A 142,102-nucleotide genomic window follows, 5' to 3' on the forward strand; every position below is an offset into this window, starting at 1 on the left:
TGATAATGATGTGGTTATATTAGAAAACAACCAGATGTTTTTAAAGACATGTAAAGGAGGAGTGAGAGGATAGGACTGAAACGTGCTTGTAAATACTTCAGCTAAAGGGCACCTGGCTGGCTCCTTTGGGGAAGAGCATGCTACCCTCAATTTCAGGGTAGTGAGTTCGAGCCCCATGTTGGGTGTAGAGATTACTTCACTCAATAAATACACTTAAAAAAAGAAAAAGACCATCAATTTTATTTTCATTTTAAATTAACATATAATATATTCTTTGCTCCAGGGGTATGGGTCTGTGAATCATCAGTCTTACACATTTCACAACACTCACCATAGCATGTAACCTCCCCAATGTCCATAACCCAACCACCCTATGCCTACCCCCCACCCCCCAGCAACCCTCAGTTTGATTAATCGGGAGATTAAGAGAAAAGACCATCAATGTAATAAAGAAAAATACTTCAGCTAAGAGAAAAAAGGTGCGAAAGAAAGGTAAAAGGATGGATGGAGCAAATGTGTCAAAATCTTAATACTGGAATCCGGGTGATGAGGAGGGAGGGATTGGTTGTACAGTTCTCTACTTTTGAGGATGCTTGACAGTTGTTATAAGAAAACATACCCTAAAAGTATAAGAACGAAAATGATTCTAAGCAAGCTGGTGAGTCTGGCCTTAATGAAATGTTTAATTGATGTCTCTGCTGGCTAGCTGGTGGGTTTTAGCTCAATAAAATGATCAAAATTCTCAAAACTGAAAAAAATGTGTGAACACTAGATAGGATGTAAGCTAAATTATCTTCCAGCTTTCAAATCTTATTACGCTTTTACTTCGCAAGCAGGGTTTTGGTTTTCCGCCGGCTTGGGTAATCTCTTTCCAGAAGGTTGGTGCCGTTCGTTCCCTGGATGCTGGTCCACGTTACTGGATGCAGCAGGACTTGGATGCAGGTGCGCCCCCCGCTGGGCCAGGGTTGCCACCCGGCTGATTTCCCGCAGCGGCTGCAGACAGGAAAGAGAACCCACCAGGTAAGAGGAGGCGACCATGCACTTCCCCTTTGCCCTGGTTTAGACCAAGAGTTGCAGACTCAGGGGCTTTCTGAGGCCCGCAAATAACCACACATGCAGAAGGGAAACCAAGAGAAACCACAAATGGGAAATAGAATAAGAAGCCCAATTTAATGTAAAGGGCAACCAGCACTGGTCACTACTGTCTGGGAGACAACAGGGAGTGCTGGAGACTGGGGCAAACTGGAGAGATCCCCTGTCATGTCTGAAGGGGGCAGTTGCCACTCAGCTCCAACTCCTTGTTGTTCTGTAGAAATGCAGACTGGTGTGGCCGAATACTGATATTTTAATTTATTTTTTAACTTAATTAATTGATTAATTAATTTATATCTTATTTATTTTTCAGAGAGAGAGAGAGCGTACAAGCAGGGAAGCAGCAGACAGAGGGAGAAGCAGACTTCCTGTTGAGCAGGGAGCCCAATGAGGGACTTGATCCCAGGACTCTGGGATCATGACCCGAGCTAAAAGTAGATGCTTAACTGACTGAGCCACCCAGGCTTCCCCGAATACTGACCTTTCAAAGAAGAAATGCTAGAAATCTAGACTGGTTTTTAAAAATTTGAAATATCCCAGCTTTAAAATATGGACAGCAGATTCACATTAAAACAATGCAGGCCAGGGATGCCTGGGTGGTTCAGTGGGTTAAGCATCTACCTTCGGCTCAGGTCATGATCCCAGGGTCCTGGGATCGAGCCCGGAATTGGGCTCCTTGCTCAGCATGGAATCTGTTTCTCCCTCTCCCTCTGCCTGCCGCTCCCCCTGCTTGTGTTCCCTCTCTCTCTCTCTCTCTCTGTCCCTCTGACAAATAAATAAAATCTTAGAAAAAAAGAATGCAGGTCAAACAAAAGATACCCGTAGTCTACACATTTGCACAAACCTGCCACTAGCCCAAGAGACAATTAGTAAATTAGAAAGAAATGCATCTTTCTCGGGACGCTTTCTGCCATCTCTGGAAAATTAATTACCATACAAATCTATGGTGACTAGGGGGCGCCTGGGTGGCACAGTTGATTAAGCCTCTGGCTCTTGGTATCAGCTCAGGTTGGGATCTCAGGGTTGTGAGATCGAGCCCAGCATTAGGCTCCATGCTCAGCACAGCAGAGTCTGGGATTCTCTCTCTCCCTCTCCTGCTGCCCCTCCCCCTGCTTATACTCTCTCTCTCCCTCTCTTTAAAATAAAATAAATAAACCTTAAAAAAAAAAACCCAAATCTACAATGAGTGTTATATCAGGACACCCCCTGGGGCTGTGCGAAATGTCAACGGTAGCCCCATGTTTGCAGCCACCGGTTTTAGAGTCACCCCATGATGCCGGAGCAGAGCTGGAGCCATGATGGGGTCTGTGTTAAGAACAAGAGTAGAGGGCAGGTGTGCAGAAGCAGGCAGTCCAAGCGGGGTCAGGACTACAATTCATGTCCCATCAGGAAACTGGACTCATACAACCAGCAAAAGAAACCACCGGAGGGAGGAAGAGTGTGCTGTCAGTCAGGAACAGCGGGAGCAAACAAATCCCCTTTGGTTCCTGAACGCGGGACTAGGCTGCGAGGTGGAGGTTTCACCAGGGAGAAGAACTGCTGTTTAGGGAAGAGCTTTCTAATAGTGGTACTGAGTGAGAATGTCATGTATGGTAGTGAGCCCTCCGTCACTGGTAGTATGCAAACAAAGGCTCACAATAGTATAGACAGCATTCAAACACCAGACAAAAGGCCAGAAATACAGACCCTCCAATTCCTTCAAACAGTAATTCTAGGTTTTCTCCTTTGCCCCAGGTTGGACTCCATGGGCACAGCCCTGGAATTGGAAATCTGCCCTACATCGGCTGGGGCAGAGGCGGGAACTCTTACTGGGAGTCTCAGGCTTGCGAACGAGGCTCTTCTGCTGACTGTGGCTTGGCCATGGCACTTGACCTCAGCGAGCCTCAGCACCCTCTCATAGGCAGTGCAAGGGCACTAACGGGAGGTGGGGAGGCCTGAATGGGACCACACGGACGGGACTTGGGGCCCAGGCCAGGCATGCTGGGAGGGCTCGGTGTGCCCTCAGACCTTGCTTGGCTGCCTCCTGCTTCTGCTTCTCCTCCTCTAGGGCCTTCATCTTGGCGTCGTATTCATCCGCGAGCGCCTTCCACTCCTTGCGGTTGTTGGTGATCCCGTCCAGCATGGGAGTGATCTCCTCGTGGAAACGCGAGAATTCCTGGAAGAGAGCCAGCCTCTGGTGCAGGGGCCCCGTCCCGGGGTCCAGTATAGGGGCCCCGCCCCGGGGTCCACTGCAAGGGCTAGGTGAGGCTGAGAACACTGAGGGGCTACCCGTCTCCCCATGGTTTGGTGCTGACGCTGTGGGACCTCCAGTCAGCAAAAGCCCAGCTAGCCCTCTCCCGCTGAAAACCCTCCTGGGGCAGCCCCTGTCCCTCAGGACAAAGTGCAGACTGCTTCCCACGGCTTCCCATCCCCATCCCCCCCAGCCGCTGCCTTCTCCCCTTCACCACTGTGAACCGTCTGGGTAAGTAGAGTCCTCTGTTAGAAACTCCTAAAGCCTCTCTTCCACGTCTCACTTCGCCCTACAACTCCCTCTGCCTGTGTCCTCTCCAGGGCTGTGGCCTTGGAGAGGGCAGGGACAGTGGCGCCCTGCTCACTGGGGTGACCCTGGCCCAGCACAGGGTCTGGGGCCTAAAGACACCAGGAAACACTTGCTGAGAGAAACTGGGGTTTGTGAAGGGGATTATTAAGGCCTCTTAACTCCAAGAATACAAATAATGCCTTTGAGCCCAGCACACTGTAGTTTATGAAGCGCTTTCTCTCCTTGGATCCCCAGAAATGCCTGGGAGGGGGGAAACAGGATGCCTCCCTCCTAGATTTTCAGGGAGGAAATCAAGATGGAGGTTGATGGAGTCGATTGGTGCAAAGTGAGAATGGCGAATCCAGGACCCACTACAGAGTTCCGGGCAGAGCCGGCTGTGCTCTGAGCTGCTTGGCTTTGGACGTAGCTCTGCCACACGCTGTGTGGCCGTGGGGAGGCGACCTACAGAGCTCAGCGTCAGCCATAAAGTCAGGACAGTGCAGTAAAGTCAGGACAGCACGTAAAGGCAGGCCCTCACAAGGTTGTGACTACGCGTGTAGGAGGCACTCAGCCTCACCTACCTGGTTTAGCAATCTTGCCAATGACAGTGGGGAGTACGGTTATGCTGCCCTCTTGCTCTGAGGATCCCAATTAGCCATGGTATAGCAGAGACACACCAGTCCTCCTTAGCACAGCAGAGAGAGCCCTGGACTAGGGATCAAGTGTCCTGGCTCTAGTCCTAGCTGACTCCCATGATGCTGGCCCTGTCATTTCTCAGGTATGGCCTTTGCCTCCTCAGGTTACATATGACCAAAATAAAAATAACAAACAGGAGGTTGATGGTAGCACAAGTCCCACGGAGATGGGAGCAGTGGGTTTTCAGTGAGTTTTCTCTAAGCAAGAGCTCAAAGAAATTCCAGCCATTTTTTTTGACAACTGGTCTACCTTAACCTATTACCTTTCCACCAGCTCAGGAAGTTAGGAGGGTCTCTATCTGATATGCCTCCCCCTTTCCCATCTGAAGCCACATTTAGTCATCTGTCCCTATGGTGTTGGGCAACTAGAGTATGTGAAGCTCCAGGCTCTAGCCTGTGTAGGTGATCACTCAGGACCCCACTGGGCTGGACTGAGGACCAAATGCTGGTACAGATGAGAAAAGCTCCTTGTAAACACCCACCAGTCACTTGCAAAGGGTTTAGGATTCCTGGTAGTGTTTGGGAATCCTGGGTTTATCAGACACCTCGTTGGGCCCAGGAACGCCTACCTTGTACACCTACCTTGTAGACAAAGGTGCAAACAAAGTCAATGAAGCCAACCTGAAGCTTGGGGAGTTCATCTGCCTTGTTTCTGTCCATCATGGGCTGTCATGGGAGAGAAAGAGTTAACTGCAGGGCTCCCCCTGGCATGATGCAGTAAAAGGGACCCACCCTGCCTAGGAAGCATTCATGTACAAGACAAAACCAAAAAATACAACGCAACCTGAACACATCAAGTTTCCAGATCTGACTGGTGGTTTGCAGGAAATACAGGGATAAAGGAACATATTAAATAACACCATGAGGGCGCAGTCAGCCAAGTCCAGACTGTGGGAGACTACACAACAGAAGGCCCACGGTCTTCAACAAATAAGTACATGGCAGATAAGAAGGAAAAACAAAACAAAACAAAAACAAAAACCAGGAGAGAAGTGCTGTGTATGGGAAGAGACTCAAGAGGCAAAACAACCAGAAGAAGTGTGGTTCATGACTGGACCCTGATTCGAAAAAAATCAACCTGTTTTTCTCGCTCAATCAGGGAAGGGAACAGAGATTGAGGACTAGATGATAATAAAGAATTATGACCGATTTTGTGAGCGTCACACTGGTATTTGGTGTATGTGTGCCCATATGCGGGCTGTGTGTTTTTCTTATCTCTTAGAGACCCATACTAACATCTTTATGGAAAAAATGATAACATCTGGAATTTATTTTTAAATATTTCAACCAAAAGATAAGAAAATGCCTGAGGGTGGCAGGTTAGATAAAACAAGAGTGGCGGTCACTAGTGGTTGTGGTGGAACCTGGCCAATGGTTCTCTGGTATTCGTCCACTAGAGCATCTATGTGTTTAAAATGCGGAAAAGAAAGAAGAGAGATCCAAATCCATGGCTCCCTGCTCTTCAGGTTGGGAGGTCCCTGCTCCTTGCACTTGGGCTTGCACACCCCTCACTGCCTGTGCCCTCCCTTGGTTCCCCACGTAGGGGCCCCCACATCCTTAGCATTGCCCAGGCTTAACCCGTCCCCATCTCAATCAATGGCTTTGTCCCCACAATGTTGCGCCCTCCTACCCTGCCTCTGCTTCCCAGCCATCCTTGCTCAGGGCCTTAGTGAACCTCTCACTGGCCTCCCCGTCTTGGTGACTCTTCTAGCCAAGCCTACTTTCAACATTGGTAGGGCTCAGCTTACCAAAGTCTTCCAGTCATATGCTCTGTACTAGTACAACAGGTCCTGGGAGCGTGGCCCCCAGACTGTTGGAACCGGGAGGAAATCTATTTTGGGGTCCCCTTGTCTGCCTGTGTTTAGCCAAGAATTCCCATCTCTAATAAGTTCTCAAGTAATGAGGTTGATGGTAGTCTGGGGACCATACTTTGAGAACCAGTACATTAGGAAAAGGTCATCTCTACGGTATGATCACACATGCCTATGTCGAGGCACGCCTGTCTATCAGGATGAGATCACACACACCCAACATCAGGCTAATGTCCCCCCCACACTCCCCCATTACTCACAATGGGGTTCTGCTGCAGCACCGTACGCTCAAGGTCGCCTTGTTCCCAGAATTCGGCAGCAACCAGCAGAGCTACCTGCAAAAGGCACACCCCCCACACACCCCCCAGGTCAAGCCCCAGCCCAGATCTTTCTAACTTTGCTCCCACCCTTCCTGGCTTTCCAGCTTGGTAAAAAGTTAACCCCCACCCCTGCCTCACTGCCCCCCTTTGTTGTCATCACAGGAGAGGCACTAAAGTGGTCTCAGTGTCTCAGCAGATGAGACAAAGGTGAGCTGCTTCTGGAGCTGGGAGACCAAGCCGAATCAGCTGCTGTCACGATGGTGGGACTCCCATCCTCTCAGGTCAGGAGGGCTCCGTACCTTGCTCTGCACTTCCCAGGGCTTGGTGATGGCTGAGAGATCACATGCGGTCATCATCATGGCCCTGCACATAAGGACACCAACCATCAGCCCCGAGGTCTCCTTTCTCTCCTTTCTCTGCACCACGTTGCAAGGAGGGGGGCTCTGCTGCTTGCATCTGGAGGTCGGGCTTTGAAGTCAGACGGAGGTTAAAATCCTGCCTCTGTCAGTTGCCAGTTAGTTTGGCATGGAGCAATTAAACCAACCTCTGTAAACCTCAGTTTCCTTATCTGTAACAACAACGGTACTTTCCTCATGAAATGGAGGCAAGATTAAATGAGATAAAGTGTGTAAAAATCTTCGCAGAGGGTCCAGACATAGTATGTGCATGATAAATACTGGCGATAATCGCCAAACGTCTTTTGGGTTTTTCTTACGGGACACGCACTGTTCTAGGTATTTTGAAACATGGATTTCATTTCAATCTCAGCACCTCTTCAGAGCGCTTCTCTCCTGCCTAGCAGAGGCCAGTGTTTCTCAAGCTTTATCTCATCATCCTCCACTTTCCACATCAAACAGCCTCTATACACGTGTTTTCTGTAATCAGTCCACCATGAAATCTTAATACCATAGACACACTGTCTATCTGTTTGGAGGGCCGCCGGTCACTGTGATACCTAAGGCTTTTTGCTCCATCTCCAGGAACTGCTTTTTGCCCATGGCAGGGAGTAATATCACCCCCATTAAAAATGCACAGAAAAAGAAGGACCACATCAGTCATTTCCGGAAGACTTGCATGAAGAAGTAGAAGGAGGAATTGGGGACAGAAGGGATGGGAAGATAAACCTTAAAGTGGTTTCACAATAATAGGAAGAAGGTAAGACAGGTATTATTACCTAGGTAGGTACAGTCGAACACAGAGAAGGAGGGGACAGGTACAAAGAACTGGAGGGGAGGGGCATTGGAGAGGGTGTTTCAGACTTGGGGGCATGGTGGCATGCATGTCCAAGATGGGAATCCAGGCCCGTGTGGTGTGGATGTGACCTTTCAAGCTGGGAAATGGAAATTGTATCCGAGAAGCCGTGGAGAGCTATTGAAGGTTGAGGACCCGGGCATGACCTCTTTAGAGCTGTGCTGCAGGAAAGCTGTCTGGCTGTCCCTGGAGGACAGAGCAGAATGGAGGGTGGGAAGGAAGGAGAGGATTGTCCGGGGAGGGCAGCGGGGCCTAACCTGCTGCTGTGTCTGCTGGGCAAGCCACCTGGGTGAGCTCGGCCTGATTTGGTGAGACTTGGTGAGGCTGGTGGGAGGGGATAGTGGGAGAAGGCTGGGGGTCTTGCTGTTTGGATGATTTTACAGTTGACCAGCTGTATCTGGCAAAATTTATATAAGCTGGTCTGGGAAGCCTTCAGAATTACTCAAGGAACAAAGCGGGGGTGGCCAGAGGAGAGGGGCTGAGGGAATGAGCAAAAGTGGGGAAGGGGAGTGGGGAGAGACGGACTTCTGGTGAGAGGATGAATACGTCAGGAGGGCGAAAGGCACAGCATCGGGAATACAATCAGCGGTATTGGGACAGTGTCAGACGGTGACAGATGGGAGTGACACTTGCAGTGAGCACAGCGAAACCTACGCAGTTGTCTGATCACAATGTCATTCACCTGAAACCAGTGTAACATTGTGTGTTGACTATACTTCAATAAAAAGTTATTCATGAAAGAGTAACAGGCTGTTACCTCTCACTAAGTAAACCCTCAGAAATATGTAGGATTCTTCGAGTAAATAAGCTTTCAGAAATTCATACAGTTCTTGCAAAACACCTTCATGCTTTGTAATATAGCTTCAAAACACGTGCCCTCTGTTTCGTATCAGGTGTCATAGACCCGTTACCATCAAATAAACTGAGCAAATGGATGTCTGGCCGAGCACACAAGAGTCCCTGTCCCCCAGGTACCCAGCAGTGTCCCCATTTTCAGTCCACATGTAGGTGCGGCTTCAGGAGAGCCCTGGGTGTTTACTTTCCTTGGCTGGAGAGTTCATGTGAAAATCACTCCCACAGCTGCGGAAACACACCCAGTGTTCTTCAGACAGAGATTGCATGCCTGGGAATGGGGGAGCAGGGGGAGTGAGGACTTCTGGGCGCCAGAAAAGCAAATCCAAAGCCTCGTGCCCTAAAGACAAGGCATTGCATTCACTTCACCCCTTGCTGAGGTACCGTGGGGCCAAGGTGCTACATGAAGTCTTGGGTATCCAGAGAGGTTGGCAGAGAGCTCACAGTCACTAGAGAACAAAGAGCAAAAAGCTATCATCACAGTATGCTGAGGGAGATGGCAGAAAGAAGTATAAGATTTGAGAGGAAAAAAAAAAAATCCAAAGGTGAAAACAACTAGCTCAGCTCAGGGCATGCAAGAGATGGCAGTGGAAGGGGTCCCTGAGGGGTGCATAGGAGTTCTCCAAGAAACGGTAGAGTAAGCAGAGACACAGTGGAGAGTACGCAGGATTGCTACAGGGTAGAGGGTAGTCCAGGAGGGGACTGCAGGGAGCCTCTGTTTATCCCCCCTGTACCCATATGCAGATGCGGGTTCACAGGTCCCTGCTCTCAGAGAGCGGACACACACGTTGGGGAGTCATGCATTTACCACACTAATGGATGTGAACGTGTAAACAAAGGCTCTGAAGGAAAGGAATTCGATTCTAGGAGAACAGGTCTGAACTGACAGGGAGGGCTCCCTCACGGAAGTGACCGTGGGCTGAGGTCTGGAGACCGTGGAGCTGTCCATTTGGTAAAGAAGTGGTGGGACACATTCCCGGCAGAGAGAACCTGCAGGGCAAAGGCCCTGGTGGAAGGAAGGCTGGCACATTCAAAGAGTTAAAAGGTGGGAGAAGCTCAGGAAGCAGCAGGAAAGGGAGGAAGACGAGGCCTAGAAGACAGCCAGGGCAGGCCCTCGGAGCGTGGGCCGTTCCTGCCAAGAACAACAGGAAAAGCCACTGAAGGAGAGTTTGAACAGAAGCATGAAGCAATCAGATTTGCATTTTATGGGGTCACTGTGGCTTTCGTGTGGAGGGGACAGGAACACCAGCAGGGAGACGAGCCAGGAAGCCATGGCATGACCATGACCGGGACAAGTGTCCGGATAAACAAAGCATTTAAGAAGTAAACTCAGCAGGGCGTGGGAATATGCAAAATCAGGAAGCGGGGGTTGGTGACATGAGGGAGGGCACACGACAACGGGCTTAACAGGCAGAAGAGAGCCGAAGTCACGAAGACTTTGTATGTGGGACATGTGAACCTTAGCCTCTGGGTCAGCAAGAGGCATCAAGAGGAGGAGGGCATGGAATGAATGGAGAACAGTCTATATAAAATGCCATGCCGGTGGGTGCCTGAGTGGTTCTGTCAGTTAAACATGTCTTCGGCTCAGGTCATGATCCCAGATTCTCTCTTTCCTCCCTGCTCCTGTGCTCTCTCACTATCTCTCTCTCTCTTTGCAATAAATAAAATCTTTTTTTAAAAAAAAATGCCATGCAGGGCTTTGAAATCAGCAACTAGATCTCCGCTCTTCTCCTTACTTGCCGTGTCCGGGCAAGTGACTTCATGTCTTTGAGCCTTTGTTTGTTGCTTTGTAAAAGGAGATAATCATATTAGATTGCATCATGAAATTCTGACTTTGTGCATCAAAAACAGTCAAAAGCAATTTCATATGGTTCTATGTAATATATGCCTCCTACAGGCGACTGTGCCCATCACATAAGATGATCGTGTGAGTGCACACATTGTCCTCATCTTCTTCTTCTCTCTTTTTTTTTTTTTTTTTTAAGATTTTATTTATTTGATAGACAGAGAGAGCCGGATCACAAGCAGGGGGAGTGGGAGACAGAAAGCAGGATTTCTGCCAAGCAGGGAGCCCAATGTGGGGCTCGATCCCAGGACCCCGGGGTCCTGACTTGAGCCAAAGGCAGAAGCTTAATGACTGAGCCATCCAGGTGCCCCCATCCTCATCTTGATCATCAGCTTCATCTCATTAGCCCCGGTCGCCCAGGTGCGCAGGGCTGGCAGATGGAAGCAAGCTGAGCTTCTGCTCACCCAACCCATCGTTAAGACAAATATGTCTTCTGCAAGGCTGTGTAGCTCAGTGGCACTTCTCCCTGACCCCCCTGGATGGCCTCTGAAAGCACCCAGACAACCAGGCCAGGCATTCGGACTCTCCCGAAATTGCACCTGGCTGGGAAGGTGTGGCTTGCAGGGTAAGGCCTCAGGAAGCCTGAAAAAGCTGTGGGTATGCAGGAGAGGGGGAAGGGGAAAATTTCCGGTTCTGATGCTCCTGTTAAGGCCCGTGGGACACTAGGTAAGTCACATTGTCTCTCCCCGTCCTCACTCTCTCATTGGCAAAACACTAGACCAGGGGCTGGCAAACTTTCTCTATAAAGGGACAGATAGTAAATAATTTCGGTTTTGTGGACGATGTGGGTTCTATTTCAACTCCTTGACTCTGGCATCACGATGTGAAAGCAACTGGGGGGGGCGCCGGTAAGGAAAAGCAGAGCGCCCAGGGCGCGGGCTACTTTTAGGGGCCCATGAAAATGTTTAAATTTTAATTTCTTTTCAAGTCAGAAGAAAAAAACAATAATGATGAAGATGGAAGAGTGAATTCAGCCCACATTGTATTTGTCTTTATACCAGCATACAGTCATAAAATACCATTTTTAACAATTTTATTTTAATGGAGGAAGATGCCTCGGAGGCAAAACTGCCTAGGGGCCATCAAAGTCATAATGTGGCCCTCTGCAGAAAAATACAGTGTTATTTATGAGTACCGAAATGTGAACTTCTTACATTTTTTATTTTGTCAGGAAATCTTTTGATTTCCACCCCTCCCCCAACCCTTTCAAAGTGTAAAGGCATTTCACTCATGAGTGACACAAAAATGGGTGGCAAGGCTTTACCCCCCGTGCTAGACGATCCCAAAGCCCTTCCTACTCAGGGTCTGGTCAGATTGTGAGGAGTGAGACCAGAAATTAAGTGGAGCTGTAAAGGGTTTCATGAAGAATGGGCAGGCACACCTGAGCCCAAAGTCAACATACAGAAGTAGGGTCAGCTAAGAACTAGCTATGCAGCTAGGAAAGACCAGTAGGTTTAGGATGTGTCAAGGGGTTAAGTATGGACCTCAGACTAGAGGGGGCTCGCTGCCAGGAGCCCTCCAAGGTCATCGAAGGATGGGGGGAGGGGGAGTATTGAGTGTTTTCCTCACAACCACCAATTCTGACACCAACTTCGTGTCCTACGATTCAATTCTGACATGAACTGTCAGACTCCACAGGTTGAAGGGCTTAGTCCCCACAAGACTGTCCTCACTTCAGAGGTCAGTCATAAATACCAAGTCCTTGGGTTGCCCACACTCTCGTCCAACTTGGCTACAAAGTTGGGAGTTCCATAAACATCGCCTTCGGGTTCAAAAATTTGCTGGGACAAGCTCACAGCACTCAGGGAAACTTTCTACTTAACATTAACCAGTTTACTATAAAGGATACACTTCAGGAATAGCCAATGAAAAAGAGACGCTGGAGAAGGAGTGGGGTGGGGGTGGGGCACACACAGAGTTTCCACGCCCTCGTCAGACGTGTCACCCTCCCAGCACCTCCATGTGTTCACCAACTGGGTAGTTCTTCCCACTCTGTTGTTTAGAGGTTTCTCTGGAGGTTTTTATCATGTAAGCATGATTGATTAAATCATTGGCCATGGGTGACTAACTCGGTTTCCAGCCCCTCTGTTCTGCACAGAGATTGGGGGGTGGGGCTGAAAGTTCCAAGCTTCTAATCATGGCTTGATCTTCCCGATGATCAGCCTCCATCTTGAAGCCCTCCAGGAGCCCACCCAGAGTCGCCTCATCAGAACAAAAGACACTCCTATCACTCCTACCGCTCAGAACATTCCAAGGGTTTTAGAGCTCTGTGTCTCAGAACTTATCTGCAACCAAATATGCCCAAATATGAAATGATATAACTAAAGTTTTTTTCTTTGACCATAGGCCTCCAAGTACTGAAAACTTGAGGGCATTTATTGTTATTACACAGTTAATCAACACAACAGAAATCTATTACCTGTTTTTAGAAATAATTATTAAATGCTCAAAGTAAATTTTTTTTTTTTTTTGGAAATTTCTCTCTTAATGAGACACTATGGATCTTATTTTAAAAATTGGTTAATGGTACATATCTTTGGTGGGATATTATGCTCTGGATAATTTGCTACAGAACATAATGAAATACATTTTTTCTATTAAAGATCATTTAAAAAAAATCGGTTAATGGGTACCTGGGTGGCTCAGTCAGTTAAGCATCTGCCTTCGGCTCAGGTCATGATCCCAGGGTCCTGGGATGCAGCCCTAATCAGGGGAGCCTGCTCTTCCCTTTCCCTCTGCCTGCTGCTGCCCTGGCTTGTGCCCTCTCTCTCTGCGTGTCAGATAAATAAATAAAATCTTAAAATGAGTTAATGAATGAATAGTTCTTATTGCTGATTTAAGATAGGGTTTAGCATGTGTTTTTTGCCAGTTTTTTTCTTTTTACAGATGCAAGTAATTAGAAGCCTTGGAAATGGTAGTTTTGTTACAGTGATGTCACTCAATTCTTTCAATTCTTCCAAATCATCTGTTGAAAGTATACTGTGATCATTCTTCTGAATGATTTATCAGCTGACAATTCCATTAGGTTCTCCTTCAATTTTATTTAAAGCAAACCTTAGAATCACTCACTTCCTCAATTTCTGGGAAGTATGCCATAAAGATTTAGCCAAGGCTTCTAACATGACTATTAATTATACCCTGGACACTTTCTCTGACGCATTCTGGTTAAGCCAAGATACTTAGAGTGGGTGAGGTCAATTAAAGCATTATTAATTTAAATTTATCTTCCAGTGTTATATTTCTTATAAAGCGCTTTCATCCTCAAACAAGTTTCAACTCTTTTCATCAAACCTTGGTAGCTGCAGAGTTGATGCACTGACTTTACGGAAATGTTTGCCATATAATGTGATTGGAAATGCCTATCTGTTACTGTCCAGTAAAGCAAGCAGATCACACATATTTTTTCAGAGAGAATCCGATTTCATTTTCCAATTCAATGAAGCATGTTAGAATGCATCCCGGTGTCATCCATCTTGTTTTTTATTCTCAATTCTAAGAAAGGTAGATGGTCTGGTATGTAGGTAGAACAAATACATGATAGGTGATAGATGACAGGAAGTGGCACAGATTAACCGAGTGCTGCTACCATCAGTACTTACTCTGATACCCTTTTGCCCTGATATCGGGGGTGTCCCTGGACAGTGGTACATTCTCTGAAGGAAGTAAGATTGTTAAATAAAAAATGCCTTAGCTACTGCTGCCCCAGTGCACAATCCAGGACAGTATTCTCTTTCTCTAATGCCTTGTTATGCATTATATATATAGAGAGAGAGAGAGAGAAAGACAGAGACAGAGAGACAGAGAAGGCCCAAGTAAGACTATTTTGTAAGGAGGGAGAAAAGCAAGGGGACTGGCAATGCTTCAACTCCTGTGCTTTCTCAGGAAAATATTAAGAAAGAGAAAACTGACTCCCTTGAGGGCCTCGGTGCCCACATAGTTCTCAGAAGGCTTTTGGCTTGGAGTAGGGGTGGGCGGGGTCCGTGTACCTCAGTTTAAAGACTTCCTGTTAAAACTCCCTTGGATTTGGCAGTAGTTAAAGTCCTGTCTCTGGCCTCTTTTCTTTTCTTTTCTTCTTTAAAGATTTTATTTATTTTTTGTCAGAAAGAGAAAGAGAGCACAAATACGCAGAGTGGCAGGCAGAGGCAGAGAGAGAAGCAGGCTTCCTGCTGAGCAAGGAGCCCAACGTGGGACTTGATCCCAGGACCCTAGTATCATGACCCAGACCAAAGGCAGTCGCTTAACCGACTGAGCCACCCAGGCATCCCTCTTTTTTTTCTCTTTCTCTCTCTTTTTTTAGATTTTATTTGTTTGACAGAGAGAGAGATCACAAGTAGGCAGAAAGAGAAAGAGAGGAGGAAGCAGGCTCCCTGCCGAGCCGAGAGCCTGATGCGGAACTTGATCTCAGGACCCTGAGATCATGACCTGAGCTGAAGGCAGAGGCTTAACCCACTGAGCCACCCAGGTGCCCTTCTTTTTTTTAATTAAACACTGTATCTGGGTAATCCTCCCTGTCATTCTCTGTATAGCCTGCCTCACATCCCTGTATGTGAAAGTACTGTGACGTCATTGACCCATTCCCCGCCATGGGGGGATATTTGTTTTCAATCTTTTTGGCAATTACAAATAAGGCTGCGACCAGCCAGGGACACAGCTGTACTTCGTTGGCACACGCGGGGGACAGCAGCGGGAGGGTGAGTCCTGCACGTGGGACTGCTGGGTCAGAGGGCGGGCATTTACACAGCCGTCCATAGAGGCTCAGCGGCCACGTCTGTTGACCTTCCCACCGCAGTGAGCGGAGTTCACTGCCCCTCACTCTGCCCCGTGCAGTGTGCTTGCAAATGTTTTCAGTGGCTGAGAAGAGGGGTGAAAACATTCTGTCGTGCCGTGGTTTTATTATGCGTTGCTGCTTGTGAGTCTGGTCACCGTCTTTTTGTATGTTTGCTCCCCTCTGAAATCCCTTTTCTGGGAAATGTCTGGGGAGAAGGAGGGTTTTGCCCATTTTTCTATTGGATAAGTCTTTTTTTTTTTTAAATTGTATTAATGCTTTATTTACTAAGGAAATGGGCTCTTCTGTCAGAAGTTCTGTTGGATACATTTCCCAGCTTATCACCTGCTTTCTGACTTCAGCTATGCCTTCTTATGTGTGGTGTGAGGAAATCCCCAATTTTTATGTAGTTAAATTTGTCAATCTGGGCGCCTGGGTGGCTCAGTGGGTTAAGCCGCTGCCTTCGGCTCAGGTCATGATCTCAGAGTTCTGGGATCGAGTCCCGCATCGGGCTCTCTGCTCAGCAGAGAGCCTGCTTCCCTCTCTCTCTCTGGCTGCCTCTCCATCTACTTGTGATTTCTCTCTGTCAAATTAATAAATAAAAAAAAAATCTTTAAAAAAAAAAAAATAAATTTGTCAATCTATTTATGACTTCTGAATTTTATGTCACACTTAGAAAAGTTCATCTGAAATTATTCCTTTTAATTCTACCATGACTTTTTCCCTCCCCCCCTTTTTTTGGTTTGTTTTCTCATTATTTTAAGATCTTGATTCATCTAGAACTTATTTTGCTACAGGAGTGAGATAGCAATCCGGCTCTGTGATCCCCTATGGTATCATACAAAATATAACTGGTCTTTGTTTCTGGTTCCTGGAACAAAGCTTCTCAAACCCTTGGAATTTCCTGAGGGATAGGAGTATCCTTTGTAGAAAGCCCACTGTGGGTTTAGGCTAATCACCATGATTTCGTGTGGGGTCCCTAGAAAGACTCAAGGTGAGTTTGGACACCAGAATTTCCGAGCAGATAGAGGGCTGGAATCTTCTGCCCTACCTGTCACCCTCTGTGGAAGGGTCGGGGTGAGAGGGAACTGTAGAGAGAGCTCAGCAGAATTCACACAATGGCGATGTGATGAGCTACTGGGTTGGTGAAGCACCCAGTGGCAGGGAGGGCTGAGCACCCCGGTTCCACAGGGATGGACATTCCCATGCTAGCGACCCTTCTGACCCTCGCTCTATGTACCTCTTCATCTGGCTGTTCTTCTGTAGCCTTTACAATAAACAGGTAGATATTAGAACATGTTTCTCTGAGTTCTGTGAGCTGCTCTAGCAAATTAAGAGAACCCAAAGGTGGAGTCCTGGGAACCTCCAATTTATAGCCAGGGGGTCAGAAGCAGAAGTAGCAACCTTGACTTGCATTTGGTGTCTGCAGAGGGGCCATCTTGTGGGACCAGCCCTTCACCCGTGGATTCTAGTGATATTTCCACATAGACAGGGTCAGAATGGGGTTAAATTTGTAGGACACCCAGTCTGGGTCCACCAAGAAATGGAGAAAAAAAAACCCATCAGGCTACCTTACAGTCCCAACGTCATTTATGAACTTAACCCTTTCTTCACTGGTATAAAAATCCACTTTTTCGAAAAGTTTTATTTATTCAGGCAAACTCTACACCGCACGGGGGGCCAAACACACAAACCTGAGATCGAGAGTCATGTGCTCTTCTGACTGAGCCAGCCAGGCACCTATAAAATCCACTTTTAACACAGGCATAGCCTTTCAAGTCTGCCCCATGGACCTGTCCCACTCATGTCTAGGACCAAACTGCCTTTCGTTCTGCTTCTTCCTACCATTACTCTTGAATTTTCTGGCTGTTTTTCTTCTCATAAGAATTTTGACATTGCTTCCTAATGATCCTCAACATAAAGTCAGTATTTTCCTTGGAATCACCTTACAGGAATATTTATTAGGGAGAATAGACGACATTTAATATTAATGTCCCTACCCAAGAACAGGGTGTGCTTCCCACTTGTTCAATTTTCTGCAGCACCGTTTTGAAATGTCCAGTCAGGCAGCGTCTGGTGCTCCTGGGAGCAGCCACAGCCTGAGGGTGCCCCGTTGCTCGGTGGGGGCGAGTCGCACAGCTCCTCAGGATCAGGGGATCTGCCTGAATGGACGACTGCAAGTGAGAAAAGGGTACTGTGCCATTTTCCTCTCTTCCTGAGCCTGTCCCAGCAGCCACCTCTTCTCTGTTGCGGGGACTTGCAGCATTTGTGATTTAATCAAGCCTCCTCTTCAAAGAAGCATCTGGAGATAAAACCTGGTAACTGCCTCGGGAATGAGGTCAAGCCTTGTCTTCCCTGACCATAGATACTTAGGACTCAGCACATGGGAGCCAGGGGACTCTTTGGCTTGGGCCACCTCATCACCAAAGGCCTCAAATGTACATGTCTCACCCCGTCATCATTTGAGGTGAGTCACAGAGGCACAGTGAGGCAACTAAAAGAAGATAGTCTTTAAAAACTTAATTCTGAGTCCCATTACCACACCTCATGCCAGCCAGGCACTCTAAATTTAATATAAATCACGTACCTGATTTGTGAGTAGCAGTGCTATATTGTAGGACATTGCCACATATAAAGGAACGCTTAAAAAAAATTAAGCCTACATATTTTGAATTACACATAGATATCACTCAAATAATAATTGGTATAATGCTTTGTGTTTCATCAAAACCTTTAAAGTCCTATCACTTTACCACCCAAATTCTGAATCTTATGATAGAAATACTTCAAGTATTGTGCATTTTATATACAGAGAAATAAAACAATAATATATTATCTAATATTTTAGGGTTAAAACAAAAATTAAACATATGCCATAATTTCTGCAATTCCGTGAGGGCATAACTTCATTGTTTCCAGATGTTGGCAGCCTCCAAAATGGCGGGTGTCCCAGGATTCTCTTGAGGGCAGCAAGGCCTGTCAGTGCAGCATCTCACCTCAGACACCCTGGGCTTAGGAAAATCAGGGGTTAAGCCCCGTCTTACTCACATAACAATTTCCTTCCGTGTCTGCTCCAACATCATGTACTGAGTCCACTCCTGTTGGGATTCGTATGTCTTAGACTGATCCACGATCTTTTGGAACATCGTCCTTTTCCTGTATAACACACCAGTTTGTTAAAGGAGCTTGTCTTAGAATAATGCAACCTCCAGGCTTCTAACACTGGCTGTTTCAGACCGAGGCTTCTGAAAACAACATACTTAACAAAACAAAGTGGAAAGAACCGAGGCCTGGGAGTGAAGACCTAGGTTCTAACCCAAACTCTGTCTCCAGCGTGTCACCTGATCTTACTTAGCCAATCTCTTTCCCTGGACTTCAGTGTCTCATGGATACAGTGGGGGGGTAAGACTGTCTAACTCCCAGGGTCATAGTGAGAATTACTATTCCATAGCATAAGAGACAGTGCACAGAACATATTAAATCATTGGCTCTATGATGTTTATTATTATAGTCATTATTATGGTTATTCTTGGTCTTAAAATTAAAAGAAATACCAACTTGAAATACAGGGCGAGGTCTGTGGCAATGATTGCTATGTCCATCATGTGGATGGCGTGCTCGTGCTGTCTGCGATTGAGGTTTTGAAAGATATTCAGGCTCTAGAGAGAAAACCATAGAAGAGACGCAAGAAGTGATGTTGGCAGGAGAGCCACGCAACTACTGATGATGACCCTCGACGGTGGGAGAGGCAGCCCAGGCCGATGGGAAGAGTGCCGCCCAGCTACACGCAGGCTTCTAGTGAGATGGGGACTCCCAGCAGGCAATGTGGAGGGGCCCCACCCATCCTACCTCATCTCTCAGCAACGTTTTGCCGAACTCCAAGTGGTGTCTTTCCAAGATGGAGGACCCATGGAGCTTGGCCAGTGGGTTCTGGGATCTGAATGGGAGACACACACATAAACACACACACACACACAATCAGCATGAAATGGCCAAGATGGAGGTTACAGACATCATCTAGTCCTGCCCCCTCCTAATTCTGCAGGCAGAGAGGCTGACGGCCAGCACTGAGAAGGAGCTTATCACGTGGTGAGGGAGTGGGAAAGAAGACTCGACATGGGGTCCCCTGACTCTCAGGCTTTAGCTTTCTCCTCAGCTAATTCTGAGCCTCTCTGGGCTCATGGACTCCTTAGAGAGGCTATTGAATAGCGTGTGCCCCAAAGGAACACATACACACGCACACACACGCAATGACACAGGCAATTTAAAGATTTCTGGGTTCCCTGTCATCATCCGTGGACATTGGCCCCAGGCCATACTTAAAAGATCACAAGCCCTTGATGCAATCCTTGAGTCTCAGGAGAAGCCACTGAATTCCCACAGGCGGTGTGTTTATTCATGTCTCTATTCAATAAATATGTGCCAAGCTCTGAGCTCAATACTTTGCTTCCCATAAAATAGAAACACGACCTCTAGCCTCAGAGAAGCATGTTCTAGGCTTGTTTATGACTTGTAGGCAGTGGGTCCTGGGCAGAGCTTCAGTTTCCTCCTCTGTAATATGAGTACAACACTAGTTCCTGCTCTACCCAGCAAGGACCATGTTTCAGAGGCTATGTGGAGTGTAAGCTCTGTGAGGACAGGGCCTGTGTCTGTTCTGTTACCATGGTACCTCCCTTGCCTAGCACAGGGCCTACCGCACTTATGTTAGGAGCATTACAAATACAAGGGGAATGAATGAACCAGTGTCAGTTACTAACATTTGGCTTAAAGTCATTCAGCAGAGAGGGAGGGAGGAAAGGGATGGATTTCATATATTGTTGCTAATTACCATAAACTTAATGGCTGAAAACAGTAAAGATTTATTATCTTATAGCTCTAGAGTTCAGAGTCTAAAGCAGGTCCGCAGAGCTGCTTTCCTTCTGGAGGTTCTAGGGGACAATCCATTCCCTCGACTCCTAGCTTCTAGAGGCCACCTATCTTCCTTGGCTTGTGGCCCATCCTTCATCTTCAAACCCAACAGTGTGGTATCCTCTCTCCTCTCTGACCTCTCACTTCCCTCTTAGAAGGACCCTTCTAACTATGTGGGGCCCACTTGGATAACCCAGAATAATCCCTATATTTCAAGATCTCTAATCACATCTGCAAAGTCCATTTTGATTATCAGGCAACACATTCCCAGGCTCCAGGCGTGGTGACATGGCTTGGGGGTCATTATTCTGTCTGTCACTGGCGTTTACTCAGACCCACAGGGCAGGAGGAAGTAGGAAGCTATGGACAGTGGGACTTTCCCTTGGCTGGTGAATCTGCCCGAGAGCCTTTCAGATCTGGGTAATGAATCCTGGGAGCGGGAGGCAGAGAGGAGGGACAGGAAAGGCCGACTCACTTCATCTGGTAGAGGTTGTTAGTGCCTCTGTGGTCAATGTCATGACAGAAGGCAGCAGTGACCATGGCCAAGGCCTCTAGGTCCGTGAAGTAGCGCTTCAGCTTTCCGGTCTGGAAGAGCAATCAGAGGTGCCACTCACTCCTTTCTTGCAGGGGTTAGAAGCAGAGCAGGTGTGAGGGGGAGGGCCTGGAAACCCAGTTCTGACCTTGGCTCTATCCCGGGCATAATAGTGTGACCAGATGTTGACCTGGGACTGGGGCACTTTCAAGAATCTGCGACTTTCTGTACTAGAACTGGAACAGTCCCAGGCATACAGGGATGGTTGGTCACCCTAGTCCTGAGCGATCTTAACTGGTCCAGTCTCCCTCAGTATCCCAATCTGCACACTGGAGGTAGAGGGCACTGGACTAGGTGATGGTTAAAAAGTTGTAGCAGTCAGGATCTGGAGGTTTTAGTTAGGATCTGGAGGGTTTTTGAACATGCCCAGACTGGCAAAGCAAACCCTACACTGGTTTGAGCACAGCCCAGAAGAATCTTCCCCTGAGCTTCCTTCAAATACGTAGGGTAGTCAAGTTCATGGAGATAGAAAGGGAAAAGTGGTCACCAGGGCTGGAGAGAGGGGAACGGGGAATTGTTTAATGGAGACAGAGTTTCTATTTGGAAAGATAAAAAAGTTCTAGGGGCAGATAGTAGTGAGGGTCGCACAACACGGTGAATGTCTTAAAACCCTTGACACTTGGGGCGCCTGGGTGGCTCAGTGGGTTAAAGCTTTTGCCTTCGGCTCAGGTCATGATCCCAGGGTCCTGGGATTGAGCCCCACTTCGGGCTTTCTGCTCAGGAGGGGGCCTGCTTCCTCCTCTATCTCTGCCTGCTTCTCTGCCTACTTGTGATCTCCATCAGTCAAATAAATAAATAAGATCTTAAAAAAAAAAAAAAAACAAAACCCGACACCTAAAAACCATTAAAATGGCAGGTCTTCTGTGTTGTATATTTAACCACAATGAAAAATTAAACATACGGAGAATGTGATTGATACAGCTTCTCAAATGAAGAAAGCATGTTTTATGGTATTATTATTCATTTGGTTGTAAACAAAACACATTGTGTCTGTGTAAAAATATGTTTCGAAGCTTATAGAAGAGGGTTTGGAAGGAGTCATGCAGTGGTTATTTCTAAGTAACCGCACTGGGCTTGGGGGGAGCCTGCAGCTTTCCTTCACTTTTTATTTTACACAATTCTCTCCTCGGACTTCACAAATGCTAAACGTGCATTCCTCTTGTGTCTTTTTTTTTTTTTTTTTTTTAAGCACTGAAGACAGCAAAGCAGCTGCTTCGGGGTGGAGGTGGAGAGGTCTTCTGGCATGGCCTGAGAACCCCCGCAGTCCCTCCCCTTCCACGCGGCCGCGGCCCCAGCTGCGCCCACCCCCTACTGCCCACCCCCTACTCCCGCCATACCACCAGCAGGGAGAACATGGTCTGCCCCACGTTGAAGCCGTGCCGCCAGTTGTGGTAGGTGATTTTGCGGTAGCCCTTGCTCAGCGAGTACATGAACCGCACCAGGGCCTGCAAACACGGGCACGGGGGTCGGGGGGTGAGGCCTGGGGCCCTGCGTCCTAAGGAAGGCCCTCCCCATCCCCTCCACAGGCCCCAGCCAGCCAGCAATGCGGGGAGAGTACTTTGCAAATGGCTGAATACTAGCAAAATGGACGTTGTTAGGAAACCAGGTGCACGGGCGCCCCCCACTTACTCCACTAAATGGGGCTTCATCAGTGTTTCCCAAACTCTGCCCCAGAGTGCTCCCAGGGAGGAAAAAAAAGGGGTCTTTAACTTGGTGGTTCTCCAACGTGAGTGCCCATCAGAATCACTCAGAGGGCTCGTTCAAACGCACACTTCCTGATTGATTAGAGCTGGGAGAATTGCACGTGTGTGTATGTTTCAGTGTGTGTGTGCACAAGAGAGAATTAGTGCTTCTGATACATTGACACATGGTGCTGATGTGGTCTGAGGCAGCACTTTGAGAATGGCTATTTTAATCAAACAAGTCTGGGAAATTCTGAGCTTAGCCCCCACCCCCACCCCAGCACCTCCTTGCCCGTCCATCTCCAGGCCCCTAGATTCAAAGCACACTATAAGGAATCCTGCAGGGGGAAAGACCTGTTTAAAATGAGGTCACCCACATCTCTCACTCTCACGCTCGTTTCACTATTGGTTCCCATTGATGCCTTCGGAACTCAGCGCCTCACAAGCCACCTTGAGAAGCAAGTGAGCCGGGAACAGCACAGTTCAGAGGAACTGTGTATCTCTTTTCTGATAAATGAGTCACCTGCACAGTGTGACTAATGCTTTATATCCCCGGAGCTGAGGGTGCACTGTTTACAGATGGAGCTGGGGGAAAAGAAAAAAAAAAAAAAAAAAGGAAGCAAGCAAAAAGAAAAAAGAAAATGGAAGGGGTTTCTTTTGCCCTTACCTCCTGAGGAATGTGAAATTTATCCACCACTTTGAGCTCATAGTACATCTGTATCCCACATTTCACCAGCTCCAGTTCCGTGAGGGGCAAGTCGCTGAAGTGGAATTTATTGATTTCGTATTTCTCTGCATCTGGCAGCTCTCCTTGCTGTGTAAGGAGGGGAGTCCTGGGGTTGGAGCACATGAAGCGTGCATGGGTCTCCCCCCGGCAGCCCCCAGCCCTGTCCCCATCCCAGGATCAGAGCAGGGTGACAAGGGGCAAGCTTGGCAGAGGCAGCTCCCCCCACCCCCCACCCCCCACCCTGCCCAGCGCATGCTCAAGGTGCGCCTTGCGTGTGTTCTGCCCCGCTCACCAGGATCTCAGCGAGTTCCTCTTCCTCGCATTCCCACGGCTCCTTCCCATACACCTCTCTGGTTTTCTGCCAGCGCCCAAAATAGCAGAGAGAAACAAAATCAGTTAGTATATCTGAGATCTAAATATGCCTCAACTTTTCCATTTCCATTCTCCGCTTTCCTCCAAAGTGCTTGCAGCGGGAGCCACCAACTCAGAGAGGCTGCCCTTCACCATCCAGTGATAGGCCAGTTCAAACTCCTGGGCATCGGGCAGTGGGGACCTGCCTGCAAGTTTGAGCTCTGCCACTTACTAGCAGAGCTACTTAATACCTTCAGTCCTCCATTTCCTCACCTGTAAAATGGAAATAATGAAAGTACTTAAGACTAGACTTATGCCAAGTCATTTTGAAAAAAACTTGTATACAGCTAGATGGACTAATGCATGCTAAGTCCCCAGGGCAGTGCTTGGCACATAGTAAACACTAGAGTTGAATAACGTTGTTGCTGACATTCTTATTGTTATTATTATGGACTGGGGAGTCAGAGGTCTTGCTCATGGTCCTGGCTCTTCCTCTCACTTACTATGTGATTGGGGCAAGTTTCTTCCTTCTCTAGGCCTATGGCGCTGGGCACATGCCAGAGGAGGGGGACCTGGACTCAGTTACTTGCTTCTGATTTCTTGACCCAGAGCATAGCCTTCTCACTTCCCACTGGTTCACTGAGGCTCTGCTTCCAGGGGCCCCATATATCCATCATTTGGCCAAAATCACGGACTGAGACAAGCAAACCGTGAGTTAATTTATCCAAACTAGATGATTTCTCCTCTGACTTTATTAGTGATTGGGATGAAACGATCGAATTTGTTGTGATATCTTCCCAGCTTAAGAAGTCACTTCTGAAAATATTGGCCTGTATTGTTTCAACTTGTGAGGTCTATAAGAAAGGTCTTGGGAGCTCAGCTGGGTATCTTATCCAATGCCATTTTGGCTAACTCAATTGACTTCTTTTTTTTTTTTTTTTTTTTTTTTTTTTTTTTAAAGATTTTATTTATTTATTTGACAGAGAGAAATCACAAGTAGATGGAGAGGCAGGCAGAGAGAGAGAGAGGGAAGCAGGCTCTCCGCTGAGCAGAGAGCCTGATGCGGGACTCGATCCCAGGACTCTGAGATCATGACCTGAGCCGAAGGCAGCGGCTTAACCCACTGAGCCACCCAGGCGCCCAATTGACTTCTAACATCACGATCTCTTTGAGAACCAAATCCAAGGAATAATGAGTCACTAATTGCCACATATCCTTCAAAGTATCTCATCCAGGTAGGTAGGACTCTTCTCTATAGCATCGCTGATAAATGATCATCCAGCCTCTACTTGGATACCTCTCTTGACAGGGTGCTCACTACCTCAGGAGGCAGCTCTTTCATAAGAGTAGTAGAGAATATCCTCATTCTCCTGATAAAGGTTAAGTGAGACCTATTTAATAAGCCAGGTGATTGGGGGGCCAGTTACGTCCCCCTGTTGGACCTCAGTTTCTTCGTATCTATAACAGGGATAGAAGCCCTTACCCTTCCCACCTTAGTGCGTTTGTTGTTGTAAGCATCAAAAAATACCCTAAGTTTGAAATTGCCTTATAAACTGTAAAGTGATGAAACTATGTGAGGACTCACTACTAACCTCTAACTCCTTCTGTCCTACTTCTTTGCTCACAAAACTCCTCGGTGATCCAACTCCTTTCTAAGTGAGCTGACCCCATGGAGGGAGTCTCTGAGAAGCTGGCAGTGTTCATGGGCTGTCAGAGAGAGTGTTCTCTCAGTGTCAAGGCTGTGGTTGGGTGACTCCCTCTCTACTACCAAGTCAACCCTCGGCACAGTGAAATACAGAGTTTCCAGAGCTATTAAGCCAACATCTGGCCCCACAACTGAGGTGGCATGTGCAAGGGACAGCTGTCGCCGAGTCACATGGATCAGCCATATGGGATTCATATGACTCATTGGTACTGGTGGATCCATCCATCCATCCGCTGACTGCGAGGGGCCCGGAGCATCCCCGTGCAAGGCCAGCCCACCCACCTCTGCCTTCATGGAGCTTGACTATTGCCCTGGTCACATTCCTTGGGGCGCCGCTTCTGCTAGAGCAGAAATGTAAAAGAACTTCACCCACCAGGATTTTCTGGATTTCTTCATTGTCACACTTCACGTGATATTTGACCATGTCCTGGAAAATATCCTTCCTGTTTTCCAGTTTGTTCATTGACTCATAGGTGTCAGGGTTTAAGACAGACCAGCCCAGAAATTGAGCCAAAGACTGAAGGGAAAGAAAACAAGAATCAGAGGCAGAACATCCTGGTTTGATCCTGCCTCTGCGACTTAGGGCAAGACTCTAGGGTTCTGTTTCCTCAGCTGTAAGGTGGGTTCGCTCAGGGGGTTGGTTGCTGCTCTCCTTGGAAGAGGTGTTTGAGGATGAAGATTGAACACTGGGTGGGAATCCACTTTAAAATAAAGCACAACATGCAAAGCAACATTCTTATGGGTGATAACATCACCCAAGTGTGTGTACCCACGTGGGCACAGGAGGCCTACGGGAACTCTGCACATTCTGCTCATTTTTCACATGATCCTAAAAATGCTAAAAGGTAAAGCTAATTGATCAAAATTTGTTTTAAAGGGAATGTGAATTTCTCTGACAGTACATGGCAGTGCAAAAGTGCGAGCCAAGAGAGCAGACATTGAGGCTGAGTCGGGGGCGTGCTGACAAGGTGAGCTCCCCACCCCACCCCAGGTGAACCCCCCTCACCCCTCTTGCTGCAACAAGCCCTCCCTGCAACCCAGCCATGAAGACATCCTCCTGAGCCACACCTCCATGAGAGTCTCGTCCATCTCATCAAAGGGCTTCCCATCTTTGCGATTGTAAAACGTGGCCACCCCCACGATTTCTTCCTTCTTGTTCACAATTGGCATAGACAGGACATTCTTAATCATCCATCCGGACTCATCCAGAGGCTCTTTCTATAAGAGAAGCCAGAGAAGGTTACAAATTGGTTATTGTTCAGAGGCCCTTTCATTTGGAAGTTGGGATAGAACTGGCCCTAGAAATAGCAGTCAGAAAAGGACTCGGGAACAACAACCGTCGGCTTGTTACCCACACCACAGGCAGCAACAGATGGGGTGCAGAGGGGTCCTGATGAGTTTATATACCCGATAGTTCACGGGCCTCTGTGCGTCAAAACTTTCAGACTTTCTGCCCTGCCCGCTATTTAGGTCTATTTAGAAAGCACCTGTGCTTTCCAGATAATATTTACAATATGAAAACTGCAAAACAGCTAGGGAGTCTGTGGGTAGGTGGTAAGCAAGCCTATCAAACCAGATTGTAGCCATGTCAACAAAACCTTTGGCTTGAGGACCAGCTCTGTGCCTTGTTTTTCACCTGCCTGAGCTGGCACGAGCTTAAGGTAACCTGGAAAGTTTCACTGTGCTCTGATGGGTCACTGTCTCCCATTTACTGTGTCTCTCACAAGCCACCAGGTGCCGGGATATGCTTAATAGAGCCACCATTAAACATCTTGTTTGTTTGTCTCTTGCCTTTTTAAAAAGATTTTATTTATTTATTTGGCAGAGAAAGAGAGAACACAAGCAAGGGGAGTGGCAGTCAGAGGGAGAGGGAGAAGCAGGGTCCCCACCGAGCAGGGAGCCTGATCCCAGAACGCTGGGATCATGATCTGAGCTGAAGGCAGATGTGTAACCAACTGAGCCAGCCAGGAGCCCTATCTCTTGACTCTTGGTGTGACTTCCTGTGATACTTTTGACCTGTCAGTGGGCCTCAGCTGTCTCAGCCCAGATGGGGGTGGTAGCAAGAAGCTGTGCCTCATGGAGTGAATGAGACAAGGGCAGTGAAATCTCTTGGTCAGTTGTAAGGTGGCCCTTTGTGAGCCATTTGCCATCTGTCTGAGCTCTCATTTTATCATTTATAACATGGGAATGACTAGACTAGGTAATTTCTAGACTCTCTTCTCATGAAGTGGTAAATATTAAACATTTTACAATGTACAAGGAACCGAACTAGAAACTGAAAAAACCGAGGCAAAGGAGGTACAAAGGTTATCCTCAGGTTGTTCATAATCTGGCAGGTAAGCAAGTAACTGGAGTTTCTTATGGTTCTGGGGAGTTAGAGGAGGGAAGGAAATCAAGGAAGGCTTCCTGTACTTGGAGTCTTCCAACTTGAAAGTTTAAGATTCTTTTTTTTCTTTTTTAAGATTTTATTTATTTATTTGACAGAGATCATAAGTAGGCCAAGAGGCAGGCAGAGAGAGAGGAAGGGAAGCAGGCTCCCCAGTGAGGAAGAAGCCCAATGTGGGGCTCGATCCCAGGACCCTGAGAGCATAACTTGAGCCGAAGGCAGAGGCTTTAACCCACTGAGCCACCCAGGAGCCCCAGTTCTAAGAGTCTTAATGTGGTAAGATGATAATGATGATGATGACAATGATGTTGATGATGATGATGATAATAATGGTGATCATTTCATGAACACTGGAAGCCAGTATCTGATGGGAAAGTGACTCCAGGAGGATGTAGATTACAGCCCAAGAACAAGGGGATATTGGTCAGGAAACATGAGTTCCAGGTCTGCCTTTTCCCAAGTCTCCACCTAACTTTCAGGGAGCCCCTTCCTTCTAAAGGCCATGATAAGGAAACAGGTTTTATTGAAAACCAAACGAGAAAGAATTCAAGGTTTTTAAGCAGAGAAGTTACTGTACATAGCCTGAGTTTCAAAAAATTACTCAGGCCATTTTGTAGAGGATGAGTTAGAGGAAGAAGCCTAGAATCTAAAAACAAGATCAGATTTGATGCTTTAATGTGAACTAATTGGGTAGAGATCAAGTTCAGTGCGGTTTTTATCAGGTTAGCAACTCTCAGCAACAATTTGGGCTCCTCACGGGGAAACGAGCAAAATCCCAACACAAGCCATACAACTCTAACTTTGGAAGGATATTCTCGCTACATTCTTTCATGAGGTTCTTCAAGGACTAAAAAAAAATAATTCACTAATTTTTTAAGATTCATTTTTATTTTCTTCTTAATTATTTCCTGATTGTTAATGCCTTGTTTAGCTTCCATCTGGTGTGCTACACTCAACAAATATTGATTGGGCACCTACAGCTAGAAATGTTAAGAAAGATAAGGTCCAACCATTGACCTATATTTTCCTTTACCGAGGAATTAATCTGGAAGCAAAGAAGGGTAATAAGAGATAAAGTAAGGGGACTATAGTACGGGGAACTAATTCCCCAGCAGGGTCCTCTAGGCCATGTGTCATCTGTCCTCTCCAGGCATCGTCTGACTTTGGTCTACTTCTCTAGAATCTGCTTCTGCCACTCTCCACACTGTCTCTCACTCATTCATTGGTCTACTCTGGGTCCTTCCAACAAGCTCTCTCCTTCCTGTAGTCTTCTCCCCTTTTTTCCTGCCTAAATATAATTTCTCAGGGACACATTCTTTGATTCCTTCTAGATTAACTCAGGTCCCTGGAAAGATTCCTTCCTCTATCCCTCTGTCCTTCTCTGACCAGCACTCCATGGCCTTTCTCCCCATACAGTCATGAGCCCCCTGAGATAGAGACCACGTCTGTCTGGTCCACCATTGCAGCCAGTGTAGACTGTGTCGGTTGCTGGCACAGAGGATACCCTCCATAAACATTTATAAAAAAGATGGACAAAAATCATATGGAGTGGTAAAAAATATACCATGAAAATCCCAAGGAGAGAGAAATGATATTAGCCAGAGGAAACAGACTAAGACTTCATAAATGTTTCATAAAATTTGAGCTTGTACTAAAGAGCAGGGAGTATTTGGGCAGGACCAGATGGTTCAGGGGTAGGGCAACAGCATAAGCAAAAGTCCAGAGGCCTGGGCGCCTGGGTGGCTCAGTGGGTTAAGCCGCTGCCTTCGGCTCAGGTCATGATCTCAGGGTCCTGGGATCGAGTCCCGCATCGGGCTCTCTGCTCGGCAGGGAGCCTGCTTCCTCCTCTCTCTCTCTCTGCCTGCCTCTCTGCCTACTTGTAATCTCTGTCTGTCAAATAAAATAAATAAAATCTTTAAAAAAAAAAAAAAAAGTCCAGAGGCCAGAAAGCAAAACATGTGAACATTAAAACCAAATGGGACCTTGGAATTTACCAAAGTAACTCCCTCCCCACTTCCATGGGCATATGACTTTTTCCATCCATGTTTTCACTTTGTTGAGACTGCTTCCCAACAAACAGATGGACTTTAATGTGTTTGAACCCTCTCTGGGGGGAAAAAATATCAGGTGACTGAAACCAAACAAGTAATGACTTACCTGGAATGCAAAGAAGTCCTCTGCAGGGGCATTCATGATGTTGCAAATCTGAAAGCCGTGAAGAGGAATACTGAAGCCGTGATTAGACTTGACAGCATACCCAGTGAGCCCTGCGTGCTATCTTCAGAAACACTACGTCCTTGCCCAAGGCGTTCACATTCTTTTTCTCAGGTAGACATGCTCAAGATGGTTTTCAATGATTAACTGAGTCTACTGGACAGAAAAGCTACCTTATAAACATTATTTCTTGCCATTTACTTCACTCCTTAGTCATTTCTAAGCTTTGAAAAAATCAAGGCTACAATTTGTCATTTTTAATTGCTATATTGTATCTCAGTTTGTTGTGTCTTTTGTTGACTATTTGGGTTGTATCCAATTTTCATCATTATTAGTATAAATAATGCCACTACTCTAAGCATCTTTAAATCAATTACATTTAAGTTTGGTATTGCTTGTTTTTTAAGGAAGGAGTTTTTTCTTGGGGTATAAACTCCAAAATAGAATGAGAAATAAAAGGTATTATAGCTCTGATTTTATATTGCAAGATTCCTCTCCTAAAAACGGAACCAGTATGCCCTATCATACATATAGGACTTAACTGATCACTCCAGGGCCCTGCACAACTGTGTACAATTGCATAGTGTGTGTACTGCACAAAAAGCATCTCACTGAAGGGCTGATGGGGAGCTGAAATACAGCCTGTTCTTGACTTGCAGAACCAGGATCCCAGTCTTTCTCTTTTGGTCCATGAGAGGGGTACTTTTTTCTAGTTCTCAAAAAGGCACCCTATGGGTTTGCAGTAACCCTGACTGTCCCATTGGCCCTGACCATCCTGTAGTCTCAGGCGGTGAGCTGTCTTTGCTCCTGTTCCAGAACTGCTCACCTACTGCACCATCCCTCTGGCCTCTCTTTGGACCAGTTCCATCAGTTGCCATTGTTCCCTTCTGATATCTGCAACATCTCTCAGGGCTCTTTGACCTTAGCCATGAGCTTGCTTGAGTCTCTCCCATCCTGGAAAATCAAGTCATCTCTGGACCCAAACATGGTCCCACTAGCAACCATCCAGGCTTTCTCCTCTGCTTCTCTTTTGTGATTTTCTACCTCCTCATTACCCAGCCACACCTCGGCAGACCACATGCTGGTCTCCACCTCACCTCACCACCAAATCTGTTCTCCGTTTAGGATCTAATTGATCTAATTGCCAATGATCTGATTGCCAAACTCAATAGGGTTTTCAGTTCTTATCTAGATACCTCTGAGCCCTCCTTCTATTCTTCTCTCACATACTCCTCTTTCTTTACCCAATCTTTAAACGTTGGCATCTAACAATATCCCACCCCAGGTATCTCTCACTCTCCCTGGTGACTTGATTCGCACAGAGTTTCAAGCACCCTCTAGTCCCGATGTCTTCCAAATCCCCATCTCCGTCCCTCCTCTCTCTTCACACCTCCAGAGTAATCTCTTAATCTGCCTACTGGAACTTTGCTGTCAAAAAATGTCTTAGGGTCACCTTGTCTGAAACTGACCTCCTCATCTTGCAGCCAAAGCCGGTGTCAGCTCTATTCATCCAAGCCAGAAGCCCAAAATGGGCTCTGATTCTTCTTTCTCCCCACTCTCTGCTCACAATCGCAAAGTTCTGTCTCTTTTACCCTCCTGGGGTTAGATCTGATCCCTGATCTCCCTCTCTTCATCTCATCTCTGTCGGACTTGTGTGAGTATCACGTGAGCAAGTATATTTACCGTGTGGCTCGTAGGCACTCAATGGCTGTTTGCCATAATGATAGTACTCTCCACTGCCTGTCCCTTTGTTGAGATGCTTGTAAGGATGTACTTTTTGCTCTGCCCCTTAATCCCTTCAGATCTCTCAGAGTTTTTTTTTTTTTTTTTTAAAAGAAAACTGACTCTGCCAATCTCCTGTTTTAAAACTCTTTGCCTACAGATTAAAGCCCCACCCCTGGGGCCTGGGATCCAAGGCCATTGTTATCTGGTGCTCCCCTTCCCCTCAAGCCTCATCTCTTGACCTCTTCCTGTCTCAAACCTAATATTCCAGCAACACTGGACTGCATGCACCATGCCGTTCAAACCTCCAGGCCTACGTTTGCTCAAGTTGTTGCCTCCACCAGGAATCCCCTTTCCTGCTCCCACCAGCCTAATACCTATTTATTTAATACTCAACTAAGACCAACACTCTCGGAAGAAAAGCCTGACTTAGATGCCTCCTACTCTGTGTTCCAAGAATATGCCATGTATATCTCTCTTGTGCCCTTACCACATTGGAGTATAAGACTCTGTTTAAAATATCTCCCCATTTGATTACGAGCTTCAGAATAGAAAGTGTATCTGCATCTGTCTTTCTATTCGCAGAGCCAGTTATAGTACCTGGTACCTACAAAATCTTCACTATATAAACTTCTTTCTATGTGAGCAGCATTGAGTAGTGTGTGCCTGGAGAAGGATAAAGGGGTGACCAGGCCCAAATGTGGGGTTGATGTGCAGCTAACAGACAAGACCCTTCTCTCTAGGGCAGGGGATGCTTACTCCATTTTTGACCTTGAGTGGGTGGGGCATGGTGGGAGAGGGAGATTTGAGCTCTGCTGTACATGGTACAGCTGGGAACATGGCAGGGATGAGGGGTAGGGAGTGGCAACTAAGTCTTTGGAATGAGAGGCTGGGACTTGGTCTATGGTGAGCCTCAAAGACCAGTCTGCCATGCTTTTGCCCCTGACATATGAACAAGTATCTTATCAGTAAGACAAGTTGTCAGTAAGACTAAGCAACTTCCCATCTAAGGATTATTTCTCTGTGTATTTCATATTTCCTCAAATGTCAATTCTCTGTCCATGTCCTTGGACCAAGTGTCAAGTGAGTTGAGAAATGAGAGAATCAGGCTTTTAGAGACCCACACTTCCTATAGTGTTTCCCGCTCTCTCTATCTGAAATCCTTTCACTCTTCCATCTGGTCCAAGACTCTCCCCCTTCCAAGTTGTATTACTTACCAGGCCATTCTGGGCAACATAAGTGGGCAGACCACTTACTAAAGCCCAATGATCAGGAGGTGGATTCCTGTAAAGGCCAAAGACAACTGGTAACTTTTCATATAAGGACAGCTAGACTAAAACCTTGAATCTAGGTCTTTGCCCTCCTGTACTCTCTCTTGGCTCTCAACTCCTACTTCTAAACACTATGCCTGAAGGAGCTCCAAATTTTCTGTAAGCATCTTAATGTTTCAAATTTAGAAAAGGAAAAAAAAGCATGGTGAATACATTTTATGATGGCACACTGAGTTTGATTTTCCAAGCGAAGGGACAACATTCATTCAGCCATTGTCATTGATTGCTGAGCAAAAGCAGACACAATCCTTTCCCTCCATTAATACTTACACGAGAGAGGTAGCTTAATTCCACAGAGAGAGAGAGAGAGAGAGAGGAAAGACATCTACGGTGAACTCCAACAATGTACTGAGCACTAAGCTGGGGCTTTACATATTTATTCACCCCTCACAATAATAGTACAATTTTTGATATTATTATCTTTTATTTATTTTAAGATTATACTTGGTTTTTGTGAGAAAAGATAGAAATGTGGAAAAATGCATTAAGATCTTCATGAACCATTCATTTGTCTTTTTCTATGTTATTAATTTCTTGGCTTATGTTTATTCTTTTCTTTGGGCTTGTTTTTTTTTTTTTCCAGTTTGTGGTTAATTTCTTGAGATGTTGTGATGGTAGACCGCTCCTATCTGCCCCTCCAGATCCATTCTCGAACCCTCTCCTCCTTGTCTGTAATGGACTACATCAATGGGGCCTTTGGCCTTCTAGCTTTCCTAGTTTTCTATGAAGATCATTCTAATTAGTATTTTGTTATTGGTTTCTAGGATACTTACATTGTGATCAGGGGACATTCCAAGTATTATTTCAGTCTTTTGAAATATATGAAGTTTACTCTGTGGCCCATTATATCACCAATTATTATAAGTGTTGTATGTATGCTTAAAAAGACTGAGTGTCCTCTGGTTTGGGGGATGGGGTGCCATAGTCTCTCTATAGGTATTAGATTAAATTTAATTGTGTTATTCAAATATTCCATATTCTGTTTTAGTCTGCTCCTCCTACCAACTAGCAAACATGGATCTGCCTATATCTTATATTGCCATCAGCTTTTGCCTTTTTTTTTTTTTGAGGCCATGTTATGAAGTGTATACAAATTTAGAATTGTAATATCTTCCTGTAAAGCCAGGTGAATTAACCCCTTTATTATTAAGAAGTGACTGTATCTCCACCTGTGTTCTTTGTCATATTGTCTAATTTTATCTGATATTAATATAGTTATATTAGATTTTTTCTATTATTATTTGCATGGTATACATATTTTTCATTCTTTTACTGTCAATCTCTCTGTATTTTTATCTTTTAGATGGGTCTCTTATGAAGAGGAGGTACAGTATTTCTTCATACCTAGAAAGTCAACTGTTCCTTGACAGATCATTTCCTACATGTAACTATAAAGATAAAATGCTGCCAGTTCATCTGTAACACAATGTTTTTTGAAGTTGTAATTATTACTCTATTAATAGCAAGAGCTCTTTTAGAATATAGAAATAGATTTTTATATTCCACAATTTTCCTATCTTTTTGTGCCATTCAAAGCAGCTTTTTATTTCAATGCCGCATTATGGTATATGATCTTTACTTTAAAGAAAAAGATTATTTATCTGAGAAAGAGAGAGTGCAGAGAGGAGGGGCAGGGAGAACACAGTAAAGGAAGAGGGAAAGTCTTAAGCAGACTCTGAGCTGATCAAGGAGCCCCATGTGGGGCTCATGATGCTGAGATCACAACCTGAGCTGGAGGCTTAACTGACTGCTCCACCCAGATACCCCTCTTTAAGTTACTTTATATGGCAATTAAATTCGATGTGGGTACAACCAAGAGTGGACATTACTCAGCTGAAGTCCTAACAATATGAATGGTCATAACCAAGGTCATGCGTAGACAGGCCATAATACCTACATCATGACTGCCATCTGTCTGACAGCGATCATACAGAGTCATTGATTCTATTCCAGAAGTGTCAAAACGTAGAAAACTATGCATCTTAGAATCAATGAAATGTGATATATTTCTTTCTTTTCCAGGCTGACAATCTCTGCCATTTAACTGGCACATTTAGTGGATTTACATTTGAAGTAATTATCAATATATTCTGGTTTAGATATTACCTTAATGTCCACTTTTTATTTTTTCCTCCTGCTCTATGTTCTTTCTAAAGCTTACTTTGTCTTCTTTTGGTCTGACTAAGCATTTATTTACCATTCAGGTTTCCCCCCTCCTCGTTCAGATGGCATGTACTTTGACAGTCATTTACCAGTTTCGAATATTCTGGCTCTCACTCCTGGACAATGAGAGGGTTGGATTCTCTGCCCCCTTGAGGTTAGTTGCGGCCATATACTGACTCTGGCCTATGAAATGTGAGAAGTGAAGAGCGCCACCTCCGGAGGGATGTTTAAGAGCCAGTGCGTGCTTTGTCGTGTTCCACTTGTCCTGTTCTCGCCTCCCTCTGGCAAGATTCGAAATGGTGGCTGCTCTGTCAGCTGTGGTCCCTGCCTGGCTACAGCCCATACAGGATCTTCTGGCCACACCCACCAACCAGCAATTTACATGGAATGGGATGATAAATAAATTTTTACTGTTTATACCACGTAGGTCTTAAGGTTTTGTACCATAATACAGCCTCGCCTATTTTAGCTGATGGAAAAATTGCTATCAGGAACAGGGTATTGCCATAACAAAGAACCTAAAATAGGTGACGTCTCTTTGGGTCTGTGTGGAAGGTAGCAAAGTGAGTATTATCAGAAGCTAGAAGGATGTGATGCTTGATGAACAGTGGTAAAACACTGCAGAAAACTGTGACCTGTAGTAACTCATAACACAGATAAGGAGTTTAATAAACTTATATCTCTAGAAAAGAAGTTAGAATGGCTAAAGATTATGCATTTGACAAGGTTTTAAAAAAAAAACATGGGTGCCTCAGTGACTCAATTGGTTAAGTGTCTGACTTGATCTCAGCTCAGGTCTTGATCTCAGGGTCATGAGTTTAAGTCCTGAGTTGAGCTCCATGCCGGGTATGCAGCCTAACAAAAAAGGAAGGAAGGAAGGAAGGAAGGAAGGAAGGAAGGAAGGAAGGAAGGAAGGAAGGAAGGAAAGAAATGAGGGATAAGCTTAGAAAAGAATCAGTTTTCATGCAAAAAGGAATGAACAGAGAGAACCCAGAAGCTCAGGACCTTGAAGCAACTTCTCATCCCCAACTAGTTACAGATAAACCTGTGAACTGGATTGTCTGTGTAATGGATTATTATCATTCAGTCTGGTGATGACCAAGATCAACTCCCGTTATGGCATCTCATACCCACTGTTTAAAGATTCAGGTGACTCATGGTAAATCCCAGAATCTGATTTTGGACTGGAGGTGTCTGGAATTCAGTTAAGAAACCCAGTTTCCAAACGAAACTGTGAGTGTGCCTCTTAGCACAGAGAGGATTCAAATAGATAACAAGACAACTAGGTTTCTGACAGTCATCTACTGATCCAAAAAAGTACAAAAATGTACAAGCTTCTACTAAAGTAGGTTCTTGACTGTTGGACTCTTAAAATGGCCTTTGAGTCCTTAACACGTACAGGGAGGTGGAAGCCTCGCGCTCTAGGGGTTCTTTCCTTTCAATATCCTCCGTGGTCCGGTAAGAAGAGAATGAGCTTTCCTTGTGCCAGCTTCTTGCCTTTGCCTCACCCCCAGATATGCCTTCACAGGAAACCACTGGAAAGCCCTGATCAGAACCCACAGTCTCATTCTGTAGATGGGGAACTGAGGCCCGGGACTGGGACTCGCAGCCACTGACTCAACATCTAGCCTCTCTTCCCAGCCCCTGTGGTCTTTCCACTCTTCCATGTTGCCTCCTTACTGCTCCCCATGTCTCTGACCAAGTGTGTGGCCTTCTTGGGTTTGCTTAGTGTTGATCTTGGAATGAGTATCAGTGGACATTGGTAACATGCTTACCAGTCAATATGTTTTGAGGAGAAACTTACGGGATTACTTTGATGTCTTCTTTGCCATGTAGGATGTAGTCAATGACCTTGTAAAAGTTGATTTCCTAGGCAAAAGAGATAAAGAAACCTGTAACTTGAGAGCCAGAGACACAACTTCAGCCTGAGGGTATCCATGACACAAGGCTTGTTCTCTACTGAGTACCCTGTGGTTTTCCAGAAACACCAGACTAGCCCTCTAAGGGCATAATCTGGCTGCTTCTGGAGCTCACTGTCCTCAGCTGACTCATGATTCAGCATGCTTAACCTTCAAACTAGCTGATGGTGGCCAGGCAGGGGGTGGGATCTTGGAAAGAAGGATAGGAAGTGTTTCAAGGGGAGCTGGGGGTTGAGTACAAGGAGAAAGAGAGAAAGACTGCTTTCTGGAGTTCAGGGAGAGAGGGAGGTGGAAAGGAGACTCCTGTCTCATTTAGAGTTGTGGTCAACTCAGCCCTTCCTGCAGGGCTCAGCTCCATGGTCCCAGCCCCCTTTTCTCCTTGACTCCCATCACTCAGTTGCGCTCTTTGCTTTATCAGCCCCTCCAGACCTATCTTCCAAATCTTACTTCATTCCTCCAACTCACTTTCCACCTCTTCCATCCTTCCTACCTCCTTGCACAATGAAAAGTCCCGTCTCTAGAGCAGATCTGTTCAGTTACCTGACTTCCGAACATGTAGTGATTGGCAGTGGAATATTGGATATCCCCCTAGCTCTCCAGGGGAAAATGTGATCACCTTACTAGATCCTCTGAACACCCAGCTGTGATGGGCAGGTTAGAAACCATTTTACAGATGGGAAAAAATGAAACCTAGAGAGAAGAAGGAAGGGACTCATTTATAGTAGACAGTGAGCCAGGATCAGAAGCAAAGTCCTTGACCCCTACTTTCAGGGATCTTTCTGTGATGCCACTTAAGGTTAATCTTATGTTAACCTAAGACAGTGTTTTATTCTCTGCATCACTCTTACCCAGAACAGAGCTCTCTGAGGCATGGACCCTGGACTGGGACTATCAGCAAACAATTTGGTATCATTCCATGATGAGATAAAAACAGGAATGGAAAATCAGTGTTTAGAAAATTGTATATAGCAGTTTGAGCTACATTGGGTCTGCTGAGACTAATGAAAAAAGGGAAGGGGATTTACATTTTGTATGTCTTTGAAACTCTTAATTTTTCTAGTTGCATAGTGTTATTGCATTTTGAAAAGGCTCGGCCCAAAGTGGATTGGAAATTCAAACCAACCAACCAACAAAACTGTTCCTTGAGTGCAGTATTTTGGGAAATACTGCTCTAGAGATGCAAATCTTGGACTCCTGACTCACAACCTCCACAGAGAGAAACTCCTGATCCAGGCAAAGGTGTCTGAACATCCATTTGGTTGCAGGTGATCATGCTTTCTTCAGGTTCCCAAAGAAGAGGCTCTGCTCCTTCTCACTAGCAGCCACTGTGACTCATGGTCTAGTCTTGTTTTTACTGTGTGCACTCTTAGGGGCTCAGTTTCCCCAGCTGGAAAAACCAGTGGTGTGTTGTTTTTTTTTTTGAGATGCCCAAATGGGGGCAGGGCTGGGCACATGGAGATCCTGCGACTCCCCTTCTTTTCTCTCACTTCCTTTCCTGTCCTTCTGCCTTCCTCGGTAGTCCCTGGCCCAGGCAAGCACAGTGGACATGGAGGGGTCTAAAGACAACCAGAAAATTTTAAAAACTAAATTAGATAACCCCCAAAGTTCTTCCCAGCTACAATTCTAAGATTGTGGTTGGATGGTTAGCCATATCCCTCATAGATGAAAACAGGTATCTTCTTTGACCCAGCAATTCCATGCGTGGTCATGAATCCTAGAGACACATTTCTAAATGTGGAGAAAAGCATCCTTTGCCCCAGCCGGGGGATCTCTGAAGTCTGAAGACAACATAATGTTGTCATCAGGAGAATGGCTGCCCAGTGCCTGCATCCAGGGGACACTCTGCATGTCTCCGGAACAATGTAGCTGTATCCGTGCTCATAGCGGAAGATGCCAAAGAGGAGTCAAGCTGGGAAAGTAAGGCACAAAACAGAAACATCCCCTTTTATTGAGGGTGATGCTGGTGGTAGAATTCTAGGAATATGTGGGCATCTGTAGATGTTTCTGGAAGGATCTAGACTGCTCACACCTGCTGCCTCAGGGAAGGCTGGCTTTCTGTGGTGTATCCTTTTGTACAGTGTGAGCTTTTCAAGTGCACATGTATCACTTTTTCAATAAATGTAAACAAATTGCTCTACAGACATTGTTTAAAGTGAAGCTGTATCCTGTAGGCAATTCCTGAATGCAAAGGTGGGGGCATCATCTGCTGAGACCTGGGTAGATCTAAGTGTTCCCCTGTGGGGGAAAGGAGACCGACTTCTATGACCTTCTCGACCTTCTTCAGGTCTTTCTTTTAGGCCATCTGTCCTTGGGTCTAGGCTGCTCTCTGAGACAAGCTGCTGGCTCCCTGGGCCCCCCAGGCTTCTGTCTCCAGGGTCTGTACAAGACTTCTTTAGAAAGGTTAGAAATGGAATTTTTTTTTCTGAAGCCCACAGGAAAGTCAATTTGCTTTCACAGAAAGCAACAAAAAGATCACTGTACTTGAGGTAAATAGGGCTTTTTCCACACACGGCAGCTCAGCCCAGTTGCCTTCAAGGCCATATTCATGTTAAGAATTAACCAGGCTTTGGAAAGTCAAAACTGAGCCATAAATGAGCACCTTTGTTACCTTCCACCTGAGCAGCTAAGGCAACAACACAAGGGGCTTTGAAAGAGCCAAAAACACAGCCACGGTCCTGAGTGGAAATACGCCAGTTTTGAAACGAGCTCTGTTTTTTGTTTTTTGTTTTTCCATGAAGCCCAATTAGCCTGTGTCAGTTTTTAATCATGGAGGCACACACAAGTATAACGTTTTCTTTACATAAGGGGATGAAAGGAGGGGTAGCTGCTGTTGGCGATCTTTAGACTCACGATTTGCAGAGGTTAATTTGCTCAAAGTCCAGACCAAAGCTTATTTCTCACATGAATGTGGCAGGTAAAGTGTGAGGCTGTTAGAAGGCCTGAGGGAATGCTAAAAAACCAGATTGTAATGACTGACCAGAAAGAAAAGCATCCTGCATTTAAATCTGTGCGAATGAATTGACCCCTCATAACCTCAATCTCCTCAACCGTGAAATGGAAATCATGAGGATACTTCCTTTATGAACCCGTTGAGAAGAGTAAATAACACAGTCCAGCTAAAGAGCTGCCTGATAATGAGATTGAATCCCGGTAGCCATGATGACGGTTTGCCTGTGCCGTGTCAGCCTGTGCTTGGCAGTAGCTACCATGGCCCGGCGTTATTGATTATCCAGGCGTTACAGATGAGGAAGGTGAGGTTTAGAGACATTGCCCAAGGCCACACAACTGGCTGATGGAGCAGGGATCTGAACTGAGTCTTGTTCCTTCCAAGCCCAGTCTTTCTGGAAGATCCACTTTGGGCCAATCCTGCCCTGCTGCGTCTGGGCCCCAGTTATGTGTGTCTCCTCCCCAGCTGTGTCCTAGACCTAGAACTGGCCTTGGAGATAAGTTCAGTGACAGAGAGATGAGGAAATCCAGGACCCGAGGGATTATTGGACTGAGTTCACCCCACAGGTTAGCAACCAACGCAAGCCAAAGTCCTTTGCTCTCTGTCCTTTTCCATCACAGCTTAATGCTTTTTACTCTTGCTACCTGAGATGTAGAAAGGTTTCTGGGAAGGAAAGTCTTCACCATAAGTGTCCTAGTCATAAGTGTCCTAGACATCATAAGTGTCCTCATCATCAGTCATCAAACTGATCAAGTGATGGACAGCATTTCCTGGACTGGTGCTTAGTAAGAACATGTTCCATTCAGCTCCATCTTGAAGTTTGGGGTGCTCGAGGTTGAAGAGCCAGGTAATTCAGAGCCTAGCATTTCTCTGGCCATCCTGGAGTTGGAGATGATCTCTGAATCAGGGCTCCACTCAGAGAGCTGACTCTTAAAAGCAGCCTAAGAAGTTGAAGTTGACTGACGCTGGTGGTGTCTGGAAGCCATGGTGACCTCTATCCCAGGTCTTCCACTTCCGCTTTCCAGAAGATACACACCCAGCTCTTACATGAACTGGAGAGAAAACTTCATGGTGGCACAGCACCTGGGTCAGCACAAAAAGTTATGCTTAAAAAGAAAAGTTGTAGGACACCTGGGTGGCTCAGTGGGTTAAGCCTCTGCCTTCAGCTTGGGTCATGATCTCAGTGTCCTGGGATTGAGCCTCACATCGGGCTCCTCGCTCAGCAGGGCGCCTGCTTTCCCCCTCTCTTTGCCTGCCTCTCTGCCTACTTGAGATCCCTCTTTCTGTCAAATAAATAAATATTTTTAAAAAAAGAAAAGAAAAGAAACGTTGTCCCCAAGTTGCTTTCTAAGAGCGATGCAATCCGATGTGACGCAGTGCTTGAAGACTCAGTCTTCCCAAATGAAATCATGGAATTGTGGGGCTGGAACAGTGGTGTGAAGTGGAACAACAGCAGATTAAAAATTTACTTTGGAGAAAGGCCAGCAGATGACATAAATTTTCAGAGTGAAATCTTTTCCTGGTGTGTTCATGAAGCTTATAGCCAAGGTTGTTAATTTTGAATTCTCAGAGTTTGAATTAAGACTAACTGAAGTCTGTCATACACACATATTCACCTGTGTGCTCTCACTCTCACACACACACAAGCACATTTTAATTTGGAGTAGGGTTAGGGTTGGCTGGGTGGAATGAGGCGTCCTGACAGAAACTGATACACAATTTCAGACAGGCTAAAAGATCTTGTGGGACATGACTCTGCTGCTGGACTTGACTTTGGGCATGACTCTGCTGCTTTCTTGTCCTATGTGGCCTCAGCTAAGGTCATCCATTCAGTCTACAGGTTCCCTAGGCTGTTTGTGTGACAGATCTGTTTACCCTGCCTCATCTTTTCCTCCCCACAGATACCATTTCAGCTTCTCTAAGGTGTTGATGTCTCATCTTTTAAAAGATGAGCAGTGGGGAGCACCTGGGTGGCACCTGGGTGGCTCAGTCGGTTAAGTGTCTGCCTTGGGTTCAGGTCACAATCTCAGGATCCTGGGATGGAGCCAGCTGAGTGGGCAAGGAGTCTGCTTCTCACTCTGCCCCTCCCCCCACTCTTGCTTTTTCTTTCTCTCTCTTTCTCAAATAAATGAATAAAATCTTTACTAAATAAAAAATCAATTAAATAAATCAATGTTATGAAAGCAGAGTTCACAAATTCTAGTGCCTGGAGAGATCTGATAGAACCATAAATGAGAGCAGGGGCTGGGGGGCAGGGGAACACAAGGGGAATGGCGGGGACTTTGGCAAACTAGTGAGCTCAGACCAGGTTCTAAGGAGGTTGACGCCATTCTGCTCCCATCAAATTTATCCTGTGGGAGTGCCTGGCTGGCTCAGATGGCAGACCATGTAACTCTTGATCTTGGAGTTGTAAGTTTAAGCCTTGTGTTGGGTGTACAGATTACTTAAAAATAAAATCTTTTTTTTTTTTTTTTTTTTAAGATTTTATTTACTTATTTGACAGGGAGAGAGAGAGATCACAAGTAGGCAGAGAGGCAGGCAGAGAGAGAAGAGGAAGCAGGCTCCCCAGTGAGCAGGGAGCCTGATGCAGGGCTCAATCCCAGAACCCTGGGACATGACCTGAGCCGAAGGCAGAGGCTTTAACCCACTGAGCCACCCAGGCGCCCCCTTAAAAATAAAATCTTGAAAAAAAAAATTTACCCTGTGGGATTGATCTTCCACTTTTTAAAAAGAAACTGAGAATCTAGATATTTAGAGGAAATATCTTGATTTTTTAATAGTAAGCTACAAATTTTAAAAAATTTAAGTAAAAAGAAACAATTTTAAATGTATGCAGCCAAATTGGTTTGTCTCTTGGCTGGAATTGCCCTTTTAGCCATCAATTTATACAATCTCATTTAGATATTAAGGTTATTTCCAGCTCTAATTGTCTGCAATTCTAAACATTTGGTGGGTGAATCTTTGAGCAGATAGCTTTGACCTTTTTGGGACTCTTTCCTTATCTGTGGGATGAGGATATTAATTCTTCCTTCGTCAATCCCACCAGGTTATTATGAAACTCTAGCAAGACATTAAAAATTCCTTAAAAATTACAAGGCTTGGCAATTAGGAACATTACCAGACCTTCGGGGGAAATGACCCAACCCAGAGAAGATAAGTAACTAAGTGAAAAAGAAATGTCAACAAGGTCTACAGTGCCTTATATTTGCATTTCAATAAACATTAGATCACACAGGCCAGACAAAGACGTACCCTTCCATCTGGAGTCCTGGGACCAGAATATGGCGGAGCCTCCCCCATCAGCACAGGCCAGACATCAAAAAATTCCTAGGAATGAGAAAGACAATAATTCCATGTCTTGAAAACAGGTCAAAGAAAGGAGATTAAGAAAAGAAGATCCGGGGCGCCTGGGTGGCTCAGTGGGTTAAGCTGCTGCCTTCAGCTCAGGTCATGATCTCAGGGTCCTGGGATCGAGCCCTGCATCAGGCTCTCTGCTCAGCAGGGAGCCTGCTTCCCTCTTCTTTCTCTGCCTGCCTCTCTGCCTACTTGTGATCTCTCTCAAATAGATAAAATTTAAAAAAAAAAAAAAAAGAAAAGAAAAGAAGATCCACCCATATGAGTCATCTATCACTGAAATTTGGAAGGTGGTAAGAGCTCACTGAAAACTAAGCTTGGAAGGGAGGCAAAAAGTTCATTAGCCTCAGAGGATGTTGTTAGAGGATGTTGGCCATGTCTACTTCAAGACATTGATGAACTAAGCCTGTCCAATCATTCAGCAATAAACTGGAGCTGAGTTGGTAGTCCCCTCACACTCCCCAGGCTGTAGGAGCGGATATGAGAAGGAAACTGGGCTCTCTATGTCTAAAAAATTGACCTTAAGGACATGCTAAGCATGTGATCGAAGGTTTAGCTAAAACGATGTCCTCTGCAGCATCATTTACAGTAGTGAAAAGTTAGGACAACCTAAGTGTCCAGTTAAGAGGGGACTTACTAGACAATTATGGTACATCTATTAAAGATGATGCTACAGATGTCTAAATGCGGATTAAAAAGATGTCCTTGCCTCACTGATGAGTGAAAAATGTGAGGTGACAAAAAATACAGGTCATGTATCACAATGCTTAACTATGTACATAAAAAATGCTCTCACTCTTAATCTCACAAAACAAACTGAGGGTTGTGGGAGGAGGAGGGTGGTGGGGTTATGGACATTGGGGAGGGTATGTGCTATGGTGAGTGCTGTGAAGTGTGTAAATGTGGCAATTCATAGACCTGTACCCCTGGAGTTAATAATACATTATATGTTAAAAAAGAAAGAAAGAAAGAAATGAATTTATACTCATTAAAAAAAAAAAAAAAGAAAAAGAAAATGCTCTCAAAGAATTCACAACAAAGCATCAACAACTGGTTTTCTCTGGGTAATTGCAGTGGGACTCTATTTAGCAATTTTCCTGTAATCAAATTAACTGCTTTTGGAATCAGGGGAAAAAATATCTTGCTTAAATAAGAAAAAAAAATGGTGCCAAATATGGACCTGGGATCCAACAAGAAAGGATGACACCCATGAGACAACTTTTAAAGCTACAGGCAGGGAAGAGAGAAAGAGCCAGCCTCAGAAGAGGAAACTCGCCGGGACACCGCACGAGCTCTTCCCTGCCATTTGTCTATTGGTTTCCTGGGGCCTGGCAGAGGAGGCCTCAATCCTTCACTGCCCTCTCTATCCCATTCATCTGTTGCTACTTAGGGACAGTGATCCACTCGTGTGGTGTCATTGTGGGTAGGATGCTAAGCCCTTCCACTCTTGGCCTCGGTCTCCTTTGAACAGGATGGGTTACCTATTCCGTCATGCAGAGCACAAGCAGAAGAAAGTCCACATGAAACTCAAACTCCATGTCCTTAAGCTTCTGCCCAGTTGTACTCTTTATCTTGACTACACAACAGGAAGAAATTCAGTTATGGGGAAATGGGCATAGGGAGCCTACCTGAGCCCCGCAGCATGTTTGCTACTAGACACAGAGACAATAAGGCAGAGTTCACACCTGGGGGATCTTGCTGTCCCTTGTAATCAAGGACTCAAATAATAATAGGTAGAAGGCTGTGAACCAAACAGTAATGGAAAGGGAACACAAATGTTAGAGGAACCCAGAAGAAAGACAGATACATCAGGCTGATGCCCTCTGTGTCAAACACTGAGTGGCCTTGAAGAGTGTCCCAGAGATAAGCAGTGGGCTGGGTAGACAGTGGGGCACATTTACACTTGCTTTCCTCACTCTCAATCTCTCTCTCTCTCTCTTCTTTCTTCTGTTTTCTAAACAGCTTTATTGATATGTAATTCACATGCCATATAATTCACCCAGTTAAAATGTACAATTCTGTGGTTTTATTGACTTCTTTCATCATGTTAATAGCTCAGATAAGAGCTTCGCTATCTGTGGTGGGTGAGGGGCAGGTCATTAGAATGATTGTGTGCAGACCAGCCCACTTCTAATGGCTAGATTGTTCCATCTTTTGAGGGGGGACCAAGGCAGAATATTCTTGTTTACATGTGACTATCCTTTTTAGAGGGAGTTCAGAAGAAACCACCACACACGGCAGCCTGCACCTGGGATCAGATCCTTTCAGGTGTGAACTGGGCACTTTTTGAATTCAGCTACTCAGAAGTTCTTTCAATTAAGAAAGAACCATTCATTTAATATGATTGTTTGATATACACCTCTGTGTACATGTTCTATTCATTTGCTACTTCCTGAAGGTGTGTCAAAGGACTTATTGCTGGACCCCGTGATATTTGGCAAAATATTTGGTTCAGAAGTATGCAAAATTCAAATGGATATCTGCACTAAAATCAGAGGTTCCCTAAAACCAGTCGATACCCTACTTGCACCAAAATCACAAACTATTTTAAAAGCAAAAATCAGAATAATAGAACTATGAGTATATGGAAACGTGATATATAATAAAATAACGTATCAAAATAATGGCATTTTATAACAGTGAAAAGGTGGACTATTCTTTAACTGGAGAAAAATGAGTGAGGGACAAAATTTATCCCACCTCAAACCATACACTAATTTCAAGATGAATGAAAGATTAAAATTAGAGCACATCAGATTATTTCAAATTCTCTTTATAAGACTAAGGTTGGGGTTTAATATTAAATAAAATCCAAAACTTGAGTGCCCAATATATATGGACACTTGATTGATGATAGAGGTATGTTAGGGAAAGATGATATTTTCAATAGGACAGTGGAGAAAGAATGATCTTTTCAGCAAATGGTGTTGGGTCAATTGGATATCCATAAGGAAAAAGGTTAATATTGACCTCACACTGTACATTTAAAAATTTCCAGGTAGATTATAGAGTTACATGTGAAAGTTAAAATAATGAAATTTTAGAGTTAACATAGATGAATATCTTTATTACCTTGGAGCCAGGAAAGAGTTCTTTTTTTTTTTTTTTTTTTTTTTAAAGATTTTATTTATTTATTTGACAGAGAGAAATCACAAGTAGATGGAGAGGCAGGCAGAGAGAGAGAGAGGGAAACAGGCTCCCTGCTGAGCAGAGAGCCCGATGTGGGACTCGATCCCAGGACCCTGAGATCATGACCTGAGCCGAAGGCAGCGGCTCAACCCACTGAGCCACCCAGGCGCCCCCAGGAAAGAGTTCTTAAACAGGACAAAAAAAAAATCAATAACCATTAAAAAAAAGATTGATAAATTGAACTACATTATAATTTAGAATTTACATTCACTGAAACATACTATTAAAAGAATGAAAGTACAGGGTGGGAGAAGGTATTTGCAATGTGTGTTATTCACAGGGAACCCCTGTCTAGACTGTATAAACAATGCCTATAAATCCTAAAATTGAAAAAGACAAAATAATTTTTGAAAATGGAGAAGAGCCTTGAATAGGTACTTCTGAAGATATCCACCTGGTCAATAAATGAGAAAAAATGTTCAACCTCATCAGTCATTAGGGGAATTCATATTAATACCCAATGAGATAACACAACATGCCCACCAGTAAGGCTAAGATTAATAAGACTGGCAATACCAAGTATTTTAAGGAAACCCTCATACATTGCTAGTGGGAGTATAAAATCATTTTGAAAATCAGATGGGCAGTATCTATTAAAACCAATATCCAGAAATTCTACAACTAGGTCAACATCTAACAGAAATGGGTACAATTGTGTACCAATAGATATGGACTGTAGTGTTCATAATAGCAATATTCATAATAGCCCAAACGTCTACCAACAGTAGAATGAATAAATACTTTGAATATTATTTATATAATGGAACATTCCACACGAATGAAGATGAATGAACTAATGCTATGTGAAGCAATAAAGATGGATCTTACAACCAAAATGTTGAACAAAGGGAACTAGATACAAAAAAGTATATATTTGTATGATTCTGTTTATAGGAACTTTAAAAATAGGCAAGATTAACATGGCATTAAACGTGAGTGATAAAGAAATTCTATGTAGGGTGCAAACTAGAAAAAAGAAAGTTGCCAACTTCAGGAATTCTCAGAAAATGCCCTGGAAGGAGGCCATAAACCCTCTCCACGGTTTATCAAGCCTACGGCCCACCTGGGACTACTCTAATGAAGTCGTTAGGATCATAGTGGTCACCTTCAAGGAGGAGGGAATGGAAGTGAATGGGACGGGGTAAGCAAGAGGCTTCTGAGGTGTTAGTAAGGTTCTATCTCTTAATCTTGGTGGTGGCAATATGGAGATGATCACTCGGTACAATTGACGGACCTATTCATCTGCAATTAGCGCTCACCTCTGTGTATATGTTCTATTTCAACATAAAGGCTTATTAAAAAGAGTCCACATGTACCGATATGGAGAGATGTTCACAAAATATTAAGTAAAAAAAAAAAAAAGCAGACTATCAGGAAATGTGGCCTTGCATTTATTAAACAGTGCCTTAGAAGATTCTGATTCAAGTCTGGGAGCCTCTGGACTAGACGCAAGTTCTCTTCCAACTCCTGATTCTGAAATTCTTTAATCACTAAACCAAATATTTGGAGGGTCTGCTTTGGTCAGTGCACCACACTCAGTACCAGGCCCTGCAAAATGACAGGAATCCTGGATCTTGGCTCTTTGGGATAAGAAATCACAAACCTAGTAACTCTGGAACTCTAATCCAAGGCTGAGAATGATGAGTTGCGAGAAGCAGAGACAGGTAGAGAAAGAAATATGGGGAATTGGTTGGGGAAAACCTGGTTGAAAAATATTGCAGGGGGACCTATTGGTCTCTGCATCTTTAGCCCCTGCAGCTTTGCCCCTAGATCCAAACATCTGCCTCCACTTTAATTGCCCAGATGGGCCATGGGCTTGACAGACCATGGTGAAGTTTTATGCCCACCTTTGAGCATTTTCTGAGAATTTCTTTATCATTTTCCTTCACCACCTCATCAAACCTTCTCACATATGCTTTCTTTTCCCATGGACTGGGGAAGACCAGGTTGTTTTCACTCACTGGTGCCCTAGATAGACTTTTCCATTTAAAAGTTGGTACTCCATTCTTCAGGATGAAAGACTTGTAAAGACCTTCTCACAACCAACCACATCCTCTCAGCCTGTTCCCTGTGAACTAAATGTGCGACATAAGTTGGGCTCTGCTGTATATTTAACCTGTTCTTGGAGATATCTGTTTCTGAAGCCTTCTCACCTTCTGCTTGGTCATGTCTAAGAGCCCCACAGAGTATCTGTCGCAGTTGAGGAAGGCTCGGACTGTGTACAGGGCTTTGTGGAACTGCCTCTCGATGTCCGTGAGCTCTTCAAAGACTTTGCTCCCAGACCACAGCAGTATCTTAACAAAACACAAAAATAGAGTCAAATGTCATGAGGCACAAAGCAGCAGCTAGCAATAACCCAGGAACAGAATAATTATCCCCATTTTATAGACAGAGAAACTGAGACCCAGAGAGCTGAAGTAACTGACCAGCTTATATTGGGTCCTATTCTTTCTGTTTTTTTTTTTTTTCATTTCATAGATTGTTAATAAGAATAATAATAACAAACACGGATTGAACACAAGTGCATTATCTCATTTACTACTGATAATAATCTTTTGAGGGTGGAACGCATCGATATTAGCCCCACTTTTCAAATGGGGGAGACTGAAGCTCAGACAGGGGCAGTGTTTTGCCCAGGGTCTTCGAGTTGGTAAATGACTTAACAACTTCATTTAGGTTGCTTGACTGGAAAACTGTGCATAGAATTACTCTGGGATACAGCTCTACAAACACTGGCTACCTCATTAACACTTCATATGCTGGGCAGAGACTCTGTGATGGTTTGGGCACTTTTATCAGACACTGCCTTTCCAGCCTGACCACAGCGATGCATCAGCAAAAAGACCTGTCCAGCCCATTCCCCTGAGTCAAGCCCCTTACCTGACCACGCCGAGTCTCACAGTTGTGCAGGTAGCTCAGGTGGTATACCTTCATGATTAGATTTGCAAAATTGAGGTACTTGAGAAGAATCTGGAAATCAAATACCATGAGGGGAAATTGATGAGAAGGAGAAATCCCTCCTCTGGCCACTTCTACCATCAGCAAATATTTGAATATTTTAAAAGCGTCAGAGGCGATTTGAGCAAATGGATCATGGAATGTTGACTCATAAAATGTTGCACCATAAGAGAGCGAAACTCAGAGAACACAGAATGTCAATGTTCATGGGCTATATTAATGAAAAACTGTTACTATTCATTGGGTTTGCAGTCCCCGTGATAAGTCATTTAGGTATGTTATCTTATCTGATCATTGCAGGTAATCTCGAGAGGTGGATACTGTAAAATTAGGCCCGTTTTATGGATAAGAAAACCGAGGCTTAGAGGTGCCTGGCTGGCTTAGTTGGCAGAGCATGTGACTCTTGATCTCAGAGTCCTGAGTTCAAGCCTAATGTTGGGTATGGAGCCTGCTTAAAAACAAAAACAAACAAACAAAAAAAACCCTGAGGTTTAAAGAAATTAAGTAACCTGCCCAAGTCAAACAGGTAGATATTAGCAGAGTCAGGACAATTATCCCTGTACTCCTGGCCCCAGAGCCCAACACCCTAACCATTACCCTGTCCTGTCTGTCTCAGAGAGCATCCCATTAATCCTATCTTACAGATGGGCCAAGTAACAAGTTTCGGGGAAATTCTTGAGCTGGGTCGCCTGGGTCTCGAGCACGACGCTCCCGGCAGTTTCTAAAGCATTCTTACCTCCTCATCTGTCTTGGTGAAGTGGGGCCCGTCTACTTTATTCACAGCCATGATTACGGCCACCGTGTCCTTCCCATTCATTATGGGGGAAGCCAAGATGTTCTTGGTCTTGTACTCTGTGAGCGTGTCCACAAAGTCACAGAAATGCTCATCCTGAAGGGAGACAGAGACAGGCATGGGTAGGGCAGAGGAAGAGCAAAGAGAGTAAAACAGCCGAGAGCCCCATGTGCCCATGGTAGGAGGTGGGAGGAGGGGACTCGCTATTATGTTGTTGACAAGAGAATGAGACATTTCCATCTACTTCCATTCAGCCAGGGCAGGGCAGTCAGGGATGATTTCTGCCCTGGAAGCCTCCAAACACCTGTAGGAGAAAGTCTGAGATACGACTTAGTAAGGGTCTGTGGAGGAGATGAGAGCAAAATTCTGTGGGGGCCCAAAGATGGAGGGACCACCTTTGCCTGTGGACAGGGCTTTGGGGAAGGCTCCCTTGAGGTGATGGCAGTTAAGCCCCAAGTAGAAACTTGAGTGAGGAAGAGACTTTAATGAGTATAATGATCATACCTGCTAACAGGCATCACAGGTGGCGCTTTGCTTACATCAACTCACTTTCATCCTATGAGACGGGGACTGCTAGTAGCCCATTCTCTTTAAAGGGAAACTGAGACTCCAGAGGTGAATGTGACTTGCTACGCTTGCTACGTGTGTGCGTGTGCACATGCGCACGTGCATACGTAGGTGTGTGCTGCCTGTACCCTTTGCTGCCTTTAAGGGAAGCCTCAGTTAAGGGTAGACCTGGGTTCTGGTTATTGAACAAAAGAATTTGGTACTTCCAGCTTTTTGAGCAATTCAGTTCTAACACCACACAGCCAGTCCAATGGATATCCCTCTCCCACAGGTCTTAATGGAAGCCGCGTTGTGTGTCAGGCTTTACACTGAGCGCTAGGGATCCAAGGGAGACTAAGGTTCATGCCAGCTCACAGACAAATCAGTACTGGTAATACAGGTCCTAAGGCTTGGCTCAAAGCTGAGGGAGTACAAAGGAGTATGCATCCCAACCCCCCCACCCCTAAAGCAGCCTGGGAGACCAGAACAGGGTAGAAAGACGAGACAGAGCCTTAAATCCAAAATAATCCACCTTTCTGTTTCTTGTTAGCACTATGAGTTTTCCCAATCATCAGCATTGTTTGGCATACAAGCCAGCCCAGATATGCACAGTTCGCGCTGTTCTGAGAAAGGAAGTGTATTTCATAGAGCTGCTTTTCTAGAGTTGAGTGTGCAGAACCTTTCCCACGATAGAGAAATTCAGAGCGTGATGTTCTGCATCTATGGATTTCTTCCAGTTGAAGTGGGATTAGGCAGGTGACAGCACTGTTGTCGGTGAAGGGATCTCAAACCAGGTGAAGGGTATAGGAATTAGGAGAAGCCTGTAGGGCTCTACTTGAATTAGCATCAGAGGATTAAGCAAAATCTCTAAAGAGGCATTAGTCATGAAGGGTTTTTCATGTCATTCTCTAAGGGCACCGATAAATCCCTAAACACAGGCCTGGGTAGGGGGGAGGGGTATACTTGGATTCATTTCATGACGAAGCCATTCCGTCTTGCAATATTCACTTCTATCAGGGAAAACAACGTTTGGCTCTTTACCTGCATCTGAAGCAGATGTTACTAAATCCACCAGAACCCTCTTTCAGGGTCCTGAGAGCCCCAGAACTCTCTCACAAATAATACAGCTGTCAACTGACTGGCGTTTGCACAATCATTGCCATCCTTATATTTTCAGCATAGAAAGTGTTCCCTACACCCGTGTCACAGAACCTCAGATTATCAGAAGCAGATGGAGCCTTAGATGCCATTTAGCTCAAACTGCTTATTTTTAAGTGCTGGGAATCAGATGTCCCGCTTAGGGAAAGCCCAGAGGTATCCATTCACCCAGTGAGCATTCGTGGAGTGCCTTTATGTCAGGCACTGTTCTAGACCCTGAAGCTGTGGCCATGAAAAAGGAGGGTGTCTTTGCAGAGGTGATGCTGAGAGCTGAGGTTCCAGGGAAGCCAGGTGGGTGAAACACATTCTAAGCAGAGAGTGCAAAGGCCAAGAGGAGGCCCTGAGTTGGCCCATCTGAGAAACAGAAAGAAGACAAGGGTAGCTGAAATACAGTGAAGGAGAGGGAGAGTGGAGGGCAAGGAAGTCCTACAGGTGGGCAAAAGCCCCACCTGGCTGAGCCTTGGAGGCCACTGTGAACAGGTTAGATTCTATTCCAGTGCAATACAAGACAGCTTCTCATTCTCAGAAATCCCAATTCCTCTTTTCAAACCTTTATGGGGCCAAGCTCTGCTGCATCCCAGGGTGAGATCTACTGTTTACAGGGCAGTAAGGATATACACAGCCCTGAACCTGATGATTTAATCTGTTATCTCATTAACTCTCACAGCAGCCCTGTCCCATAAAACTGTCACCTTCCCTGTTCTATAGACAACTCCCTCACTGCACTGGCAAGTGGGACAGCCAGTACTGGTTTATATACAGATATACTGGTATCATGTACTGGTTTATATAATGATACACTGGCTCATTCATTCATTCATTCATTCATTCATATTTACTGAACACAAGCTCTGTGAGAAGCATTGGATATGCCAAGACCACTAAGAAATAGGAGGTTGTCCTCACTGGGTCCTCACAGGATAATGGGAGCATCACGCAAAACATGAACCCACAATTCAAACCGTAACGCGAAGGATGTCCCCACAGGATGGGTGAATGGGAGGGAGAGACTTGTTCTCTGAGGCTTCAGGGGGTCAATCAGTGCATTATCAGTAGTTGAAGACTCTCTGAGCCTCTGTTCGCCCTTTGGTAAAATCAGAGTGTTAAACCGGATCCTCCTTGAAGCTTCCTTCCAGTCTAGCATGGGCTCCAGGTCCCACACGCAGGGAAGGACAACAGCTGTGGGAGTCTCTGGAATGTGCTTTCACATTCAGTCTTTAGAAACGGGAATTGTCGTGTGTTGGAAAAACTCCCTGTTCTCCTTTCCTCTCACTCTAGTAACACACCCACGCCCCTCTGACACAAGATATGTAGGTGTTTCTCCCCCACTGACCAGCTCTCTGACACCAGCTGACGGCCCAACAATTCAGTTGAGTTCTGATACCATCTATCCGGAGTCAGAGTCAGACCCCTAGGCTAAGAGTTCAGTCCCACAAGACTGTCCCCACTTCACATACCAATCACAAGTCCCACTTTGTCACCTATACTTCTGACGGGCTGGCTAGAGCATGGTTCCCAGACCCCCTCCTTGGGTTTGATAATTGGCCAGAACAACTCACAGAACTCAGGGAAATACAGACATTTACAGGTTTGTTGTCTGATAAAGGACACAATTAAAAGATACAGATAAATTGTCATGTGAAGAGATACAGAGGGTGAGATCCTAAAGGGTCTTGAGAGCAGGCACTTCCGGCTCCTAGAATTGAGGTGTGCCGCCCTCCTGGTGCGTGCCTGAGCGAACCCACCGGGAACTCTCTGAGCCCTGTCCTTTTGGGGATTTTCACAGAAGCTTCCTTACATCTGCATGGTTATTAGCTCATTTCCAGCCCATCTCCTTTTGTCAGAAATTGAGGAGATGGGCTGAAAGTTCCAAGTTTCTAATCATGGCTTGATCTTTCTGGTGATTGGCTCCAACCAGGAGCCTACCAAAAGTCATCTCATAAGAACAAAAAACCATCTACCAGACAGGAAATTCCAAGGAATTTAGAAGTTCTAGGTCAGAAGCTCCTATCACTTAGGAAGTTATAAGAGTCTTAGGAGTTCTGTGTCAAGAGTCAGGACAAAGACCAAATAAATATTCCTTTTTATAAATCACAATATCACAGCCAACTGGGCAAGGATCATCATTTATTAATTCATGTACTGATCTGTAATGAGTACCCACTCTGTCCCAGGTACTGGACTAGGTACTGGGGACCAGTGGCAAATAAACCAGACAGGAACAGGAAGGCCTTGTGGGCTTTCCTAAGGAGAAATAATAAATAATAAAACACACACAAATATTGAAGGGCTAGTAGGGTTGCCACATTTAGCAAACAAGCACAAGATGCCTAGTTAAACTTGAATTCCAAGTAAATAAACACTCTTTAAAGTACAGGTATATCCTAAATATTACATGGGACATACTTATACTAAAATACAGTTCTTTGTTGTGGTGCCTGGGTGACTCAGTGGGTTAAAGCCTCTGCCTTCGGCTCAGGTCATGATCTCAGGGTCCTGGGACCGAGCCCTGCATTGGACTCTCTGCTCAGCAGGGAGCCTGCTTCCTCCTCTCTCTCCCTCTCTGTCTGCCTCTCTGCCTACTTGTGATCTCTCTCTGTCAAATAAATAAATAAAATCTTTAAAAATATATATAGTTATTTGTTTACCTAAAACTCAAATTCTACTGGGAATCCTACCTTTTATCTGGCAGTTCTAATGGCAGGTCTTCCTGAGGCGATCCCAAGGTTGAGCAAGAATTTGCTAGGACTTGGGGAGTTACATTACAACCCTGGGAAACTTCTTCACTCACGGTTTCACATTTCAAAAATCCGGTGATTGTGACCTTGGCCCAAGTGTTTTGAGGGTGCTGAAGGCTATCAGTTGTTGATGGTGCAGGGTCAACCCAGGCCAAAGTCTATACCATTTTCCTCCTCCCCCACTCAGCCTCCAGTCACTATCCAGAGTCCTGAACAGAGCAAGATTTCCTCAAGGAGGGAGCAAACACAGGCAAGTGCTGAGTACCAAGGCTTGCTGGTCTGGATGAACTTCACCCCCAGGCCAGAGTCACCTGCCAGGGAGACTGACCCAGGCTTCTAGAGAAGTGCAGGCAATTCCTTTCAGATGAACTTCGGGTTTGAGCAGGAAATAGCGGGCGTTCCCTTAGCACGGGGGCTCAGCAAACTCTTAGACCAGGGAACGTCAGCATCAGAGCACCTGCCTACACTCTCAGTCCCTTAATACCAGGATCGACAGAAACTCTTAGCATCTCTCTTCTGTTTTTCTGACCAACAGCCTCTAAACTGCAATCTCCAGGAGGGCAGGACTGGATTCTTCTCCAAATCCTACACAGACCTGATACACAGCATCCATCCCTTAGAATAGATACTTAACAGCAACAGAATAGGAATAATAACAGCAAGGAGCAGGAGCAGCCAATAGCAGCCGCTACAGTGTGCCAAGAACCTTGCTAGACAGGAAATAATTCTCTCCTTTGATCCTACAACAACACTATGCAGGAGGAACTCTCGTCCCATTTTATAAATTAGGAAGTGAGCCCAGGCAGACTCAACAATATGCTGAGGCCACTATTCTTAGAAAGTCACAGAGTCGTGATTCATACCCGGATGTGACCTCAAAGCTTAACCTCTTCATTCTCTGCTGTACGATTTGAAATGACCACTGGGAAACAGCACCTAGTTCAATGCCCTCATTTCATAGATAAGGAGGAAGTACGGAATTAGCAGGTTAGCGAAAAATGTGGGCACAAGGCCAGAGTGCCCGGGTTCAAATATCTGCTCTGTCACTTTCTGTCAGAGTGGCTCTGAGCAAGTTATTAACCTTTCTGGGCTTTAGCTTCACCATCTGTGAAACAGGGATAATTAGTTATGTTATAGGACTGCCGCGATCCATGTGGGCTACCGTTGAAGTCTAGAGAGAGTTGAAGGGAGAACAGACTCCAGTCCGGTTGAAAGCCCTCTGGATGCAGAACCATTCCCCCCACCCTTGGATGTCCAAGGGGAAACAGGGGGAAAAGGAGCCCCCATGGGAGATCCAGCCCAGTGGATTCCAGAGAAAACCATTTCTCACAGAGGCCAAAGTCTGTGCTTCTCTTGCCGAGGAACCCAAGTCCAAAAGACAACCCGTTCGAATTCCTGCATTTGTGGATATGAAGTCCTGGCTCTGCCCTAATTCCCTGGTCACTTTGGACAAGCCCCTTCTCAGGCTCTCCTGACTCTAGGCTCCTCAGCCATTAAATAAGGCATATGGATGAGATAATTTCTGGAGCCTCCTCTCTCCCCTCTTAACCTTATGACCCTGAATCTGAAATAAGGCCCAGAGGTAAGGTAAGCACAGTGACAAAACGTCCAGGCTGCATCTTGGAAATGCCTGAACACAGGCTCCTGGTTTGGTCAGTGCTGCTGACCAGGCTTGGGCCCTGCTATCGTGGGGCAAACATTCTCTGGGGCAAGACAGGTGTTCAAGGAATTGAGTATAATTACCTGATGTTGAGTCTTTTATGCGAAGTGTTTACTGAGCTGCTGCTTTGTGTCAGACATTTGTTGGGAGAAAGTGGAGAATAAGGCAGGCATAAATAAATGGTCCCTGGCCCCCCAGGCTTATTATGATAAATGGTTTAAGGAAGGAAATTATAGCAGGGGAATCTGGGAGGGCCTCCTGGAAGAAGTGACCTGCAAATTGAGATCCAAAGGATAAGTAGGAGTTGGCCCCAGGTGCAGAGAACCATCGAGAGAACTGTATGAAGGGTTTTGTCCTGGTGATCAAAAAGGTCTTTATCAGAACTTCAAGTAGAATCCCATGGAATGCAGGACTCAGAGACAAGAGCCAGGTGCTTAACCAAGTGGTGCTATTAACATTTCCAGGAATGAGACAGACTGCCATCATACCTCTTCTGGTGTAATGCACAAAGATAACCACAACCTCCCTTCTAGGATATTCTTGTTAGAAACGCACGACCTCGAATCTCACCAGGAAAACACAGACAAAGCCCAAATGGAGGGATATTTCTGCAAAGTATTTGGCCTGCCCCCTTCAAAAACATGAGTGTTGGGGAAAACAAGACAGACTGAGGAACTGTTTCAAATTTGAGGGGCTAAAGAGATAGAGTTATCTGGGTGTAATTGAGACAACTGGCAAAAACCGAGTCTGGACTGTTCATGAGATAACAGTCCTGTATCAATGCTCCAATTCCTGAATCTGATCACTGTACAGTGGATACATAGGAAATACCCTTGTTCTGGAAATATATAGCACATTGTCTGCTTTTGACTCCCAAAGTGGTCAGAAAAAAAAGGAGAGATAAAACAAACAGGGCAAGGAACAAACAACTGGTGAATTTGGATGAAAGATATACCGTTGTTTGTACTATTCTTAAACTCTTCCATTAGGTGTAGGTTTTTTCTTTTTCCAAATAAAATTTTATAAGTAAAGTAAGTTAAGAGCAGTGCCAAATTGTCACCAGCCCAGGGTTGATGGCCAGCAGCTCCCCACCCCACTTGCACCCCCTCAACCACCAAGACTCCAAGGAATAATGCCTCCCTGCCCCCCTTCTTATGGGGATGAGGGTACCTCTTCTGTGTTGAGGACGTTGGCGATCTTTTTAGAGTGCGCAACATGACCCACCACACCCATGTCCAGGGGGAACACAATCTCCGAGTCAGGCACCACCAGGCATTCCTCAAGAACTGCATCCTTGTGGACATTGAAGAGGCGGGTAGCTAGCTCTGCGATGCCATTTCGGACTCTGTACATGAACAGGCTCATGCGGTCTGCCCGCAGGAGGAAGCACAGCTTTTTCATGACGTTGAAGATGCATCTCTCTGCCTGCAAATTCTCCTGGAAGTCACGCAGGAGGTCGAAGATGATTTCACTCTCCTCCACGCTGCTCAGTGAGTGGTAGTCACTGAAGTCCACGTCTGCCTCCTTGGCGCCCAGCATGTCTGAGATGACCTTGGCCCGGTAGCGGAGGTTGTAGTACTGTTTTGCAAACCTGATGTTCGAGTCCAAGAACTTTTCCACCTGGTCTGCCGTCACTTCCCCCATGGCTGGAATCCCACTGGCTGCTTCCGTGGAGAGATTCAAGCTGGCCTTCCAAGGACAGGTTTATAGTTTGTGGCAAAATGGAGTCAGGAGGTGTGTCGTGCCAAGCTGGGCTTCTGTGGGTCTGGCCTGTGTGGATCTTGCTACTATGGCTGCAGAGTTGAGGGAGAGAGCTTGGGAGATTAAATCATTAATATTTCCCGAGAACAAGGATTATGAGAGGATCAGAAGGTTCCAGATGCTGCCGGTCCCCAGATGGGAGAAGGTGAGAGTTTCTTTCACCTTGGCCTAAGAGCTGAAGAGGGATTTCTAGACAGAGCAGGAGGTGGGCAAAATTAAAAACAACCCCGAAGCAGGGTCCGCCTGCTACTGTAGGTGTGTTTTCTCTGCCTGTTGGGTGTTTTCCTTCAACATTTGACACAGAACCCTATATACACTGTTTAGGAGATTTCCTTCAGCTTCTCTTGGAGAATCGGGAGATCTAAAAATTCTAAGCCGGCTGTCCTCCCTGGAGGAATGGCTAGAGCTGAGAGGGACTGCCCACTAGAGCTGAGAGGGACTGCCCACCCCGCTCCCATCCCCCTGCCCCCTTTCCCAGAGCCTCCCCAGCACAGCCTCACTGCGCATGCTCACCATTCAGCCTGCGTCCCTGTGTGTACCTTCCGGGTCTGGCACCTGTGGGCTGCAGTTTCAGAATCTGCATCAAAGTCCTTCCCGGCTTTAGATGTCAACGACCCTTTAATTTTATTCAGATTTTGAGGGGCCCTAGTGAAAATAACGTTGTTCGTATTTTTTCTTTTATTACAAAAATACATGTTCACTCTAAGAAAATACACGAAGATTATTGAAGTCACCATAATCTTGCTACTCAGAGGTAACCTCTAGTGAACACTTTTTTGTTTCGGTACTTTATGTAGAGTCTGGCTTTTAAAATCTATTTCCCCTAACCTCCCTCCCCCTCCCCAAACCGCCCCCATCTTTCTCTTAGCACTTTAATGTGGTTTTTCTGGATACAATCTGTACTTTTTTTGGATTGTCAGTCAGAAATGCACACAGAGTCTAGTTGCTATTGGTTCGTTTTGAGTCTTGAAATACCACATCGTCACCGAAGTGCCCTCTAGTACACTCGGGGAGGAGGAGAACATTTTCTTTCTGATGAAATGTACATTCATTTCCGCGAATATACTTGTGAAAGTCTTGTGTCTCTATACTGTAAATAGTGGAATGCAGGCTAATGGACTGTTGCTGGTACTCTGAACTTGGCAAATAAACTTTAATGGAAAGTAGATTACTTCCTTTATTGTACTGTGCAGTAAATTCTTAAGAGTATTGTGCCCATTCCGCGCTGTGTACACAGGTGACCCCTTGGCTGGCCAGGCCACGCAGCAACCTGAATTTCTACATTCTCACCGTAAATAACATGAGCCCTCTGTCTGGAACGCTCTTCCCCAGCTCTCTGCACACCAGCTCCTTCTCAACCTTAAGGTCTCAGCTCAAACTAGTCATCCCTTGTCTTACCCCGAGTAGATCCTCCCCAGGGGCTGCTTGTCACATCACTCTTTCTTCTATTGAATTTATCACTGTTAAAAATTATCTTGCTTGTTTTTTTGTTTCTTTGTCTGTTGTTTGTCTTCACATCTATATTATGAGTTGCATGATGTGGGGACCTGCCAGGGCTGATTCCCTAGGCCTTCCAGTGCTGCCTGGCACATTCTTTTTTTTTAGGATTTTATTTATTTATTTGTCAGAGAGAGAGGGAGAGAGAGCGAGCACAGGCAGACAGAATGGTAGGCAGAGGCAGAGGGAGAAGCAGGCTCTCCGCTGAGCAAGGAGCCCGATGTGGGACTCCATCCCAGGATACTGGGATCATGACCTGAGCCGAAGGCAGCTGCTTAACCAACTGAGCCACCCAGGCATCCCTGCCTGGCACATTCTTGATGCTCAGTAAAGAACCAACTTATCTATAAAATTAGAATGCTTTTACATGACTGTTGTGGAGATTAGGTGAGAAAGCCTATAGTATAGGGCCAAGCTATGTATTACCCAATGCTTTATTAAGCTGAAACCTATGAAATTGCCCCTATTTTTGTCCTACACAAACAGCAATTTCATAGAGTTAATTTAATAGTAATTATCCAGTAACTTTCAGAGATCAACCAGATTTCCTTGAAGACAGTGCACTCCCTTGTCCTTGAAGGTATGCAAGCTGAGGACTGAGCAAAGAGATTCCAAACACCAGCATTAAGAAGATGAGTCTGGGGCTGGCAAGTCAGTAAGGAAGCTGTTGCAATCTTCCCAAAATAAAGGAACGGGTCTAGGATGGGGGTTGAGAGAGTGAAGAGAAGGAAGTGGGCATAGAAACAAGAAGAAGGGTGTAGAAGACCTCCTGGCTGACTGGGAAAGAGAGACATGAGAAAGAGTGGGGCAGGCCAGGGTAATTTGTGTGCTGTTAGGGCCCTGTAGGAAACTCTACACTGAGTGGTCCCCTTCAGCACATTTTCCTGGTGTTCAATGTTGACTTAGTTTCCATTTCCTGGTTGAAAGCTTTTCCTCTCGTAGCTTGCCAAACCCCAGGTCTAGGTGAAGCCACAAAGAGAAGGGAACTGGCTCCATCCTTACAATCCCTGAAACTGTCTGGTTGGTCTCCACCTTCATTTATACTTATTTTGGCTCACTCCCTTGTTTCACTTGTTCTTACCCTTGGCCTACAGTTGTTATCAGTTCCTAATTGTCTGGTCATCTGTTGACTTAGTAACTTTATTCAACTACTTGGGTTACATGTTGATCAGTCCCTGAAACTTGGCTCATCTGTGATGTTCTCCTTGTTTGACTTTGAGGGTCTATAGTATGGGTCAAAGAATGAGCTTGGGAGAAGTTGGTCCTAAGTGCATTTTTACCTGCTGTGCATTTTCCTAAAGCTCAGATTCTGAAAGGGATCTGTAACTCAAAAATAGTTAGGATCTCTGGGGAATCCTGAAAAGACAGGCAAAATTAGGTCCTAAGTACCTGCCCTGTGACCACAGCAGTAGAAAGGCAACAGGCAGGAGCATACACCTGGGCTTTGGATCCAGAATGGGTTGTGTTTGAATTCTCTTCCTATCATTCACAAACTTGGACTTTTGACAGATTACTTAATCTCTGGTCCCAGTTTTCTCATTTGCAGTTTGTGGATAACAATAATACTTATAGAGCTGTTGTGAGGTTTGGAGGCGGTGATTCTATTGAACTTGGTTGATAGACAGTTCCCAATAAATGTAATCTTTAATAATGATCACATAAGGGGCACCTAGGTGGCTCAGTCATTAAGCGTCTGCCTTCAGCTCAGGTCATGATCCCAGGGTCCCGGGATTCAGCCTTGCATTGGGCTTCCTGCTCTCTCCCTCTCCCACTCCTCCTGCTTGTGTTCTCTCTCTCTCGCTCTCTCTCTCTGTCAAATAAATAAATAAATAAAATCTTTAAAATAAAAAAAAGAATGTAGGCAGAGTATGAGGCAGTAGTATTCGTAGAAAGCAGACGTAATGCAAATATACCTATTTTCCTATTCTTTTGTTAAACTAAAACTCTTATTTTTCTCTTTATAAAGTTATACGTCTTGGTGCTCTAGAAAATTGAGAAAATACAGGCAAATAAAAAGAAGAGAACAGTTACTACCCAGAGAAACATTTTGATGTACATCCTTCTTTTCTAACAATATAAATGTAAGTTTTATAACAGAAATGTGATGATATAATATGCGTTTTGTTTGTTTAAAAATACATGTAAACGTATTTCTATGCCATTAAATATTCTTCTTTAATGGCCTAATTGGCCTCCACTGAGTGGCTGAATCATAACTTGTTTAATGTATTTCTAGCTCTTCATTATTTAGGCTGTTCCTAATTTTTTGGTACTCTCAATGAATATTTGTGTAGTAACATCTTTGCATACTTATTTGGTTATTTTCTTACTTGTCATTAAAAAATTTACCCCGAAAGACAGAATGATTTCACTACTAATCTTTGAAGATGTTGCCTTGACTATCCCAAAATACAAGAGTTTAAGTAAAGAAATAATGGGGAGGTCAACATTTTAATGCTAAGATCATGTTCTATTTTGAATGACCATCTCCCAGTGCACCTGGAACATACCCATGAAGGAAAAGATCTGGGATTCTAGGGTTTGTGATTTCTGGGACAAATCAAATAACAGATCACTTTCTGTACCTAAATATTTGTAGGAAAAGTGACTTATGCTCCTTCACCCTGGTTAAAAGTCACATGCTTTTTCTTTCTCCAAATTAAATGTTCTGTGTTCCCAGTCTCCATCCCACAGTGCTGGCAAGATATCAAATCTGGGTAATTATTGTTACTGCTGCCCCAGCCCAGATTCATGTGAAGGCCTGTTGGTCTAACTCAGTGCAGCCAGGGAACAGCCCTCTGGCCTTTCATTCACACTGATACCATAAGTGTGCCCCTTATTCAGGTTGGTATGAACCCTGAAAGGCTAACCATTCTGCTCTTCACGGGGGTTCAGAGGTCCTCCACCCTCCCAGGAAACCCATATGGGATGCTTTCCTCCCTTCTGTCCAGGGCAGAAAGAGGCCCAAATTCTTGCCATCAATTGTCCTGCAAAGCCTACCCCCATGGCTTGGCCTTGGGGAGGCTTTCAAAAATCTCCTTTCTCCCTAACTACTTGGCTCTCCATTCTTTCCTTCTGGGACAGTTCAGCACAATTTCCCTCAAAGGCTCAAAGTGGGAAGCGATCTCTTCTTGAGCCTGAGAATGGTTACTTCCTGTCTTGCCACACAGTGGCCCTGAGAGGTGAGTGAACAAAAGACCAAGCCCCTTCCAAGGAGTCAGGTAGGGGACAGAGGGAAAACATCTATAATAGTTCAAAGCACCCTTTGTAATATTAAGAGAATGACAACAACATAAATGTCCCTCAGTGCTTAAAGGAATGATCGTCAACCCAAACACTGGAATACTATTCAGCTGCTGTGACCAAAGACAGCCACAGTATTTCTTTCTTCCTTTCCTTCTTTTTTCCTTCCTTCCTTTCCTCCTTCCTTTCTTCCTTCCCTTTTTTCTTTCTTTCTTTCCTCCATGCCCAGTGTGGAACCCAATCTGGGGCTTGAACTCAAGACCCTGGGAACAAGATCTGAGCTGAGGGACGCCTGGGTGGCTCAGTTGGTTAAGCAGCTGCCTTCGGCTCAGGTCATGATCCCAGCGTCCTGGGATCGAGTCCCACATCGGGCTCCTTGCTCAGCGGGGAGCCTGCTTCTCCCTCTGCCTCTGCCTGCCATTCTGTCTGCCTGTGCTCGCTCTCTCCACCCCCCCCCTCTGATAAATAAATAAAATCTTAAAAAAAAAAAAAGATCTGAGCTGAAATCAGCATTGGCCATCTCAGATGTTACAAAACCCTTTCACCTGTATGTGGATGAAAAGGCAGGGGTGACTGAAGGAGTTTTGACTCAGACCCTAGGGCCTTGGCAAAGGCCAATAGCCTATCTTAGCAAGAACCTAGATCCAGTAGCGGCTGGGTTCCCCCTTGCCTCTGCATAATTGCTGTCACGGCCCTCCTGGTGAAGGATGCAAGTATATTTACAGAAATGGACTAAATTAGATTATGAAGGGGATTGGGCTGAGACTAGAACAGGAAAGTTAATTCTTCCTCGAAGACTAGGAGAAATTAGTAAGCCAAATAGATCAGGACACTCATCTGGGGACACGCAAACTTAAAGAGTTTATGGGCAAACAGTTCCAGGTTTCTAAATTAGAGCGTCTGGCTCAAGGTGTGGTTGATAAATGTGCTCAATGTCAGGCGGTAAATGTGGGAGGAGCTAAAATGGGAAGAGGGAAAAGAAAAAGAGGTAAGGAACCAGGAATTTATTGGGAAATAGATTTTACAGAGATGAAACCGGGAAGATATGGACACAAGTATATGTTAGTTTTTGTGAATACCTTTTCAGGCTGGGTAGAGGCTTTTTCCACCAAACATAAAAAGACAGGAGTGTTAGACAAAAGCTACTAAAAATAATTCCTAGGTTTGGATTACCTCTCATGATCAGATCGGACAACGGCCCTTCATTTGTGAGTTCAACCTCACAGACATTGGACAAGGCCATGGGCACTAATTGAAAACTACACTGTGCCTACCGGTCCCCAAACTCCAGATAAATAAAAAAATAATAAACCAGACTCTTAAAGAAACCTTGACAAAGTTAATTCTGGAGACTGGCGATGGATGGATAAATCTCCTTTTCAGGTTTCTCAATCTTATAGCCTTATTAATTTTAATATGTTGCTTTGTTCAATGTTTCTCTACTTGGTGCTGAGACTCCGTTACTGCAATGACTTCACGATGACAGATGATCCTTACCATGCACAGAGACACTTCTTCACTGTCAGTGCTGGATTCAGTTGCCTCTGTCTTTCGTAACTCCCCTACATACTCCTCAACTGATCAATGTTAACCCAAATAGGTAGGGACCACTCTATGCCCCTATTTAGCAGGAAGAAATTACAGAAGATGAGACCTTCCACCTTCAACTACCTTAAAGATTTAAGGGTCAAAATTATTCAGGGGAAAATAATAAGGGAACAAAAGTCTGGCTGAAAAGTCAAAGAATTTGACTAATCTCCAAAAGGGGGAAATGTAAGGACCTATTTAACCAGAGCGACTCCATCTTGGTTAAAAGCCATTTTGTTGTTTGTGCAGTAAAATTTAAACTGATCCTGCCCCTCTCTCTCCAGAAAAACTTACTTAGAAGCAAGTCTGGGAAACCAGTAAAATATGGTCAGCCAGTTCCTAATAACGGAGCCCAGAATACAAGGCCAGGTCGGCCAGTTCCTGATAACAGAGCCCAGAATATAAGGACAAGTTGGGCCAGGTAGAGACATCCAATCAGTAAGAAACACACATACATTTTCCCTAACCACCAAAGAATGTAAACCCCACCGTTTGAGCACCAATTCTGACCAGAGTAATAGGTTAGTTCAAACAGCTACTATAGGGTAAATTGTAATTCAATTGGCCACCGGCGTGTGACCTAACACGACTCTAACATGACTACAATCTCATTGGCCACCTATGTGTGGCCAGACTTTTGCTCTATAAAAGGTAATCTGTAAGATGGGGAGGGGTCGCCCTCTTCGGAGACAGCCCTGACCGGTCAGTCAGTCAATTCTTGAGCCTGTAAGCTAGGGGTAGTCGCTCTCTTCAGAGACGGCCCTGGCCAGTCAGTCTGACTTCTAATGCTTAGCATAGAATAGAGCTTTGCATAACTTTCACCTTGTCTCAGTCTCATTCCCCTGGCCAATCAGTCTGACTTCTAATACTTATCATAAAATAAAACTTTAACTCTCACTTTGTCTCAGCCTCGTTTCGTTTAATAACAGACCTATCAAGCAGTAGATAGCCAAAAAGCAGCTCTTTATGCACTGATATACAACAGTCTTCAACATAGAATATTAATTTTTAAAAAGTGTAAAATAGTGTATATTTTATGTGTAAAGAGACATCGTCTTGTATCTGCATAGATCACTGGTTTGCCAACCCTCTGTGTGCATTAGAATCTCCTGTGTGTCTTTTAAAAATATCAGTGCCCGAGCTCACTGTACTCGAATTTGATCTTAGTATCTGGGAATGGAACCCAAACATTGTTATCTTTTTAAAAGTTTGCCAGGAGATTCTGGTGTGTAGCCAGGACTGAGAACTGTTGGTATAGAATAACCGGAAGATAACACAGGAAACTGGTGCTGTGTTTGCCTCCAGGAGGAACAATGGGGTAAGAATGGATAGTGTGGGAGAAAGACTTACTTTTCATCCTAAACTCTTTTGATCTTTTAAATTTGCTTGTACATGTTATCCGCTTTCAAGAACAATCAAACTTGAAAAAAAAAAAAAAAGTAACACCCATAGCAGTGAATATATCAGAATAGAAAATTGGGAATAGCCGGTTTGATCATGGGAGTCAGTCTGGGGCCCACTATAGCCTCAGAGCAAGTGACCAGTCCCACCTGGGAAGTGTGTCTGGTCGGGAAGTGCTGTGGAGGTAATTCCTCAAGGGGCCTCTCACCTGAAATGACTTACTTGCTGGCCCATAACACCCTCATTTCAGTTACTTTTCAGAAGGCAGTTTGGGACAGAGTAATGGCTAGAATACGTGACCTCCAGCTGCCAGCACCTCTGCGAACTCCAAGACGAATGGGAGGGAAAATGCCCGGGCTTACATGGCTTCTGGCTGGCTGGGCTGCTGACCTGCTGTTATTGAGGAAAAGCAGATGAGCAGGGTTTGGCTTATGTGTTTCACCTCTCAGGTTCCTGCAGCAGGAACCTAGAGCATGAAGGTGAGGCAGGAATGGCAGACCAAAGTCCGCTTCCAGGGGACCCTGGGGATGTGTGCTTTTGGGACAGGCAGAGAGCCCGCTGCACTAACTAGCAGTTGGAGATGCTCACCTGGGAGGGAGAGAGGCACCAGTGACTGGCCTAGAGCTTCCTCTGTAGCACCTCCCTCTTGCAGTGGGTCATAACCACATGTTCTTGGGTTTTGGCATCTGGCAGCTCTCAGTTTGACCTCTGTTTGATCTCAGTTTGATCTGAGATCAAAATCCACTTCCAGCCAGTTGCATGACCTCTTAAGTAACTTAATATTCTGACCCTCAGTTTCCTCATCTGCAATGTGGATTAGAAAGTATGTAATAAGAGAAAAAAATCATAGCCATTATTAAATTATTAAATAGACACCAGTTTTTACTGGTATCTATTAGAGGCAAGGATGCAAGGTGGATTCTTACATTTGACCAGCACAGTGAGTGTAGTGGGTAAGAGTGGGCTTTGCTGTCAGATGTAACTGCGTTAAAATCACATTACTGTCACTTACTAACTGGGACCTTGGGCAAGTCACCTTACATCTCTGAGTCTCATTTCCTCACCTATAAAGGGAGCATCACAATATAGCAGCTCCTTGAAAGCTGCTATTAGGGTTAAATTAAATAATGAATGTGAAGACTTTTCTGCTTCCAGAGGTATACGCCCAGAAATCAGCATCTGTTGCCTCTGTGTGTTTTGCAGCCTACAGGTAGTTGGCAAAGTACTTGACACTCATTACCTCACTTGACCCTCTCCAGGACTGGGAAGGAGGGGCGCATTAGGTGTGGGGGGTCGTGGGGCATCAGATACCTTTGGAGAAATGAGAACACTAATAGCTACTGAGTTATCTCCAGTCACAAGGGACAGCATCAGGAGTAGAACCCAGGTGTTCTGATTCCCAGTATGGCTTGTGACTTCTGGAAGCTTTGGATCTGATGGTTGACAGAAACTTGAGGATCATCTCTAGACAAGAAATTGAGTTATTTAAAATTACTGTGCAGAGGTTCACTGCAAAGGGAGGGAAAGGAAGTTAACCATTTTGCTTCTTTCACAGGTGCTCTTGACCTTCCACTCCCCTGTGGTGTCCCCTTCATTCCTCACAACTCCCCCTGCCCCAACAGGCTACAAACAAGAAGAAGACAGAATGAATAAACATGTATTCAGTATCAGAGAGTGTCCAGTTAGGGGGCAGATAAAATTAAAGCAGGATGACACGGTAGGATGTGACTGGCAGGGTAAGTAGGCCTCCCTGGAAGTGAGAGGGGGCTTTTAGGCTATGACCTGAGACAAGAAAGGAATCAGGCATTCGGAACCTGTGTTGGGGTCCCAAAAGAGAACAAGCTTGGCGGGCAAAGGGTGGAGAGCAGAGAGGGACAGATGTCCGGTGAAGAGAAAGGCGCCAGGGCCCAGAGCATTCAGGGAGGAATTTGATTTTATCTATATATGTCAAGAAAACCCACTGATGGGGCGCCTGGGTGGCTCAGTGGGTTAGGCCGCTGCCTTCGGCTCAGGTCATGATCTCAGGGTGCTGGGATCGAGTTCCGCATCGGGCTCTCTGCTCAGCAGGGAGCCTGCTTCCCTCTCTCTCTCTCTCTCTGCCTGCCTCTCCATCTACTTGTGATTTCTCTCTGTCAAATAAATAAATAAAATAAAAAAAAAAAAAGAAAAGAAAACCCACTGATGATCTTAAATGAGGTTGGAATTATATTTCATATTTATTCTTACATTTTTATTCACATCTTAAAAGGCAACTCTGGCTGTTGGGGCCTTCAGTAGAGAGAATAGGTTACACTGAGGGCAAAACCCCTTAACGTCCCAGCTGACCTTTTCCCATTCTGGGCCTTCATTCCCCAGCTACAAAGCGGAGGTGGGAAGGAATGGGGTCCCAAGAAATCAGCGATAAAGACCTTGCCCCTCCACCGCAAACGCAGAACACTTAACAGCTCTAGACAGAACTTCTGTATTTCTCCTGACACTTTTTCCTCCCTACGCTTTCCGAGTTAGGGTGGAAAACCGGTAATAAGACCTCACAGGCGCAAGCCGAGGAGGACTCGCCCTAAGAAACTGGGACTCGTGGCGGTGCTGCCCAGAGCAGCCAATCGCGAGGAGGAGAGCAGCCAGGGGGCGGTACCCCCGCGGACTGTGCCGCGTCATTGGCTGGCGGCCGCGTCGATCGCCGGCGGGGCCACGTGACTGCCACCTCCGGAGCGTTTGTAAGGGCTGGGTCTTCCGCACCTCTCGGTCGGTAGCTCCCGGCAGCTCCACGCGGTCCCGCCCGGGCCCCGCCTTTTTCGGGGGCCGGGCGATGGGCGGGGAAGGGGACGCGCGGGTTAAAGGGAGGCCGGTCCCGGACCGGGCTATCCCTGACTGCGCTGGGGTGTCCGCTCAGTCTCGCCACGGCGGAGGACGTGCCGCGAGCCCTCGGTGAGCCGGGAGCCCCCAGACTGAGAGGTGAGCGGAGGGGAGGGGGCGCGAGAAGGGAGGAGGGAGAGGTGCCGGCCTGCGCGCGGTCAGAGGGTCCCTCTTGCGGGCATCTCGGCCTGTGTCGGAGTCGTGGTGGGAGGAAGCGAGGGCGTCGTGGCCAGGCCGTGGTAGGTGGGCGTGCGTTGGGGTTGCACCCTCTGTAAGCACGGGCGATCAACCCCGCCTTCTCCAACCGTGGCGATCCAGACTCTGCTTCTCAGCAAGCCACCTCCTACCCCACACACATCCCGCACCTCCTATGGTGCTGTTCTGCCGGAGTCCTCATCTAGCCGTCTGGAACCCAGATAACTGGGAGAAAGACCGAGGAGATTGGAGCCGCCACCACTACCCAGCCTCCCACCCTTGGACGGATGGGGAAACTGAGGCTTGGACATGCAAGAGGACTTCATTATCTTGGTTTTTAAAACCATACACACCTGGTTAAGTACAAATCAGGAACTGTACTTCTTCGAAGACTAAGTTGAAATTCTTTCACTGGATGGATGGGGCCACTGAAGGGACACAGAGGGCCAGATCCTTGCCCGACATTATACAGCAAGTCCTTTGCAGAGCTAGGACTTGTACACAGACAGCTCTCCCAAACTCAGAGAATATCCGGCTAGGCCCTTTCTTTGCACAGGTTGGGGACCACGTGAGTTAGAAGCATATAGAACTTAAACTTTCCGGCACCCATTCTAGTTCCTTTTTTCCATTTCCTTATAAAGAGGACCTTCCGGTTCTCTTTATAAAAAATCTGGAACTAATGTGATATCCAATATTGGATTAAGCAGAAATTCTTGTTGTTGAATGTCAAGTGAGTAAGAAATGGAGAGCCAAGCCTGTTGGAAGAAATAAGCCCATTTGTTTTCCTTTCAAGAATCTCCAAGGACAGAGTAGGAGCTGTCGTGTTTTTGAACAAATGCTATGTGCCCAGGCACTGTGTTAAGTACTTGGGTTAGCTTTATACAACTTGCAAGTCAGCCCATTTTATAGGTGAGAAATTGATGCTGGCTAAAATGAAGTTTTTCACCAGTGCCATGTAGTTGTTGAATAGTGTAGCTGAGATCTGAATAGAGATCTGTCTGACTCCAGTAGCTACCCAGTGATTCTCCTAGTGTGGCCCTCACCTCCCTGGCTCTGAGTCACCCAGGGTGCAGTCTTGGATCTCATTCCTGAATTTGCCTGAGAATCTGAATTTTAAAAGATCTCTGTATTTGAATATCATTATACTATAATATGCTGCCTCCCTGGGGGAAGATCTAGAGTTTACATATTCCAGGCTTTGGACAGGTCTAGATTAGATCTATGAGGGGTGAGCATTTTGAGCACTGACGTTACCTTTACTGAGCATAAACTGCCAAGCAGATGGTTACCAAACCATCTTGACATGGCTTTTTCTTGACATGGCTTTGTTATGGTGAATGAAGGTGGAGAGAGAGGGGTCACTGCTTTTTCCTTACTCCATAGCTGTTAAGCTATCACTCATCCATTCACTCAAGAAATACTTGTTAAGCACTGGTTAGGTGCTGTACCTGGGTCAAGATATAGGAGATACAGCTGTGAACAAAACAGAGCAAGTTTCTATGCCCTCATAAGACAGTTAACCCTGAGTGAATGAATGAATGTATACAGTGCGAGATGGTGAGAAGGGCCATGGAGAAAAATAAAGCAGGGCAGGGATGGGCCCGGGAAGGAGACATGGTGATGGCAGTGGTGCTATTTTAGAAGTTGTGTGTGGGAGGGAACTCATTATGACAGTAGTTGGGCAGAAACCTACAAGAAGCAAGAAGCAGGGGCGCCTGGGTGGCTCAGTGGGTTAAGCCACTGCCTTGGGCTCAGGTCATGATCTCGGGGTCCTGGGATCAAGTCCCGCATGGGGCTCTCTGCTCAGCAGGGGGCCTGCTTCCCTTCCTCTCTCTCTGCCTGCCTCTCTGCCTGCTTGTGATCTCTCTCTGTCAAATAAATAAATAAAATCTTAAAAAAAAAAAAAAAAAAAAGAAGCAAGAAGCAAAGCCATGAACATAGCCCCAAGCAGCATTCCAGTTAGAGGGCCAGCAGAAGTGGATGGAGGTAGGAACCTGCTTGGCATGTTTGACTCTTGGCTGGGGTATGAATTACTCTAACCAAAGTGTAGTTACAGAGGTAAATTTTACATTGTTCCTCCTGATAGAAAAGGAAAATGAAAATGTTACCACTGCGTGGGTGTCATATGAAAGATAAAAGTAATTTTATTATTAATCCTTTACCAAACCTGCTTCAATAATGTGTATATTGCTTCAAGCAGTAAAATTAGTAAATTAGTAAAATTAGTAAGGTTCAGAAATGAGTTGAGCACTTAACCATGAACTGTTGATTTGATCTAGCTCTTAAAACTTCATAGCAAGGAAACAGATTTGGGGGTAAAGTGGTATTTTAGAAAGGGAGGGAACCCTGGAAATTGGAAAATGAGGGTTGAGAATCTGGTCCTACTAGTTGAGCGAGTGACTGGAGGAAAGGATTCATAATCCCTTCTCAGATTTATTGAGGAGGCAAATGGGAGATGTATATGAAATCTTCTGGAAAGCAGTGAATTACTGTTAAGGAACTATTTAATAGTTTGATCCTTGTTTTACATTAAGTTATTTTCCTCTTGGGTATTTTACTTTTCTGTCTTACATTGGGCTTTATACCAGAAACAGTATGTCATAGCACTTGTGCTACTCCCCTAAGCTTTATGGTGGTTCTACTTTTTGCATCACAGACAAAAGTGAACATTGTTAATTACTGGTGATGACTGGGAAATAAGACTTTTTTGTCTTCATTACATTTACTTGAAACTCCACCTTTATTTCAATAAATATAGGTATACCACTGTATACCAATGGGAGGCACTGTATCGGGTCTTGGGTTATGTAGGAATGAGGATGACTTGGTGTTTGCCTTTAAATATGCACTCTAGTTTGAAAGACATGTGACTTTGAGTGCTAAGTAGTTATATGGAATATGTCAGAGTACATAGCCAAAGAAGTTTTAACCCCTTTGTCCTCTGGCATTTGAGGTGGGCTTTAAAGGAGTAGGAAAAGGACCAAGATAGTTGGAGATAGAAGGAACAGGCATTCCAGATGAATGAACAACATGAGCGAAGACCTAGAGAACATAGGATGCTTAATATTTTCAAGGACTGGTGACTAGAACCGTCGTGCTTGGAAGGAAGCAAAAGAAAGGCAGGTTCAGCTCATTTATGGAGAGAAACCTATACTAAACTTTTTAGATTATATGCTGTAGGAGGTGGGGAGCCATTGCAGATTTTTGAAGAGTGTATCCAGATGGTTTGCTCTCATGTTGTTAATGAATTCTGCTTTTGAAGAAGAGGCAGCATTCGTGGTGGTTAAAAAATGTTGGTTCCGGGATGTCTGGGTAGCTCAGTTGGTTGGGAATCTGCCTTCGGCTGAGGACATGATCCTGGAGTCCTGGGATCAGAGTCCCAAGTCTGGCTCCTTGCTCGGCAGTGAGCCTGCTTCTCCTTCTGCCTGCCTTCTCCCCTATTTGTGCTCTCTCTTTCTCTCTGAAAAATCAATAAAATCTTAAAAAACAAAAACAATGTTGTTCCCATTAAGTTTTTAAGGCTAAAATATGTCTGTAATTTTCAAGTAGTTGAATGGAAAAAACCCTGAACAGGTATGTTTGCAGAGTGCAAAAGTGCAGATGTAGCAAAACTTTAACAATGAATGAATTGTTAAGTTGTGTAATAGGAAATGTGAATATACCAGTGTTCCATGTATCATTCTTTTAACTTTTCTGAAGATTTGAAAAGTTTCAAAATAAGCAGTCCAGAGACAGAATAGGTATGAATCAGACAGGCTTTGGTTCCAGGCACCGTACCACTGCTTACAAGCAGTGTGGGTCCTGGGATATTATTTCCAGACTACACAGACCACACCAGTTACAGTCTAGTTAGTTGAGATTTTTCCACATAAGTGAAGAGAGTCTTTTGGTGGAAGACTTGTTCACAGCAATATTACGTTAATGTTAATACTTCTCAAGTTTTCCACAAACTTTAGATCTAGGTTATTTTATATGATTGCTGCTTCTTTCCCCTTCTCTGTCTGCTTTTAGATTATTCGGTATTTTCTGTGATTCTGTTTTTATCTCCTTTGTTGGTTTATTGGCCATAACTCTTTGTGATTAATGGAATTGCATTGGGGTTTATAGTAGAAATCCTTAATTTATCACAGCCTACTTTCAGAGATAGTAAACCATTTCATGTATAGGATAAGAACTTTTTAGTACTATGCTTCCTTTCCTACTTTTGTTTGGGTTAAAATAGATATTAAACATAAAATTGGGGGCGCCTGGGTGGCTCAGTTGGTTAAATGACTGCCTTTGGTTCAGGTCATGATCCCAGGACCCTGGGTTTGAACCCTGCATTGGGTTCCCTGCTACCTGCTTGTGCTCTCCCACTCTCTGTCAAATAAATAAATAAAATCTTAAAAAAAAGAAAAACTGGCCATTTTAACCATTTTAAACTTACAGTTCAGTGCATCAAGTATGATTCACAATGTTGTGTAACTATCAGTAGTTGTTACTTTTAAAACTTAAAATAGACTGTAACCATTAAGAAAGAAATCATTCCCTGCAGTCCCTGGTAATCTCTAATCTATTTTCTGTCTCTGTAAATTTGCCTATTGTAGATACCTCATGTATGCAGAATCATACAGTGTTTGTCCTCTTGTGCCTGGCTTCTTTCACTTAGCAACACGGGTTCAGAGTTCATCCATGATGTAGATGAAGAGTATCAGAACTACATTCCTTTTTAGTGGCTAAACACTATTCCATTGTATGGCTTGTGCCACAATGTTTATCCTATTATCTGTGGGTGGATACTTTGGTTGTTTCCACCTTTGGGCTGCTGTGAATAATGCTATTATAAACGGGGGCATACAAATATTTCAGTCCCTGTTTTTAATTGTTTTGGGGAGTGCTTATATCCCTAGGAGTGGAATTGTTGGGTCATATAGTAATTCTCTGTTTGAGAAATTACCAGACTGTTTCCCACAGGGGTTGTACCATTTTATATTCCCACCAGCAGTGTATCAATTACCTTTCAGAGAAACAGAACTCAGATTTTAGAAGGCAAAGGTAATTCTTTTTAGACTTTTTTTGGTTAAAATAACTTTTTAAAAATAGAAATCAGGGGCGCCTGGGTGGCTCAGTGGGTTAAAGCCGCTGCCTTCGGCTCAGGTCATGATCTCAGGGTCCTGGGATCGAGTCCCGCATCGGGCTCTCTGCTCAGCAGGGAGCCTGCTTCCTCCTCTCTCTCTCTGCCTGCCTCTCTGTCTACTTGTGATTTCTCTCTGTCAAATAAATAAATAAAATCTTTAAAAAAAAAAATAGAAATCAGTCTGTCCATAACAAAATATTTATTAAATGCCTTCCGTGTGACAGATTTTATGCTAAGTATTGTGAGAGTTTGCAAAAAGTATAAAACATCTCCTTGAACAATTTATAATGTAGTTGAGAGGGTAAAGCATATATTCAGCTCATTCATTGAACATCTAAATAATGGAAATTCAGAGAAAAAGAGATACTATTTATGTGTTAATGACCAACATACTCTCATTTATTTTTCCAGTTAACGCTTCCCTCTTGGGCTTGACACCCCATTTCTTTCTTTTCTTTTCTTTCTTTCTTTCTTTCTTTCTTTCTTTTTTTTTTAAAGATTTTATTTATTTGACAGACAGAGATCACAAGTAGGCAGACAGGCAGGCAGAGGTAGGGAAGAAGGGAAACAGGCTCACAGGCTCCCTGCTGAGCAGAGAGCCCAGTGCAGGGCTCAATCCCAGGACCCTGGGATCATGACCTGAACCAAAGGCAGAGGCTTTAACCCACTGAGCCACCCAGGCACCCAACACCCCATTTCTAAGTGCTCACTGGACTCACTGGAGTCATTTGAACATCTAAGGGAAATGTCAAACCTGTGAAACCTAAAGTCAAACTTTTTGTTGTCTCCTTTCTTTCCACTTCCTCCTCCATGCTCCTAGACATCATTCTTCCTTTTGTGTGTGGTCCACCTCACAATTTGTGTTAGACTTGTCCTTCTCCGTTATTGTCTCTTGTCTAGTTGTACCACCAAAATGTCAAGCCTCTTGCACCCCTGCCCCGCCCTGGAGTTCATGCCTTTGTCAGCCATAGTGCATAGGATGAAGTCCAGGCTTTTGGGGATCAAATGAGAAACTAATCTTTCAGTCTAGTCTTAATCTCCTGCAGCTTCACCCCAGGGATCTGGCATTCTGGGTGATGTTTTCCTGGGCCTTGGATTATCCTGGGACCTTTCACTGGCCTCAGTTTCCTTTCCTTTCTTACTTGCAACTTTTTCACATTGGCCTGCGCCCTATGCTGCACTCTCCGAATATGCCAGACCTCTGTTGATGGCACTTAGACTGTGATAGCTCATCGTTTATCATTGTCTTAACCCTCTGATTGTGTGGAGAAACTGGGGTTCTTATTCATTTTAGCAAGAACTTACTGATCCTTCTGTGCTGAGTTGTTTTTGTTACTGGAAATACTGTATGTGTGAGAAAGACTATAATAGTTTCTTTAGTTTATAAATACATAGTATAATAGTGCTATGAAGAAATAAAGCCAGGTAAGGGTTTAGAGAAGGATGGGGTGGAGTATTATTTTATTTGGAATGATCAAGGAAGGTCTCTCTAAGGAGATAATACTCCGTTGAGATCTGAAGGATGAGAAAAACCCTGCAAAGATCTAGGGATGATTATTCCAGGCAAAGAGAACTTGAGCAAGTGCAAAGACCCTGGAAAAAGAGTCAAGTTGGCATGTTCCAGAAACAGCAAGAAGGGCAGTAGGAAATGAAGGTAGAGAGGTAGGCAGGGCTCAGATTTCATAGGCAATTAGAGTGGCCCAAATAAGATGGTGGAGGGGAGTGAAAAGTGGTTAAATTCCAGGTACTTTGGGCAGTGGGGAGAAGATGGATAGCTATCTGAGATGGAGCAGACAGGACTTGTTGATGGATCATATATAGGATTGGTGGGGTAGGGAAAAGAAAGATTGACCCCTTGGTTTGGGGTCTAGGTTCTGATGCATTGTTTCTATCACAGTGATTAGCTTATAGTAGGTGCTTAGTAAATATTTATGATGTAATGAAGACCAGGACTCCCATAGAAAAGTCAACCTCTAGGAGCTCCCATAGAAAAGTCAACCAATCCAGCATTGGAAGGCTTGTTGACACTAATGAACATTTGTAGAATAAGCAAAGGTTGCAAACCCACGGAACAAAGATGGGTCTGAATTTTCATCTGATGGGGAACAGTCTTTCCTTTTGCTTCAGGAGGCCTGCCCTCTCACAGCATTAGCTTCTCAGTCTAGGGCCTGGAACAGTTTGCCTAGGCTCCAGCCATTTTGGCTGCAGGTACCTGTGAATAGGTTGGAGACGGGAGCTATGGTCTTCCCTGGATTTGTCTGGCAACAGTGGGTTGGAGGATGGGATGGCACTGTGTAAATGGAGACTCTACCTTAGTTGTACCTGTTTATGGTTTAGTTTTTTCCAAACAACCTTAAGTTCTTTCTTTATTCATAAAAGACAAAAAAGCTAAACTATTAATTGCTTAGTAGGAAAAGAAATATTAGCATAACAGAAGATGTGATAAGATAACATATAATTATTTACCAAATGAGTGATATTTTAAATCCTTCCCAGAAACCTTCAGGGACTCTGTACGGCCTACAGATCAAAGTCTGCCTTTTTTAAGCTGGCATACAGAATCCTCCAGAATCTCTCCCAGGTACCTTCTCAGCTTCCTCTTTAACCAATTTCCCATGTGCGTCTGGTGCTTGAAACATTCTAATTTCTGATTCTTTTCTGCCAATCTCAGAACGATCTTTGAGTTTTCTTCTCCCTCATACATTTTCCAAGTCCTCTTTTACTCTTTCAACTCCGACCCAGACTTTAGAGCCCAGGTGAGACATGAGACAGGTTCTTCGCTTGAAGCCTTTCTAAACGCTTCCAGCTCCTGGAGATTTCTCCCCTGTGCAGATGCTTTGATCATGGTGGTCGGCGGCTTCGGTTTTATGTGGCAGCGAGTGTGGCATATACAGACAGGTCGAGCAAAGCATGACTATGGAGCCATTTTGTTTCAGAGGCTGACTTTACCGCTCTCCTCTGAACATAATTGCCATCTGAAAGGGCATTTCAGTTTCACGAATTGCACAACTGGTATATAAGCACTGTTAGTTAAAATCCTATGCTGTAATTACCAAAAGTAGACATAGTTTTGCTTCTATCCAAATCTTCAAAAGGAAGTTTGCTGACCACTGTTGGGCATATACAGAAGAGGTGTAACCTCTCTTCTAGTCCATTGCTCTAACCTCTTGGTAATTCACATGGATATTGTGCCAGAGCTGCTGGTACCCATCTGGATCAGACCACCTTCTAGGTGGTCACAGCTGTGTGTGTGCTGTTGAAGAAGGAAGTTCAGAAATGTCTTTCCTTTTTGTGTTGCCTGAGCTACTACTGTTATTTAATGTATGCATATGTAAATGTATTTTTCAAATGGTTTTTTAAAAAAGATTTTTATTTATTTACTTGACAGAGAGGGAAGGATCACAAGTAGAGCAGCAGGCAGAGAGGGGGGGGGGAGGCAGGCTCCCTGCTGAACAGAAAGCCCAATGTGGGGCTCGATCCCAGGACCCTGAGATCATGACCTGAACTGAAGGCAGAGGCTTAACCCATTGAGCCACCCAGGTGACCCTCAAATGGTTTTTTTCCCCACTTCGGATTCCTGCAAAGTAATGTGGAAAGCTTGAATGTTTTCCTCTTGAACCTTTCCTCTTCTCACTCTCAGTGATCAGTGTTATTAGAGGGAGAAACTAGCCTAGATGTTACAGTAGAATCATGTTTTGTTAAACTTAATGGAATGTATAGTTTGTATTTCAACCTCCTTAAAATGGATGTCTGGCTATAAGCTCTATTCCAAGGATAAACACTGTCATTTCTTAATGTTCACGGAGCAATTGATGAATACTATAATTGAAAGCAGTAATTGTCTTGGGGAAGTGAGAGGATTTTTGTGCAAAAAGGGGTATTTGAAAAATATGTTCCTGAGTAGATATTTCCACTTGAAAATAAATATTGCTTTGCATCCTCCTTTTTTCTGTATTTGAGTTATTTGCTTAGCCAATGTTGTAGTTCCTATTTTAGAAAGCATATTCCTGGACATCTTGGAGGATAGAAAGACTACTTAGAGTGGAGCTTGTTCCCAAGGAGCTTAGTTTGTATGAAAGTCATACCTACAATTTAGTTTAAGGCAATTTTTAATGTAGTTTTATGTTGCTTTGGGTTTTAAAATAGTGTGAAAGGGAAAAAATATGTAGTGTTGAGAATTTTAGGAGGTGAGTAGGACTGATGATGGAAACTATAGATGGCTTTTAGATTCAGACTGATGGCTGTTATCAGTTCCACTTCTAGGACTGTTTGTGAACGAATACCTAAATTTTTGAGAGCTAGAGATGAAAAGGACCGTGGCCAAGATTATAGTGAATGGAGAGTAGGGTACAAGTTTGTAGTTACCAGTGCTAGGTAGGTGAAAGTGGGATGTGTAGGGTAGCTGAATTCTAACGTGTTTGGAAGTATCTGAGGTTAGAGAAAGCTAATTAGATAGGTGGTAGGAATAGCACCATGCTCAAAAAGAGCTATGCTTAGAGTCCTAAAATCTAGATTTTGTTACCCAGCTCAGTCATTTACAAGCTAAATAAATTACTACATTAGGCAAGTCTTTTCACTTTTATAATCTACCTATATTCAAAGTGGATCTCTTGGGGTGCCTGGGTGGCTCAGTTGGTGAAGTGACTGACTCATGATTTTGGCCCAAGTCGCGATGTCAGGGTCATGATATCTAGCCCTGTGTCAGGCTCTATGCCTTTCGTGGAACCTGCTTAAGATTCTCTCTCTCCCTCTGGCTCTCCCTCGTCCTTCCCCTCATGCTCTCTCAAAAATAAGTAAGTAAGCAAATAAATAAATAAATATTGGGCTTCTTATAGATAGCATATAGTTGGGTTTTATTTATTAAATTTAACCTAAAACTCACTACCTTTTAACTGACATGTTTAGACTTTTCACAGTTGTAATTATTTTTGTTTGTTTTAAATTCTACCATCTTGCAAGCTGTTCCCATTGTGTTCCACCTACTTTTGGTTCTTTTTTTCCTTTCTTTGCTTTCTTTCGGATTGAAAAATTTTTATGATCCTGTTTTCTCTCTACAGTTGTCGTATTATTTGTATTTTTAAAAAATTAGTGGTTACTCTTGGGTTTACAATATACATCTGCCTTCAAATAATAGTTTATCACTTCATATCTAGTTTAAGACCTTACAATTCCCAATTCCTCCACCCATTTTTTGTGCTATTTTTATATAGTTTATACAATTTTACATTTATATATTTTATTTTGCATATGCAAAATGCATTCCTGTTGTTACTTAGAGGTTTATCTTTTAGAGCAATTAAAGATATTATAAATTTTAAAATGGATTTTATTTTCATGTGTTCTGTTCCTGGACTTTATTTCTTTCATTTCTTTGTTGTGTATTGTGTGGACCTATTTCTGTCTGATATATGTAAATACGGTAGCACTGGTCTACTGGAAGTTCTCTTAGTATTTGTCTGAGAAAGTTTTTATTTCTCCATCTCTTAAAAGATATTTTCTCTGGTTATAGAATTGTTGACAGCTGTTTTTCTGTGATAAAGGCATTACCCCGTTATCTTCTGATGTTTCAAATGAGAAATCAGTTATAATTTTTGTCTTTGTTCCTGTGCATTTTAATTTGGCTGTCTCAGATGTTATCTTTGTCTTCAGGATTTTATCTTTGCTTTTAGCAGCTTGAGTATGATATGTGTAGGTGTGGGATTTTGTTTTATTTTTGTTTCTAAATTTGTTGTTTTTGGTATTCTCTGAGATTCTTGGATCTATAGTTTGGTGTCTGTCTTTAATTTTGGAAAATTCTTGGCTACTGTGTCTTCAGATATTTTTTTCTGCTCATTCTTTGTCCTCTCCTTTTGGGATTCCAATTATACATAAGTTAGATTGCTTAATATGTCCCATAGCTCTTGGATATTCTCTTACATTATTATTATTTTTTAAAAATTCTGTTTTTTTCCTTTCTTTTTCAGTTTGGGTAATTTCTTTTGACTGGTCCTTGATTTCATGAATTCTTTCTTTGACTCTGTCAAATATGTTGATGACCCTGTCAAAGGCATTCATTCTTCATGCATTAACTGTGTTTTTCACTTTTAGTATTTCATTTCAATTCTTTTTTACAGTTTCCATCACTCTGTTGCATTTTCTAGTATTAATTTTTATTTTTTTCCTTCCCAGATAGCAGCCATGTCAGGCAAGATTAAGATTTTGTTTTTGCCTCTTTGCCTCTTTTGCGCATCTTAGGTTTGGAAAAGCCTTTTGACCCAGGAATCACCAAGAGCTGTTCCAAAATAGAAGGACATAAGAAAAGTACTCAAACTAGGTTGGCCTGAGTAGGAAGTAAGAAGAGAGTTATAGACGGGTTGCATTGAGGAATGAAGAGCTGCTGTGTGTATCCATAAATCTGATTGACTTGCTCAGGGTAAGTGGTCATCTAAATCTGTTCTTTTCTTCTTTATAACTTAATAAGATCATAAAGTAACTATTATTTCACTCTCGTTAAATGGGATGACCAGCTATAGCCCCTTCATCCAAACAAAATTAATGTGTGTTATTTTTACAGTAAAGGGTGTTTTTTTCTGTCAATTCCAAAACAGGAAATTTTCTGAGTCTTCCATCTAATATATTTTAATCTCTGTTTGGCCACAGTCATAAAGTTGTATATTCATTTGTCCTTTGATTCATTCAAATATGTTGTAAGTCTCCTGTCTCAGAGTTGTACATTTGTTGGTAATTACAGCGGTGAACAAGATATCCTTTCCTCCAGGAACTGGAGAGACTCTTACTTAACTAACACAAAAGTGTGATTAGTACTATTATGAAGCTGCAAAATGCTATGGGATACAGAGAGTATAGTGATTCACTTGGGCTAGGGGACTGGTCATTGCTTTGTATAAGAGGTAGTATTTTAACTGGGTATAAAAATGATTCGAACCTTGATGGTCAGAGAGGTTGCTCGCCATTCAAGCTAAGCAAACAGCTAACACAAAGACATTCACTTGTGAAGTATCTGGTAAGCAGTTTATGGTCTATTACAAGAAAAGGACCATCTTAGTTTCAGGGACTTGCAGGTAGCAGTGAAGGTTTTGTGGTATACCAGGGAGTGAAAAACTTGGAACGAAGACAGTGATAGTGGCAGGGGACAGGCCATCCTGATACCTTTTCTGGAGGGGAAAACTGCAAGGGGAGCCAGGCAGAGATGGAGAGGAATTCTTGATAGTTTATACTTTGGGAAGTCCTATACCTAATGACTTATTTGCTTTGACTTGGCTGGTTTTGGTCTGGTTTTGTTCTTGTTTTCCCTGACCAAGACATACGAGGCTCAAGTAAAGAAAGTGAATCTGATACTTGCCCCCAAACTGAACTTCCTCTTCACTCTCACAAAAGACAAATAGAACTGTTAAAATGTGTGAGCGCTGAGAATTACTTAATCCATTAATTCTGGTGTTTTCTTCAAGGTAGAAGGCTGAAGCGTCTATCTCCAGAAATGTCTTTGGAAAGGAAAGAGCAAAATGATCTGTCACCCAAGAATTCAGTTGAAGAAAACCAGCAAAACCTTTCTCTATCTGATATGCATCTGGAGCTCGAAAGGGGCTCAGGTACTGCCTTGAAGCAATTTGAAGCAAGTGATCAAAGCACACCTTACCATAGGATCCACATGGAGCCTCAAGAGAAGTCAACTACTGACTTCAAGCAATTCGTCATTAAAAAACTGCACAAGAGTTGCCAGTGTAGTTCAACCAGAGCCAAAAATATGATTTTGGGTTTCCTTCCTGTTTTGCAGTGGCTCCCAAAATATGATCTGAAGAAAAACATTTTAGGGGATGTGATGTCTGGCTTGATCGTGGGCATCCTATTAGTGCCCCAGTCCATTGCTTACTCCCTGTTGGCTGGCCAAGAACCTATCTATGGGCTGTATACCTCTTTTTTTGCCAGCATCATTTATTTCTTATTGGGTACCTCCCGTCACATCTCTGTGGGCATTTTTGGAATATTGTGCCTTATGATAGGTGAGGTAGTTGACCGAGAACTACTCAAAGCCGGCTATGACACTGCTGAGGGCATGCCTTCTCATTTCGGGATGGTTTCAAATGGGAGTGAGCTGTTAAACCAGACATTGGACTGGATGTGTGACAGAAGCTGCTACGCGATCGCGATCGGCAGCACGGTGACCTTCCTGGCTGGAGTTTACCAGGTAAGAAACCGTGGCATGAGTCATTCTTTCTAGCAAAAGCAGTCCCTGTACTTGAAATCTCAGATCTCTCAGGGGTCTCAGAGAGTGTAATAATTAAAGCTGTCATTCATTGAATGCTCAGGACATGTGAGGGATAGAGCCCAAATTCAAGCCCTGGTTTGACTCCGCAGGTAAGATAAGGCTGCTTCTCTTCTCTCAACCTTAGGCAGCCTCTTAACCAAGGAATTTCAGTCAGCCAGATTGTCATTATCTGGTTGTAAAAACGTTGACCAGCTAGGAACCTCAGATCACTCAGGACAACTCCGTCATTTTACATGTTGAAAAACGCTGGGTTTGCTTGTGATGATGTGTGGTTGCTTATCAGCAGAGTCAGCATGAACAAACCAGGAGGAGGGTAACAGGCTACAGGTTGGCAAAGGGAGGAGGGCAGGTGGTTTCAAATTGTAGATGCCCCACCTTTAGATTTGTTGCTCTGATGAGTGATTCTCACCAAAGATGGCAATTTTCTTGGACTTCTGGGGAACAATTGAGAACCACCATTTCGTATTATTAGCCAGAAGAAAGGATTAGAAAATTAGATTCTCTTCGGGTCTCCCATAGAATCTGCTAAGCGACCATTATCATCCTGCCCCTGTCTTTTGGCCTCCAGGCATCAATGCCAGCATTAAACCTCTTCTCCGTTATAGGCATTTGGTTCCAGTGTGGACTGGGGGAGGGAGAGTAGCTCCTTTCATGTGGTATTCGGTGAAGAGGAGAGGCAGAAGCGGGTGACGGGCAGAAGAGTGGGGGGCTCTGCGGGGTCTGTTTGCTTTTTTATTATTATGTCTCACCAGTGAGAATAGGCTCAGAAGAATTCTGAGGAATCGTTGGGAAGAGGAAAAAATAAAGAAATGAAAAAGTTTTGTCTTTGAGGATGCGGATTTGGTATGGGAGGCAGTTTGGCACCAGCACATACACACTGAATGAGAAGAGTTTCTCAGAGAAGAGTAAAACTTCACTTTTATAGTACTGATTCGTAATTTACTGAAAACACATGGGTTTTTTAATTAGGAGAATTTTTCCAGGTTGAGTTTTTATAATTTCCTGTGGATCCTTAAGAATTTTTTCTTTTCCAAAGAGGTCTGAACTTTATTCATGCTTAAGACACATTGAAGAAGAAGGTAGTAATCTTCAGTTCTTGTCTCATGCGGGCTGAGTAACAGTGTGACTTTGGGCTAGTTTCTTAGCCCTCTGCGTGTCAGTAGAACGAGAGGACTGATGTACAGTTGAAGTTTTTCCTACCTCTGACATTTTGTGATGCTGCAGGTACATCTCCATGCAAAGCAATGCCAGGGTATTTATTTAGAGGGTTTAGAGCTCTTTTCCACTTACATTTAACACTTATATATCCTTCCTTCTAGGTAGCGATGGGCTTCTTCCAAGTGGGCTTTGTTTCTGTCTACCTCTCAGACGCCTTGCTGAGTGGATTTGTCACTGGTGCCTCCTTCACTATTCTTACGTCTCAGGCCAAGTATCTCCTTGGGCTCAGCCTTCCTCGGAGCAGTGGTGTGGGCTCGCTCATCACCACTTGGATACAAATCTTCAGAAACATCCATAAGACCAATCTCTGTGATCTCATTACCAGCCTTTTGTGCCTTTTGGTTCTCTTGCCAACCAAAGAACTCAATGAGCACTTCAAGTCCAAGCTTAAGGCACCAGTTCCAACTGAACTCATTGTCGTTGTGGCAGCCACATTAGCCTCTCATTTTGGAAAACTAAATGAGAAATACAATACCAGTATTGCTGGGTCTATTCCCACAGGGTTCATGCCACCAAAAGCACCCGACTGGAACCTAATTCCTAGTTTGGCTGTAGATGCAATAGCTATTTCAATCATTGGTTTTGCTATCACTGTATCACTTTCTGAGATGTTTGCCAAGAAACATGGCTACACGGTCAAAGCCAATCAAGAGATGTATGCCATTGGCTTTTGCAATATCATCCCTTCCTTCTTCCACTGCTTTACTACTAGCGCAGCTCTTGCAAAGACCTTGGTTAAAGAATCAACAGGCTGCCAAACTCAGCTTTCTGGTGTGGTGACAGCCTTGGTTCTTCTCTTGGTCCTCCTGGTAATAGCTCCTTTATTCTATTCCCTTCAGAAAAGTGTCCTTGGTGTAATCACCATTGTAAATCTCCGGGGAGCCCTGCTTAAATTTAAGGATCTGCCCAAGATGTGGAAGGTTAGCAGAATGGATACAGTTATCTGGTTTGTTACCATGCTGTCCTCTGCACTGATAAGTACTGAAATCGGCCTGCTTACTGGGGTTTGTTTTTCTATGTTTTGTGTCATTCTCCGCACTCAGAAGCCAAAGACGTCATTGCTTGGTTTGGTGGAAGAGTCTGAAATCTTTGAATCCATGTCTGCTTACAAGAATCTTCAGACTAAGCCAGGCATCAAGATATTCCGTTTTGTAGCCCCTCTCTACTACATAAACAAAGAATGTTTTAAATCCGCTTTATACAAAAAGACTCTCAACCCAGTCTTAGTAAAGGCCGCTCGGAAGAAGGCCGCAAAGAAAAAGATCATGAAGGAGACAGTGATTCTCAGTGGAATCCAGGACGAAGTTTCCATGCAACTTTCCCTTGATCCCTTGGACCTTCATACCATAGTGATTGACTGTAGCGCAATACAGTTTTTAGATACAGCAGGGATCCATACACTGAAAGAAGTTCGTAGAGATTATGAAGCCATTGGCATCCAGGTTCTACTGGCTCAATGCAATTCCTCTGTGAGGGATTCCCTGGCCTGTGGAGAGTATTTCAAAGAGGAAGAAGAAAATCTCCTCTTTTATAGTGTGTATGAAGCAATGGCCTTTGCAGAATATCAGAATCAGAAAGGAGTATGTATTTCCAATGGTCTGAGCCTTTCCAGTGATTGAGAATGTAGATGGAAAGAAGAATGATGTCTAGCCAATAGGTTAAGGTTTGAAGAATGTAACATTTTGTAGTTCCACAGTGGAAACTGTTGCACTTGAAATTTTAACCTGGGGCACTTGGGTGGTTCTGTCGGTTAAGCGTCTGCCTTTGGCTCAGGTCATGATCCCAGGGTCCTGGCATTGAGCCCCACAATGGGCTCCCTGCTCAGTGGGGAGCCTGCTTCTCCCTCTCCCTCTCTGTGTGCACCCTCGCGTGCGTGTGTGCGCGCTCTCTCTCAAATAAATAAATATTTTTTAAAAAAGAAAGTTTCACCTGTTTGTTAGACATTATTCCTTTAATGCTGATGGCCTCTGTAGATAGACATATGTGGCGAAGTTTATGGTTGGGCAGAATCACAAAGAAGAAAATAATGTGGTTTCAGGCTTCCTTGCAGATATGAGGCATTCTTGGAATTACATAAATATTGAACTGTAAACTAGCCCTCAAACTCAATTACCATGCTATTGTAGAAGATAAGCGTCTGGACTCTTCCTTCAGCATCAGGAGGTAAAGCTGACATTGACGTGGGAAGTGCTGGCACCCACTTGATGTGACTCTTTGGAGAGGGAGTAGAAGGGGGGACAAGGAAACAGTGTTGTGCCTGCCCTGATACCAGCAGGTCAGGAGACTTCTGGGGCAAAGGGTTTATTCTTACTTGTACTTCTCTCTTCCCAGTCTTGGCTCCCTGGACATCAGTAGCATCTCTGGCTTGGTGTAGGAGAGCACCATTCCTTAAGGCAGGGAACCACAGGCACAGTCTTATTAGGGGTTTGGGGGCTGGGCAAGTTTGTGAAATCCTACCAGCTGGCCTCATGTTACTTAGAGCATTCTTCATGATACATTGGATGTTTTTAATCTTGCCTGTTTATTTAGGGTAAGTACGCAAGTGAAGAGCTCTTCTTCTTAATCAGCCAGAATAATAGGAATCCTCCCTGTCTTTTCTGTGATCTCAGTATTTCCCCGTTTCTGAGTATTTCTCCATCATTAAGCTCTTTGGTAGCTTTCATTCACTTAGTGTTTCTCATGGAACCTGTCTTACAGTGCTGTGGATTACCAGCGACAAGCTTGCCAGGTTAAGAGGCAGAACGCTGACTCCACAATTCTAGACAGCCATTTTAAATGAGCCTGAGGCCACTGTTAAGGATGGATTGAAAAAAGGAATGATTGATGGTTTCCTTTAAGATTTGTTTACTTAGCAGTGAATTTTTTTTCCCTTCCCATGGCATTTTAGCAAGGGTCCCTGGGGATTGACAGGCTTCTCCAAATAGAAGGTAACTATTCATCTTTACTCTTGCAGGAATATTTTATTGTAACCAATGGAAAGGAGTGCATGGAAGTGATAAGATGCTTCCAAAAGAACATCAATAATTAATTGGTAGATGTTTTACTGAAAACAAAGCTAATGCTTACTGCCATGCACCTTATTGATGTACAATAAATATGGACGACAGTGGCAGCTTTTAACTCTCTGGGTTACCTAAAACTATTATGCAGGAGGATTTAGAAACATCATATTCATACATCCCATCTTCTTTGTATATTATTTATGACAGTTGGCCACAGGTTATGGCCACAGGAATAGTTCCTTTTTAAAAGCAAGAATGTCGGACATTAAAATCTTATCATTCTGTATGTGGACCTTGATAGACAAAAAAAACAAAAAAACAAAAAAACAAAAAAAAACACCAGGTTTTCCAAAGTTAGGACTAGGAGACTAATGTATGTGAGTTTGAAACATTTAGCCACACTAATACAAGCAAAATAATAATTACAGAAATGCAAATCATTTTTTAACCTACTACATTCTAAACAACTTAAATATTTATGAGAAGCAAACCCTATGTGTAGGGCATCTGTTGGAGTGGGACACATTTAAACATATTTAGCTTCTTTGTTGGCTCCAAAAACTCCCAAGTGTTGCTATTCTATTGGTAGAACTCTGCTCATCTGTTTACATGGAAAATGCCTTTCTATTATTAAAACAAAGCTATTTCTCAAAAGAAAAGCAGATTTCTGTCTTGGAAGTGATTGACTTCATGGTTAAATATACTAAGTACTAAATTTTGACATCCTTTTAGAACTGAAGTCTAGAATTTCAGAAATATTAACTGCTATTTGTTATTTGTGGTTTTTTCCTACCTTTTGTTGGGTTTTAGCCACTACTTGCCCTTTCTATCCAGTTTTAGGAATAGTAATAGTGAAATCACAGTGTCTTGGTTAGATGTTTGTTTTTAATCCCTCTTTAACTACCCTGCCAAACCAGGTTTGAATCCAGACCATTACAGATGTCTAATGCCATGTGAGAGAGAGTAAATGAGTACATGTTCAAGATAACCCCATAATTTTGCAAACACTAGCACAGAAAAAAAAAAAAAAAAGTGTCCAAACAATCTGGAAAATGCCTTGGAATGGAGGAACAGGATCTGACTTTGACCTGACTTCTCTGTCCATATGAGGATATAAACAATTCTGGAAGTTCATGCGATTAGCAGATTCTTTTTTTTTTTTTTTTTTTAAGATTTTTATTTTATTTATTTGACAGAGAGAAAGCACAAGTAGGCAGAGAGGCAGGCAGAGAGAGAGAGAGAGAGAAAGAGCCACCCAGGTGCCCCGATTAGCAGATTCTTGAATTGTGTACTAGTTTGTTCCTCTTCGACCCAAGGAAGCAAACAAGAATCTACTTTTGGCATCCACTTGTAAACACATTTAAGATTTCACTAGAATTTATCTCACTTCTCTGCTTGGGTTGAGGCCCTTCTAAACTGACATACTTTTGATTGCTAGTATTTAAAGAAATCAAATCTGAAACCAAAATCTAACTCACCATCAAAACCATTATTTCCATTTTTTTTTTCTTGCTTGAGGCTTGGACTTTAGTTAATAGCTGATACTTTACACACTTTATGGATACAAAAATATCTTGCTTACCCTAAACTTTAGAGTCTAAAGGAAGCATTTTCTCATTGCTTATTAACAAATGTATAAAATTCCAAATATCTTCAAGTGGTTATTTAATTGAAATGTAGTGTCTACGTTCTTGATGGTTAAAACTTTGAGAGCCAGAAGGGTGGGGTATGCCAGGGCACAGAAAGAGAAAGGATAACATTCAAGAGGAGTGAAAGGAATACACCATTGAAAAAGCCTCTGACCAAATGGGGGAGAAACGAGAGGGACCCACTTGAGTAGGATCCAATCCCCAGAGCCTCACACAGCAGTAGGGAGAGGAAGAATAGGAGCCACACCTTAATTTGACAGCAGAGTCAGAATTGGGTTCTGTTTCTAGAAAGGGAGGGCAGATTCACCAAAGCTGAAGGAGCTGAAGAGCATGTGGTACCCCAGGGCAGGGGCAAAGTTGCAACTGACCTACTCTGGAGCATAGACTGAGGGACTAGCCTACGATGGTGGTAAAAGTAACAAATGTCTAGTTGACAAAAAAATTTTTTTTTTTTTTTTGAGTGGGACCAAAGGAAAAGAAATCTGAATAGTTCAACTTAGCTTTTGAACAATTGTAGTCATTGAGGGGTGCCTGGGTGGCTCAGTGGGTTAAATAAAGCCTCTGCCTTCCGCAGGTCCTGATCCTGCTTAGCAAGGAGCCTGCTTCCCTTCCTCTCTCTGCCTGCTGCTCTGCCTACCTATGATCTCTGTCTGTCAAATAAATAAATAAAATCTTTAAAAAAAAAAACAATAGTAGTCATCGAAACCCTAATTTGGGTAAATTTCCAGTATGATAAATGGTGATCTTTAAACACGTATCAAGATGTTAGATGAGTTCATTAGACTACTTTGATGCTAATGAATATGTTTCAATGAATCAGTTACTCTCTGCAGGCGTACTTTCCTAAGAGTTTGTCGCCGAAGAACACATTGCCTGGGTGTTAGCCCTGCTCTTAATACAAATGTGAGAAAAACGCAGTGTATTTCTTGGGAACTTAAATGGAGTCTGGAAGTTACGATGATAAATTTGAGCTCTGGGATCTTTGTTAACGTTATTAAGGAATTGTTTTCCTCTCTGTATTGCGACAGATGAGCTACAGGTTCCTTCTGCACCCATGTAGATAACAACTCAATACTTGCTGAGACCCGTGCAGGGGTCTAGAGCCCTGGGCCGGGCCCTGGGACTGTGGTACTCAGTCTAGAAGGTGGGCTATACAGTAACTCTCCTAGGTAGCACCTGGGGCATTTGGAGATGCTTTATGGAGGGGCTAAGCCGAGCCTGGACTGAGGTCTGAATAGGAGACTGGCAACTGAGGCAAAGAAGGAGGCATGGGTGCTCCTGGTCTCTTCAGGGAATGATTCCACAGTGAAATGGCAAAAACCCACTCAGCAGGGTTTAGGCTTTGTTTCATTTTTCTGTTCTTGGAGGTTTCTCTCTTTTTCCCTCTGTTTTCTTTATCTCTTCTAGTGATGCCTTAATTTAAAGCTGGGTTTTCAAAACTGCGAGGAGGAGGAAATTAGATCCAGAAGGCTTTTAGGCATTGAACTAATTTGGATTTTTTTCTTTTGTATTAAGATTTCATTAGATAATCAAGATTGGAATCATCAAGTGTTAATACAAGAATGAAAAGTATAATGGAGGGTGCCTGGATGGCTCAGTCAGTTAAGTGTCTGCCTTTGGCTCAGGTCACGATCTCAGGGTCCTGGGATCCAGCCCTGTATGAACCCTGTGTCGTGCTGCCTGCTCAGTGGAGAGTCTGCTTTTCCCTCTCCTTCTGCCTCTCCCTCTGCTCATGCTCTCTCTGAAATAAATAAAATCCTTAAAAAAAAAAAAAGAGTGAAAACTATAAAGGAACATGCCAAAATAATAAGCCTACTGCTTTATCATAGCTTGTTATTATTAACGTGAAATAATGTTGAAACATTGTAAGTTAAAGGTACATTTTAGTTTTTTTAAAAAATGTTAGTAACTTTAGTGAAGGAGAATTTAGATGTGGGAGTAGGGGAAGATTTATTTTTATAAGGTAATTTTTATCCTGACAAGGACTATTATATATTTTTTTTTAAAGATTTTATTTATTTATTTTACAGAGAGAAATCACAAGTAGATGGAGAGGCAGGCAGAGAGAGAGAGAGAGGGAAGCAGGCTCCCTGCTGAGCAGAGAGCCCGATGCGGGGCTCGATCCCAGGACCCTGAGATCATGACCTGAGCCGAAGGCAGCGGCTTAACCCACTGAGCCACCCAGGCGTCCCAGGACTATTATTTTTAAAAGTGTTTTGCACCTAACATTTTTTAAGTAAACATGTTACAGTTGGAAAATTTAAATAAGCAATATACTAAAGAGTGGATTTTTTTAGGTATGCTATTTTTCTGTTTATGATATAAAATGTGGACAAATTGAGTTATGAAAACTAAAATAATGAAGGACACTAAATGCCTTTTGAGATACCATGTTTGTAAGCCTACAGTGGAAACTTGTACCTTTGTTAGACTTGAATTATGGCTCTGAAAAAGGCCAGGTAATTATAATCTTATTGCAAAATACCAATGACAAGATTTTCTAACTGAAGGCTTTTTAGTTGGCAAAAAGACAAGCATCCTTAGCCAGAAAGGGTTTTTAACTGCAGCTTTAATGAACTTACTTTAGGGAAGTTCTCTGCCCTTCTTCCTCATCCCCATCCCTAAAATAATAAGATACTGGGAATCAGAAAGCTCATGCTTTTTCCATTCAGATCAGTTAGGAAATTACTATTTGAGTTCTGATGCTGCTGTGATTTCTCAAAAATCAGTGGGAACAAACCAATCCATATAAAATACTATGTTTTTTTGGTCTCCTTTGCAATTTTATATACAAATCAAGACAGATGAATGAACATAAATTCTCAGTTTTGTCTATTCCCTCAAAAAGTAAACTGCTCCTTTAAAAAAATTATTCACAGCTAATAACCTTTAGGAACATGTTTTATACCACATAACTCTTTTTTAATTAAAGCAAGTGCCTTGATGCCATTCCATATAAATCAGGCTTAACCTATGGGATTGGGATGAGTTGATGGGTTGCAGCCTGTTGTGGGAGGTGGGGATAGGGGTTGGTTAATAGCAACTGTTTTTCTTTTGGGAGCATATATTCATGTTTATTATGTAAGATACTATATGTGTTGAGATCTAGAGGTGTCATTTCATTTCTGATAATAAACTGTTATGCTAATAAAATACTACTCTGTGTCTAAATTATTTAAGTACAACTAAGAAATGCACGTAGGTTACCAGTGAGCTTTGGAATACCATTGCTTTACATTTGGAGAGTGATTCAGTCATTAATTTTTCCCAACTATAACAAGAGGATCTGTCCTTATAGAAGGACATAATGCATAAAGAAATGCATTTCTTTTTTTTCCTTTTTTTTTTTTTTTTTTGCTTGTTGTCCTGAGTGAGTACATTAATCCTTCAGGAACTCAATTTTTTCATCAATGAAGTGGGGAGGAGCACAAGATTGCTTGAGGACCTGTCCAGTTCTCATGTTGCATGACTACTATTCTGTATGTTTTGGGAATCAGAAAACCCCAAACTGGCTCATGTTTTACTACTCCTAACTCTGAATTTTGGTAAGTGAATTTTGAGCCATCTTTTCGCCATCAGTAAGTTGAAGCTGCCACCTTGTACGCAGGTAAAGGAGTTGGACTAAATGGTCTTCGAAGGGCCCTTCGAATTTTACCATCCTGTATACTCACCATGTGTGCACACAGCACGTGGGACCCGGAGCCGTGTGTGGTGCCTCAACACACTCATTCTCTGGCATCTCTCCAGCTACCTTGGAGGGCTCTGCTTCCCCATCTCCTTTCAGTGCTTGTGTCCTTGGCCTCTTCTCTCCTCATTTAGTACCATTGCTTAAGCTTTGGATTTTTAGATCTGATTGAGCCTGATGAAAGTATGGCTTTTCTTGGAGAAGTAACACATTTGTATGTATACACACACACGATTTATATAGAGGCTGGTTCATGGCCCCCCATGTCATGAATACTTTGCATTATAAGCTCTCTCCAGATGACTACATCCATGGCCTCAATTGATTTGTTATCTGTGTGCTGATGGCAGCCAAACATGATTTCTAGCCTCTCTAGAACACCAGCCAGCATATCTGTCTGTACATAAATCTCCAGAGCTGTCCAGTAACAGCTGGATGCCCAGAAGCACCTCACATAGAATACAAACTCATCTTCTCTTCCCCTGTTAACGCCATCTTGATCATGGCATGACTCAGCAACTCAATCCAGAAACTTGGAAGATTTTAGAATATTCCTCTTCACATTCATCTACCTGGTAAGACTCTCAAGTCAAACATCTTTCTTGCCCTCAGTGTTCATTTATCTTCAGGACTATGCCACAGTCTACCTAGTTAATCTATTTCTCTACAACTCAGCCTCCACACTAGTTACCGATTATTTCTTTAAAAAAAGAAAAAAAAAAAAGACCTTTGTTACTTCTAAGTGGTTCTCCAGTGTTTCCAGAGTAAGTTCAGAATCAATGCTATAGCCAATAAGACCTTAAAAAGTTTGCCCTTGGGTACCTGGGTGACTCAGTTGTTAGGTGTCTGCCTTTGGCTCAGGTCGTGATCTCAGGGTCCTGGGATTGAGCCCCCGCATTGGGCTGCCTGTTCAGCAGGAGGCCTACCTCTCCCTCTCTCACTCCCCCTGCTTGTGTTCCCTCTCTCTGCGTCTTTCTCTGTTAAATAAATAAGATCTTTAAAAAAAAAAAAAAAAAAAAAAACCCAAATAAAAAAAAGTTGCTCTTGCTTACATCTTCAGCATCTTGTCCTGTCACACATCCCTTTGCTTGACCAATAAACCTCTGACCTTAGGTGATCCCAAATGGGCCATTTTAAAATGTCCAGGCCTTTATATATGCTGTTCTTTCTTCCAGGAACAGCCTCCCAGCCCCATATGTGTAAACGTCTCTACTCTTTCCAAATACTTCTTACTAAAAGTCCCTTGCTCTTGGCAACATTTCCTATTGAATTCCTCTTCTCTCATGCTGAGTCTCCTTTGGACCTCATCTCAGCATATTCTCTCAAATGGCGTTTACCACTCTATCATTTTTCCTTCTCCATCTCATCTGCTAACTGGACTCCCTGAGGTTAGGGCTGTGCATTTCATCCTTAGAGCCTCTGTGGCCAGCAGTGGGTATCAGTTCCAAGCATGGATATGTTTGGTGGATATTTATTTCTCTAAAACTGGTTCATTTACAGAGCATGTCTGTCTTGGGTCAATTACATGGCCTGTGGTTATCAATACGTTGGAAAAAGTCCCTGGTGAAGGGATAGGTGTGTAATGGGGTTGGATTAGGTGGTCCAAGGCACAGTTGTTTCTTAGATAGTTGCCTGAACAAGATTCACATTCTATGTCTTTTCTATCTTTCCTTGTTTTCCTTTTCAGTCTCTACCTTGTCAGAGAATTTAAACATGGCTGCTTCTAAGTGTTCCTGGTTGGCCCAGTTGTGTCTATTGTGTAATCTCTCTCTGCCCTCTGGTGGCCAGAATATGCTACCACATTTCACCTCAAAGAAGTATGGCCTCTGGTAGCATGAACAGTTAATAGGTATGCAATTTTAAAATACATTGATTGAGCCTATTTGTACTTTTGCATTACAATTTATTGGCAAGACTAAATGATAAGGAGTAAAATGGTGCTTGGCAAATAACAGGCAACAATTCTTAGCTTCCTCCCTTTTAAATGAAAGAGCCCATATTAAGAATAGGGCAAAGAAAACTTGAGTTTTGTCTTATGATCAGCCTTGGTGGTTCTGGAACACTAAACCCCAAGATCTGTTAGTGAAAGGGAGGTCTAGAAAAGGAGGTCCCTGCTTCTAGATAGTACCTGTAAAGTTTCGAATAGGAATGGGTACTAATGACATAGCATTTATAGAACTTAGTCTGTGTCAGGTATATATTTTTATCTTCATAACAGCTCAGCTGAGGTAAGTCCCTAGTTCCAGAATGCTGGCCTACAGAGAGGATTGGTCAGCTGGGGCAAACTAAATCCTCAAGTGGGGCAAGAGGCACCAGAGAATCAGGGAGAAGCCAGAGAGGGCCTGACAAAGACAGGCAACTCAGAAGGGATAATATCTTCTTTTAGTTTTAGAAAACAAAAGTATCAAACAAATAAAACCTTAATGTCCCAACAGAATCAAAGGTTTGTTTAGCCAATGTAAACCAGACTGTAAACGCTCTCTCTTTTGGATATGATTTTCATCTATAGGGATCTAATTCATTATGATACATTAAATGAGTCAAGAACGTGAGACTTCTTTTTTTAAACAAGTTTAAGCACATATTTACCAAATAGTACTATGTGCAAGGCACTTAAACGAAGCCTTTCATACCAAAGTTTTGTGTGTGTAAATCCTACAATGACTTTATGTGGACAAAAATAGGCTTAACTTTATATATTGGAATTCCTCATTATCAAAGAACAGATGATAGATAACCTGGACTGGAATACTAGTTGAGGCAATGATATTTGTGGAAAAATTTGCAAATTCTTTTACAGAGGACAGCCTTACCCTATCTTCAAGTAGAATCAATGGTTCATTCAGCCTTAAAGAAAGGCGGTGTTGACACATTAACGTATGTATCAGTTTATACACAACTGTTTATTGAAGTGCCTGTGATGTGCCCAGCACAGTGCTAGCAACCATTAAGGTTACAAAGGTCCTTGCTCCCCTGGAGCTTACAGTCTACTCAAAGAGCCACAGGATACTGATAAAAATGTAAGTGCTTAGGTAAGTGGTAGAGACAAAAAGTGCTAAGGAACTGAGGTAAGGCTAGAGCAGTGCTGAAGTCTTTTTAAAAAGCTGGGAGAAAGAGGACTCCACAGTTAGTTCCTGAAAGGCCTTGGTGGAGAGCAGGAGAGGCATTCAGGTGAAGGCACGCTAGCACACACGGGTACAGTGTGAGCTATCCAGGGGTTTATCCAGGGGCGGCGCTGATGGTACTGAGCAAGGAAGCGGAAATGCAGGTTGTAACCAACTCTAGAGGGTGCTAAAACTCAACTGAATAATCCAGTCTTTTATTTATTTATTTTTTTTAGGCATTTGGGAGCCACCACAGACACTTGGACGGGGGAAATGGCATGATGTCAAGAGATTTAACATTATGTGCCAAATGCACTTCAGGGGAAGAAAGGTGAACAAAGGAATTCAAAATTATGTTAGTAATCCTGACACAAAATGACAGCAGTAAAGGTGCTGACAGTGCGTGGAACCACAGGACTTAGCCGGAAGACAGTTTTCCTCTCCTATGTGATAAGGACTTAAAATATGTATAGTTCTTTTAGTTCAAATTATACTAGTTTGCTAAAATGAAAAATATACAAAATAAGATTTCAAAGATCCATTTAAACATCTGCTGGGGTTTTTAAAAAATTGTTGTTTTGTTTAACACGGAAGCAGTCTACGATTAATCTGTTTTATATGGGTTTCAGTTAAATGATTATAGAAAGAAAAATAACCGAATTTCTATGGGTTTCTGAAATAACCACAAAATTAATCTGTACTGGGTGGGGGAACTACACTACAACACTGACAGGTACTGTATTTATCTTCTAAAAATGAAACAGACACTCATCTCGCATATTAGAAACAGATACTAGGGTTATAAAGGATATTAAAAATGCCTTCTTTATAGGAGAAAAACTTCAATATAAATCTGATTATAAATTGATTTTGTTCTAAATAACTTAAGATCAACTCTGCTCTAGCAGATGTCTCTGCAGGACAAACATAAAGGAATAAAGGTGAAGTAATTTTAGCAAAGGCAAACAGTGTGCCTTCAAGTTAATCACAAAGTCCAGGCTGGATTACTCACAAGTGGAAGAATCCAAATAGGGAACGATCCAAATCCTGTCACACGTGTCCTTTCTCCCACAGACTTCCCTCTCACCTTGTCTGGAAAGTGAGAGGTGCACTGGGCTATATGTCTTTTCCCAGGATTTTCTGATATACAAGGCCCCCACGTTGTATCCTATCTCCTTTTTAATTCCCCTCGTATTCCCCTGTGCCCCAGCTCTGTCTGACTAATAAGCATTACAAGATGTGTTCCTACTCTAGGTGGTTCCTGCTAATCTGTATAGACAGATGTACCTCTGCTCACTACTTGGCTAGTTGGTGCACCACTCAAGAGAAAAGCTAAGAAGATTCTAGAGTTACCAAATCAGCAGAAAGGAGTTAACAGATCTGGAATAAGAAGTGCTAATGCTTTTTTCCCCCTCTTCTTTTCTTTTTTGATAGTGAGTGGGAGTATTCGGATGGCCGGCTGGCTGAAGAGAGAAGTACTAGGATCCAGCTAGACCAGTGGTTCTCAAAGTAAGGATCCTGGACCACATTAGCCATCAGCAGGACCTGAGAACTTGTTAGAAATGCAAATTTTGGGGCCCCACCTAATACCCACTGAATCAGAAAACTGGAGGTGGAGCCCAGCAATCTGGATTTTAGCAAGCCTTTCAAGTGATTCTGAAGTGAGTTAACATTTGGAAACCACTGAGCTAGACTTACTGGTAAGAAGTTGGCTTCCTACCGTGTGCTTGATTTTCCTTTGGCCAAATCAGCAATTCCCAAATTTTTCTGCACATTGGAATGACCTGGGCAGTTTCACAAACTACTAATGCCTGTGACCTATAACCACAGATTGTGATTTAATTGGTCTGGGATAAGGCCTGGGCTTTAGAAATTTTTTTTAAAGATGCTCAAGAGATCCTAAGGTGCAGACAACTTTTTTTTTTTTTTTTTTTTTTTTTTTTTTTTTTTTTTTTTAAAGATTTTATTTATTTATTTGTCAGAGAGAGAGCGAGCGAGAGCAAGCACAGGCAGACAGAGTGGAAGGCAGAGTCAGAGGGAGAAGCAGGCTCCCTGCGGAGCAAGGAGCCCGATGCGGGACTCGATCCCAGGACGCCGGGATCATGACCTGAGCCGAAGGCAGCTGCTCAACCAACTGAGCCACCCAGGCGTCCCAAGTGCAGACAACTTTTGAAACCACTTGATTAATCAAAAGATAACACACATATTAGTCAAATTTCATTCAAGGAAGTTTCCTGATTATTTCAGAGGACTGGAATGTTGTCATTATAATATTGCTTAAAATTTAAGTTCAATATCCTATCTAAAAACTTTATTCTTATAAACTACATTTTCTAAGTCAAAAGAAGCAATTAATGCCTATGTTATTTTGTTTGGAGGAGATCTGTAATTTTGGAGTCAGCAAGAGTTTGTGTCACTTTCCTCATTAAATATTCATCTATTCCATTGAGCTGTCCAAAAACGGTGTCAGGAACACCTACACAAGTGGAAAGGAACTGTCTAAGTTTCTGTACATTTGAGATGGCATCCGTGATGGTGATTTTTGGCTGCAGTGGTAAAGATACCTCCCCATCCTCTTCACTTCCAGCTTCATCTCTATTTTCAGCATCCTCCATGCCCTGGATGACCTCAGTGTCTATCAGCTCTTGAGCGATGATGAGATCATTATCTGCAGTGACAAAGTCCTGGAAATGTATTTCATTGGGGACACGGGTGGCAAGAGCCACAGAGTGCCATAACTTTTCAATGGCTACCTCTGGTTCACTGGCTGCTGCTTCTGTGTCAGAATCTGTCAATTCCATGGGGATGATGCCTGCCTTCTGCCAGCATCTCACCACTGTGGACTGCTTGACTGACCACCATGCTGCCGCAATCATGTCGATGGCCTGCCTGATGTCCACTTTTCCTTGGTCCTCACTGCTGTGGAGCTTGAGGAGGATCTGTGTCAGGAGGTAGCTTCGGTACCGCACTTTCATGGTGTGAATTATGCCGAGATTCAGGGGCTGCAGGACGGCAGTACAGTTAGAGGGTAGGTACCCCACTTGGATCCTTTCCAAGCGTGGCAGCATGTTGTGAGCAGAGCAGTTGTCGATCAGCAGGAGGATGCGGCGTTCTGCCCGCTTCATCCTGGCATCCACTTGCAACAGCCACTCATTAAACAGATCCTGCGTCATCCATGCCCACTGGTTGGCTCGGTAATCACAAGGGAGGGAATGGACGTTTTTGAGACAGTGTGGGTTGGTTGACCTACCAACAATCAATGGTCTCATTTTTTCAGTCCCTGAAGCATTGCAACAAAAGAGTGCTGTCAACCGCTGCTTTGCTTTCTTGCCCCCTCTACAATGGTCCCCTTTAGCAGCAAGCGTGTGCTGGGGAAGCAGTTGGAAAAACACTCCTGTCTCGTCAGCATTAAAGATATCATCTGGGCTGTAGTCAGCAATCAGTTTTATAATTTCCCCTGCATGCCACTCGTTAACCTTATCTATTCCTAGACCATTCATTAATCTGTCACTATCCTCTCTACAGACTGCTTTCAAAGCAATTCCATGGCGATCCCTAAATCTGTTCAGCCAACCCACACTTGCTTGAAAATTGTCATAGCCAAGCATGTTGGCCAAGTTTAGTGCTTTTTTCCGAATGACAGACCCAGTCACAAGAATGTTTTTGGCATGGATTTCTTGAAACCAAGCAAAAACAGCTTTATCAATGTCGTCATAGAGAGCATTCCTCATCCTTTTCCGCTGGGGTCCTACAGATGCCTCCCGTACCTTCTCTTCAAATTTGGTGCGATCCTTTAAAAATGTAGACAAGGTAGAAGGGGTGATACCGAATTCTTTTGCCACATCACCTTTCCTCTTTCCTGAGTCTACAGCTTCCACCACCTTCATTTTCTCCTCCAGGGAGAACTGTCGACGCTTCTTGTTCCCCTTGTTTGCCATATTCACAGAATGAGTGCTGGGCCACAATTACCAGGGCTGAGTGTGTTCCTCCTCTAGGCTTGTTTTGCCACAATGTAGAAAACTGAGGAGAGAGAATGTGGAGTACCTGTCAGGAACCAGAGATAATGGATTCCCTCTAAAAGGTGGGTCAGATTTTTCAAAATCCTACTAGGAAATGATAATATAAGGCCAAAGTCAAGAGAAAATAGGATTCATACTACTGACTTGTTGTAGGGATTACTTATACAGACTCACAGAATGCTTGAAAAAAAAAAAAGAGAGAGAGAGACCTTACAGAGAATCTAGTTCACTTAAAGTTTCTGAGCTTCTGTAAAAATAATGTCTGTTCTGTCTACTGTGGGAATAGATTGAAAAAATAAATAGTAAAAGATGTTGGCAAATAGTAGTGCACTGTATAAATTAAAGGGATTATTATCTGGCTCATTTTATAACAGAAACTGAGGCTCAGAGAAGGGACCTACCCAAGCTCACAGACCTCGGATTTCTTGACTCAGAATTAGTGCCATTTCTGTAACTCCATAGTCCTGCTGGATATTCCATCAAAATGAGGTCTTTAAAGCTCTATCACTATTTGCCTTGGAAGGATTTTCACTGTGGGAATATGTTTTATTCATTTGGTGTTCATAGGTGTTAAGTGGTAAGAATACAGTGATGAACAACACAGTCAAGGTCCCTGCCCTTAGGAAATATACAATACAGTGGAGGAAGATGAGCCAAAAGAGAACAGATAGGTAAGATAATTACAGAGCGTGCTAGGGCTATGAAGGAAATAACCATGATCAGGCAGAAGCAGTTTTGGTAACTGTCTGCGAAGACATTTTATCATGAGAGTCCTCACAGGACAAGAGAAGCTGCTGTGACCTTAGGCTGTGTGACTGCCCCTTTGCAAGGGCTGACTCCTACCACCACCTCCACACTTTTATCTATCCATTCTTGGCATCCTCTATGTGCTAAGCACTATGCTCAATACCAGCCATCCAGAGACGGATGGAGCACAGTGCCCACCATTCAGAAGCCTATCAGGGAAAAAAAAAAAAAAAAAAAAAAGAAGCCTATCACGGAAGCGGGGAAGACAAACACTAAAGTGCATTAAAACTATAAAAGAGGTTACAGAGTACTGTGAACTAGAATAGAGCTGTGGAGATGATCAACTGGGTGGGACATGAAAGGGCAGAGCACTTCAAAGAGGAAACAATATTGATGTTGGGCCTTCAAGTACAAACAACTAGAAGTTCATGAGATAGAAGGAAATATGTGCAAAGGCAATCAAGTACTATAGAAAACAAGACAGTATGGCCAGGAAAAAAAAAAGTCTTTGGAGAAGAGAACAAGAGCCAAATCATAAAATTTTAGCTTGATCCTGGGACAGTAAGAGGCCACAGAGGTGTGTTTATTTGAATCACGTGACCAGGTTTGCACTTCAGAAGGAGTCCTTTGGTTGCAAAGTGGAGAACCTAAAGGGTAAAATCCATTTTCCTAAGAGGTGGCCCTAAATCTGAAGATAAAAGGAAGCTAGCCTTGTAGGCCACAGACAGCTGGGATATATTAATTTGAATGCAAAGAGAAGCTACTGAAGGATTTTAATCGAGGAGAAAGATGACTGCTATGTAAAGAATGGAATTGAAGGGTGTCAGGGAAATAGCAGGCGACTAGTTAGGAGGCTGCTGCAGGAGTCCAGATGTGAGATAATGGTGGCTTGGATTAGAGTTACAGCGGATTGTGGTAAGAAGTAGCCAGTTTGGGCTCTATTTTTGCAGATCTTGCTGATGGACTAGATATCAGGTGCAGGAGGGTTTAAGGATAAATCCTCGATTTCTGGCTGGAGCAGTGAGCAACCCAAGGTATGGTTGTGCCATTTAGTGAGATGAGAACCAACTGAGGAGATGGAAACCATTACTGAAGATCAACTTCATAAACTTAATTTGTTCCTTTACGTGCTTAATTCAGCTTACACATGGCAGGACTTGGATGCAAATCCAAGGAGACTCAGCACGAAGCCAGTGTTCTGAACACTACAGAGTACTATACACCCTGTTCGGGGAACTACCAGTATCGAAGGAGAATGAAGTAAGAGACAAACCAAAGTCTTTTAGGTCAAGCTAAGCTTGTATTTTATTCTAAGCGAATGAAAAGACACTAGAAGGTTTTAAGCAGGGGGCGACTGGATCAGTTACAGTGCAAAAAGATCAATCCCCCTCTTGTGTGGAGAAATGACTGCAGAGCGACAAGAGGGGAGGTGGGAAGAAACGCCATCAGTCCAGGAGGAGATACTGGTGACTACGAGGTTGGTGACAGTGGCACATAGAGAAAAGTACGCAGATTGGAAAAATACATTTGCAAGATAGTGAGGGTCGTTCAAGGACTTGTACCAATGTGGAACGATCTGTGACACTGGCGGGAAAAGGGCATACTATTCTTGTCCGACTCCAGAGCCTCTCCACTTGGGTCATTCGGCTCAGGTCGAATCACTCCAGAACTCACTAGCCTAACTGTGTGTAGGACGGCGGGAAGGACGGATTGGGTGAGGACGACGGCTTGATGCGGCACCAAGAAGAACCCTGCGCTGAACGAGCGGGGACAGACTGGACAGGGCTGGAGTCTGGCCTTGAACACTGTGCTGAGAGGGTGGTGCTGGGGCTCCCCAGGGCCCGACGTGGCTTTGAGAGGTGAGGCGGGGCCTCGACCTCTTTCGCTCGGCACAGCCCCGCCCTAGTTACCTGAGCGCCCTACGGCAATGCCCCGGGGCTAAGCGGCCCCGGCGTCCCAAAGCGGGCGGCCGCAGCTTCCTCCTCCTCCCGGAACCTCTAGCCGGAAACAGTCCGTCCACCTTATCAGCCCCCTCTAAGCATCTAAGCAGTTCCTATGGGCCCGCCCCTCGACCAGGGCTGGACTGTTGCGCATGCGCAAAAGGACGCACGCAGTCTCGCGCAGCCGGCCGCTTCCGGTGCGCCGCGAGGGCCGCCGGGAAGGGTCTCCCTGGCGATCTGAGGTGTGCTGCTGCTGCCGCTGCCGCCGCCGAGCCGGTGCTGCGGCGACGCTCGTGTCCCTGCTGTCTTCCTCGGGCTCCCCGGGGCTTGACCCCCGGGGCCCTCGGCAGGCGTCGGTGAAGACCCTGCGGAGCGAGCCTGTGCTCCCATACCCGCTCTCCACGACCCTATATCGCGACTCCGAGAAGGGGGAGCGAGAGGAGCTATCGCGACTCCGCGCCGTGTGTCGCCGGGCGGGGCCGCGGGGCCGGGGCTCCTCCAGCCCCCGGGATGCGCGCGCGAGCCCTCGCCTCCACTTCCTTGTTGCCGCTGTCACGACTGGAGCCGCCTCTCGCCGACAGCGGGGAGCGCGACTGCGCCGGCCAGCCCCCTCGTCGAGCCCCAGGGCCGGGCGCCTCCGGGAATGTGAGCCGCGCGCCTTGCACGCTCCTCCGGGTAAGTCCCGCCCTCGAGCGCCTCGCTGCACTGTGCCGCGGAAATGCTGGGCGACCTCGAGCCGGATGCTGCGGCTCTCTGAGCCCGGTTGTCCTTTCCACAGAGTAGGACCAGTAAGCCTTATTAGTCTTCTGCTGCCGCATTCGGTACGTTTGGGACATCTGAAACCGAGAGGGAGAGGAACTAGCCCGAAGACAATCCGTGACCCCTAGCCAAACTGTCAAAGGCCATCACCCGAGGTTTTGAGGTGCATCTGATGGAACAGTGAAAGTGTCTCCAATTTCAACTACTGCCCTTAGTCCTGTTTTACAGAAGAGAAAACTGAGGCTTAGAATAAGTAGGCTGCTCAAGGTCATAGAGCTCTGTGCGGGTGCTATAAAAATGTGTAACTTAGTCGTGATTTTTTTGCTTTCCACAGACCTTGGTTTTTACCTTTATATTATTCTGCGTTTTGTGGGGGGGGGTATTGCTGAACTGAGGCCTAGGGTCTGAAAATAATCTTAGACTCAGGCTTAAAATGGGGGTAGTCAAACAAGCAAAAAACAAGGTAGTCTCTTCCTGCCCCCCACCCCACGGTGGTTGTAATGGGTCTTCTTCCTAAATTGTTTTGCTCTGGGTGCTAAAATTCTACATGTCATTTTTTACAGATGCTCTCCTGCAGTTACTGCTTATCTGCAACACTCTCAAGGGCTAAGAAGTCAATTATTAAGGGCAAAAAAAAAGCATAATAGCCACATAGTCTTGATTTGAATTCTAGCTACCCTTACCCTGCGAAGGCACTGGCCTATTAATTACCTAACCAAGTTGTGGATTATGTTCTCTTCTTGGGTTGCACTGAGACAGCATGCAGGGTTTATTTGTTTTAATGGGAAGAGAAATCATTAGAGATGACAACAAGAAAGAACCTTAGGAATAGTATGTTTTTAACTGGAGACCATCTTTGAAATTATAGGGGACATGTCGCTTGTCTGCATTTTCTAGGGGAGGGTTTTTAGCTTTTACAACATTCTCAAAAGGTATTCTTGCCTCCCCCAGACTTAGGAGCTACTGATTCCAGCCTTTTCCTCTCACGGGAGGAACAGTTGAAATTCAGGGTGTAGTATAGACTTGTCTGAGATCACATGGTTAGAGTTGAGCCTTGGAGGCAGGCCTCCTTGCTTAACAATGCTCTTTTTTTCATTATACCTTAACCAGATACCTCATAATTTGTAGAGTGAGGTTTAAATGAGATGTGAGTGGGTTTATAATACACAGATCTGCCTTGTATTTACTGCTACTCCGTCTTCCCAGAATTCTAAGTTCTTTTCCGACAGATTTTCAAGAGCAAACACAGTATATCATTTCTGTCTAATAAAATTGAAGTGGTTTCTGGAACCTTTCCTCCTCCAAGAATTGAGTCTTTTGGGTAAAACTCCCAACTGAGAACGTGGCCACAAATAGGCTAACTCTTATTGAACTAGTCATTCAGGTTTTTTAATGCCTTCCTTTTCTAGGAAGAGCTGTTCATTTTCTGTTTCTTAGGCCAGGGAGCTAATGTTTGTCAGATTACTGTTTAGACCTAAGCTGTCTAGTACCATAGCCGCTAACCATATGTGGCTAATTGAAATTAATTACAATTAAACAAAACAAAATTCGGTTCCTATGTCACAGTAGCCATATTTCAGGTGCTTAATAGCCATATTGGAGAGTGCAGATACAGAACATTTCCATCATTGCAGAAAGGTCATTGAACAGTGCTCTTTAGAGGGTTGCTAGTGGAAATGGGGAGAGTGTCATATAAAAAAAAAAGTCGGCTTTTTGAATGAAAAAAATCTTTCAAGTACCTGTTTGGGTGTGGTGGCCTTAGGCAGATCATGAAGCACTTCAGCCATATATCTTTCATCTTTAGTCGTGAGCCCTGTCCTTTGTGTAACACCTGGGCATTCTCAAAGAGTTATATCTGTGGTATCCTTTGAGCCTTATGCTATAAATCTGTAGTAAGGTGGGTGAGACACCGATTTTTTTTTTTTTTAAAGATTTTTATTTATTTGACAAAGATCACAGGTAGGCAGAGAGGCAGGCAGAAAGAGAGGAGGGAAGCAGGCTCCCTGCTGAGCAGAGAGCCCGATGCCAGACTCAATCCCAGGACCCTGAGATCATGACCTAAGCCAAAGGACGCCTGTCTTTTTATATGTGAAAAAATTTGAACCTGAAGCAGCTAAAGGATCTGCTCAAAGTCACAAACTGGCAGGTTGTAAAGAATTTCTTACATATAGTATTTACTGCATGTCTGAATGAATACCTGGATGAATCAATGAAGCAGTTTGCTTAAGGTGATGAAACATGAGAGAAGGTTTGGAACCTCTGACCACTGGCCAGATTTAGTCTTTTCACCTTTTACCATATGAAATTGTTATAATGTGGGGCTAATCTTTGAGTTGATGAATAACTATATCCCAGGAGTGAATATAAGCAAATGACCTGTCAAAGCTAGTGGTCCTAAATTTGCTGGGTCAGAGGAATCACCTGGGGTACTTGTTAAGCATACAGATTTCCATACCCTCTGGAGATTCTGATTCAGAAGAGCTGATGTGGAACCCTGGGATCTGTATATTTATCAAATACGCCTAGTGCTTCTTAGGATCTGCTGAGTTTGGGAAATGACTGAACCTTGAGGCCCTGGCAGAGATAGGGGATCGTTGGATCAAGTGGCTACTGTCCTCTTTAGGAAAATAGATTCTTGAAACCTGTTTGTGTTTGACTTTCCTCTAGCCATGGATGCATCATATGATGGTACTGAGGTAACTGTCGTGATGGAGGAAATTGAGGAAGCCTACTGTTATACCTCCCCTGGGCCACCCAAGAAGAAGAAAAAGTATAAAATACATGGAGAAAAGGCCAAGAAACCCAGGTTAGCCAACATCTTTTGGTAGCTAGCATTTATAAACACAAGCTGCTTGGAGAGCTGTGTTGAGGAAGACTTTAGGCTGCCGGCTGCATCCAGACTCATTGAGAGTGCCATATTCGTTGTTGAAGTCTTTGGATGGGCAATGTGTTGTGGGGTGAGGGAGCTGGGGAATAGGAAGTTGTGGATTGATACCCGCAGTTGCTATTCCTGACCGGATCTTGATCATGTTTTCATGCTGTCACAGGAAATTGTACCATACAAATGATGTAAGCTATGTACAAATAAAATAATGTTATTTATTATTAACATTATCGATTTTTAAGCATTTAGAATAGAAAATTCATTAAAATATAGAATTGTAATAGATCAGTGATAACTATAAAGATTATCCATGCTATAGCTCTAATCTCGCTCTTAACTGAATCCTCTAAAACTTCTTGCTGAGGTTACCACTTTTGGGTTACTTTGGTAGTTAATTTACCTTCTTTCTCAGCCCTTTGGTAGTTAATTTACTTCCTTTCTCAGTGCTGTTGGCCAGTGAGATGACCAGAGGCTCTGTGGAGAAGTAAAGCATGTGGGTGATAACCAGACTGTGATTAGGCCCCTAAGTAACCTTTCCCAAGAGTGGGATGGCAGTGTACTTGTTTATCTTTGCTCATACTTGCCTATAGAGCCGATCATTCCTGCAGAAAAACTGGTCCAAGGAAAAGTAAGTCAGATAGGCTTTTGCTTCCAGGTTTCTGGAGGGAGAAACCTGTACACCGATGGGGCTGTTATTTATGTATTCATTTATTTCTTTTTAAAAATTTTTTTTAAAGATTTTATTTGAGAGAGAGAGGATGTGTATGTGTGTGAGAGAGAGAGAGATCACAAGCTGAGGGGAGGGATGGAGGGAGAAGCAGACTCCTGCTGAGCAGGGAGTGGGTTGTGGGACTTATCTGGCATTGACGCTTAACTGCTTAACCAGATGCTTAACTGCTTAACTGAGCCACCCAGGTGCCCTGAGCTATTATTTAAATGTTTGTTTGCTTCAGTTCCTACTTAGATAAATGCTTTGAAATGAAAAGCTAGGTTTTTGCCACTTCACTGGCAAACCCTGACACTTCACTGGTTGAATGAGGGAAGACCTTAAGTTATTCCTTCCTTTAGGTCGGCTTACCTTCTATACTATTACGACATCTACTTGAAAGTGCAGCAGGAACTCCCCCACCTCCCTCAGTCTGAGATCAATAAGAAGATTAGTGAAAGTTGGAGGCTCCTCAGCGTGGCCGAGAGGAGTTACTACCTGGAGAAAGCCAAACTAGAGAAAGAAGGTTTGGATCCTGTAAGTAATTTTTTCCCCAGCTAATTTCCCCATTCGGTCAGTGGTGAAGGCCCTGGGAAGAGCCCATCCCACTCTTCTTTTTTTCTTCTTTTCTCTTCTTGGAAAAACTTCGAGTTGAGTCCATTTTATCTTCCTTAATTTAGTAGTTTATAAGGCATTTTTCCTGTACCCCATGAGTTTTCACCTTACTAATTGAAAGTAATGAATATGTGTTATATTGATTGCTGTCAGTTATAACATAATCAGCAGTTAGGCTGGTGAGTGTGGAAGTAGATACAGCTGCTTTGTATAATGTCACATTCTTCTATTAACACTGGTGGTTGTGCACAATGCCAGAAGCAGAAGATGATGGAGGAGACAGGCCTGAATTAAAGAATCTGTAAGGATGTGTTCTAGATTGTGTCTGTCAGCCATTTTGTATTTCAGGTTCACAATAACTGACAACTGTTAATACTGCTGGTTTTTTATTAAACTGAAATTGCTTCAGGAAAAATAACTTTGTTGTTGCAAGGTTAACAGCTTGACTCCTTTTTTCAATTGAAACATTGTCTCTGATTTCTTCTTTGATAATGTAGAGCCAAGGTTTTTCAGGAATGCAACAGCTATGTTAGAGCAGAGGAGGTTGTGTTTTCTTAGTGGAGGCCATCTACCACTGCCATTTAGATTATTTTGCTCTTAGTGGCTTAGCATTTTTCTTTGTGGAAGAGTTTTGTGTTATCTAAGGTCTTGGAGATACCCGTCTGTACCCCCTCCTTTTAAAATTTTTTTAAAGGATATTTATTTGTCAGAGAACACAAGCAAAGGGAGCAGCAGGCAGAGGGAGAAGCAGGCACCTTGCTGAGCAAGGAGCCCAATACAGGACTGCATCCCAGGTCTAGGATCATGACCCTAGCCAAAGGCAGATCCTTAACTGATAGCCACCCAGGCATCCCTGTACCCCCTCCTTTAGATGATTTGTTTGTAAACTGAATCTGGGAGACAGTTCCTTTGGGGAAGGGGAAGTGGAGTCTGGGAAAAGTATACATTCCCTTGGTTTCCCCATCAATAAAGTTAGCAACCTTTTTACCCTGATACAGGAAAATTTGCCTATTCCCAGAGTGATAATGGTTTTTAAAGCTACACACTAATGTAGGCCCTTTTTAAATCTTTTAAAACATTTTTTTAAAGATTTTATTTATTTATTTGACAGAGAGAGAGAGAGATCACAAGTAGGCAGAGAGGCAGGAAGAAGGGGGGGAGCAGGTTCCCTGCTGAGCAGAGAGCCCGATGCAGGACTTGATCCCAGGACCCTGAGATCATGACTTGAGCTGAAAGCAGAGGCTTAACCTACTGAGGCACCCAGGCTCCTCAAAACAGTTTTTAAATAAATTATCTGCAATGATTTTTTCTTATTCATGTGGGGACTTTATATCTGCCATCCTCTCTAGAACTACTATCAAGAACATGAATTGATTAGCTCTGATATTAACTAGCTGTGACCCTGGAAGAATCGCTTAACCTTTGAGTCTTGGTTTCCTCATTTGTAAAGTGGGAAATAATACTATCTACTCACAGCGTTTAAAATAGATAATATAAGCTCTTAGCTGAGTCCTTGACACATGCTGCCTTGGTCAGTGAATACCACTCTTCAGTAGGTTAAGTGTCCAGGGGCCACATGATAAGAAAAGGTGGTATTTAAGAGCATGAGTTATCCGAATGTGCCAAGACTTAGTAAGGCTTTGGGTGCTTTGTTTGACCTCTCTGAGATTGCCTGGTACGAAGGTGAGACCCTCCTGCCTTCATACTTCAGGATCCTGTCAGAGACCTTGTGGCAGCCTGGCTTCTCGGCAGCCCTTCCAGTCTCTTGCCATGTGGCAAGGCCCATAGTTCCAGTGTCATTCAGGTTGGCCTGGTGTCTAGGTGCCTGGATTGTTGATTAAGTCCAGATCATTCTGTGCATTTACTACCACTCAATCTTGCTCTAACCTGTCTACTTCAAAGGGTGACTTGAGAATGTTATTTCTCCATTATCTCTCCAGTAAAGGCTCCATAAAGGATTTGGCCTGTTCGCTTTTATGTTTCATCTGAGTGCTGCTTTCAACTTTCATCTGAGTGCTTCCTTTGTACCTTAAGTAGTCTCATCGACTTCTTGCTTTTGATGTATTTAAGGATCTTTTTGTAATGGACTTAGTGTTCCTTTTAAAAGATGCATCTGAAATTATTTCCTTTTAATTTCAACTCTCACTTTAACTGTTGACTTTGAACTTTTCTGTTTTTCTTATTAGTAACTTGCAGTTTATTTTGAAAAAATAAAGCAAAAGTACCCTTTTTTTGGCCATGAGCCGTTTTGCTTTTAGTACCTGGTTTCCTTGCTCTTTAGAAGACCTGGTTTGGAGTCTTTACTATTTAATAATTTTGTGTTTGGGGGAAGTTTACCTCCCCAAGCTTCAATAGGAACAATAATAGTACTCAACTTAATAGTGTTGTTAATGATAAGGTCAGGAAGGTATTTTCTGAATGTTAATTTACTAGTTAGTGTTAATATTTATATCCCCCCTCTGCTGCCCCCAGTATATACAGGTTCTGTCAGATAACGCCATGCATACATACATTCTTTCTTGTGAAGTGATCGGTTCATCCTTTGTTTTATAAGTCTGGGAGAGAAACCAGTATTATCAGAATTCTTGCTTGCTGCCTTGAGTTCCAGTTTGGCCTGTTGACTTGTATTTTATGCCTTTTGGGGTTTTATTGAACATTATACTTTCTGGTTTTTAAGTCTTTGGCTACTTTGGAATCCTAATGTTTCAGAGCTGGAAAGGAACTTGTAAATAGCTAAATTCAAATAGAGCAGCAAGACCCAAAAATTGAAAGTATTTGCTCAAGATTGCAGATCTGAGATTCCAGCTCACCGTTTCAAATGCCAAGATCAGTGTCCTTTCCAGAGTCTGATCCCTATTACCTGTCTCTTGTGTGACTGAGCAAGTAAGCTACTTGGGCTAAAGTGTGATTCAGAGGAGGACGACATTACTGTTGACAGAGGCTGACCCTCTTGAAATCTTAGGTCAAGAGAGGAGTTTTTGTGGTCCCTTTTGCAGAAAACAATCCAAAAAATGAAAAAAAATTATAGATGTATGTGTATGTGGTCTCACACCATTTCTCTCTGCTTGCTTCCCCCTCCCTGGCTTCCTGGTCCTCAGAACTCCAAGCTTTCTGCACTGACTGCTGTGGTTCCGGACATCCCAGGTTTCCGCAAGATCCTCCCCCGCTCAGATTACATCATCATCCCCAAGAGCAGCCTACAGGAAGACCGCAATTGCCCTCAGCTAGAGCTTTGTGTGGCCCAGAACCAGGTGTCCCCTAAAGGACCATCACTTGTGTCCAGCAGTGCCCCGGAGGCAGTGCCTAGCCATGCAGGCATGGCAGAGCAGTGCCTGGCTGTGGAGTCCCTAGCTGAGGAGGTGGGAGCCCTTTCCCAGCCGGGTGCCGTGCAAGAGATCGCCACCTCAGAGATCCTTAGCCAGGATGTGCTCCTGGAGGAGGCTTCCCTGGAGGTAGGGGAGAGCCACCAACCGTACCAGACAAGCCTGGTAATTGAAGAGACTTTAGTGAACGGCTCACCAGACCTCCCTACTGGAAGCCTGGCCGTGCCCCACGCCCAGGTTGGGGAGAGCATGTCAGTGGTAACTGTCATGAGGGTAAGTGACTTTGGTACTTACGTCTCTTTTACTTCATCTGGAATTCCTACAAAGGTAGCTAGCACCATGCAGTGGTAATTAAGAGTGCTGGTGTGGACTTCTAGTGGGACTCCAGTTCTCTTGAACCTTTTTTCCTTGGGCTTGCTTTAAAGTTCTCTTCAGTTTCTTAGGCCCTCTTACCAACTCCTTTTGCCCAGCACAGCCAGGACTTTCTTCACCTAAGAGAGTACATGAGGTGCATTAACAGCATTTCAGGAAGCTCTCTTCAAGGCCAGGTTGATAGTCTTTCCAGTGGCACAAGTTCAGCCATGCCCAGTTGGGAAGAGCAGTCTCAGTGATCCCACAGCCTGGTCCCCCTGGAAGCTCTGGAGCTACCACCATGCCCTCTGTTACCCTGGGTAATGTGGCACCCTCAGAGTAGGACTTCTGCTCAGGCCAAGAGGAATGTAGGATGGCCTGGATGTGAGAGCAGGTAGCTCCTTGGAAAGGAATCTGTGGTAGGCCTAAGTCCATTTTATTGTTTGTTGCCTCAGGACTGTTTATGATAATGAAGCATGCCACCTGCTTGCTTAAGGCAGATCAATAGGGTGTCAGCATTTGACAGGGTCAGAATAGTTGGGTTCTTTCACTAACCACTTAAGTGATCTTCGGAGTCCTAAGTCTCTTAGGACCTCAGTTTTCTTATTTGTAAAATGAGGATAGCACATTCTTCGTGGTAAAAGTTTTCTGTATCTTTTTTTCTTAATTAAAGTTTTGAGATAATTGTAGACTTATTTTTTTGGATAAGCACACTGTGTCTGGTTATTGGACTTGATCCGTCTTTCAGTGTTTGTTGTGGGTGGCCCTGGGTATTCTTCATTCCATCTCAGTAAAACTGTCCTTCTCTCCGTGTGCCCACAGGATTCCAGCGAGAGTAGCTCTTCTGCGCCAGCCACACAGTTCATCATGTTGCCTCTTCCTGCCTACTCAGTTGTGGAGAACCCCACTTCCATCAAACTGGTCAGTGTGTGGGGAGTTGATGGAGATAGGGCTCCAAAAGAATTCTTTTCCAGGTAGTTTTCAAAGTCTCATAACGTTTAGACAGTAGGACTGGCAAAGGCCTCAAATTACTTGCTCTAGGTACACTTTACTGGGGATGGGGTGGCGGGAGGTTCAGTGAAGGGAGCTCTGCAGGCTCCTTAAACTCCTCGAGGTACATATAAACTTTTCTCTTTAAGAGTATTTACCTTCAGTGCCTCTTGCAAAATCTTCAGAAGCATACATGATATAGAAAAATTGAGGGCCATTAGTCTGATTCAATCTTACTACCATACAGATTACAAAAGAAGCCTAGAGAAGAGAAAGGACTTGTTCTCTTTATCACTCAAAGCCACTGGGCTGTAAAACAAGCCAGAACCAGGACCCTGGTCTTTTGATTCTCAGTTAATGTTTTTTTTTTCATCACATACTGTAGCATCGGGGCTGAGATTTATTATCCCTAAATACTTCATGTTTTTTTTCCATGATCCAAGCCGATGGCAGAGGCCCATCCCACTGAGCCACCCAGGTGCCCCCAAAACTTTTTTCAATACCTGATTTTTCAGTAGTAATATATAACAGTTAATTTTTTTGCATATTAAACTTCCGTTCTGCAACTTTGTTAAAGTTGGCCTTTTTGTAGTTTCTGTTGCATTTTCTACATAGTTGATCATGTTGTCTTTGAATAAAGATAGTTTTATTTCTTTTCTGATTTGGATTCCTTATTTTTTACTACACTATGTGGGACCTCCAATACCATATTGATTAGAAATGGTGAGAGCAGATATCTTTCTTGTTCCTCATCTTAGGAGGAAAGCATTCAGTCTTTTACCATTAGGTATAATATTAGCTATAGGTTTTTTGTAGATGCTCTCTTCAAGTTTAGGAAGTTCTCTCATATTCCTAGTTTGTTGGGAGCTTTTATCAGGAACGGATGTTGGATTTTGTCAGATGCTTTTTCCTCGGTCTCTTGAGATGGTTGTAGGAATTTTCTTTTTAAGTTGTTAATGTGGTTAATTTCATTGTTTTTCAAATGTTAAACCAACCCTGCATTCTTTGAATAAATTCCACTTGGCAATCATGTATTATCCTTCTAGTATATTGTTGGATTTGATTTGCTGAAACTTTGCTCAGGAATTTTGTGTCTATGTTCAGGATGTTGGTCTTTAATTTTCTTGTATAGTGTTTGTCTGGTTTTAGTATCAGGGTAATGTTTACCAAAGAGAGTTAAGACATACTTTTTCCTCTTCATTTTTCAGGAAGAGTTTGTGTGGTAGTGGTATTGGTATTATTTCTTCCTTAAATGTTTGGTAATTGCCAATGAGTCAGTGTGGGCCTGGAGATTTCCAGGGGAAAAGATTTTAAATCTAAAAAAGAAGATTTTTAATCTCAAGTCCAATTTTTAAAATACACACAGGACTATTTAGATTATTTTAAAATAATTTTAGATTATTTAGATATAGATTATTTTTGAGTGAGCTTTGGTAGTTTGTCTTTTAGGGAATTTGTCGATCTCATCTAAATTTTCAAATTTATTGACATAAAATTGTTCAAAACACTACTCTTTTTAAAAACTGTGGTACAATATGCATAACATAAAACTTATGAATTTAACCATTTTTTAAGGGTACAATTCAGGGTCATTAAGTGTATTCACAGTGTTGTGGAATCATCACCAATACCTATTTCCAGAAGTTTTCGTTACCCAGACAGAAATCTTGGGCCCATTAAGCAATAACTCTACATTCTTCCCTCCCCTAGCCCCTGGTAACCTCTGTTTTACTTTCTATCTCTGAATTTGCATATTATAGGTACCTCACATAAAGGGAATCATGCATATATTGTCCTTATGGTCTCATTTTTTCACTTAGTATGTTTTCATGGTTCACCTGTCTTGTACCATGTATCAGAATTTCATTTCTTTATGGCTGAATAATATTCCATTGTGTGTATATCCTACATTTTGTTTATCCATTCACAGACAGTGATGGACATTTAGTTTGTTTTTATCTTTGGGCCCTTGTGAATACTGCTGCTATGAAATTTAGTGGATAGATGTCTGTTTGAGCCCCTGATTTCAGTTTTTTGGTGAATATACCTAGGAGTGGAATTGCTAGATCATATGGTAATTCTGTTTAAAGTTCCTGAGGAATGCTTATCCTTTAGTATCTGTAGACTGTAGTGATTTTACCTATCTCATCAATGATAATGGTAATTTGGGTCTCTTGTTTTTCCTGACAAGTCTGGCTAGAGGTTATTAATTGTATTGACCTTTGAAAAATCAGCTTTTGGTTTCATTGATTTTCTCTTTTGTTTTTCTTCGTTGGATTTCACTGATATTTGCCCAGATCTTTACTATCTTTTTTCTGCTTAATTTGACTTAATTTATTCTTTCCTAGTTTCTTAAGATAGAAGCTGAGGTCATTGATTTGAAACCTTTTTTCCCTGATACAGTTGCTTAGGGCTATGCATTTCCCTCTAAGCACTGCTTTGGTGGCGTCCCACAAATTTTTTTTTTTTTTAAAAGATTTTTATTTATTTCTTTGACAGACAGAGATCACAAGTAGGCAGAGAGGCAGGCAGAGAGAGAGGAAGGGAAGCAGGCTCTCTGCTGAGCGGAGAGCCCGATGCGGGGCTCGATCCCAGGACCAAAGGATCATGAACTGAGCTGAAGGCAGAGACTTAACCCACTGAGCCACCCAGGTGCCCCCCACAAATTTTGATATGGTATATTTTTATTGTCATTTTGTTCCGAATACTTTCTGATTTATTCTTTGACCCATTAGTTATTTAAAAGTACATTATTTGCTTTCCAAATGTTTGGGATTTTCCAGATATCTTCCTTTTACTGACTTCTGATTTAATTCCATTATAGTCAGAACTTTGTAGTTTATAAGACTTAATTCCTTTTAAATACATTGAAACTTATTTTATGGCCCAAAATATGGTTTGTCTTGATAAATGTTCTGTGTGCACTTGAAAAGAATGTGTCTTCTGTTGAGTTGGGAGTGTTCTATACATGTCAGGTTAGGTCAAGTTGATTGATAGTGGTCAATTCTTTTATATCCTGACTAATTTTCTCTCTGCTTGTTTGGTCAGTTATTGAAAGAAGGTATCCACCTGTCACTGTAAATACTATTTATCTGTATCTTATTTCATTTTTTTTTAGTTTTTGTGTCATGTGTTTTGACTCTTGTTATTAAGTACTTAAACATTTAAGATAGTTATGTCTTTTTTTTTTTTAAGATTTTATTTATTTTTTTGAGAGAGCAGGGGCTAGAGGGAAAGGGAGAAGCAGACTCCCCATTGGGCAGAGAGCCAACACACAGGATCCTGAGATCATGACCTGAGCTGAATGAAGGCAGATGCTTAATCATTTGAGCCATCCAGGCATCCCAGGATTGTTATGTCTTCTTGATGAATTGACCCGTTCATCATTATGAAATGACCTCTATCTCTGACAGTATTGTCTGCTATGAAGTTTACTTTGATATTGAGCTTTCTTTTGATTATTATTAGGAAGCTAAATCTTTTTCCAGCATTTTACTTTCAATCTATTTATATGTAATGTACTTTTTTTGTGGGCAGCATATAGTTTGGATCTAAGAGCAAGACCTGACAATCTCTATTTTTTAATTACAGTATTGAGGCCATATACATTTAACGTATGAACATATAGTTAGGTTTACATCTGTCATTTTACTCTTTGTTTTCTGTTTTATTTTGCTTTCTTTTGAACTGAATATTTCTTATGAATCCATTTTATCTCTTACTGGCTTATTAGCTATTTGTTTTAGTTTTTGTGGTGCTTTCTTGAGGATTAATATGTACATCTTTACCTTATCACAGTCTATCTTGTAAAACCTGTGGATAAACAGTCTATTTTTAGATGAGAAAGTAGTCATATCTTCAATAAGAAGAGCCACTGCAACCTAATTCATGGTGAAATTACAGGTTTCTCCTGAGCCTTTGCTGTCCTGGAAATTATTATTCTTTCATGATTAAATAAGTGTCAGCCAGACTCTTCCAGAAAGCTTTTATAAATAATACTTAAGAATGAAAAAAATCAGCCTTGAACACTAGCGTTTTTTTCCTTATTTCTATAAACTGCTGTTTAGGTTCGTGGTAATTTATTTATAGTCGTGGCCTAACTTCAATTTTTACTCTGCTTTCTGGTGGTGTTCAGAATAAATTTTTTTTTTTTTAAAGATTTTATTTATTTGACAGACTTGAGATCACGAGTAGGCAGAGAGCAGGCAGAGAGAGGAGGAAGCAGGCTCCCTGCTGAGCAGAGAGCCCGAAGTGGGGCACGATCCCAGGACACTGGGATCATGACCTGAGCCAAAGGCAGAGGCTTTAACCCACTGAGCCATCCAGGCGCTCCCAGAATGAATATTCTGTATAGAGCCACAGTCTGAGCGAAGAGGAGAGATGTTTTATATCCTAGTAATAATAGTTTCTCACAAACCTGTAGAATCATTTACAAGTTACTAAGTGACGTTTTTCCTTATTTCTTACCTCATTGGCTCTTTAGGGTATAGGAAGGGCGGGTGATTTTACAGAGATGAAACCCACGGTCCGAGAGCTAAAGTGACTTAACCCCAGGTCACCCATTGTGTTAGTGCTAGAGTTGGAACTCAAAACTCCGTCTCTTCTGGGTACCACACCACCCATCCTCATCCTTGACTTGCTACCACTAATACAAACCCCTGTTCCCTAGATGTTCTGGCAGAAGGAACCTAGTAGCAGCTTGGTGTTTCCTCAAGGGAGCTTTTTGCTTTTTGGCCAGTCTTCGGGAGGTGGGATTAATATCTTAGTAAACACCCATAAGGAACAGAACAAATCTGACAGGGAAATGTTTTCTTTGCAGTGTTAATCAAAAATGGAGCATGGCTAATTTGTATTTGCAGCTGAAATGTAATAACCCGTTGTAAGCATTCTATTCAAAGGGAAGTCACTGTAATCATTTCCTTCAAAGGGAAGTCAGGGGAGATGGTGAGAGCTAGTAGCTGAATGTATTCATATGCAAATAAATTCTGTTGTGTATCAGAGGACTTGATTTCTTTTGGAATTCCCATTTTTTTTTAAAGTGCTATTGTTTAGTTTTATATCTCTGAACCCTAAGTCCTTGGTTCTCTGATTTTTAACAAGAATGAAGATGAAGCAAATTCTTCAAAGCATTTAGAACTGTAAGGTGCAGCCAGGTCCATGGAAGTAATCTCGGACCAAGAATCAAAGACTTCAGAGTTCTAGGTCTAGGTGTGGCCTTCATTCACTATACAATTTGAGGCAAAGCATTTAACTACATTGAACCACAGTAGTTACAGTACCTACTTCATAGAGTTGCTCAGAGCATTAAATGAGATGTTGATAAAGTGTTTTAGCACTGTGTGGTACTTGGCTTAATTAGTAGTAATTATCCCTGTCTTTATATTTCTGATACCTATCTGTGTAACCTTGGGCAGCTATCCTTCCTCATGTGAACCCAGTTCCTCCATTTCTAAAAAATGGATTAATCTTAGGACCTTTACATTTCTGACCATTTAAGATACCATGAATTGGCTATCCTTCTACAAGCTGGTGTCTTCCTGGCATTGTTGTGGTTGTAGTGGTCATCATGATCCAAGAGGGGTTACACTGTGGTGTTGATTCTGACCCCCTCTTTTCCTTACAGACCACTACGTACACCCGCCGGGGCCACGGGACATGCACCAGCCCAGGTTGCTCCTTTACATATGTCACCAGGCACAAACCACCTAAGTGCCCCACCTGTGGTAACTTCCTAGGAGGGAAGTGGGTCCCAAAGGTAAGCTCCAGTGGTTATTGCTGCTTTGGAAGCCCTACAAAGTAGGCTTCCTGGTCCCCTTTAGAACAGAGGACTTAAAAAATAAGTACTCGTTCTTATTTTCTGACTATGCAAATAAGTTTCATTGTGACTGTTTAAAAAAGAGAATAAAAGAGTTATCCATAATCTTATTCCATCCAAAGAAAAATCATTGTTAATATCTTGGTGTATTTTCTTTCGGTTTTTTTTCTGTGAATATACAAGTTCTATAGCTTCCCCCTCCCTTTTTTTTTTTAAAGATTTTATTTATTTATTTGACAGAGATCACAAGTAGGCCGAAAGGCAGGCAGAGAGAGGGGGAAGCAGGCTCCCTGCTGGGCAGAGAGCCCGATGCAGGGTTTGATCCCAGGACCCCAGGACCATGACCCTAGTCGAAGGCAGAGGCTTTAACACACTGAGCCACCCAGGCACCCCCCCCTGCTTTTTTTAACTTAATATATCATGCCATTAAATACCCTTCAAGACCATTATCATTAATTGCTTTATAACTTCCCATGAATGACTACACCATGTTGATTTATTCATTTCCTGTTAACGATTAAATTTTTAATGATCCACCCTCCACACTGACTGCTTAGTTACTCAGGTGCATAACTCACATCTGCTCACTTACTAGCTCAAAGTCCTTTCAGTATCCTATAGTTCCTATTACGTGTAGAGGTTTTTAACCTGATATTTAGGTCTTTCATAATTAACTTTCCAAATGTATACCTGTGTCTCTGTTTCTTTCTAAATAAATGACGCCTGATACATGAATGAGCACTAGAGCTGTGCTGCTGTGAAGTTCAGTTCAGCATGTTTTTTTGATCCTTGTTTTATGCTTTGCACTGATATAAATCATACATACTTGCCACATTTTTTACAAAAGACTGTAAAGGTCAAAAGAATTAGAGTAGTCAAGGATGGGTTATAGAAGCATGGTCTTGAAGGATTAGTAGAATTTGGGTAGGTAGGAAAGGAAAGAGAGTGCTTTGTTTTTGTGAAAATCTTTAGGCCAGGTATGTGTTTGTTAGGTGTTTAATTCAGCATGATCCAAACTTAGCTGTATAGAGAAAACTGATGTAGTGGCATACCTATTGAGTTCCCTGGGGGCAGTTTCTGTAGAGCATCTGAAAAATACTGGGATGGTGACTTTTGCCCTCTGGCTGAGTGTTGGGAGTTCAGGGCATCACAAATCCCAGGAGACAGAATAGAATTGGGGTGCTTGGCTGGCTAAGTTAGGAGAACGTGAGATTCTTGATCTCCAGGTTGTGAGTTCAAGCTGCACATTGAGTGGAGATTACATACAGACATACACAAACATGGAAGAAGTAAGAGAAAAAGAAAGGAAACAGGTATTTGGTCTCTACACCAGGTTCCTGGCACTGAGTTTCTAAACCCCCAGAGATTTCCTGAGTGATAGAAGAGAGAGGAGCATCTTTGGAGTGTGGGGGGGCAGTGGAGTACACTTCTGGGGTCAGCTCAGCTTTCCTCAGTTTAAATATTTGCCTCCTGGGGATTTTAGCTGTGAAACCTTGGGCAAGTCACTTTATGTCTGTTCTTACTGGTTTATCTTTCATCTGATAGTGGAAGTTAACAGTAGTGCCTACCTCATTAGGGTTGGTGGAAGGATCAAATGAGATTATCCCTGAAAAGTGGATGGCACATTCCTAGATTAAATCCTCAGTCAGGGGTCACTGCTGCCACTATAGTGTAGCAGTGTAATTGTCTCTATTATGTTCTTCATGCTGTCACTTCAGGGGGCAGGAAGGATCCAGTGCTAGTGTGTTTCAGGAGATTTTGTTGAGTTTCTTTTGCTCACCACCTCTTTTGTGATGCTGTGCAGCCATTTGGTTTCCTCCCACCCTAATTATTCTCCCCAAAATGTACTTCCTAAGCTGCAGTAGAGAGATTGAATAGGGTAGTTGGGATCCTTCTTGGCCCTTTTTCACAGATGCACAGCAGATCTGTCAAATGACCTTATTTCTTGTGCTTTTGCATGGAAGAGTTCTGACTGCTCCTGTGGCCTTGTCTCCTTCAGGTTCTGTTTTTACTTCAGCTTTCTTTTCTTTCCAATTTATGTCTGTTTTCCCCCTTTGATTGAAATAACTTTTGATCCATGGTTCTTTTTCTGAGATGAAACTCATGATGGGAAACCAGTTCTTTTTCTTAGTTACTTGTTCCTCATCTTGACAGCTGCTAAGTCAGATTTTTTTTCTCCAAAGGTTTTTATAAGAATTATAATGTAAAGAGTAGATGCTGTGATTTCTTAGTCTCATAGGACCAGAATTGGTGAGCGTAAGAAGAAAAAGGGTAATATTTGAGCATCATTGCACTTGGAATTTTAGAGATAAAAGTAACTTTGGTTTTCAAGATAGTTCAAGTCTCTAGCTGAGGAAAAATAGATTCAAGAGAAGTGACTTGTTAAGTTCACATAGCTAATTATGTCAGTGCTTTTCCACTAAATCACACTTCTCAGTCATTGCTATGCTGTTTAGCTGCAGAATCTTAAGATTTCTGGAGTTCTGATTTTTGAAGCAGCAAGTATAAATAGTTTCTAAAAGCTCTGAATGTGTTCATGCCCGTCAGGAAATGACTCACCTTTTCTTGTATTGTTCCAGAGTTCATACTGGCTAAAATTAGCCCAAGAAAGTTGGGCACTGTTCCCAATGAATTGGATGGAACAAAAGATGGTATATATAAAGCTTTTCAGCCCAAGGCCTCACTCCTTTGGCTCTGTGATTGTGGTAATTGAGGTCTCTGAGCGGGCAACTGGTAGTATTTACCTTCCATCTTAAAAGAAAGTGGCATCTAAAAAGGGTAGGCTGAGTTAAGGAAATCTGAACTTGCTAGATAGCTTTTTGCTCTGATTCCTTAAATTATTCAGTCTCCCTGCAGAGGATTTTTATCTGAAATAGCCCACTTAGTGGGCAGTGCTTTGCTCAAAGATTTCATTGCTGGGATTTAGTTAAACTTGTCTCCTGTTTTTCTGCTGACTTTTCAGTCTCCAGGAGTCAGTAGGCTCTATGCGGTTTACTTGGAATTTTTCTCTGTATTTACTTGTCCTTATGGATTATTACTTTGTGTGAGAATCTGGGAATGCTTTACTGGAGATTTCTTGAAGGTTATCCATATTGGTTCCAGAGGCAGTGTGGTGCCCTGCTGGCTTTGGAAATGTGAGGGATTTTGGTAGTCAATGACTGGGTGAATACTGAAATTGAATAACATCAGCCACAGATGCTAATCTTCTGCAATGTGCGGGATTCCCCTGCACCATGAATTGGGCCACACAGAAGGCTATGTACTGCTGTCGGTGAACACTGAGAGCCTGGCTTTTATTTCATGGTGACAAAATGAGGGTTCTAATGAAGTTTGTCGTAGGTGACATGAGTAATTTTTTTTTTTTAAAAGATTTTATTTATTTATTTGACAGAGAGAAATCACAAGTAGATGGAGAGGCAGGCAGAGAGAGAGAGAGAGGGAAGCAGGCTCCCTGTCGAGCAGAGAGCCCGATGCGGGACTCGATCCCAGGACCCTGAGATCATGACCTGAGCCGAAGGCAGCGGCTTAACCCACTGTGCCACCCAGGCGCCCCGACATGAGTAATTAGATGTGAAGCACAGCATAGATAGAACCCAGCTTTTATCCTCGTTGATAGGGTCTTTCGCCATTCACATGGAATTTAAAAACCTTTCTGAGACCTGTTCTGAAGACAACCACTGTTTTATAAGAAAAGAAAATTGTGTACGTGTATGTATATAAATATAGGTGTCTGTATAAATAATAGTATGTTTCCACAACAGTGCTGACGGGATAAAAGCTATGGCACTAAGGAATTTTTTTAAAGTAGGTTGATCTGAAATAGCAGCTGATGTTTTTAGTGAGTTTGATTATTTTCTAGTAAGTAATTAATATGTATGAGTTAATTTGACCAAGGGAGAAGCTTGTGGCATGTGTGTAGGTCAGCCTTAAGATTTATCTGACAGAATCTGGAACAAAAGGGTTTGCCCCAATAGAATTGGAAGCTTTGAGTCTCTCCATGTGAGATTTGACCACATTGGGATTAACTGAATCTCATAAAGGGACCACCAAAACAAACAATTAGGACTTCTAGGCCTACTATGGCAATATGTGAGCTTCTATCTAGATGTAGAGAAGCAGGCTTTAAAGGTCAGGCCCGAAATGCCAACATTTGTTTGCTGAAACTTGAAGCCATCAATAAGAAACTTGTCAGGAGGAGAACAGCTTTATCCTAAGTAAGGTGTTCTATAAGTGAAAGGAACCAGAAGTCAAAAGACTTAGGTTCAGGCCAGTTTTGTAGTTGGGCCCATAAGCTAGCCTGTTAGTCTTTCTGGGTCTCCCATCTCCTTATGTGTTACCCATCCATTTTTGTCGTGAGGATCACGAGAGAGTACTTGGGATGTGGTGTCTATCATAAAATGCTGTATGCATTAAGGCATTCTTATTTTTTTTTCCCAGGAAAAGCCAGCCAAAGTCAAAGTGGAATTGGCTCCTGGAATCTCCTCCAAAGGCTCGGTGGTTAAAAGGAATCAGCAGCCTGTCAACACTGAGCAAAACTCCCCTAAGGAAAACGCCTCCAAACTGACTCTGGAGAACTCGGAAGCTGTAAGCCAGCTCCTAAGTGTAGTTCCTCCAAGAGAAGTGGGTGAGGAGAATGAGTGGGAGGAAGTGATCATCTCAGATGCCCATGTTTTGGTCAAGGAAGCTCCTCGGAATCGTATAGCAGCCATGAAGACGCCGGTGGTCAAGAGTGGTGTGCAGCCTGAGGTCTCTCTGGGGACAGTTGAGAATGACAGTCCTGGACCAGACATACCACCACCAGCTGAGAGGACCAGCACCTCCAGTCCTCTCCCTGCGCCTAAAAAGCCTACAGGGTAAATTAACGTGCTAATATATTGTAGGGTTGTATTTAGAATAGCAGGTTGGGAAATGCCCCTTGTTTTATCCTGTGTCCTTACAGCATTCCTAAGAGGGATGAGAGCCCAATTAATGATTCCTATTTTAGAGATAAAGAAACCAAGGCCTAGAGCCACGGAATGATTTTGCCTTTCCTGTTACACTCTGCTGTCTGTGCATTGCTGTTGTGTTCCTGTACATCTCTTGTCATTTTCTCTGAAGCAATTACTGGGTCCTGCTAGTACAGGCTGAGGGCGGTGTTACAAACTAGTATCCAATCCTGGATACTAGATTTGGAAAGAAAACCCTTATTAAGCCATCTTCTAGAATGATTCCTGTCCTGGTGGTCAGAGGATTCTGTTCTGATTATGATCTGTCTCTGCCTCCGTTTGACTTTCGGCATTGTCCCTTCATGCCCGTTCTCGCCTCTGAAAAAATCTTGAGTTGGGTATTGAAAAAAAAATCTAAAATTTAATGGCTGGCCTGCACAGACCAATAAAGATTATGTGTAAAGCATACACAGCCCAGTGCCTTGCTGATGGGAGGAGGCCCATAAATAGGGGTTATTTTTCCTCTCCCTTCCCTCCTTAAAGGCCTGACTGGATTTTTCATGTGGCCCCTTTCCAGACATTGTTGTTGTCTTAATCTGCCCTTATTTGTTTATATTGGTGGCTCTCAACAGGGAACACTTTGGCCCCAGGGGACATTGAGGCAGTGTTAAGAGGCATTTGGGGTTGTGAAAACTGGGCGGCGGTGGGGGGGGGTGGCGGCAGAGGTGCTGCAGGCCTCTGGTGGGCAGAGGCCAGATGCACGACTCAACATTCTACAGTGCACAGGACAGGCCCCCCAACAAGGAGTAGCCAGCCCAAAATGTCAGCAGTGTCAAGGCTTAGAAAATGTGGTGTATAGTATTCGATTTGATGTTTTATTGTTGAATAGGAAATATATTCACATGTTTCAAACTCGAGATATAAACTGAAACAGATCTCTCTTCTAGCCTGTCCTTCACTCATCCATTTCCAATTTCCATACACAGTATTCCCATCTTCCTGTGTTTCTAGGCATAATTTTACACAATGTGTAAATGTATAGATGTGTATGTGTGTATACATGTATTTTTTCCCTCCCTTTTTTACACAGATGGTAGCATAACTTAAATACTTCTGCATCTTGCCTGTTTTTATTTAACAGTATACTTTGGGGATGGTTCTTTATCCTTAGAGAATGAAGCCATGCGGTTTAGACCTTTTGTTTTGGGCAAGTGAGTCACTTGGCAAATGTGTATTGAGGCCTTCTGTGATGTAGACTATGCTCAGCACCAGAGCTACAAAGAAAATGTGACTTTGTTCTGCAGGGTCTCTTAGCTGCCCTCATGTGGGAGACTGAGCGACTTGAAATACTAATTAGAAGCAGATCAGATAGTATGACTACAGTAGCTGTCGATGTTCTGCATTGTAGGCATTCTTCTGTGCTTTTTTATCTTCATAATGACCCCATGAAATACCTCTCTAAAGCCTGACAGTTTATTATACTGTCCCTCTACTCAAATGTTATTTGGAGATTATATTTTGGTTTTCTTCACCCCTTGGTCTGGAATTTTTAGATTTACTGCCTTGTTAGTTTTTTTTTTTTTTTTTTTCCCCCCAGAGTTGACCTGCTCACCCCTGGGACCAGAGCCCCGGAGCTTAAAGGCAGAGCTCGGGGCAAGCCCTCATTACTGGCTGCAGCAAGACCCATGAGAGCAATTCTCCCAGCCCCATCTAACATGGGCCGAGGCAACAGCATGGGACTGCCCAGGGCCAGGCAGGCCTTTCCCCTGAGTGGTAAGGGGCTGGGACAAACCTGGGAGTGGGGAGCTGTCCAATGGGAAGGGGACAGGAGTGGGAGTTGTTGAGAATGGAGATGAGAGACTTAGGGAGACTCTGAATGCACTGAAGTCACCAGTTTGGCTCCTGATTGTCTCAGATAAAACCTCCTCTGTGAGGACTTGTGGCCTGAAGCCAAGCACACTGAAGCAGCTGGGCCAGCCGATCCAACAGCCATCTAACACCAGCGAGGTGAAGGTAAGACTCATTCTCCAGAGGTGGGGCTTTCCAGGAGGCCTGTTGCTCTGAGAATAGGACTTCTGTTTAGTGTCTCAAAGCCATAAGCAAAAAGCCTGTTCTTATACTGGTAGACCTCTGGAATGAAGTTGAGCATGATGAGTTACTTATTTTTAGTGAAATTTCTTTTCTTGTTATAAAATGAATGCATGCTTTTAAACTTTTAATTTAGAAATAACTTTGAGGGGTGCCTGGGTGGCTCAGTTAAGCATCTGCCTTTGGGTCAGGTAATGATCCCGGGGTCTCGGGATCAAGTCCTTTGGCTCCCTGCTCAGTGGGGAGCCTGTTTGTCTCTCTGTCTGCCCTCCCCACCACTTGTACTCTTCTTCTATCTCTTAAATAAATCTTAAAAAAATAATTTTGAAACTTAGTGAACAAATTGCATTGCAAGAGTACAGATAGTACAAAGAGCACCCGTGTACTTTTTACCCATAGTCACTTACTATTATAGCCCCTTTTGCTTTGTCATTTGTGCTCCTGTGTGCTTCTAAAATACAGGTAATTTAAGGGGATGTTACATGTCCTTTTGCTTCTTAATACTTCAGTGTGTATTTGCTAAGAATAAGGATATTCTGCTACTGACACGTTGATACAATATTTCAGTCTGTCATTTGCATTCCCATTTCATCGGTTTTACCCAATTATGTCCTTTATAGCATTTTTCCACTCCAATAGAGGATTCAGTCTAGGATTGGGTAATTGCATTTAGTTGTCTTGTTTCTTCAGCCTCTTTTGAAAAAATGAATGCATGACTGTTGTAGAAAGGTAAGGCAGAAAGAAAGAAAGTCCTTTGTAATCCTGCTACCCAGAGCTAACTACTACTGGCAGTCTGCGCCCATTCAGCCTTTGAGTCCTTTCCTGTGTTTGTGTTTTTTAATATTATTCTTTTTTTTAAACCAAAAACATGGCTCTTACTTCACATTGTGGTTTGTAGCCAGTATAATCCTTTAAACTTAATGATAGGGTTATTAGAGGCTTCCCAGAAGCCAAAAATTCAGTGTATTCAAGCACATTTACTCTTAGGTATTTTTTGTTTTGTTTTGTTTTTTGCTTGTTTTAGTTCTTTTTCCATATATGACTAGAATAGTTATGATCAGAATTCCCTAAATCAACATTTTTTTTACTAGACATCTTTTTTTGGGTCATGCACATTTTTACATCACAGCCCAGTAAACTTATCCATACCTGTATACTTAAGAAGTAGAGGGAAGCTATTTATGCCTTTATTATATGCAGTCACTTTGCTATTTTTCATTTTGCAAAATGCTGCTTTCAACTCATTAAATTAATTTCACGATCCCTCTGTAGTTGAAAACCCTGTTAGACCAAAATTGAAATAGGAAAATCAGGCTAGCTTATCCCTTACCGTGTGTTCTGCCGGGCAATTTCCCTTTCTCCAGATTTGCCCCCAAAAGAATATAAACTGACTTTTACTTTGAAGGCTGACGTGTTTGTCACCCGGATGTGGTGTCAGCACTGTGTGTGTGTGTGTGTGTGTGTGTGTGTGTGTGTGAGAGAGAGAGAGAGATTGATTGATTTCTGGATATAGAAGGCTGGTTATTTAGTCAGCTTCCACTGCTTTGTAGACTCCCAGCCCTGAGATTCCCTTTACTTGTGTAAACTCCCAGTCATCCATGTAAGTAGTTTCTTTTTGACTGGCAGCATTGGCTTATTTGTTAAAAGCCATAATCCTTTTGCTAGTTTTAAGCCTGTCAAATTACATGAACTTTTATATTCTAAATATCAACTTAAATTCAGTTTTATAGAATAATTACCTTTAGAATGGTGTCTTCATCTTCTTCAGTTTTGTAAGTAATATCTACATTTCGTATAGAACATTGGAAAATTTTTTTTAAGATTTTATTTATTTGAGAGAGTATGTGGAAGAGAGCACAAGCAGGGAGAAAAGCAGAGGGAGAGGGAAAAGCAGCAGGGAGCTTGATGTGGCACTTGATCTCAGGACCCTGAGATCATGACCTGAACCGAAGGCAGATGCTTGACCGACTGAGCCACCCAGGCGCCCCGAAAATTGGGAAATTTTGTAAGTGGTGATAAATGGGGAAGCAGTCACGATTTTCCTCTCACCCTGTGACATTTTCGTGAGTAATCTCTCAGACTTCTGTGCCAACATTTAACCACATATTTGCATGTATAATAATCATGAGCTTTTCTCACTTGGTATTAGTTGTCTATCTGATACACAGTATTTCTAATATGCAGTATTAGAAGTTGCACAGAAGAGTATGGCCACACTGGACTTGGAAGTGACACTCAACCTTTGGTGGGCTGCTGATGCTGATTAGCATCCTAGAGGGCTTACATGGAGCATAGCTCTGTACATTCCCTTGGGAAACTATTTCCTCAAGCTGTTTCAGGACACAGGATCTCAGCAGTTTGAGGTTTTAGGAAAAACACCAAATCATTTGTTCTGATCCACAGCTACCAAATGGCCCGGCCAGTAGGACATCTCAGGTGAAAGTTGTAGAGGTCAAGCCTGATATGTTTCCTCCATACAAGTACAGCTGCACTGTAACGCTGGTAAGTGTAGCCAGTGGGTTGACATGGAGAGATGGTTCTGGTTTTCTGGCAGAGGATGAGTAAAAGTCTGAGGGTGGTGGGGAGTGGTCGTTCAGAGTGGTAGTAGGGTCAGGGGTATATCATTGGTTCTGAAGAGGCCATCACTGATAAAAATAATAGCTGCTGAGTGAATCAGCTGGGTTTCTCCCAGGTGATATTTTTTTTTTTTTAAGATTTTATTTATTTAGGGGCGCCTGGGTGGCTCAGTGGGTTGGGCCGCTGCCTTCGGCTCGGGTCGTGATCTCGGGGTCCTGGGATCGAGTCCCGCGTCGGGCTTTCTGCTCAGCGGGGAGCCTGCTTCCTCCTCTCTCTCTCTCTGCCTACTTGTGATCTCTCTCTGTCAAATAAATAAATAAAATCTAAAAAAAAAAAAAAAAGATTTTATTTATTTATTTGACAGACAGAGATCATAAGTAGGCAGAGAGAGAGAGGGGAAGAAGCAGGCTCCCTGCTGAGCAGAGAGCCCAATGTGGGGCTCGATCCCAGGACCCTGAGATCATGACCTGAGCCAAAGGCAGAGGCCCCAACTCACTGAGCCACCCAGGTGCCCGTCCCAGGTGATATCTTTAAGAGTACGGGCCAGCTGAGTCTCGGATATTTCTTGGAGAGTAATTAGAGGTGAAAATCTAGTCCAGCTCTAGCATTCAGCAGTCTTTGGACCTTTTAACCTCAGATGTGTTTTTCACAGATATGCTTGAGAAAGCTGTATTTTCCTTCTTAAAATACCAGTTACATTTAGTAGTGGTATGTCAGAGCATTTGAGAAGTGCTCTGGTAAAGCAGCTTTGTTTCAGTTGGCATTTCCTACCAAGGTTTTCCCTCCCCACCCACCTTTTGTTTTTAACACTGCATGTATTATCCCAGTAAGCAAATATGTGACTCTGGGGATCTTATTTCAAGGCTCTTTGGAAGTTATTCTACATGTACTTTTGCAGTTGTCACTCCCATCTCTGATTGACTGATAGCTGGTCATCCTGGTGTTTGACTCTGCCCAAGTGTAACTTTTGTAGAACTGAATATTGGTCTTGCTTTTTTAGGATTTGGGCCTGGCTACTTCAAGAGGCAGGGGAAAGTGCAAGAATCCCTCTTGTAACTACGTCTACACCAACAGGCATAAACCGCGGATTTGTCCCAGTTGTGGTTTTAACCTTGCCAAAGACCGAACTGAGAAAACCACCAAGGCTCTCGTGAGTTCCTTCCCTAAACACATACCATCGCCTTTTGTGAGCTGTTAGTGCACCTGTTTTAGTAGAAATAAAATTTCTTAATACATGATAGTAGTTAGAACACCAGAACTGTAACCAGTTGTTAAGTTCTGAACCTAGCTGCCTTTTCTCTGGGCTTCCTTGTCTTCATTGTTAAGTCAAGAAGGCTGGGTAGGTACCTTAATCTTCGAGAACCATCTAGCCCAGTGGACCAAGAGGTTATTCACCAAGGTGAATGGGAACAGAGGCTTTAAAGAGAATTTGGAAGGAGCGGGATGGAAGGGTTACATTCTTTTAGATCTGAGACCTGGTGGAAGACCTGTAAATATTGTCTTGGTAAGTAGAGAATGCCAGCCCTAGACTTCATAGATGAGATCACTGCTTCTTAGGTTCCTTGCAGAGCTTTTGGCTCAATACAAAGCTTTACTTCTAGCAGTCTTGGCAAATCTCTCTGAAGTTGGACCAAGTTGTTTGGATAGTAAAACACATTCCACTTGGCTCCTTAGGGCTTGTTTTTTATTTATTAGAACCAGGAAAAATGGGTATCTTTAGAGGTTTTTTGAATTTCTTTAAGTGAGTAGAAAGATCTAGCACCTGAGGCAGGAGATGATGGTCAGAAGACAGATCTTCTTGGGATGCCTGGGTGGCTCAGTCAGTTAAGCCATTGCCTTCAGCTCAGGTCATGATCCCAGGGTCCTGGGATCGAGTTCTGCATCAGGCTCCTTGCTTGGTGGGGAGCCTGCTTCTCTCTGCGCCTCTGCCTGCCACTCTGCCTGCATGTGCACGCACTCACTCTCTCCCTCTCTGACAAATAAATAAAATCTTAAAAAAAAAAAAAAGACAGATCTTCTTGATCTGCCTTGGGAGAAAAGAGGATGGCATCCAGAATAGGTCAGGATCCAACATGGAGCCTGGCCACTCCAGATCTAAGCTGACTTTGGGAAGCGGGCAGGATTTGGATAGAAGGGGAAGGCATTCCATACTCAAGGATAAGCAGTGGCAGAAGTGAGGAAGGAGCTAGAAGAGGGTGTTCCAATCACCTGAAAGAGAAGGATATGTAGGGAGAAGTACAGAAAATAAGGCACGAAAGGCACATTGGGGCCATATTGTGGAAGATCTTTAAAGCTAAACCAGGCAGTTTGTTTTTTAGGCCGTAGGGTCTCATTGAGGCCCGTGCTTTAATGTGCTGCTCTTCACTTAGGGTTGATGACATTCTGTCTTTTTTTTTTTTTTTTTAAAGATTTTATTTATTTATTTGAGAGAGAGACAGTGAGAGAGAGCATGAGCAAGGAGAAGGTCAGAGAGAGAAGCAGACTCTCCATGGAGCTGGGAGCCCGATGCGGGACTCGATCCCGGGACTCCAGGATCATGACCTGAGCCGAAGGCAGTCGTCCAACCAACTGAGCCACCCAGGCGTCCCGATGACATTCTGTCTAGATTCCTTCTTAGCTCCCAGTGACACCACAGTCTCTTAGGGCAGGTCTATGTTCTGTATCGGTGGAGGCTCAAACATTCCTTTCTCCTGTTTGATTGTAGTTGTTGATGTGGTTTGCAGTATGGAAATGGATGTTGCTCCCTAGATTTAGGATAATGAGTTGACCTAATTTTCCAGGAATGGTCTAGGGACTTGGAGCCAATTGATTTCAAATCTTGCTCTTTGAAATTTATATTCTTCTCTCTTTGAATAATAGCTGCCTACCCATGGGACACTTACTTTCTGACATTCTGTCACCTTTCAACTGTATACTAAAATATACTAAACTGAAAATATACTAAACCTTTCAAATATACTAAACTGAAACAGTAGTCAGAGACCCAGGGATCTTTGTGTGTAGTGCTCTTTGGGGCCCCCTGGTGGCCATATGTTTCCTGTGCAGCTTGTCCTTGGTGGGTATAAGTAAGACTAACAATTTCTGGACAGGAATGGTCTTCATTCCCTTCCATCTTTCATCTGTTGTTCAGGAAAAAAGGATATAGTATTCCTGCCAGCTCTTCCAGTCCATGGTTCAACATAGGCACGACTGGGAACACACTATCTCCCAAGGCAACTCCTAGTGTCAGTCAACTCTCTGCAGCCATTCATTCATTCTTTCAGCAAGCATACCTTGAATACCTACTATAGGTCAGGTCTTTGGAGATACAAAGATAAATAGGACATGGTCCGTCCCTTGAGGAGCTCACAGTCTAGTGTGGGAGAAAGGTAGCCAAACTTACAAATAATTAGACAGGAGTTGCTGCATGTGTGCAGAGTTACTCAAAAGTTCCTTCTTGTTATTTAGCATGTTATATCTGCAAAACAGCATGTAAAATATGAATTAGCATTTTTGTGTGCCCTTATGCTGGTATTGAGAATCTGTAAATAAGCAAGGAAGGGCCTTACACTTGTAAAAGATGGGGGAATAATCTCACCAACTGGGAGTTAGTGAATTCTGCAGTAAAGAATGGACTCTGGGGACATGCAGGAGGGAGTGATTCCTGCTGCATTTGTACAAAGGATTAGGGAGGAACCTCCACTGAAAAGGACCTGGGGTTTTTTTTTTGTTTTGTTTTGTTTTTAGATTTTATTTATATGTCAGAGAGAGAGAGCGCACAAGCAGGCAGAGGCAGAGAGAGAAGCAGGCCCCCAGCTGAGCAAGGAGCCCGATGTGGGACTCGATCCCAGCACCCTGGGATCATGACCTGACCCGAAGGCAGAGGCTTTAAACCACTGAGCCACCCAGGCATCCCAGGACCTGTTTTTAATGAGCGTTTCAGAACCTTGTTTCTGAAAGCCTCTGACTGGTGTCTAATATAGTTCCCTTGTACACAGACGATAAAAGTGTTAAAGAGAAATATTTGAAACGGTACGGATAGTTGTTTACATATCAAAACTACCGTTCATAGAGCTTTCATTGCATCTCCAGTATTGTTCTAAGTGCTTTACTTGGAATATTTTATTGACTCTGTTCAACAATTCTAGAATATTGCTAGTATTTCATCCTTCATTTCATAGGTAAGGAAACTGGGCTCAGAAGGATAAGTAAATTGCTTTGGTTCACACATCTATAGGTGTTTCATGGCATGTCCAGAATTGAGACCTGGGTGTGTTATTCTCCAAACCCCATCTATGGTGAATGGAAGCTGACTCTTACAACTATTACCAAGCAGTGTGTATCATCCTCTCATTTCACTGAGAGAGAATCTAACACCAGAGAGAGAAAGCAGCTCCCCTGAGTCACACAGCGAGTTACTAAGTGAGCTGGTTCAAAGCCAAGGTTTCCCCTCTCCACCATGGCTGGGCCCATGCCTCTGTCACTTGCAGCCTCTCCCATGTTTTAGCCTGAGGCTTGTGGTACCCTGGGTGCTGGCTGATCCTTCAGTCCGCTTTCTTCCCAGGAGGTCAGCTCACCTCTCCCAGATGTGCTGAGTGCCACAGAGCCGCTGAGCCTGGCCCAGAGGGAGATCCAGCGCCAGTCCACGCTGCAGCTGCTGCGCAAAGTCCTGCAGATTCCTGAGAACGAGTCAGAGCTGGCCGAGGTCTTCGCCCTGATTCACGAGCTCAACAGCTCTCGACTCATTCTGTCCAACGTGAGTGAAGAGACAGTCACCATCGAGCAAACCTCTTGGTCGAATTATTATGAGTCTCCGTCCACGCAGTGCCTACTCTGTAGCAGCCCATTATTCAAAGGGGGACAAAAGTAAGCACCCCTTTCAGATTTGCCCTGTCCCCAGCTGCCCTGTCTTTCTCGGCCCGTATTGCCTCTTTCTTCAGACTATAAAGTTACAGCCTTTGAAGGTGTTATTCTCTGCTTCTCTTAGGTTTCCTTTGCTTTTGAATTGCTAAAGTAAAATAATTAGTAATTGTATATTATTTCTATTGAAAAATGTCTGAAAGTATGGCCACTAAGGTAGGATTCTGTTTACATCTGGACTGGCCAGCATAATGCTTGGATTTGGAAGTTCAAGGGGATTGGTTAAATTGGGTAATAAATTCAGAGTTACATTAACTCATTCCAACAGAATGGGAACACCCTCCTAGAAAACCCTGGGACACAAGCCCTAGCACCTTCATCTGCCTGTTTCATTAGTCTTGAGAATTTTGCCATTGATCACTGAGCCTTGGAACTGCATTAAGTTGATTTCCCTTCTTTTTCTTTCTTTTTTTTTTTTCTGTTGGTGATGTTTTGGTACTAGCTCCCTGGCTGGGCCCCAGGAGTGCTGGCTGCTGACAGCCAGCCGGCTGCAGGTGGTGACTGCACAGGTGAAGATGTGTCTGAATCCTCATTGTCTGGCCCTGCACAGTTTCATGGACATCTATACAGGTGGGTGTCATTCTTCTTCCCGCAGACACCCCCAAAGCAGGCTTCGGAGCAGCTTCTGTGGGTCAGACCTCTGTGCCTTTGAGCACTGGACCTTCTCTCAGATGGAGCTTCAAAGAGAGGCAGTTTTTCCTCCTGGATATCTCAGCCCCAGAAGACGATGTTCTCTCTCAAGTGTTGGGACTCTTGAAACAAAGTTCATTCGTAAAGAATAGATCCTATTTGTGGAAAAAATGGAACATGCTGACAAGTATAAAGAAGAAACTAAAATCAGTAGTAATCGTGCTGCCATGAGACAAACACTTCATATTATGCTCTTGAATCTTTCAGGTGTGGTCTTCATCTTCACAGAATATAAGGAAGTAGGAGAGTGAGGGGTATATAGTTTTTCTTTCAACAAAAGTGGGATTGTGCTGGGTGTTATTAGAGTATTTGGTTTTGTTTGTTTTTTAAGATTTTATTTATTCATTTGAGGGAGAGAGAGAGCACAAGCAGGGGAAGAGTCAGAGGGAGAGGGAGAAACAGACTTCTGCTGAGCTGGGAGCCTGACATGGGGCTCGATCCCAGGCCCTGGGGAACATGACCTGAGCTGAAGGCAGACACTTAACCATCTGAGCCACCCAGGTGCCCCTGGAATATTCTTTTTTAAGTTTAGTAGTGTCTCATGGGCATCTTCCCTTGCCAGCAAGTGGAGAAACATGTGACCATTTTTAAGGGGTGTGTGGGACTCCATTTTAGAATCTCTTTATAATTAACTTACGGTGTACAAGCTTTCATTATTTCTTTTGGGCGAGTGCTACACATGGAATTGCTGCGTGTTCACCCATTCCCCCTTTACATTCATCAGCGTCAGACACCACGGAGCATTCACCATGTGCCAACAGTGTTAGAATTTGGATCTTGAACTTCACATGTAGAATTGAGTGCTGAAGATTAAGGAATGTTTGTTATTCTCTTTATCTTTAGAACCTTATGGTGCCTTGTTTTGAATTTATGCTCTTAATGTCTTGTCTTGTGTTGCCCAGTTGAATCTGTCGTACTTTTTGCTCTAGCCAGCAGTTAATGAGAATGCTATATCCCTGTAGTCGGTCTGGGCCAGTAGTACCTAGGTTTATATATATATATATATACACACATACACGTGTGTATATATATGTATGTATGTATATATATACACATATATATATATTTTAAGTTTTACTTTCCCTTTTAAATTTACATACAGCAAAATTTACCTTGTTGTTTGACATTTTACTTGAGTTCTGAAAATGCACCAAGATGTGTGACTGCCACTACAGCCAATAGAACAGTTCCATTGCCCACAGTCTTTCTCCTGTAGTGTGCCTTGTACTCAAACCCACCCTACACCTCTAGCCTCTAGCCACCATCTGATGATGTTCTTCATTTCTCTTTACTCCATCTTTCCAATATGTCACTTAACCACAGTATGTAGCATTTAAAAATTTTTTTTTTAATTACAAATTTTTTAAAATTTAAGTAGAGTTGATACACAGTATATGCAGCATTTTAAGTGAGTCTGGCTTCATTCATTAAACGTCATGCCTTTGAAAGTCATCCATGTTGACACCTGGGTGGCTCAGTCAGTTGAGCATACAGTTCTTGGTTTCAGCTCGGGTCTTGATATCGAGTTCCTGGGATTAAGCCTGGCGTCAGGCTCTTTGTTCATCGTGGAGTCCGCTTGGCATTCTGCCTCTCTCCCTGCACCTCCTCCCACTCACATGCTCTCTCTCTCTCTCTCTTAAAAAAAAAAAAAATCCATACTGTTGCATGTATTAGTAGTTTGTTCCTTCTTCACATTGAGTAGTTTCCATTGCGTGGAGTACCACAGTTTACATGTCTGTTCACTTGTTGAAGGGCTTATGTGTTGTTATCAGATTTTTTTTTTTTTAAAGATATTATTTATTTATTTGACAGAGATACAAGTAGGCAGAGAGAGGCAGGCAGAGAGAGAGGAGGAAGCAGGTTCCCTGCTGAGCACAGAGCCCGTTGCGGGGCTCGATCCCAGGACCCTGGATCATGACCTGAGCCGAAGGCAGAGGCTTTAGCCCACTGAGACACCCAGGTGCCCCTTGTTACCAGATTTTGACACTTAGGAATAGAGCTGCTATGAACATTCACATAAAGGCTTTTGTGTGAACACAAACTTTCATTTCTCTTGGGTGAATACCTAGGAGTCAAATTGTTGGGCTATATGCTAAGTATATGTTTAATTTTTTAAAAGTTGTCAAACTGTTTATCTGAATGTTTGTCCCATCCCACTATTACTTCCAGCAGTGAGTGAGAGTTTTGATTTGCTCCATTTGTGAGCACTTGGTACTATTTTTTTGGTTCTTCTTTTTCGTAGCCATTCTGATGGTTTTATGAAGTGGTACCTCATTGTGCTTCTGATTTGTATTTCCTCGATGATATTGAGTATCATTTCATGGGTTTATTTGCTAGCCATGTGTCATCTCTGGTGAAGAATCTGTTTCATATTTGGCCTGTTGAACTATTGAATTTTGAGAATTATGTGGGGGGGGTTTTGTTTTTGTTTTTGTTTTTTGAGAATTCTTTATATATTCTGGATCCGCAAGTCTTTTGTCAGATAAGTGATTTAAATGTTTTCTTATGGTCTGTGGCTTGACGTCATTCTTTCAGTGGAATCTTCCACAGAGCAGAAGTTCTTAGTCACGACAAAGACTACTTCATCCGTTGTTTCTTTTAGGGATTATGCTTTTGATAGTCTCTGTAAGGTCTGTCTCCCTCGGTGAAGATCATCAGTATTTTGTATTTTTTTCCTAGTTGTTTTAAGATTTTATGACTTACATTTAGATCTGTGGTTCATTTTGTATTGTTACATAGAGTGGGAGGCCCAGATTGAGTTCTTTCTTTTCTTCTTCTGCATATGGACATCCACTTGTACCACCATTTATTTGAAGGTAGTCTTTTCTTCCATTGACTTGCTTTGGTTCCTTTGTTGAAAAACAGTTGATCATATGTGTGTGTCTTATTTCTGTGGTCTGTGCTGTCCCATTGGTTTATGTTGTCCATTCTTTTGCCAGTACCACACTGGTCTTGTTACTATAGTCTGGATATAGTCTTAGAATCAGTTAGTGTGAGTCCTTCAGCCTTGTTCTTCCTGAATTGTTTTCCTGAATTGTTTTGGCTATTTTAGTTCTTTCCATTTCCATATAAATTTAAAAATCAGCTTCTTAGTATTTGCAGAATCCTGTTACAATTTTAATAGGGAATATGTTGAATCTATAGACCAATTTGTGAAAGCTTGACATGCTTGGAAATACTGAGTCTTCTAATCCCTAAATCTGTCCATCTTTCTATTTTATTAGAGTTTATTTTCTTATCAGTGTTTTGTAGTTTTCAGCATATAGATCCTGCACATATTGTTAGATTTATACCTAAGTTATTTCAGTTTTTTCAATGGTAAACGATGTGGTTCAATTTCTAACTTCAGTGTTAGTGTAGAAACACATTTGGGTAGACAAAACTTAGTCCATTGAATTTTTATCCAGTGACCATGCTAAACTTACCAACTTAAGGAACTTTTTGTAGATCATTATTACAATATTTTAAAGCTTGCCAATTTGGTAGGTAAAAACTAATGTATCATTTCTTAATTTGTTGCATTTCTTTGATTACTAGGAGGATTGTATGTTTGTTTGTTTGTTTGTTTGTTTTGTCTTTTAATCTCTTCTGTGAATTTTGTGAACATTTCCATTCTTCACTGGAATATTGACCAAGTTCTTACGCAGTTTCTCAGTAGTCTCTTAATTTGCTTGTCATTCTTTTTTTTTTTTCTGGACACAAAGGATTTTTTTTTTTTTTTTGCAGGGGGAGGTTGTCTGTCTTTTGTTTTTCTTTTAATTTTTATGTAATCATATTAGGTCTTTTCCGTTATGGTTTCAGCATATGGTATTATGCTCAGAAAGGTCTTGCCCATTCCTCTGTACTCTTCCTTTATGGAAACACATATTCCAGAGCTTGATTTTGTGCACATTTGTGCATTATACTTCCTGCAAATATAAAATCACTTCTATTTGTCTTAAATTGACTGCATTTAAATCCTTCTGAGTCCTCTATACCCGGATTTGGCTAGAGGGATATTGATAGCTATTGTTACATCCTTGGGCTAGAAGGTGTTCCTGGCCTTTACCCATGGTGCAGTTGTTGAAAAGTAGAGGAAAGTGGGGTCCAGTGGTCATGAGGGCTGAGCTGGGTGGTATGGAGGCTTTTGTTTTTGTTTTTTTAATTAAAAAATTTCTGTATGGATTTCACTGCTTGCTTTTTCATTTAACATTGTATTATGGACAGCTCCATGCCAGAGCATTTAAGTCTATGTTATTCTTTTTTTAATGAGGCATAATTTTCCATTTTAGGTGTACCATTATTAATTTAATTATTCCCCTATTGCTGGATATTTAGTTTGTTTCTAATTTTTTTCCATTGTGGATGTTTTATAGAGTTTATCTGTTGCCTCTTTTTAACTTTGCAGGTCTCTTTAATGTGGGAAACAAGCTACTAGTGAGCCTGGACTTGCTTTTTGCAGTCCGGAACCAGATCAAGCTGGGAGAGGACCCCAGAGTGTCCATCAGCGCTGTTCTGAAGTCGGTGCAGGAGCAGACAGGTACAGCTTGGCTTCTTCCCTTTCCCATACTAGTCCTGAGTTTCCTGGGAATTTTCAGCGCTGCTTGTCCAAAGAGAGAAAAATCTGGTAGTTTGAAAAGGAGACATTCTTGACTTCCTGATACATTGCTCTTTCTGAATTTTATAAATGCTAAGAGCGTGAGTCTTTCCATCCACCCGGTGGCCCTCAGCACAAAATTAAGCTGACTCTTTAGAAGTTGATCCTTTGATGATTGGTAGAGTTGGCTTCCCTGCATGTTAATTGTACCCATTCTGAATACACAGCTTCTGGAGGTCTGCTACCAGACCTGAGGCTCATTGAGACCTGAAGGTGGGGGTCACCCTCCTTAATATTAGAAATGATTTTTCTCTTTTCTTTCCTTCTTTCTTTTGATGCTTTCCCCTTCCTATCCTTGTAGACCTCAGTTCACTTGCAGCTTTGCCTGCTATGAGGTCAGAAGGAGTAGGGCAAAGTTCTAGGGTTAGAGAGGCCTGTGTTTGAGTCTTGGATCTGCCAGTTAGTGGCAGCATGATATTTGAGCAGTTATCCTATGTCTCAGTTTCTAAAATGAGGGTGAGTATATCTCCTGTTTCATAAAGACGTGAGAATTAAATGAAATAATGTATTTGAAGCTGTCAGCACATGGTCTGGTGCCTAGTAGGTTGCTAGCACAAGGCAGTTTTAATAATTCTGTTTGAAATTGCCCTTTGGGGTTGCCATCTGCACCTTTGAAGGCCAGGGTACTTGATCTTTAGGGTGGTTAGTACTCTTGGGTGTCCTTTGGGCAGGAATCTTGTAGAGTTGCTATTCTTGCTGGCCACTGGCTCATCCCCAGTGGCCTCAGGGTCTTTTTTGTGACCTTCTCAGAGCTCTTGCCCTCCTTGCAGAGAAGACTCTGACCTCAGAGGAGCTGACCCAGCTGCAGGAGCTGCTGTGCAATGGCTATTGGGCTTTCGAATGCCTCACTGTCCGAGACTACAATGACATGATCTGTGGCATCTGTGGTGTGGCCCCCAAAGTGGAAATGGCCCAGAGGAATGAAGAAAATGTGTTGGCACTGAAGAGTGTGGAAGTAAGTGCCTCCTGGCCACCTCTAGAACTGTCCTCACACTTCGGCAGCCACGTTCCTGCAAGCTGCTCCAGGAGCAGATGGCTCCATTCCTGCCTGGGGGAGATGAGTGGCTTTTTCATCTAAGGAAGGCTGGATGGAAATAGAAGCATTTGTTACTTTCCAATGAATTCATTAAATGTGAACCAGGTGCATTTTCTAGACACTTGAGACAGGGCAGTTAAAAACCCATTAAGTTTCTGTGTTCATGGGGCTCAAATTCTGGTGTAAGAAGATAGGAAATAAACATTATTAATAATTGCATATGTTATATTAATGTCTATTGTATAGGCAGTATGTAGTAATTAAAAGTAGCATAGTAAGAGTAAAGCAGGTAAGGAGAGAACAGTGTGGTGGAGAGACAGAGACTATCTAGAGGATAGGGGGAGGCCTCCCTGATATGGTGGCATTTGAGGGGAGATCTGAAGCCCACAAAGCGTTCAGGGGAGGAATATTGGCAGAGAGAGCAGCAAGACAGAGTCTGAAGTGGGCTTACTGTGCATGGTCGAGGAACAACAAGAAGGCCAGTGAAGCTGGAGCCATAGGAGTAGCGGAGGGAGTGGTAGGACTTGCGAGGTTCAAGAGGCTGCGGGCAGCCATACTCTCCATGGGGGCATGTGGGCCACTTTCAGGACTTAAAGCCAGTGAGCTGGAGATCCAAGGGTGGGTTTTATGGAAAAGAGACACCTAATCTGTGACTTGGTTCTTAACTAAAAAAGTGTTCACATGAAGATAATACCAAATTCATATGGCCTCAGACATTAATTCTAACAGCCAAGAAATACATGATCCTGATCATAAAAGACTGGCAAAAGCAGATAAATTTCCTCACCTCATTGTATAAGGCCAGATAACTTTGGAAATAAAGCCAGACATTTAATATAAGAGAACAAATTGGAGCTGATTGTATTCTTGACTGTAGATGCCATAGTGCTGAATAAGATAATAGCTAATCATCTATAACAGTGAAGGAAGTAACCCATAATGACAGGCTTAACCCAGGAAAGCAAGAGTGCTTGAAAATATACTAATGTAATTTGCTCCTGTATAGTTTAGAAGAAGAAAACCTGTATAATTATTTAATAGTTGTAGAAGAGGGTTTCATTATCATTCAACACCTATTTATGATAAAACTCCTAGTAAACTGAGAAGAGTAAGAATCTTTCTTGACCTGGTACACAGTGTTTTTAAAAAAAATCACATAGATTGCTGAACTCTGTCCCATGGTCATGCTGAGAAGTGTGGTCTGTGTGCATAGCTATGGAGTGCCCCATGGGTATGCTAGTAATAACATGGGGAGTGGGGTGAGCTTTCCAACCCTGAACTCCAGCACAGAGACAGAGAGGACTGGAACATGAACTTTCCCTTTAGGCACTGGACCTGCAGCTCAACTGTTCACCACCAGGGGTGGTGCGGGCCCTTGAGAGAAAAGCCTGGGTGCATTTTGGCATGGCCAGCTGATCCTGTGAGGGATTTAATACATATATCTCCTTTTCTTCCCAATTTTAAAAAAAGTATACATTTTGATCACATACCCCATTTGAAAGGATGATGTTGCATAACAAGATACATGAAAGTAAGTATAATGCTTTCTGGAGTCTTCTAAATGTTCTTTGTAGATAAAATGACCGATAATAATTTTGCTTTTGTGTGTTATCTCACCAAGAGGCTATTTCTACACTCATTCAGATATCCTTGTCTGATGGTAATGTAATGGTGGTGGTTTTTGTTTTTTGTTTTTGTTAAGATTTTATTTCTTTATTTGACAAAGGGAGGGGTAGCACAGGCAGGCAGAGTGGCAGGCAGAGGGAGGCAAAGAGAGAAGGAAAAGCAGACTACCCACTGAGCAGAGAGCCCAGTGCAGGACTTCATCCCGAGACTCTGGGATCATGACCTGAGCTGAATGCAGGCGCTTAACCAGCTGAGCCACCCAGACACCCCTAATGGCATTGTTAGCAGTGACCCAGCTAGAATCTCGTTGAGCACGTTACCACCTATGCTGGGTTCTTACACTGTGCTTAATGCTAGACTGAAAAACACATCTAGCTGCAGAGACCATTTGGTTTTCAGAAGTGAAGAGAGGCCCACCCCCCTGCAAAAGCTCACATCTCCTAGTTCTGCCTGACATCTGCCTTGTCTGATCAAGGCTCTTACTCACAGAATGGAGTAGAAGTCCCTTCACTCTTGGTGTGCCTGTTTCTCCTCTTCTACGATACTGGGTATATCTTCTGAGAGATCGAATCTAATTCATTTTCTCCCTTGTGCATGTGCAGAGTGGTGTGGTGCATGGGCAGAGAAGCAGGTAGAGGGTGTTCTGAGGTCAGTGAGAGGAAATAGTTACTGAACGAAACTCAAGTTGTTCAGGAGGAGACAGTTTGGTGGCCTCTCCCCTCAGGGACTATATAGAGGAGGACCCTCTAGACTAAAGACAGCATATCACACTCAGTTGGCATTCCTTGTCCCTTTGTTTTGTGGAGAGAGTGGGCTCAGTAGCTGTGAAGTGTGGTGGGCGTTTCATGCTGTGTACTCATAGCATGCACTGGCATCATACAAACTGGTGGGGACACACGACTTGGGCTTTGGAACTAGACTTTCGTTCCCATTCTTATTCTGCCCCTTACTGCAGTGGTCTTACCTCATACAGCCCCCCAGACTTGTGCAGTAGTTAATCAGACAGTGTCCCGACACGTGACAGATTTCGGCTACAGTAGCTCCCCTTTCCTGGAGGCTCAAGGAAAGAGCTTGAACAAAGGCAGGTGCAGAAGGGACTAAGGGCTGTTCAGGTATTGGGGACAGCTGTGGTATGGGGGAGGGGAATGTGGCCAAAGGTAGGTACGTACTAAGATGTCAGCATTGGGGCCGGGTGCCCTGACAGTGCATGGCTGTCTGACACCAACCCCCACCTTGTTGTTCCCAAGTGGATCAAGAAGGGGAGCTCTTGTGTTGCTAGTAGTTGGTGGTGCCTACAGTTTGATCTTTTTTTATCCTGACCTTTTAGTTCACCTGGCCTGAGTTCTTGGGCCCTAGTGAGGTAAACGTGGAGGACTTTTGGGCCACGATGGAGACCGAGGTGATTGAGCAGGTGGCCTTCCCTGCCAGCATCCCTATCACCAAGTTTGATGCTTCTGTTATTGCCCCCTTCTTCCCACCACTCATGAGAGGAGCTGTGGTCGTCAACACTGAGAAGGACAAAAACCTGGATGTGCAGCCAGTACCTGGTAAGAGCACCTGGTGGCTGACTTGGATCAGGAGACAGCCCAGTCCAGACTCGGGAACATTTCCATGGCTAGACAGTACCAGTGGCAGAGCGGGGTGGGGATAGGCTCATGGAGAGGTGAGATATCGACCCACTGAGCTGACTTTATAAATATTTAATATGTTGTGATCCATTGGTTCTCACACAGTGCTTCCTAACATTAGATGCTGAGGGCCCGTCTCATACTTGCTGTTTCAAGGCCCAGAAATTGGTTTTTGTTAAGACTCCCACCTAGCTCACCGTTGCTTGTGCAGGTTCAGGAATACAGTGTAAAGAGAGTGTTTTTGGAATGAGACCTCCTTCTCATCATGTTGCTGCCCTTGTGGCAAGCCTCTGAGAGCTTGGTTCTGAAAAACCTCAAAAGAGTAAAAGCTTATCCATTTTGAGGTCCTTTGCAAGGGCACTCTGCTAGATCTCTCCCTAGACATTCAGGGGGCAGAAAGCCAGTTCTGAGAGACTTCGTATATCTGCAGAAGTTAGAAGATCTGCCTTGGTCCACCACCCTCAGCATGTAGGGCAGTGCTCAGGGTAGAGCCTGCTTGCGCCACTTCCTGGACTTGGGCCTCATCCCGGGTCCTCATCCTCACACATAACAGGCTCCCCGTGTTGTACTGTCTGGTGGCAGTGCCCTCCCTTCAGTAAGGTCGTCTCTTGCAGGCCATGGCAGTACCCTGGTGAGGCTGCTTCACGAGGGCGCCTGCAAGCTTGAGGACATTGGCTCCTACGGTGAGGAGGAGCTGCGGCACCTGTTGACGCAGTGTGGCATCCCCTTTGGGACAGAAGACTCCAAGGTGAGTGGTGGGGGCGGCAGGGCAGAGAGGGACTTAGGGAGCAGGCTGGTTGCCTGCTTTCTGGGTGAGGAGAGGAGCCACCTGTGACAAGTACCTGTTTTGGACACAGGGTGCTAGCAGTCAGGGGCACGGTAGATCGTTCACAGCCAGGTCACCATAGCTATGCGAGTCCTTCCCCTCCAGTCAGTTCCTCTGGCAAAGGTCATTGGTCCAGACTCGGGGGTCATGTCCTGGCTCCCACACTGACTGGGCATGACCTTTCTAAGCTACCTTTCATCTCAGCCTCATTTTCCTGGTTCACAAATTGGAAATAACCAAACTACTGACCTG

At 43.6% G+C, this 142,102-nt stretch overlaps 4 protein-coding genes and 1 long non-coding RNA gene across 11 annotated transcripts in view; 3 read left to right on the forward strand and 2 right to left on the reverse strand.

The window, feature by feature from the left end:
- Positions 1-223: 223 nt before the first annotated feature.
- PDE6A (phosphodiesterase 6A) lies at positions 224-57,837 on the reverse strand. Of its 2 annotated transcripts, XM_059174014.1 has the most exons (22): positions 57,364-57,837; positions 50,035-50,187; positions 49,221-49,310; positions 48,494-48,634; positions 43,050-43,124; positions 36,736-36,800; positions 32,655-32,721; positions 29,659-29,706; positions 26,184-26,333; positions 25,489-25,632; positions 23,352-23,417; positions 23,000-23,146; positions 21,988-22,095; positions 20,534-20,643; positions 19,000-19,087; positions 18,709-18,809; positions 18,199-18,306; positions 6,736-6,799; positions 6,377-6,451; positions 4,888-4,971; positions 3,100-3,247; positions 224-993 (listed from the first exon to the last, which is right to left on the reverse strand). In XM_059174014.1, the coding sequence occupies exons 1-22, from the start codon at positions 57,835-57,837 to the stop codon at positions 914-916; spliced, it is 2,586 nt and encodes an 861-aa protein (XP_059029997.1). In that variant the 3' UTR covers positions 224-913. The 2 variants fall into 2 exon arrangements, with proteins under 2 accessions (XP_059029997.1, XP_059029998.1); XM_059174015.1 differs by lacking the exons at positions 49,221-49,310; positions 50,035-50,187.
- A 10,557-nt stretch (positions 57,838-68,394) lies between these two features.
- SLC26A2 (solute carrier family 26 member 2) lies at positions 68,395-86,991 on the forward strand. Of its 4 annotated transcripts, none has more exons than XM_059174019.1 (4): positions 68,395-68,634; positions 80,081-80,258; positions 81,295-82,031; positions 83,432-86,991. In XM_059174019.1, exons 3-4 carry the CDS (start codon positions 81,324-81,326, stop codon positions 84,947-84,949), a joined length of 2,226 nt encoding a protein of 741 aa, XP_059030002.1. In that variant the 5' UTR covers positions 68,395-68,634; positions 80,081-80,258; positions 81,295-81,323; the 3' UTR covers positions 84,950-86,991. The 4 variants fall into 4 exon arrangements, with proteins under 4 accessions (XP_059030002.1, XP_059030003.1, XP_059030005.1 ...); XM_059174020.1 differs by having other exon boundaries at positions 81,299-82,031; XM_059174022.1 differs by lacking the exon at positions 80,081-80,258.
- A 3,664-nt stretch (positions 86,992-90,655) lies between these two features.
- Positions 90,656-96,683, forward strand: LOC131831762 (uncharacterized). The gene is made up of 3 exons (XR_009353793.1): positions 90,656-93,515; positions 95,007-95,101; positions 96,205-96,683. It is a non-coding gene; the product is annotated as an uncharacterized LOC131831762 (long non-coding RNA).
- Positions 96,684-96,932: 249 nt separating this feature from the next.
- On the reverse strand, positions 96,933-101,684 carry TIGD6 (tigger transposable element derived 6). 2 transcript variants are annotated; one of them, XM_059174025.1, is made up of 2 exons: positions 101,447-101,684; positions 96,933-98,814 (listed from the first exon to the last, which is right to left on the reverse strand). In XM_059174025.1, the coding sequence occupies exon 2, from the start codon at positions 98,706-98,708 to the stop codon at positions 97,134-97,136; it is 1,575 nt and encodes a 524-aa protein (XP_059030008.1). In that variant the 5' UTR covers positions 98,709-98,814; positions 101,447-101,684; the 3' UTR covers positions 96,933-97,133. The 2 variants fall into 2 exon arrangements, with proteins under 2 accessions (XP_059030008.1, XP_059030007.1); XM_059174024.1 differs by having other exon boundaries at positions 96,933-98,790; positions 101,447-101,683.
- The window catches only part of HMGXB3 (HMG-box containing 3), a 45,328-nt gene continuing 4,885 nt past the window's right edge, over positions 101,660-142,102 (forward strand). Inside the window, exons 1-18 of one of the 2 annotated variants that reach the window (XM_059174017.1) lie at positions 101,660-102,151; positions 104,903-105,041; positions 106,188-106,362; positions 109,539-110,036; positions 110,937-111,035; positions 116,728-116,859; positions 121,357-121,503; positions 121,600-121,772; positions 123,442-123,617; positions 123,760-123,857; positions 126,336-126,434; positions 127,510-127,659; positions 131,053-131,354; positions 131,851-131,978; positions 136,486-136,617; positions 137,505-137,689; positions 140,724-140,943; positions 141,639-141,772. In XM_059174017.1, the coding sequence (XP_059030000.1) occupies positions 104,905-105,041; positions 106,188-106,362; positions 109,539-110,036; positions 110,937-111,035; positions 116,728-116,859; positions 121,357-121,503; positions 121,600-121,772; positions 123,442-123,617; positions 123,760-123,857; positions 126,336-126,434; positions 127,510-127,659; positions 131,053-131,354; positions 131,851-131,978; positions 136,486-136,617; positions 137,505-137,689; positions 140,724-140,943; positions 141,639-141,772 (2,985 nt within the window). In that variant the 5' untranslated portion in view covers positions 101,660-102,151; positions 104,903-104,904. Of the gene's footprint in view, positions 102,152-104,902; positions 105,042-106,187; positions 106,363-109,538; positions 110,037-110,936; positions 111,036-116,727; positions 116,860-121,356; positions 121,773-123,441; positions 123,618-123,759; positions 123,858-126,335; positions 126,435-127,509; positions 127,660-131,052; positions 131,355-131,850; positions 131,979-136,485; positions 136,618-137,504; positions 137,690-140,723; positions 140,944-141,638; positions 141,773-142,102 lie in introns of both variants that reach the window. The other variant, XM_059174016.1, reaches the window with a different exon arrangement.

The sequence above is a fragment of the Mustela lutreola genome, chromosome 5, assembly GCF_030435805.1.
Source record: "Mustela lutreola isolate mMusLut2 chromosome 5, mMusLut2.pri, whole genome shotgun sequence".
Classification (NCBI taxonomy): Eukaryota; Metazoa; Chordata; class Mammalia; order Carnivora; family Mustelidae; genus Mustela; species Mustela lutreola.

Coding starts and splice junctions, on each gene's coding strand:
- PDE6A (XM_059174014.1), bottom strand. CDS start 57,837: ATGGGGGAAGTGACGGCAGACCAGGTGGAAAAGTTCTTGGACTCGAAC. Junction 25,633..26,183: donor TGGACGAGACTCTCATGGAG/GTGTGGCTCAGG, acceptor CTTTCCCTTCAG/TCTTTGGCTCAATTTCTGGG. Junction 20,644..21,987: donor CCATGTTCTCCCTGCTGGTG/GTATGGCGGGAG, acceptor TTGCTCTTCCAG/ACCGGAAAGCTGAAGCGCTA.
- SLC26A2 (XM_059174019.1), top strand. CDS start 81,324: ATGTCTTTGGAAAGGAAAGAGCAAAATGATCTGTCACCCAAGAATTCA. Junction 82,032..83,431: donor TCCTGGCTGGAGTTTACCAG/GTAAGAAACCGT, acceptor CCTTCCTTCTAG/GTAGCGATGGGCTTCTTCCA.
- TIGD6 (XM_059174025.1), bottom strand. CDS start 98,708: ATGGCAAACAAGGGGAACAAGAAGCGTCGACAGTTCTCCCTGGAGGAG.